Source organism: Gossypium arboreum, chromosome 9 (assembly GCF_025698485.1).
Source record: "Gossypium arboreum isolate Shixiya-1 chromosome 9, ASM2569848v2, whole genome shotgun sequence".
Classification (NCBI taxonomy): Eukaryota; Viridiplantae; Streptophyta; class Magnoliopsida; order Malvales; family Malvaceae; genus Gossypium; species Gossypium arboreum.
Window position 1 is genome coordinate 58,894,644 of NC_069078.1, and position 144,179 is coordinate 59,038,822.

General features: G+C 34.2%; 4 protein-coding genes, 2 long non-coding RNA genes and 2 other non-coding genes across 18 annotated transcripts; 3 read left to right on the forward strand and 5 right to left on the reverse strand.

The window, feature by feature from the left end:
- Positions 1-730: 730 nt before the first annotated feature.
- On the reverse strand, positions 731-835 carry LOC128281052 (small nucleolar RNA R71). The gene has a single exon (XR_008271268.1). It is a non-coding gene; the product is annotated as a small nucleolar RNA R71 (small nucleolar RNA).
- Positions 836-7,334: 6,499 nt separating this feature from the next.
- LOC108454396 (peroxygenase-like) lies at positions 7,335-98,413 on the forward strand. Of its 10 annotated transcripts, none has more exons than XM_053019279.1 (7): positions 7,335-7,344; positions 96,349-96,499; positions 96,665-96,814; positions 96,915-97,000; positions 97,560-97,654; positions 97,769-97,894; positions 97,972-98,413. In XM_053019279.1, the coding sequence occupies exons 2-7, from the start codon at positions 96,403-96,405 to the stop codon at positions 98,123-98,125; spliced, it is 708 nt and encodes a 235-aa protein (XP_052875239.1). In that variant the 5' UTR covers positions 7,335-7,344; positions 96,349-96,402; the 3' UTR covers positions 98,126-98,413. The 10 variants fall into 10 exon arrangements, with proteins under 10 accessions (XP_052875239.1, XP_052875241.1, XP_052875247.1 ...); XM_053019281.1 differs by lacking the exon at positions 7,335-7,344 and adding an exon at positions 13,565-13,575; XM_053019287.1 differs by lacking the exon at positions 7,335-7,344 and adding an exon at positions 14,967-14,976.
- Positions 15,555-18,940, reverse strand: LOC108456577 (CRIB domain-containing protein RIC5-like). The gene is made up of 5 exons (XM_017755124.2): positions 18,677-18,940; positions 17,770-17,939; positions 17,549-17,646; positions 16,885-16,963; positions 15,555-16,211 (listed from the first exon to the last, which is right to left on the reverse strand). Exons 2-5 carry the CDS (start codon positions 17,813-17,815, stop codon positions 15,865-15,867), a joined length of 570 nt encoding a protein of 189 aa, XP_017610613.1. The 5' UTR covers positions 17,816-17,939; positions 18,677-18,940; the 3' UTR covers positions 15,555-15,864.
- On the forward strand, positions 37,813-37,919 carry LOC128281187 (small nucleolar RNA R71). The gene has a single exon (XR_008271400.1). It is a non-coding gene; the product is annotated as a small nucleolar RNA R71 (small nucleolar RNA).
- Positions 39,355-49,127, reverse strand: LOC108456845 (uncharacterized). Of its 2 annotated transcripts, XR_008270959.1 has the most exons (8): positions 48,889-49,127; positions 48,261-48,793; positions 47,825-48,177; positions 44,222-44,284; positions 41,670-42,282; positions 41,418-41,483; positions 39,959-41,028; positions 39,355-39,848 (listed from the first exon to the last, which is right to left on the reverse strand). It is a non-coding gene; the product is annotated as an uncharacterized LOC108456845 (long non-coding RNA). The 2 variants fall into 2 exon arrangements; XR_001867012.2 differs by lacking the exon at positions 41,670-42,282 and having other exon boundaries at positions 47,825-48,793.
- Positions 49,942-52,161, forward strand: LOC108454521 (60S ribosomal protein L14-2-like). Its single transcript, XM_017753007.2, has 5 exons — positions 49,942-50,092; positions 50,171-50,272; positions 50,915-51,044; positions 51,300-51,412; positions 51,956-52,161. The coding sequence occupies exons 1-5, from the start codon at positions 50,090-50,092 to the stop codon at positions 52,010-52,012; spliced, it is 405 nt and encodes a 134-aa protein (XP_017608496.1). The 5' UTR covers positions 49,942-50,089; the 3' UTR covers positions 52,013-52,161.
- Positions 56,400-57,305, reverse strand: LOC128280799 (uncharacterized). Its single transcript, XR_008270960.1, has 2 exons — positions 57,155-57,305; positions 56,400-56,800 (listed from the first exon to the last, which is right to left on the reverse strand). It is a non-coding gene; the product is annotated as an uncharacterized LOC128280799 (long non-coding RNA).
- LOC108455848 (multiple organellar RNA editing factor 2, chloroplastic) lies at positions 58,692-62,942 on the reverse strand. The gene is given in 5 exon segments (XM_017754408.2): positions 58,692-59,062; positions 60,045-60,110; positions 60,207-60,304; positions 60,558-60,940; positions 62,907-62,942. Coding segments are annotated over 5 exon segments (726 nt in total). The 3' UTR covers positions 58,692-58,919.
- Positions 98,414-144,179: the final 45,766 nt, after the last annotated feature.

Genomic DNA, 144,179 nt, shown 5'->3' on the forward strand with positions numbered 1-144,179 from the left:
AACTTTTTGGCGCCCTTGCCGGGGAACTAAAATATTAGGAACGCTCAATTTTTATTACTTTAGCCATTTATTTTTCTTGCAATTTAATTTAATTTAATTTAATTATTATTACTAATTAATTTACTTTTTCTTTCTCTTGACAGGTTTTTATAGTTTATGACTAGTAGAAACCCGTCGGGACCATTACTTTTTGACGAAGAGATCGATCACACAGTTCGTAGAAACCAAAGAGAAATAAGGTGAAGCTTAAGATACACAGAGAACGAGCAAGAAGACGATACTCAACCCCCAACCGAAGAGATGGCTGAAAACCAAGGCAATCAGCTACCTCCTGCAATTGCGGCTAATCAAAATCCTGCTCCACATACTATGTATGACTATGCTAAACCTTCTTTAATAGGAACTGAGTCAAGTATAGTTAGACCTGCTATTGCTGCGAATAATTTCGAATTGAAACCTAACACAATTCAGATGATACAGTAGTTTGTTCAGTTTGATGGTTTGCAGGATGAGGATCCCAACACTCACTTGGCGAATTTTTTGGAATTTTGCGACACTTTCAAAATTAATGGCGTTTTTGATGATTTCATTCACCTTCAGTTATTCCCTTTTTCACTGAGAAAAAAAGCTAAACAGTGGTTGAACTCGTTACCTTGAAGGTCTATCACTACTTGAGAATAAATGACCGAAAAATTTTTACTAAAATATTTTTCGTCGGCTAAAACGGCTAAGTTAGTAATGATATCTCTTCTTTTCTGCAGATGGACTTAGAAACACTTTACGATGCATGGGAGAGATACAAGGATCTATTGCAAAGGTGCCCTCACCATGGGTTACCTCTATAGCTGCAAGTTCAAACATTCTACAATGGTGTGAATCCATCGACAAGACAGATGATTGACGCAGCCGTTGGAGGAACCATCAACAATAAAACACCTGAATAGGCTTATGAATTTATTGAAGAAATGTCACTGAATAACTACCAGTGGCAAGTCATGAGGACTAAGCCAACAAAAACAGCCGGCACTTATAACGTCGACTCAGTTACTATGCTGTCAAATCAGGTAGAACTTCTCAAAAAAAAAGATTGGTGGTTTATTTGGTTCTACGCAGGTACATCCAGTAATGAGGTGTGACTCAAGTGGAGGAGGTGTGCATACAGAATATCAATCCTTCAATCCTACAACTGAAGAGGAATAAGTCAACTATATGGGTAACAATAACTTTAGATCTCAAAATAACCCATACAGTAATACTTACAATGCAGGTTGGAGGAACCACCCAAATTTCTCCTGGGGTGGTCATGGAAATCAAAAGCCACAAAATCCTCAGGGGTTTCAACAACCACCTTATCAACAAGCGAAGAAACCGAACCTTGAGGAGATGCTCTCTAAATTTATCTCGTTGTCAGAAACCCGTTTCCAAAATACTGAGACAACACTTAAAAATCAACAAGCATCGATCCAAGGGCTCAAAACTCAGATAAGCCAGCTATCCAAACTAATCTCTGAATGACCACAAGGTAGCTTACCAAGTAATACTGAACGTAACCCAAGGGAACACCTCAACGCAATTAGTACTCAAGATAAGGAAAGATTCATTGTGCCTGAACTAGACTTAATGCAAGGAACTGTGGTAAGCAAAGGTAAAAGCGAGGTAAGTCATAACAACACGATGAATGAAGAATATAGACCTTGTGTCCCACACCCTAACGTGAAAAGGAAAGACCGCTCAGATAAATAATTCGGTAAATTCCTTAAATTTTTGAAAAAATTACATATTAACTTACCGTTTATGGAAGCTTTGTCGTAGATGTCGAATGCAATGAAATTCTTAAAAGAGCTTTTAGTAAATAAGCGGAAGTTGGACGAAGCATCACATGTGGAGCTAAACGCAGTCTGCTCAGCTATTCTACAGAATAAGCTACCCCACAAATTGAAAGATCTAGGGAGTTTTACAATTCCTTGCTTAATTGGTTTAGATATAAATCATGCATTAGCTGATTTAGGGGCTAGTATTAACGTCATGCCTTACAAAATGTTTAAGCAACTAGGTCTTGGGAAACCTAAACAAATTAGGATGAGCATTCAATTGGCAGGTAAAACTATAAGATTTCCTAGGGGTATTATTGAAGATGTACTAGTGAAAGTAGATAAGTTCATATTTCCCGTTGATTTTGTTGTTCTAGAAATAGAGGAGGATAATAACACCCCTTTGATTTTAGGGAGGCCTTTTTTAGCAACTGCTAAAACAATTATTGATGTTGGCACAGGTGAGCTTACACTTCGTGTGGGAGACGAAACGATCACCCTTCAAGCTTGTAATTCTGGCATCACATCGAACAATAAAGGTAATAGTCCACACCAGTCTACTAAAATTGATAATATGACACAACCTACTTTGCAGAAATTAAGTTTCAAAGAAGTTCACGAGCCATGTTCTAGCAATGATAGAGGAGACACTCATGAAGAACGAAGGCTGAGAATAGAGGAGCTAGTCGAATGGCCAGCACATAAACTAAGAACACACGATAAACTGAAATTACTCCAAAAGAAGTTCGATACCTCTCCAAATCAACTTAAGGTTGGTGACAAAGTCTTATTAGATGCCGCAGATCCCCACATTGTCACTACCACACCGAATGAGGAAATCCCTCTTACGGTACTCAGTATTTTTTCATTCGGTATGGTGGAGGTGAGTCATCCTAAGTTCGACACTTTTAAGGTAAACAACACCTGATTAAAACCTTATTTTGATGAGATTGAAAGCAATAATGAGGAGTATAAACTCTTAAAACCACCATGACCATTCACTGAAGAGGTAAGTCGAGCTTAGGCTATAAATAAGCGCTTCTCGGGAGGCAACCCGAGCACTAACATTCTTAATTTCTTTAAATTTTGGTATTTAAATCCTAACCTACTACTAGAGATCTCAAATACAGTTGTTTCCACAAAGACACGGCCAAGCACACGGACGTGCTTAAGGCCGTGTGAAAGCAGGGAAAAAGATTTCCCCAATACAGGCTACGATAAAATACCACGGCCATGTGACATGGCTATGGTCGAGCCTGCCAAAACAACACGGGCGTTCGACACACCCATGTGGAAGACCCATGGTTGAAACTAAGAAACTAGCATGGGCGTGCGACACGCTCGTGTCTAACACCCGTGATCAAACCTGTCAAAATAACACGGGCGTGGGGATTGAACCCACGGGCGTGGGAGAAGCGAATGAAGCTAGACACGATCGTGCGACACGGCTGTGTGAACCCATACGCCCAAGGAACACAGGCGTGAACTAAATGTCAGACGCGCCCAAATTTGAAATTCGCGAACCACACGGGCTGAAATTGGGGAAAACGGGCGTGTTCGCTGGCCATGTGGCCCAACATCTATAAATACCTTGCACTATTCACTTTTTTCCCCATTCACAAACCCTAACCCTAGCCGCTGCAACTCCACACGGCCCCTCTGCCACGCCCGTGCGCCGCTTTCAACTTCGTTTTCAACGCTCAATCTCTCCCCCTTAGCGTTTGTTTACTTCTTTTCACTTCTTATTTACTTATCACTAATGTTTATTATTAGAATAATCTTCATTACTTTTGAACTATTTTTCATTTTGCTCATGATTTTATCATTTAGTTTTCATTCTTAAGTTAGCTATTATACATAGCATGTTAAATCAAGTGATTAGGAAAACTTTATACCCATGATTTTACCATGCTCATTCTCATGATATATCTATGCCAATGCCTCTCATGAAATTTGTATTTTTTATCATACATTTCATGTTGTAAGGAAAGCTTCATTCTTTTGTCTTACACATGCCACTACTACATACAATGGTAAGGTCACAAAATTATTATATTAGTGACGTTTGGTTGTGGCAGAAAGTCTACTTTTTGGTTGAATATTGTATTCCTTGTACTTCGACCACTCATCAAGATGACTCGATGATTCTACTCGCAGGTACCATTTCATTGTCCCGAGGAAAGAAAATTGTCGTACCAGCCTCGAAGAAGAGGAAATGAGCGTCATCTTCTGCGAGTCCAACCGCAGAAATTCGTCACCCTCTCTTGCAATTTCCCCGAGGGCCCCAAGAAGAGTTGTTCCAGATACTTCGGGCCCGGCCCTTAATTGCGGGTCGTTACATCGATTGGGTTGCCATAGAACAAGTCCAGATGACTGATGCGATTCGAGCTCTCTTAAGCACCGACCCCTGGGAGCTATTTTTCGAGATTATCGAGCCGACATACCTCGAGCTCACGATGAAACTCTGCTCAATGTTCCATCTCTAGACCATAATGACAAGGTACGAGGATCCCGAAACGGTTCAATTTTGCCTAGGTGGATTAATCTACCAGCTAAACGCCCCAGAGTTCGGTACTGTACTAGGCCTATACACGGAGGAGTTTCAGGAGGAGAATGAACTACATGCTCTTAGTCGCCACATACATGTCTCTCCCTCGAAGTGCTGGCACACGTTGGCCCCTAGCACGCCCTCCTACAATCCTAGCCGTTCCAAGGCATCAGTTCTCTGACCATCCTTGAGGTATTTACACGCAATTTTAGCTCACACAATTACAGGAAGGCGAGAGAGCACTGGCCTCGTCAAAACCCACGACGTCTACTTCTTATGGTGCATGTCCCAAGGACACGTTATTGACCTTGCCTATTTTATCGACCTTACGATTCAGCACCAGACGAAGCGGCATCGGAAGGGGGTCATCTCCATTGGCCCCTACGTGACTAGGCTGGCGTGACACTTCGGGCTCTTCAACACTGCGGCCCAAGAATCATCCCTTCCCTCATCGGCCAGATGTCTCCACAAGGCGTCTTGAGCATGCTTAGCATGAGGATGATTGAGAGGCGCCGAGGAACCTACCCTCCCCAGTATCGTCTCGCCTAATCTACTGAGGAGGAGGCCTATGAGGACATTCCTAATGATGTCCCCCCACAACACGAGGACCCACCGACTCAGCCACCACCATCCTCTCGTCTAGTTCATGCGGCGGCTTCATATGCTGACATCTCTGAGTGCCTCACCCGATTCGAGTAGCAGTGTTTTCAACGATTTGACAACATTGATGCTACACTACAGTAGATTTGTCAGCACCTCCACATCTCATCGCTAGTCCCACTTCGCGAACCATCCAGTGATGAAGATGTTTAGAAATATTTATTTATAATTTTATGTTTTTATGTTAATTTTTATTAAAACTACTTTTTATTTTTTAGATTTTAGAATTTTATTTTTAATTACTAATTTCGGTTATTTCTTTTTGAGTAATTATTCTCCCTAATATCCCCTAAAAAGTTCCTGATTTTTATCACAGTTATATAGAGCTCTTAAGCTCTTCATCACATAGGAACTAAAACTCCATCGGGAAGGGTTCTCCACAACTGCCATGTCCTGCTCGACCATGATCATAGCTACCACTAGATATAATATTCTTTTGGCGCAAGACTTATGGCCTAACGACCGCGGGAGTATCCTCCTCCACTCTCGAACCAATTACTCTCCAAAACTCTAGTTCGAGAAATTCATCATACAGGAAGTTTCACTTCTCTCTCTATCTTAATTCTATATACTCTAATATTTATCTTTGTACATTGAGGGCAGTGTACATCTTAAGTGTGAGGGGTATTTATTTCATTATCAGAAAAATCCCTGAATAACCGCCTTGTTCTCTTGAAATGCTTTCATATCATATTTACGATAAATTTTAATTGATTAATGATTTTGATTGATATACCTTGAATTAATACATAGGGATTTATGCATTGATTGTTTAAACTTTAAGACATTAGAGAATCAAACATGATAAGTTGATTTTTAAAAATTTAAAATTATAGGTTGTTTCCCCAAGTCTAAGTATTACTTTGAATTGGAATTCATGAGTCTAAACATCAAAAAGCCATAATTTTTGTGAGATTTTTGAGCCTTTTGAGCATCTATTAATTCTTTCATGCTCACTTTTATTATTGCTTTGAGTGCGTCAGTATTGAACTGTTATTCTAGAACTTGCTTAATTATGCATGCCAAGACCACACCATTTGATTTGATATATCAAAATGGTTAAGGCACTTTGGATTAACCGACTCATGCCATGAAAAGCTTACCTCTAAGATTAACCCCTAGTAAACCCCCTTGAGCCTAAAAACCCATTCTTTGTATTACCTTTAATATTAACCCTTAACCCATTATTGTTGAAATCCCCTAAATTAACCTCTATTTTTGTCGAGATTTGAGTTGAATGGATTGCTTAGCTATGTTTTGTTTTAACTTTTTCTTTAAAAAAAACACTATGTATTGTTATTAGTAATTCCATATTCTGAAAAAGCTCTATTGTACGCAAGTAAAGATTAAATCTTTTTTTAGTTAGGAAATTTTTCAATTCAATCTCGATTCTAACCCTTTCTTTCAGCTTGTGACCACACCCCCTGATCAAGCCTCACTACAACCCTCTAAAGACCTTTTGATTGATGTATCATCTTAAATTAAAGTGGTGGAGATTTGATTTTCATGCAAGCCTATGGTAATGACTTTTCATTATTGACTATTGAGTGCTTCATCTATTGTCCTTAAACACCTTGAGTGATTTGAGTGAACCTTTAGTGAGGATGTGAAACTCTGTGATATTCTGAATCAAAGGTAATTACTTAGATGCGGAAAGACACCTATGTTTGCATGATTAAATATTTAGCTTGGAATGTTTGAAACTTTTATGTTCTTTTAGTTGAATTCTCAATGTATGATTACCTATGGATTATTTTGAGATATTGTCGATAAGAATCATAAGTTGAGTAGAATTTATTTTGATTATGAGTTGAGAATTTTTCTTGAGGACAAGCAAATACTTAAGTGTGGGGGTATTTGATAAACCGTAAATTATACATATTTTTACCCCATGTTTAATACATTTTATGAATGATTTATCATTAGAATTGGTGAATTCGATGCTCCTAATGCTTTAATTTCATGTTTTATACTTAGGAGAGCATAGGAGAGCGAAAGGAACGAGAAAAGGGCCAAAAATAGAAAAAATGGGCCAAAGTACGAAATCAACACGGCCTGGACCTTCTCACACGGGCAGACCACACGATCGTGTCAATCTAGCAGAATTGAAGCCTGACTCACATGGGTATAGCACACGCCCATGCCATTCTAACAGGCTCGAACATGGCCTAAAATAATCGCACAGGGGCATGTCACACAGGTGTGTCCCTGCCTAGCCCAAGTTGAGTCCAATTCAGAAAAGGCTAATTTTGAGGGCTTTTAGACATTCCAAAGCCTATAAATACACCCTAGAGGAGGAAGAAAAGGAAGACGAAGAATAGGGGGTAAGGAATTACTCCAAGGAAGCCGATTGATCCATCTCAGAAGCCGGATTCATCATCAAGACTGAAAATCTTTCCTCAATTTCCCTTCAAGAGTTTTGGGTTTTCTTTATGTTTTGTATTCTTATTTCTTATGAGATGTTTTCTTATTCAGTTTTGAACTAAAACCCCTAAATACCTAAGGGGAATGAAACCTAAGATGAATCTTGTTATTATTTTTTGAATCGTATGATAAATATTTAACTTGTTCTTAATTATGTGTTCTTAATTCTTGTTTTGATATCCCAAAATACTGATTCAAGACATGCTCTTATTCAGAGGAGGAATAGACCCTGTCTAAGAGTACTTTTGTCATAATTAAGCGAAATTGATTGCGCGCCTAGAAATAGGGTGACAAGATTTTACCGGATTAGGGTGAAACCTAATAAGGGGATCCATAGATCGAGTTAATGCAACCCTAGAGTGTTAATTAGAGAAAAGTCTCAGTTATTCAATCTAGGGATTAGACGTTATTAGTCTTGAATAGGGATAATAACATAACTTAGGGATCTCTATGGACCATGTTGAATGAATAAATCGTCCGATTCGGAGCCAGAATAACAAGTAAAGTCTAGGTGGATTTTTCCTTAGGTATTATCTTAAGTCAATCGATTTTTCCCAAAAGCAATTCCCCAGTTCTTTTCTCTGTGAATTCTTAGTTTAGATAATTAGTTAATTAAAACAAAACCTCTTTATTTTTTAGGCTAGATAATAGAAAGACAGTCATTACTAGTACTTTTAGTTCCTTTGGGTTCGACAATCCGGTCTTGCTAAAACTATACTACTGTTCGATAGGTACACTTGCCTACATCGCGATAATAGTTAGTTCAAGAATGAGTAATTATAAATATTTTAAAACCTATCACGAAATCTCACGATCATGAGGTCATCTCCTTCAACTACCAGATTTCAAAAACCCATTTCTTCCCCAAATATGATGGCCTGGAGACACGCCTTTGCTTCCGCAACGGTCAGATCCCTTGTCTTTCTTAATGGGTAAGAATACGCTCTTATAACGGATCCTTCGTGGTTTCTTAAAGTAATACCCACAGTTGCTGTCATATCTTATTGTGAGTATGATGCGTCAAAGTTTGCTTTGATCTACCCTTCCATGGGGGGTCTCCAAAACATTTCTCTTAGACTTAGATTGGTCTCTAAAAAAGCCTTAATAAAACTGACAACCTCTTGTACTCTTTCCTTTTTTCCTTCATGGTAAATTCTATTTTTGTTGTACCATATTGCCCAAATAGTAATTGCCAATTCTGTGCATACTTGAATATTATTCTTGTGGAAGAAAACGGCTGACCATTGTTTCCATGCTTGTCTTGCGTTTATTTGCGAGGTGTCCAACCCAACTTCCTAAAAGACCTGTTGTGTGAATTCACCATCACGAAATAGATCTTCCACAATTTCTTCCTCAATCGAGCAGACTGGACAAGCTGCATCAATCCTGAGTCTTCGAAATTTAAGAGTACTGAACGTTGGAAGAAAGTTATTGGCCACCCTCCACAGATGTATCTTTATTTTTACTTGGGATTGGGAGATTTCAAAGTTTTGTAAAATAATCTTTGTTGGTGATTTGGTCTGTAACATAATCTTGTATGTTTATAGTCTTAATCATTAGCCATTTAGAATCATTTTGTACTGTGTATTCGCTTGATTTGTCCCCTCGTCATACAAGAACATCCGACTGCATTCTATTTACCAAAGGGATCATCAACACTGCCTCCGCTTGCTCTCTTTCGAGTAAGTTTCTTACTGCCTCGTAGTTTCATGTAAATGAGTCTCTATTGATTAAATCTACTACTTTTGTGTAATTGATATTAATGTCTTAACTCTTTACTCTTCCATCATCAGACGTGGGTAGCCAAACGTCATTCCAGATATTTGTTGATTCACCATTCCCTATCCTCCAGTCTATTCCTTCTTCAAGTAAGCTTCGTGCATTCCAAATACTACGCCAGGTAAAAGAGGGGTAAGCTCTTAACCTTGCATTTCAAAAATTATCACATGAATAATATTTCAATTTCATAACGCGCGCAAACAAATAGTTGGGTTGGGTGGTTAGCCTCCATCCCTGTTTAGCCAACAGGGTCGTATTAAACATTAATAAGTCCTTAAACCCCATACCCCCGAACACTTTTGGGCTACACATCGCTGACCAACTACACCAATGGATGCCCTTGTTAGTTTTTAAATTTCGCCACCAAAATTTACTCATCAAATTTTCTAATTCTTTGCAAAGTAAAACTAGTAATTTAAAACACTACATGGCATAAATCGAAAGGGCTTGTAAAATTGATTTGATGAAAATTTCTTTTCCCCCAATGGACAAATTGAGAATACTTCAATTCTTTGTCTTTTGGATGAATCTCTCTTTTAATTCAAGAAAAGCACCTCTCTTTTTTCTTCCAATCATTGTAGGTAAGCCTAGATACTTTTCTGGGTTATTTGAAATATGTACCCCCAAAACTCCCCCGATCTGCCCTTGTATATTTCTTGTACATTTTTGCTGAAATAGATTAATGACTTCTCGAAATTCACTAGCTGACCAGAGAGATTTTTGTATTCATTAATTACTGCCTTCATTGCCATTGCACCATCCATTGTTGCTTTCCCAAATAAGATACTGTCATCAGTAAAGAAAAGATGAGTGATAGCGAGCTCCTCTCTTGCCACTTTAGCCCCTTCAACTCGTCCTTCCCTTTTAGCCTTGTTTAGAAGTTTAGAGAAACCTTCTGCACATATGAAGAATAGATATGGGCTCAGTGGGTCTCCTTGCCTGATTCCTTTTTTTGGTGTAAATTCTGACCCTTAGATCCCATTAATTGCAACCGAGTATGACACTGTTCATACGCATTTCATTATAATCTCAATCCACCTATTGCAAAAGCCTAGCATTTTCATCATGCTTTCAATGAAATCCCATTCCACTCTATCATAGGCTTTACTCATATCCAACTTTAAATCAAAATTCCCCGTGCCTCTCCTTTTCTTTTTTTTAAAAGAGTGAAGTAATTCATACGCTATCAATATGTTGTTAGTTATTTATCTTCCTGGGACAAAAGCGACTGTAGTTTGCAAAGTGGCTTTCCAACTAATTGCACAACCTCCGATTGTAAAGACGTAACCTGTGAGAGATCTTCTTCTATCAAGGTCTCCAGCAAAATCAGCATCAACATACCCTATAACTCCATCTTTAGTTCTTCCAAACTGTAAGCAAACATCAGTAGTGCCTCGTAAGTATCTTAAAATCCACTGAACTACTTTCCAATGTTCTTTACCGAGATTTTCCATATATCTGCTAACTACACTGACTGCATATGATAAATCTGGACGTGAACAAACCATAGCATACATGAGAGATTCCACTGCACTAGAGTATGGAACATGTTACATGTACTCAATCTCATCATCTGATTAAGGAGATAAAGCCGATGAAAGTCTGAAATGGGCTGCTAAAGGAGTACTAACAGGCTTAGCACTCTGCATATTGAACTCCGCAAAGAACTTTCTCAATGTACCCCTTCCGACTTAGGTACAATTTACTTGCTTTTCTATCTCCGAGAATCTCTATACCAAGTATCTTCTTTCTTTGGTCCTAAATCTTTCATCTCAAATTCTTCACTTAGTTGGGCTTTAACCTTTCTTATCTCTCCTTTATCTTTTATCGCTATCAACATGTCATCAACATAAAGAAGTAGATACAAAAAGAACCATCACTTTTTTTCTTAAAGTAAACACAACTGTCTAAACTACTTCTTTTGAAATCATGAGAAGTCATAAAGGAATCAAACCTCTTGTACCCTTGTCTTGGTGATTGTTTCAAAGCGTAAAGGGACTTTCTCAGCAAGCAAACATAGTCCTCTTTTTCGAGACTATAAAACCCTACGGTTGTTGCATGTAAATATCTTCCTCAAGTTCTCCATGCGAAATGCGTTTTACATCTAACGCTCAAGTTCCAAATCATGCATGGCCACAATACCAAGCAAAGCTCAAATCGAACTATGCTTAACAACCGAGAGAACACATCTGTGAAGTCCACTCGAATTTGATGTAACCCTTTGCAACAAGCCTTGCTTTATATCCGGTTCTTCAACTCTTAGAGTCCCTTTTTTCTTTTTAAACACCCATTTACAATGAATGACCTTTTTACCTTTAGGAAGTTTCACAAGGTCCCATGTTACTTTTTGTGGAGTGATTCCATCTCTTCTTGCATAGCAAACATCCACTTTTACGAGTCTTCACAACTAACCGCCTCGAATAATTAGATGGCTCTTGATTCGCATCTATATCTTCACCACATTTAAAGCATAAGCAACTAGATTAACCTCGGCATACTTCTTTGGAGGTTTAATTTCTCTTCTAGTTACATTTTTGGCGATAGAGTATTGTGGTGAAGAAGCAACTCTATTCTCAATTTTATTCTAGCTTCGGGAGTTGACTCAGTATTAATCGATGCTCCACCTACTTTTGATTTTCTTTATTGGAAGAGTCTTTAAGAGATAAGTTAGGTAGCATAGCGGTTTCATCAAAACAACATCTCTGCTAATCACAACTTTTCTATTTTCAGGACACCATAACTTATACCCTTTTACACCACTTTATAACCAAGAAAAATACATTTAATAGATCTCGGTTCCAATTTTCCATTATCAACATGAGCATCGCAGACACCCAAAAATCTTTAAATCGAATAATTAGCGGGATTACGGACCATACCTCTTGTGGAGTCTTTTTCTCAATGGCAACGGATGGAGATCGGTTGATCAAAAACATGCAAGAGAGGCCCTTACGCCCAAAATGCCTTGGTAAGTTGGCATTTGACAACATACATCGAACCTTCTCCATGATCATTACGTTCATTCGCTCGCAACGCCGTTTTTTTGTGGAGTATGACGAACTGTCAAGTGTCTCATGATCCCTTCTGACTTGCACAATCTATTAAACTCATCAGAACAAAACTCTAAGCCATTGTCTGTGCGTAGGTATTTTATCTATTTTCCCTTCTATTTTTTAATCATAATTTTCCAAGACTTAAATGCGGAAAACACATCGCTTTTCTGCTTCAGGAAAAACGCCCAAACTTTTCTGGAAAAATCATCAATAAAGGTTAGCATATAATTAGCTCCACCTCTCGAAGGTACTCTGGATGGCCCCCATAGATCAGAATGAATATACTCCAACGTTCCCTTCGTGTTATGGATTCCTCTAGTGAATCGAACTCTCTTTTGCTTCCCAAAAACATAGTGCTCACAGAAATTCAGTTTGCAAATTCCTTGCCCATTAAGAAGTCCTCTTTTGCTTAATTCTGCCATGCCATTCTCACTCATATGCCCTAGGCACATATGCTAAAGTTTAGTAATATCATCATCTGACAAGGAAGAGGAAACGACAACTGCATCACCAAGTGAAGAGAACCACAGAAACATATAACTTGGCAATCTTTCTCTGCCCTTTCATCATAACAAGGGACCCTTTGGAAATCTTTAAAACCCCACTTTCAGCTGTGTATTTGTACCCTTTTGAATTAAGAGTACTCAACGAAATTAAATTTCTTTTCAATTCTGGAACATGCCACACGTCACTAAGTGTTCTGACAACTCCATCAAACATCTTAACTTTAATTGTTCCAACACTTGCGATTTTACATGAAGCATTATTTCCCATCAAAACAACACCTTGACATCTTGTTCAGTAAGTTGTAAACCAATCTCGATTGGGACTCATGTGGAAGGTGCACTGAATCAAGTATCCACTCCTCGCTTACTTTAGAATCATTGATGAAGCGACTAGAAGTTCACCATCACGTAGTCTTCTACAACATCGACTTCACGAATTTTTCGGTTGTTTTCCCTTTAATTGCAGCCTCTCTTTTAATCTTATTTTGTAGCTTATAGCACTTAGATTTAATGTGCCCTTTCTTCTTACAGAAGTTACAAGTTTTACCTCTGTTTGAAGACTTCGATCTACGCTTAGATTTACCACGAGGATTCCGTTCCTGTGTCCTACCACGATCATCATCAGCATTTCGATCTTGTCTCCCATGAACAATGAGACCCTCTCCCTGAGAGTCGAGTTTAACCACAAGATGCTTCATCTTATCATACGAGGTTAAAGAATCATAAACCTCATCAACTGTGAGAGACTCGCGGCTATATAAAATTGTGTCTCTAAAGGTTGAATAAGATGGGGGCAACGAACAAAGTAGAATCAACCCTCGATCTTCCTTATCATACTGAACCTCCATGGCCTCCAAGTTTGAGAGAATTTCTTTAAACACTATTAAGTGTTCGTGTACAGACGCACCTTCCTCCAAACGATGAGCATAAAGACACTGCTTCATATGCAACTTGCTTGTTAGAGTTTTCGACATACATATTTGTTCTAGCCTCTTCTATAATGCAGCGGTAGTTTTCTCTTTCATCACATCCTGCAAAATTTCGTTGGACAAATGCAGATGTAATTGTGTTAATGCCTTTCGATCCTTACGCTTCTTCTCTTCATCATTAATGTCGAAGGCATCTTATCTATCCTAGCAGGCATCCTCCAGATCCACTGCAAGAAGCGCTTTCATCTTAATTTGCCACAACGCAAATCGGTGTTGCGATCCAACAATGAATTTCATACTTCAAAGACGCCATTACCGTGATCGAGATGAATAACCCAGAAGCTCTGATACCAATTTGTGAAAAAATAAAATATAATAAAATAAATAAAATAAAGAACACACAAATTTTACGTGGAAACCCTTTCGAAAAAACCACCAACGGAGGAGAAGAAAATTCACTATGTCGAAAAATTTGAATCAAATACAAGAGGAATAGACTATGTCTATTTATAGGCTTGCAAAGCCATATTCTAGTAGGATTGAAACACCTTATCCTAATCAATATAAAATAGATGGAGTTTAATAAGGTTTAAAAACCTTATTCTAAAATAAAATAAAAGAAGTCTAGTTCTATATGAATTTTACTTTTATTTTATTTTCCATCGTATTTTATTTAAATAAAAATTTGGGTCACTTAATTCTAACAATAATTATTCAGATCATTCCACAGCTTACCAAAGGGAGTCCTCCACTCCAACTCTGAAGAAATAATATCTTACCCTTGCTGATATTAAACAGTAACCAAGACTCAAAATGTGAATTAAAAAAAAAACTATCTTATCAACGGGCACTAGTTTAGACCACACCGACCTGGCTACCATGCAGTTCCGAATAACATGAGAGATATCTTCGTCACGGAAACCACATAGCTGACAGCCAACGTCCAATGCTAACCCTCTCTTGACCCTTTCATTATTGGTGAGAAACCGATCACGCAAGACTAGCCAAAGGAAATTTCTAACCCTTTGCGGCACTTTCAACTTCCAAACTAGATCCAACTGGGACCTCACTTGGATTTTGATAGATGGTAATATGTGTCACAAATAGAAAAGTCCATTATTAGCTCCCGGTTGGGTGGAGGAATGGCTCTGTAGAATTCTCTCCACGTCCAAAAGACTCACAACTGGGCCATAGCCAATTTCCTTGTGGATCAACCATCTCACAGACAAATACATCACTATTCATAGGCACATCTCTAGTACGGGGAATGAGCATGTCAATCTCTGAGACCCAATTATCCTTCCAAAACCGCACTATCAACCATCACCCACCACCCAAATAATATTCTCCTTTAAAGAACCCCAAACCTTGTCAAGTTATCTCTACATATAAGTACTCTTCAAACACCAAATATTATCCAGGCAACCAACACCAACTTTATATTTACTTTTGAGTAGTGTAAGCCAGAGGGCATCAGGATTATTAATAATATTAAACCCAATCTTAAGGAGAATTGACTCATTTTGTCTAACTATAACTCCAAATAATTTCAGATCTGTCTTCGTGAAAATAAATTCACACATGCATTTCCATATATACCAGTAGACCATGACTACTTCAATCCTATCCTCATCTTGTAGCTCACTGCTAGACCGTAAATCCAAGAGCCATTTTCTAAAATGCACTACCTTATTCTTCTCAACCCTTAAATCATGACATCCTTGGATTTTATTTTTTTTAGCAATTGCTTTGCTATTGAAATTGATTACTATATATATTGCAAGAAGATTATTTTAATATATAGTAGGATAGAACTTACATCTATAGTTTACAGACATAACAAATTATTTTAATTAAAATAATTATAATTTTATATTTTAATTAACCCTTAAATTGAGTGCCAAGGATACACCTTCATGTACACGAATCGATTCCCTAGTAATAAATCCAAAAGCTTACACAGTTCAATCACAAAAGTATATCAACAGAAAAGAAGTTTTGTAGTTGAGAAGTTCTTTAAAAAACCATGCAAGCTAAAGCTACAAGTAAAACAAGTTTGAGACATCAATAATAGATGAAGAAGAAATTTTTCATGGGGATTACAGTTTGACGCAGTTGTAATCTATTATGGCCTCTTTAAGCTTCCATCTTCTTTTAACATTCAACCTCGTTGACTGAGGGCAAGAGATTCGGAGCTTTTGATGTCGACGTTGGCGATGATGTCCCCGATCCGCCCGATGATCCCCTTGATTTCTTTTTCCGAGGTTTTTTCGGGACTTCAGTTGCGTCTTGGCAAGATGATTCGCTGTCCCGAATCGAGTTCTTGGTCCTCTGTACTTCTTGATCGGGGCATTCTGCCGTCGAATTGTTTGCCAAACGATTTTGCTTGGACTTCTTGCTAGCTTTAGGAGAACCTTTAGGAGAGTCAGTTTCGACCGCTGGCTTCCGATGTTTCTTCCTTTGCTTCTCATTACCATTAGGTGGCAATGAGTTTGGACTTCCTGCATGAATGAAAATAATTTTAAATTTTTTTATTTTTTTATTTCTATTTATATTTAAAAGGTGACATCGAATTCATATAAATTTTGAATCCCATAATTCTTGTCTTTGTTATTATTAGTTATAATCGAATCATGCTAAACTCAAACATTGAAAAATTTAAGTTTAAAATGTGACTCGAATTTGATCGAATGCTATTATAAAAATTGAATTTAACTTGAAATCAAATCAAACTATTCAAGCTACTTTCAATTTAAACTCATTTACATTAGTTATATATATACTTGAGCTCATTCTTATGCAATTTTAAAAGAAAATTAAAATGACAATTTAAGATTTAGTTTTTAAGTGTATGTATATAAAGGGTAAAGTAGTAAATTAACATTAAAATTTATTATAAATAAAAATTATTAGGGTTACAAGTTGTTCAAATCAAGTATTAACATATTTGATAATGATTAAATTAAACTCGAATAATTTATTAGTATAAATATCTGATTTATTTTTATCAGGAAAAATGATATTTTATATATGAGATTTAAAAATAAAGACCTTACTTTGTGGTTGATGAAATAGAATCTTATCAAATCTATGATTTTGGATTCGTTTGAATTGTGTGTTTAAAATTGAATGATTATTAATATATTGTGGTTAAAAAATAAAAAGGGAACAAACCTGATGCAGAAGGATTCACTTCTAGATTGCCATTTAAAGCATCTGCCGAGAATTTTGGAGCAGAAGTAAACTCATTCATCTGCAAGGATTTTATAAAAATAATTATTAACCTAAAATTTAATGTTAATAAAATTTTAAACAAGTTATTTACCGTAAGTAAGTAATTAGATTGAATAAAATGATTAAAAATATTAAAAATTGATTAAAGTATCAAATTTATACTCATATGTCAGACTACATGTTGGTACTAATTAAAATGGATTGTAACACATTGAATGAATTAAAATACATTACAATTTTTTATTAAAATGAAATTTAAATTATTTTATACTAATTTAGGGTTGAAATAATACATATAAATTAATACAATCGTTAATATCGATACAATATTAACAATCATATATCTAACTATTATTTTTATGGTATTCTAAAATTAGAAGTTAGTATTGTTACACACATAATAAAAACATAATCACATTACATACTTACATGTTACATTCAAAGAGAGTTGTCTAAATAAAAGCTTACCACTTGCTCCCATAAACTCAAACCCAAGTAAATTTTATAATTCAACATCCCTTCACTTTCAGAACTTTTATAACCATTATTTAAATCTGTGCTAAATAACAATTAGAGAAAGGAAAGGAAAATTTTGACATCATACCCAAGAAGGCTTGGTGGCAGAAGGACCATCCATACCAATATGGGCAACATGTTTTACATCTGTAGGAGGTCCTATTTGCATTTCTGGTTTTTTATCTACTGCAAAAATTGTCAAAATAATATTTAAGGGAAAAAATGTGGTAGAGTGATATAATATAATTGGTAAAAAAATATTTTCACAAGAAAAAAGGGTTATGAAAAAAACTTAATTTGGGTACTTACCAAACATATGGGTAAAGTATTTTAAGCTTTTCAAAAGACCATTCATTTTGCTTGTCAGTAATGGTGGATCCTTTTGCAATACAAATAAGAAATCTTCCTTCCCAAGGTAGAAGAAAAGGCTTGTTTTCTCCCAAGCGACGGAAAAGGAAATCAAGAATATATTCCAAAGTCTGTTTTTGACACGTCACATATAAAAAAAAAACATAAATTGCAAGTAAAAATAATATATATATATATATATATATATATATATATGTATCATGTTAGAATTGGTATAAATATTTACATACAAGGAAAACTGCAAAAGGTGATCACGAAAGAGCTTTTACTTCCTTTTCAAAAATCTTGAATCTCTATCATGAATGCCAACATTTTGTTAAATTAGACAGATACTGTCGATGAAAATCAAATGTTGATTTCGAAGTTTTGTCTAGCTCATTTGAGTAATTGTCTAAGGGATAAATAAGTATATTCGCCTCTAAAATAAAAATTTTTATTTTTATTTTTATCTTTTAAAATGTATAAAATTATAAGTAATGATGAAATTGCACATTGATAGTTTAAAATGATAAAATTTTGATTTAATTTTTGTAAAAATTATAAAATTATTAAATAGTAAAATTAAATTTTATCTCTTATCAATATGTGTAGCTTAATTCTAATTCTAAAAAAAAAATCTCGATTTCACCCTCCAATTGTCTTTTTGAGGATGAGATCGAACATGTAAGAATTAACATCTCTTATACCAAAAGTTTACTTCCTATTTGAAAACAAGCATTTGGCTAAAGAAATTGTGGGTAAAAATCAATTTATGAAATAGAAATTTAAATAAATATATTTAAAAGTTAGATGAAAGTAAGTTATGTTTTATAAATAAAATAAAAGACAAATAAATTAGAAAGAATACCTCTAAATTGAAACAAAAAAGATTCCATGTGTTAGAGAAAAAGGAAGCGTGGTTGAGAGAAATCAAAAGATGATGAGCATGAAACAAAAAAAAAAGAAAAAAGAAAAGGCAAAAGTGATAAGAAAAGAGAAAGAAAAGGTTCAACTTCTTTTATTCTTGATTGTAGCTTGTAAAGGAATTTCAATTTTATTCATTGCATCAATCAAGAACAGAGAAGTTGACCGAATTTTCAGTTGGAAAAAGGTTAAAGCTGAATAAGACTATTTTTATGTTTATATTTATAGCTCTTTTCTTAATAAATGGTTTGAGGGGGAAACGGTTAAAGAATGAATGGCAAATTGGTAATGCAAATATATACATATCCTAATCTTATTACACATTTTTAATTGAGTGATTGCTATTTTAAGGTTGTTGTTTTTTGGTTCAAAGTTAGATTTATTATATATGGTGTGAATCTGTGTTGGAGGATCTCAATGATTTGATTTTAATCCTGATTTCTCTTATCCGCTCAACCATTTACTGAATTCTATGGTCATTCTACACATACTACATTAACCCACTCTATTTTACGTTTTCATAATACAACCACTACCATCTAAACATATCTTCTTATATAGTATTTGTCTTCCTTAAAGCTTATATTTGTTTCATCACTTCTTTTTCGTTGTCTTACATAAATAATTCATTCCTATGTTTCATTTCTATAATTCATATAATATCTTTAAACATATCATTGATTCTTTAATTGAACTATGATTTTACTATCTATAAGTGAAGTTATATCATGTGTAAGTCATATACCCTATGTATCAACCTTTTACTTACTCTTTTTAGATGCTTTGGTTTTCAATACATTAAGGTATACAAGTTATACGCACATATATAGTCATTTACTTGCTCAAGAATAAGATAAGTTACATGCTGATAAAGTAATACAACAAGGAAGGAGTAGGAAGGAGGATGCAGTGATGTTGATGGAGATCAGTTCACGTAGTTGGGGTGGAGAGGTTGAGATTACAAAGAGAGGAGGTGGAGAAAGTCTTGAAGGTTGAGTGCTAAAGGTAGATTGACAAAGTGCAGGCAAATATGCTAGAGAATCAATCTTTTTTTTTATCATATTCGAAAGTATTTATAGGTGAGGTCCTGTGCAAGATGGTGTTAATGTGTTGGACCCGCCATCAAGTCATCATTGCAGGATGTGTGAGGCAAATGTCTTCAATGAGATGAGGATGTCTATGACGGGACAAATTCTATCATTCATTTTGATTTGGCAGTACGGAATAGTTGAATCTATGTGAGGTTTAGTGACCATAGAGATCACGTTTTTACTAGAAGGTTAGGTGCTTGGAGGAACGGATGGTTACCTTCTACTAATCCAGGTGGTTAGAACGCACCTCTTCTCGGTGACATTTCAATTTGTAGTAGGTAGGGTGCATCCTCAGATGGCCCTTTGATCTGCCATGTGTCCCCATTTATAGGGGATGTATAACAATATCCCCCCTTCAGGTCAAAACAATGGTTATAAAGTGACATCTCTTGAGACAAGTTGTTTTCGTACCTCCCGTTAAAATCTCATCAGCGAATGGTATCTCCCAATAATATTATGCCATGTAAACACTTTTTTATGCATCAACCTTCTTTTCATTTTCAATCTAATCCCATTTCGCCTCTTTCTAGTTAATTGTAATTGATTTTGAAAGAAAGAATTTATTAGAAAATAGATGTAACACTTCTTACCTGTATTCAGCGCCGGAACAAGGTATGAGGCATTACCAGACTTACATTGCAAGCAAACATATAAATCAAGTCATAAATTTGCATCTAAATTAAAACCATTTATATTCAACTATAAAGTCCCTAATACGAGCCTACGAGGCCCAAAACATACTTTAGAAGTGGTTCGGGACTAAACCAATAACTCAGGAAACTTTTACAAAACTTAGAAAATTTTTGCCATAAACAGGGGACACATGTCCGTGTGGCTCGGGACACGCTCGTGTGGGCAGGCCGTATGATCACACACGCCCGTGTCCCTAGCCTGTGTAACTCTTTGTTTTGCAAAGCATAAACAAATAGAATTCACACGACCAAGTCACACGCTCGTGTGCTAGGCCGTGTGGTTAATTTGATTTTCATAAAATAGGTGCAGACTTCACATGGTCGGGACACACGCTCGTGCTTGATGCCGTATCCCTCGCATAGTTGAGACACACGTCCGTATCTTTGCCTGTGTGCTTAACTCTGAGCATTTTATTTCTCAAAAATTAAGGTGCAGGGGACACCATGGCCTAAACAAATGCCCATGGCACAGACACACGGCCTAGACACACACCCGTGTATCTATCTATGTGGACAAAATAAAGGTGATTTACTAAGCCATTTGCCACCCTCATTTACACATACACATACACAAATCCAATGGCATAAATTATGGCATATTTAGGCAACCAAAACATCCACAAAATAATGCCAAATCATGTCATTTCATTATCCACACTCAACATATTTACAACATCATATTTTGCCAAAACAAATCATACCAAACTCACATTCTACAAGTTTCAATATGGCTACCAATAACATGCATAATTTTACTTAGTTTTTTCCTAGCATGCCAATGAGCCAATCTTAACCATTCAACAACCAAAACCATTAAGCCACATTCTACCATTTACCAAGCATTTATAAATATATATAAATATATATAAGCTTACAACCAATTCAACCAAAATAAGCCAAGTTACATGGCCAAATACCATGTCAAGCCTTTGACAATTACAAGCTAATACATTTGGCCAAATTCAAAATGACACATATAACAAAATGACCAAGCCCCTATACAAGTCATATTCTCAAAATGTTTAAAATCATCGGTACCCAAAATAACAGTTTGATAGTGTGATACGATCTCTGACGATCTCTAAACCGAGCTAGCTTGGTGACACTATAAAACATGGAAATAAAACGGAGTAAGCTATATAGCTTAGTAAGCTTGTATGAAAGAAATAAGCTAACCTTACTATACATTAACATGCAAATAATATAACATAAGATAATGTGTTTTACCATATTCTCATGATCATAATTCATTCCAGCACGACTTACCTTGAGTTCATCATTTCGCGAATTTAATAATCTTAAGTTTTGTGCACATACCTATACCATTTATAATGGTTTCATACTCATTCTCATTCTTTGTCATACCCAATAAACCACTCGAAATAATAATATCGGATACTCGGGAAACCTTGCACACAAGGTGCCACATATGTAGCCAATGCCACCTTTGTCTCATAACACATATATGTTCGCTCTCGAGCCATTAACGGGCCTGCTCACACAAACTATCGGTCGAGACGTAACTACACGGTGCTACTCACACAAGTTGTTAAGTAACCGCAACATATGCCGGTATACTTGTCACCGGTAGGACGTACAGGACTAGCACCCGGATCACATAACATAAAACCCTAATGACATGTCACTTGTATCCTAATCTATTCTTAAGGTTCGATTGGGATCTCTCGCTTGCCAAATCGTCGTCAAATGTGTCCGTAAGGTCGATTACACAATTCATGCATAAATTAAAGCATTTAAAACACATTTAAAGTAAAACTTATCTAACATACGAACTTACCTCAGTTACAAAAACGACCAAAAAGATCTATTCATCAGTTACTTTGTTTTTCCCCCGATCTAGACCCAAACTTCATTTTTCTTGATCTATAATACCACATTTAACTTATTTAATCATCACATCATTCAATTCAGCCCAAAAACACACTATGGAAAATTTTAGATTTTTGCCCTAACTTTTCAACATTTTTCAATTTATTCCTTAGGCTCGTAAAATGAATTTCTTTTAATTTCATTACAACCCAAGCCTAGCCAAATGTTGTTTGTACTCATAACAGCCCACATTTTTCATTTATTCACACTTTTCTACATATTTTATAGACTTTTACAAATAAGTCCCTATTTGACGTTTTTACCAAAAATCATTTTAAAAAAGTTGTTTAACAAACAATAAACATGTATTTTCTACCATCAAACATCAAAATACAAGGATATTTAACATGGGTAAAATTTTATACTTTAACTTTCTTTCAAATTAGTCCTTGAAATAGCTAAATCAAGTTACCACGATCTCAAAAATATAAAAATCGTTAAAAACGGGACAAGAACGGACTTACAATCGAGCTTGAAAGCTTGGCCAAAACCCTAGCTATGGCTTCTCTTGCAATTTTAGACTATGAAGATGAAATTAGAAAAGATGAATTCTTTTTATTAAGTTATTTTGATTTTATTTACCAAATTACAAAGTACCCCTAACTTAAAACATTGAGAATACATCTAACCATATCCATTTTTGTCCATCCTAAGGTATAATGGTCTAATTACCATTTAAGGACCTCCAATTTAAAATTTTATAGCAATTAGATAGCTTTAACTTATAGAACTCAAGTTTGGCACCTATTGCAATTTAGTCCTTCTAGTCAAATTGAGCACTCAATCGATAAAATTTCTTAACGAAATTTTCACACAATTATCCTATCATGCTGTAGACCTTAAAATAAAAATAAAATAAATATTTCTACTTTAAATTTATGGTCTTGAAACCACTATTTTGATTTGACCCAAAAACAAGCTATTACAACTTTCCCCCTTTAGGGATTTTCGCCCCAAAAAATCTTACCAGAAAAGAGGTTAGGGTACTATTTTCTCACAGCTTCCTCGGGTTCCACGTAGCCTCTTCGACCCCATGTCGTTGCCACAAAAGTTTCACTAAAGCTATGCTTCTATTTCTCAACTGTTTAACCTCTCGAGCTAACACTTTGATCTGTTCTTCACCATATGTCATATCGGGTCAAATCTCAATTTCTGTTGGGAAAATTACATGCGAAGAATCTGATCGATATCATCGCAACATCGATACATGAAACACGTTGTGGATCCTTGACGAAAAAGCTAGCCGATATGCCACTGGCCCTATTCTTTCAATAATCTCATACGACCCAATGAAACGCAGACTCAACTTGCCTTTGCGGCCAAATATAAGAATTTTCTTCCATGAAGACACTTTTAGAAACACTTTTTCACTAACCTGAAATTCAATATCTTTTTGTTTTAAATCCGCGTATGATTTTTGTCGATCCGAAGCTGCTTTTAAACAATCACGAATTATTTTTGCTTTCTCTTCGATTTCTCTGACCAAATCAACCCCGTGAATCTGTTTCTCACTAAGCTCGGTCCAGTACAGTGGAGGTCGACACTTGTGACCATATAATGCTTCATACGGTGCCATCTTTATACTCGATTGAAAACTATTGTTATAAGCAAATTCAACCAACGGTGGATATTTCTCCCAACTACCTTCGAACTCTAAAACACAACAGCAAAGCATATCTTCGAGAATTTGAATTCTCTTCTCTGATTGATCGTCGGTTTGTAGATGGAATGCAGTACTAAAATTCAACTTTGTACCCAACGCTTCTTGTAATTTCTTCCAAAATCACGATGTAAACCTCAGATATCTATCTGAAATAATAGAAGTAGGCACCCCGTGCAGTCTAACAATTTCAGCAATGTACAATTCAGCTAGCTTATCAAGTGAATAACCGGTACGCACCGGAATAAAATGAAATGATTTCGTCAATCGGAGTCAGAGGTAACCCCGATACGAAATCCATCACAACTCTATCCATTTCCACTCGGGTATAGTCCCAGGTTGAAGGAAACCCAAAGGCATTTGATGTTCGACTTTAACTTGTTGACAAATCAATCATCTCGTTACAAAGTGTGACAGCCCAAAATAGACCCTAGCCGGAATGTGGTTTCGGGACCACAAAACCGAGGCATAACAATAATTTAAAATTTATTTCGATGCCTATAATATGTGAGTATTCATGTATGACATTTTTTTTGACGATTGATTTAGTGTTATAAAGGTGAATTTCACTAGAAAGGACTTGTGTGAGAAAATTTAGAATTGAGATAGGCAAATGTGGAAGTGGCCTATTGATGCACACTAGAAATGTTGTCCTTGCATGTCAAATTCCCAAATTTGACTATAGTGGCCGCCATGGTGATGAATATGGGCAAAAAAAACATGTCTTAAACATGTTTTGCTAGTGGTGCATGTTAGAAATAATAAAATAAGAGTATGGAAAAAAAAGGAAAAAAATGTTCATCTTTCACCATAGCTCTTGGCCGAATGTCCTAAGGAAAGAAAAGAAAAATTTTGCTCATCCATTTTCACTTCTTGGCCGAAAATACTAAGGAAAAAGGGGGAGGATTTTTGCTTCATGCTTGGTTTGGAAGAGATCTAGAAGGAGATTTGGCTAAGTTTGCATCAAGATTAAGGTATGTATGAGGTTGTGTTAGGAGTTTCATGCATGTCTTGGTTGCTAACTTGATGTGCATGTTAGCCATGGCTCAAATCTTTGTTATGCCATGGAAATGGTATTTGGCCAAAGTTGTTATGGTGATAAAGCCATTGCATGCTAAGTGTGAAGCTTGATGATGATGCATGCAATGATGGATTTTCTACTCATGAGTAAGATTTTGAGTTTTCTCTTTGTTTTATCATGATTGAAGTTGAAAAGGAGCATGATTGTCATATTCGGCCATGATGCATTCTTGAGCATGATTCATGCTTCTTGCATGTTAGTTAAAATTTGTGTTTTGGATGGCTATGGACACCTTGAAAATTCGCCATGCTCATATATGCATATATATGATTGCACATTATGTTTTGGTTATGAACTAAGTGATGAATATATTGGTTTAAAGAAGAAGATGTGGAAGAATGCTTGTGAAATTGCAAGCACAATTGCCTAGCACACATGTAGGTGCTTGATGCTATATTATAAGTTTTGGGCCACAATGTGCAAAGCATTAATTAGTAAATTGCATGCTGTTTTTGTGAGGTATTAAGTGCAAAATTGACCTCAACATGTACATGAATATTCGCCTTGGGTAGCCTATTGAAGGCCTTAGCATTTCCTTGATGCTCGAATAAATTGTATTGAATTGCTTGATGTAGTATAAAATGTGCATGACCATTGTGTATTCAAGCTAAAGGGTGGCCATATGACCATTTAAACTCCTTGTCATATTCGCCAAAAGCTAGCACAATGAGGTTTTAATAAATTGAATTTGTTTGAATTAGCTCAAGAGCTTAGAGGGCCACAATCGGACAAGGGAAGGAGAAAGTGATCGAATAGCGAAAAAAGCCGTTCGACAACATCCGAGGTAAGTCCTCAAGAAGTGACCCTACTTGAATTGTGTGAAATAAAGTATGGATGTGTATTGATTATTGATTATGTATGCATGAGTATTTGAATTCTACCCGGGCTAAGTCCCGAAGGCGAATATGCTTGCGACTATAATTGCGTTTGAGCCTTAGTAACGAAAATGAATTATGTATGTCCAATGATAATTGATGTATGTGTTCATGGAAATTGAATGATATCCGGCTAAATCTCAAGACAATTATGCTGGAAATTATATCCGGTTAAGACCAAGGCAATTGTGCTAGTGGCTACATCCGGCTAAGACCAAGGCATTCGTGCGAGACATTCTATCCGGCTAAGACCAAGGCATTTGTGCACGTGATTATATCCGGTTATATTCAAGAATCTTGGGCTGGAGGTGAGTGTTGGTTGCTGTAATGAATTCAATTAGTACACTCGAAAAGCCCAAAGGATAAGGTACGTTTATGTGCATTGGAAAGTCGACATGTTTGAGCAACATTCGCTCAATCGACTAATAAATTTCAGTTATTGAATTGATTGATATTTTGTGAAATCATATAATGATGAAGTGTGAAGTAAGAATGTGTATTAATGAAATGATGCATTTGGCTATGTGAATGTATTGCTGTAATTAGAGTTGATTATATTCCTTGAGACTTACTAAGCATAAGAATGCTTACCCGTTGCTTTGGCTCTCGCTTTTTTTTTAGATTTCGCTCAAGCAATTGGATTTGGGATCGTTGAAGTCAAGTCATTCACACTATCAAGCCTCCATTTTGGTATAAATTTTTGATTGAACTTGAGATGGCATGTATAGGACTACCTCTTGTTTGTTAAATATGTTGTAATGTAAGTATGTACGGCCATGCGAAAATGGCTCAAAAGGGAAGCATGAACTTAGACAAATTGTGGGTTGTATGTATATATTTGGTGTCATGATGTGGCTATGGCTTGGAAATGGGAATGTTGGTCATATGATCAGCCATTTGCATGGTTAAAATGATCATATATGAACCTATGTATGGCAAGACTAGTTGATTCATGGAGACTACCAAATAGGTAAGTCCTATCTTAAAACAGATGCTGCCAGCTGCAGTGGCATGAATGTGAAAAATCACCAAAATTCATAGGAATGGAATTAAATAGTGAATAAGCTATGTAAATGAACCTTGATGAGTCTATTTTCATATGGAAGAAACGAAATGGTCATAGGAGTTACAGGTTAAGAGATATTAAAGCTATTGTGAGACAGGGCCAGAATGGTTTCTGGGTTCCCTGTCGCAACTTTAAAATTCACTATAAATTATCCAAAATAATTAGGAGATATACCTTATATGTACAGATTCCATTTTTAGTCTAGTTTCATTAGAAACAAACGACACCAGCATTAAATCCCTGTACAGAGAGATATTCAAGTTATACCGCGCGAAGGTCAGAGCAGTCGATCCCTGTAACATGGGTAACTTTAACTAATAAACTGTACCAATTGGCCCGACCAAAATCCTAGAAATAAATCCATGGATGGATATATGAGTCTAAATTCAGGGAAAATTTACGAAACCAGTTTCCGAGTTTTGAAACTCGAGATATGATTTTTAAGGCGACAGTGACGCAGTTTTCCAGCCTGACTGGAAATGTCAAATTGGTGGGCAAAACATGTGAACTTGGCTTGTTAACCCCTCGGGTCCGACACCGGCGATGGTCTCGGGTTTGGGGTGTTACACAAAGTCTGAAATGTCTCGTTTCATTCCTGACCACCAATACAATTCCTTCAAATCATTATACATCTTTGTACTTCTAGGATGGATTGATAGACAACCATTATGTGCCTCGCGAAGAATTTTCTAAATTAGTTCAGTATTTCTCGGTACACAAATCCTTTTTTGGAACCTCAAACAATCATCCGATCCAATCTGGTATTCCGAATCATTATTCGATTGGCACTAGACTCTTTTAGCTTGCAGCTCATTATCACATTTCTAAGCTTCGCAAATTTGCTGAAGAAATACTGGTCTAGTTTTCGACTCGGCCAAAATCGATCCATCATCGAATAAGGCTAACCGTGTATTCATCGCCCTCAAAGCAAACAAAAACTTTCTACTTAGAGCATCTGCGACTACATTCGCTTTCCCCGAGTGATAATCGATCACTAACTCATAATCTTTCAACAACTCGAGCCATCTTCGTTGCCGTAAATTCAAATCTTTTTGAGTCATTAAATACTTCAAACTCTTGTGATCGATAAAGATGCGACACTTCTCACCGAATAAATGGTGTCGCCAGATTTTTAAAATGAACACAATAGCGACTAATTCCAAGTCATGCATCGGATAATTCTTTTCGTGTGGTTTCAACTGTCTCGAGGCATAAGCTATCACTTTACCCTCTTACATTAACACACAACCAAGACCGTTCAATGATGCGTCACTAAAAATCATAAACTCTTTCCCCAACTCAGGTTGCACTAACACCGGTGCCTCAGTCAACAACATTTTCAACTGTTCAAAACTCTTTTGACATTTCTCAGACCACTTGAACTTCACATCTTTTTGTAACAATTTGGTTATAGGTGTAGCAATCATTGAAAATCCCTTAACAAAACATCGATAATAACCAGCCAAACCCAAAAAGCTTCTAACTTCGGATACATTCCTCGGTGGCTTCTAATTGACAAATGCCGAAACCTTACTCAAATCAACCTGTATACCTTCCACTGAAACAATGTGTCTCAAAAATCTGACTTCTTAGAGCCAAAACTCACTTTTGTTGAATATAGTAAACAATTTATTATCTCTCAAAGTCTATAATAAGATTCTTAAATGATCGGCATGCTCAGACTCGTCTCGGGAATAAATCAAAATGTCGTCAACAAAAAAAACCACAAACTTATCTAAATAAGGTCGGAAGATTCGATTCATCAAGTCTATAAAAACTAGAGGAGCATTAGTTAACCCAAAAGGCATAACAAGGAATTCATAATGCCCGTACCTCATTCTGAATGCGGTTTTTGGCACATCCGAATCCTTAACTCTCAACTGATAATAACCAGATCTCAAATATATCTTCGAGAACATTGTTGCCCTTTTCAGCTAATCAAACAAGTCATCAATTCTCGGTAAAGGATACTTGTTCTTTATCATAACCTTGTTAAGTTGACGGTAATCAATACAAAGTCTCATGGATCCGTCTTTCTTCTTGACGAATAACACTGGTGCACCCTAGGGCAAAAAACTCAGTCTCGCAAAACCCTTATCTGTCAACTCTTGCAACTGGGACTTCAATTCTTTCAATTCGGTCGAAGCCATTCTATATGGAGCTATCGATATCGGTGAAGTTCCCGGTACCAAATCAATAGTAAACTCAACCTCTCTGATCGATTGTAATCCAGACAACTTTTCTGGGAACACATCCGGATATTCACAAACTACCGACACAGATTCAATCTTTAATTTAGACACTTTCGTATTTAGTACATACGCAAGATAAGCTTCGCACCATTTTCTTACATACCTCTGAGTCGACATCGACGAAATCATAATAGGCAACTCACCCGACCTATTCGATTCAATCCAAAGAATTTCATTATTTTGACATTTCAATTCAATAATATTTCGTCTACAATTCACTACGACATCATGTAGAATCAACCAATCAATTCCAAGAATTATATCGAACTCATCAAATGGTAAAAGCATTAAGTCAGTCGGAAAACAGTGATCCCAAATCATTAAAGGACAATTCTTGCTAACTTTATCAACTAGAACATATTTGCCTAAGGGGTTTGACACTTTAATCACATACTCAATAGTCTCAATAAGAAAATTCTTACTAGATACCAAATTCATGCAAATATAAGAATGAGTCGATACAAGATCAATCAATGCAACTGCATTAGTATCATAGAGAGAAAATGTACCAATGATAACATCAGGGGATGACGCATCTTTGTGAGCGTGAATAACGTAAGTTCTAGCAAGTGCTCTGACCTCTGTCCTCGTAGTTAAATCTTTCGTTACACCTCTACTACTGTTCCCACTTCTCGTACTTCTCGGTGGCCTCCCTTTAGTGGCAGTCTTGCTCGATATTGCATTCTGAAAACGTTTCTCAGCCATTTCAGGGTAATCTCGAATGAAGTGATCTGGGGAGCTACATTTAAAGCAAGCCTGGTTATTCATCCTATATTCACCAGGATGTCATCTACCATAGTGTAGACATTCAGGTCTCTTAGACCTAGCATAACCAATACTCACTATTGACTTAGTTTGGTCCTTAGAACCCGAATATTACTTCCCACGATCTCTATTGGGATACCCAACTGAAGCATTAGAACGATTATACAAATCCCTCGATTTCTTTGACGAAGATTGAAATGACTTATTCAGCGGTTTTTTTCTCAAATCTCTAGTCTCAAGCTCAGCTTTTCTCTTTTTTTTCCTCAATTCTTCGACTTTGCAAGCTCGATCGACTAGCACAACAAATTCTTTCAACTCTAAAATCCCAACTATCAGTCTGATATCTTCATTCAACCCATCTTTGAATCTCTTGCACATGATAGCCTCCGTGGAAACACATTTTCAAGCATAGTTACTGAGCCTAACAAACTCTCGTTCATATTCAGCCACAAACATACGGCCCTGTTTCAACTCTAAAAACCTTTTGCATTTCTAATCAATGAACCATTGGCTGATATATTTCTTTCTGAACTTATCTTGAAAGAATTCCCAGGTAACTCTTTCTCTCGGTATTACGAATACAAGAGTATTCTACCACTGATACGTCGAGTTTCTCAGAAGTGATATAGCACATTTTAAGCACCCATCTAGTGTGCAAGAAAGCTCATCAAATACCCTAATAGAGTTCTCAAGCCAAAACTCTACTCTCTCGGGGTCATCATCAACATTGGCTCTAAATTATTCAACCCCTTGCTTTTGAATCTTATCAACTGGAGGCTTGTTCAGTTTAATAAATTCCACACCTTGAGGAGTTACGGGAACCGGTTGAGGGTTAGGTAGGGGTAGAGGATGTTGGGCAGTCGAATTTATTCGAACAGACTCAGCAAACCACTCATTCATCCTTTGAAAGAAGACTTTCTTAGCTTCTTTTCCCTGACTAACCGTTACTGGTCTACTTTCAGAAGACGCTGTCCTTTAAGCGGGAACTGGCGCATTACTTTCAACATCATCAGCTACTTCTCAGTCGGGATCCATTTACTATATGAAAGCACAATTTAAATTGTCAAGAGTGGTCACACTATCACAATTTATATATGGCATGTATAGGAAGACTCTGGCACACGCTACGTTAGTGTGAAAATCGACTAAACCATAACTCTGATACCACTACATGTAACACCCCTTACCTGTATTTAGCGTTGGAACAGGGTACGAGGCATTATCGAACTTACATCACAAGCAAATATACAAATCGATTCATAAATTTGCATCTAAATTAAAACCATTTATATTCAATCATAAAGTCCCTAGTACGAGCCTACGAGACCCAAAATACACTTTGTAAGAGGTTCGAGACTAAACCGGTAACTCAAAATTTTTTTACGAAACTTAGAAATTTTTTTTCATAAACAGGGGTCACACGTCTGTGTGGTTTGGGACACGCCCGTATGGGCAGGCCGTATGGTCACACACGCCTGTGTTCCTAACCCGTATAACTCTTTGTTTTGCAAAGCATGAACAAATTGAAGTCACACAGCCAAGTCACATGCTCGTGTGCGAGGCCGTGTTGTTAATTTGATTTTCATAAATAGGTGCAGACTTCACATGGTCGGGAAACACGCACGTGCTTGATGCCATGTTGATAGCATGATTTCGTGATAGGTTTTAAATATTTATAATTAATCGTTCTTGAAACTAACTATTATCGCGATGTAGGCAAGTGTACCTATCGAACAGTAGTATAGTTTTACCAAGACCGGATTGTCAAACCCAAAGGAACTAAAAGTACTAGTAATGACTGTCTTTTTATTATCTAGCTTAAGAATAAAGAGGTTTTTGTTTTAACTAACTAATTGTCTAAACTAAGAATTCACAGAGAATAGAATTGGGGAATTTCTTTTGGGAAAATCGATTTAATTAAGACAATACCTAAGAAAAAATCTACCTAGACTGTACTTGTTATTCTTGCTCCGAATCAGACGATTTATTCATTTAACTTGTTCCGTAGAGATCCCTAAGTTATGTTATTATCCCTATTCAAGACTAATAACGTTTAATCCCTAGATTGAATAACTGAGACCTTTCTCTAATTAACACTCTAGGGTTGCACTAACTCGATCTATGGATCCCCTTATTAGGTTTCACCCTAATCTGGCAAAATTTTGTCACCCTATGTCTAGGCGTGCAAACAACTCCGCTTAATTATGGAAAATGTACTCTTAGACAGGGTCTATTCCTCCTCTGAATAAGAGCTTATCTTGAATCAGTATCCTAGGATATCAAAACAAGAATTAAGAACACATATTTAAGAACAAGTTAAATATTTATCATACAATTCAGAAAATAATAACAAGATTCGTCTTAGGTTTCATTCCCCTTAGGTATTTAGGGGTTTAAGTTCATAACTAAATAAGAGAACATCTCAGAATAATAAAGAATACAAAATATAAAGAAAACCTAAAACTCCTGAAGGGGAAATTGAGGAGAGATCTTCAGTCTTATGGTGAATCCGACTTCTGAGATGGATCAATTGGCTTCCTTAGAGTAATTCCTTACTCCCTATTCTGCGTCTCCCTTTCTTCCTCCTCTAGAGTGTATTTATAGGCTTTGGAATGCCTAAGAGCCCTCAAAATTAGCCTTTTTTGAATTGGACTCAACTTGGGTTCGGCAGGGACACGCTCATATGACACGCTCATATGAGATTACTTCAGGCTATGCTCGAGCCTGCCAAATTGACACGGTCGTGTGGTCTACCTGTGTGAGGAGGTCCAGGCCGTGTTGATTTCATACTTTGGCCCAATTTCTCTGTTTTTGGCCCGTTTCTCGTTCCTTTTGCTCTCCTATGCTCTCCTAACTATAAAACATGAAATTAAAGCATTAGGATCATCGAATTCACCAATTCTAATGAGAAATCAACCATAAAATGTGTTAAACATGGGGTAAAAATATTTATAAATTATGGTTTATCAAATACACCCACACTTAAGCATTTGCTTGTCCTCAAGGCAAAATTCTCAACTCATAATCAAAATAAATTCTTCTCAACTTATAATTTCTATCGATAATATCTCAAAATAATCCATAGGTAATCATACATTGAGAATTAAACTAAAAGAACATAAAAGTTTCAAACATTCCAAGTTGAGTATTTAATCATGCAAACATAGGTGTCTCCCCTCATCTAAGTAATTACTTTTGATTCAGAATATCACAGAGTTTCATATCCTCACTAAAGATTCACTCAAATCACTTGAGGTGTTTAAGGACAATAAATGAAGCACTCAATAGTCAATAATTGAAAGTCATTACTATAGGCTTGCATGAAAATCAAATCTCTACCATTATAATTTAAGATGATACATCAATCAAAAGGTCTTTAGAGGGTTGTAATAAGGCTTGGTTAGGGGGTGTGGTCACAAGCTGAAAGAAAAGGTTAGAATCGAGATTGAGTTGAAAAATTACTTAACTAGAAAAATAGCTAGTCATCAATTGCGTACAACAAAGCTTTTCTCAGACTATGGAATTTAAATACTGAAACTTACAAACAGAAGATCACTACTAATATGTATACATGTTTTTTTTTGTTTTTTTAAGAACAAGTTAAATAACATAGACTAACTATTAAGAATAAGATATAACTAAGCAATTTATTCAACTCAAATCTCGACAAAAATAGGGATTAATTTAAGGGATTTCAACAATAATGAGCTAAGGGTTAATATTAAGGGTAATACAAGAAATGGCTTGTTAAGCTCAAGGGGGTTTACTAGGGGTTAATCGTGGAGGTAGGCTTTTCATGGCATGAGTGGGTTAATCCTAAGTGTCTTAATCATTTTGACATATTAAATCAAATGGTGTAGTCTTGACATGCATAATCAAGCAAGTTCTAGAATAACAGTTCAATACTGACGCACTCAAAGTAATAATAAAAGTGAGCATGGAAGAATTAATAGATGCTCAAAAGGCTCAAAAATCTCATAAAAAATTATGGCTTTTTGATGTTTTAAAACTTATGAATTCCAACTCAAAGCAATACCTAAACTTTGGGGAAACAACCTAAGAATTTAAATTCTTAAAGATCAACTTATCATGCTTGATTCTCTAATGTCTTGAGGTTTAAACAATCAATGCATAAATGCCTATGTTTTAATTCAAAATATATCAATCAACATCATAAATCAATCAAAGTTTATCCTAAATACGATATGAGAGCTTTTCAAGAGAATAAGACAGTCATTTAGAGATTTTTCTAATAATGAAATAAATACCCCCTACACTTAAGATGTACATTGCCCTCAATGTACAAAGATAAATATTAGAATATAAAAATAAGATAGGGGGAGAAGTGAAACTTCTTATATGATGAATTCTTCGAACTGGAGTTTTGGAGAGTAATTGGTGTAAGAGTGGAAGAGGATACTCCAGCGGTGGTAGAGGTTCATTAGTCCATAAGCCCTGCGCCAAAAGAATATTATATCTAATGGTAGCTATGGTCGTGGTCGATCAAGACATGGCAGTCGTAGAGAACCTTTCCCGGTGGAGATTTTAGTTCCTATGTGATGATGAGCTTAAGAGCTCTATATAACTGTGATAAAATCAGGAACTTTTTAGGGGATATTAGGAAGAATAATTACTCATAAAGAAATAACCGAAATTGATAATTAAAAATAAAATTCTAAAATCTAATAAAAATAAAAAGTAGTTTTAATAAAATTTAAAAACATAAAATAATAAATAAATGTTTTTAAACATCTTCATCGCTGGATGGTTCGCGAGGTGGGACTGGTGATGAGATGTGGAGGTGCTGACAAATCTACTATAAAGTAGCATCAATGTTGTCAAATCGTTGAAAATACTGCTACTCGAATCGAGTGAGGCGCTCAGAGATGTCAGCATATGAAACTGCCGTATGAACTGAACGAGATGGTGGTGGTTGCTGAGTCAGTGGGTCCTCGTACTGTGGAGGGACATCATCAAGAATGTCCTCGTAGGCCTCCTCCTCGGTAGATTGGGCAAGACGATATTGAGGAGGATAGGTTCCTCGGCGCTTTTCGATCATTCTCATGCTAAGCATGCTCGAGATGCCTTGTGGAGACATCTGGCCAATGAGGGTTAAGGATGATTCTTGGGTTGCGGTGCTGAGGATCCTGAAGTTTTGAGCCATCCGAGTAGCATAGGGGCCAATGGAGATGACCCCCTTCCTATGCCGCTTCGTCTGGTGTTGAATCGCGAATTTTGAATTTGGGCGCGTCTGACATTTAGTCCACGCCAGTGTTTCTTGGGCGTATGGGTGCATGTCAAACGGCCGTGTCTGGCATTGTTCGCTTATCCCATGCCTATGTATAAAGACCCAAGCCCGTGTCAATCTAATAGGTTCGACCACGGGTGCTAGACACAGGCGTGTCGAACGCCCGTATTATTTTAAAAGGTTTACCCACGGTTCTTCCACACGGGTGTGTCTCATGCCCGTGTTGTTTTGGCAGGCTCGACCACAGCCATGTCGCACAGCCGTGGTGTTTTATCATAGCCCGTGTTTGGGGATATCTTTGCCCTGTTTTCACACGCCTCTAAGCACGCCCGTGTACTTGGCCGTGTCTCTGTAGAAAGCCTGTATTCAAGTGCTCTGTTAGTAAGTTAGGTGTTGAAGACTAAATTTTAAAGAAGTTAATACAGTTAGTGCTCAGGTTGCCTCCCGAAAAGCATTTATTTATAGTCTAAGCTCGACTTACCTCTCCGTTGAATGATCATGGTGGTTTGAGGAGTTATACTCCTCATTCCTGCTATCAATCTCATCAAAATAAGGTTTTAAAAGGGTGTTGTTTACCTTAAAAGTGCCGAACTTGGGATGATTTACCTCGACCATATCGAATGGGAAAATGCTGAGTACCATAAGAGGGATTTCTTTATTCGGTGTGGTAGCGACAATGTGGGGATCTGCGGCATCTAATAAGACTCTATCTCCAACTTTAAGTTGATTTAGAAAGGTATTGAGCTTGTTCTGTCGTAAATTCGGTTTGTTGGGTGTTCTCGGTTTATACGTCTGCCATTCATCTAGCTCATCGATTTGTAGCCTTCTATCTTCATGAATAGGTCCTCTACTATTGCTTGAGAATGGCTCATGTACTTCCTTCAGACTCATTTCCTGCAAAGAAGGTTGCACCATATTGTCAGTTTTAGTAGAATGGTTTAGACGATCACCTTTAATTTCCAATGTGTTGCCAGAATTGCGAGCTTGAAGGGTGATTGTTTCGTCTCCCATACGGAGTGTGAGTTCACCTATGCCAACATCAATAATTGTTTTAACAGTTGCTAAAAAAGGCCTTCCTAAAGTTAAAGGAGTGTTGCTATCCTCCTCTATGTCTAGAACAATGAAGTCAACGGGAAATATAAATTTATCTATTTTAACTAGAACATCTTCAATAATACCCCTAGGGGATCTTATAGTTTTATCTAGTAATTGAATGCTCATCCTAGTCTATTTGGGTTTCCCGAGACCTAGTTGCTTAAACATTTTGTAAGGCATGACGTTGATACTAGCCCCTAAATCAGCTAATGCATTATTAACATCTAAACTACCAATTAAGCAAGGAATCATAAAACTCCCTGGATCTTTTAATTTGTTCGGTAGCTTATTTTGCAAAATAGCTGAGCACACCGCGTTTAGCTCCACATGCGACGCCTCGTCCAACTTCCGCTTATTTGCTAAAAGCTCCTTTAAAAATTTCATTGCTTTTGGCATCTGCGATAGAGCTTCAATAAACGGTAAGTTAACGTGTAATCTTTTCTAAGAGTTTAAGGAATTTATGAAATTATTCATCTGAGTGGTCTTTCCTTGTCGCGTTGGGGTATGGCACACGAGGTTTATATTCGAAATTCACTGATTTGTTTTTATTATGACCTACCTCACCTTGACCTTTGCTTACCATAGTTTCTTGCCTCGGTTCTGGTTTAGGCTCAACAACTCATTCGTCATCTTGAATATTAATTGCGTTGAGCTGTTCCATTGGGTTGGGTTCAGTATTACTTGGTAAGCTACCTTGTGGTCGTTCGGAGATTAGTTTGGAAAGCTGGCCTATCTGAGTTTTGAGCCCTTGGATCGATGCTTGTTGATTTTTAAGTGCTGTCTCGGTGTTCTAAAAACGGGTTTCTAACACTGATATAAACTTTGAGAGCATCTCTTCAAGGTTTAGCTTCTTTTCCTATTGATAGGGTGGTTGTTGAAAACTCGGAGGATGTTGTGGTTTTTGATTTCCTTAACCGCCCCATGAGAAATTGGAGTGGTTCCTCCAACCTACATTGTAAGTGTTACTATATGGGTTATTTTGGGATCGAGAGTTGTAGTTACCCATATTTTGGACTTGTTCCTCCTCGATGCTAGGGTTGAATGGTTGATACTCTGTGCATGCTCCTCCTCCATTTGTCTCGCACCTCATTATTAGATGTACCTGAGTAGAACCAAGTAAACCATCAATCTTTTTATTTAGAAGTTCTACCTGATTTGACAGCATAGTAACCGAATCGATGTTAGAAACGCTTGCTGTTTTAGTTGGCTTAGTCCTCATGACTTGCCACTGATAGTTATTCAGTGACATCTCCTCTATAAACTCATAGGCATCTTTAGGTGTTTTATTATTGATGGTTTCACCAGCAGTGTCGAGTCTAAGGATTCAGGCCATTATGGAACGTTTGAATCTGTAGCCAAAGCGGTAACCCATGGTGAGGGCACCTTCTCAGTAAGTCTTTGTATCTCTCCCATGCATCGTAAAGAGTTTCTAAGTCCATCTGCACAAATGAAGAGATATCATTACGTAATTTAGCCGTTTTAGCCGACGAAAAATATTTTAATAGAAATTTTTCGGTCATTTGTTCCCAAGTAGTGATTAACCCTCGTGGTAATGAGTTCAACCACTGTCTAGCTTTGTTTCTCAATGAAAAAGGGAATAACCGAAGACGAATGGCATCATCAGAAACACCATTAATTTTAAATGTATCGCATAGTTCTAAGAAGTTTGCTAAGTGAGCGTTGGGATCCTCATCCTGCAAACCATCAAACTGAACAAATTGTTGTATCATTTGAATAGTGTTAGGTTTTAATTCAAAAGTATTTGCAGTTACAGCAGGTCTAACTATGCTTGATTCAGTTCCTGTTAAAGAAGGTTTAGCATAGTTATACATAGTGCGTGGAGCAGGATTTTGATTAACCGCAATTACAGGAGGTAGCTGATTGTCTTGGTTTTCAGCCATCTCTTCAGTTGGGGTTTGAGTATCGTCCTCTTGCCCATTCTCTGTGTATCTTAAGCTTCACCTTATTTCTCTTTGGTTTCTGCGAACTGTGTGATCAATTTCTTGGTCAAAAAGTAGTGGTCCTGACGAGTTTCTTCTAGTCATAAACTATAAAAACCTGCCAAGAGAAAGCAAAAAAAGTAAATTAATAATAATAACAATAATAAATTAAATTAAATTAAATTGGAAGAAAAATAAATGGCTAAAGTAATAAAAATTGAGCGTTCCTAATATATTAGTTCCCCGGCACGGCGCTAAAAACCTTATCGCGTGATTTCGTGATAGGTTTTAAATATTTATAATTAATCGTTCTTGAAACTAACTATTATCGTGATGTAGGCAAGTGTATCTATCGAACAATAGTATAGTTTTAGCAAGACCGAATTTTCGAACCCAAAGGAACTAAAAGTACTAGTAATGACTGTCTTTTTATTATCTAGCTTAAGAATAAAGAGGTTTTTGTTTTAACTAACTAATTGTCTAAACTAAGAATTCACAGAGAATAGAATTGGGGAATTTCTTTTGGGAAAATCGATTGAATTAAGACAATACCTAAGAAAAAATCTACCTAGACTGTACTTGTTATTCTTGCTCCGAATCAGACGATTTATTCATTTAACTTGTTCCGTAGAAATCCCTAAGTTATGTTATTATCCCTATTCAAGACTAATAACGTTTAATCCCTAGATTGAATAATTGAGACCTTTCTCTAATTAACACTCTAGGGTTGTATTAACTCGATCTATGGATCCCCTTATTATGTTTTACCCTAATCCGGCAAAATCTTGTCACCCTATGTCTAGGCGCGCAAACAACTCTGCTTATTTATGGCAAATGTACTCTTAGACAGGGTCTATTCCTCCTCTGAATAAGAGCTTATCTTGAATCAGTATCCTAGGATATCAAAACAAGAATTAAGAACACATAATTAAGAATAAGTTAAATATTTATCATACAATTCAGAAAATAATAACAAGATTCGTCTTAGGTTTCATTCCTCTTATATATTTAGGGGTTTTAGTTCATAACTAAATAAGAGAACATCTCAAAATAATAAAGAATACAAAACATAAACAAAACCCTAAACTCTTGAAGGGGAAATTGAGGAGAGATCTTCAGTCTTGATGGTGAATCCGACTTCTGAGATGGATCAATCGGCTTCCTTAGAGTAATTCTTTACTCCCTATTTTGTGTCTCCCTTTCTTCCTCCTCTAGGGTGTATTTATAGGCTTTGGAATGCCTAAAAGCCCTCAAAATTAGTCTTTTCCGAATTGGACTCAACTTGCGCTTGGCAGGGACATCCCCGTGTGCGATTACTTCGGGACGTGCTCGAGCCTGCCAAATTGACACGTCCATGTGGTCTGCCCATGTGAGGAGGTCCAGGCCGTGTTGATTTCGTACTTTGGCCCAATTTCTCCTTTTTTGGCCTGTTTCTCGTTCATTTTGCTCTCCTATGCTCTCCTAAGTATAAAACATGAAATTAAAAAATTAGGAGCATCGAATTCACCAATTCTAATAGGAAATCATCCATAAAATGCGTTAAACATGAGGTACAAATATGTATAAATTACTGTTTATCACGTGTCCCTTACACGGCTGAGACACACGCCGGTGCTTGACGTTGTGTCCCTCACACGGCTGAGACACACGCCCGTGCCTCTGCCCGTATGCTTAATTCTATACATTCTGTTTGTCAAAAATTAAAGAATTAGGAGCATCGAATTCACCAACTCTAATGAGAAATCATCCATAAAATGCGTTAAACATGGGGTACAAATATGTATAAATTACTGTTTATCACGTGTCCCTCACATGGCTGAGACACACACCGGTGCTTGACGTTGTGTCCCTCATACGACTGAGACACACACCCGTGCCTCTGCCCGTATGCTTAATTCTATACATTCTGTTTCTCAAAAATTAAGGTGCAGATGACACACGGCCGAAACAAATGCTCATGGCATAGGCTGTGTATCACACATGGCCTACACACACCTGTGTGTCTACCTGTGTGGACAAAATAAACGCTATTTACCAAGCTATTTGCCATCCTCATTTACACATTCACATACACAAATCCAATGGCATAAATCATGGCATATTTAGGCAACCAAAACATCCACAAAACAATGCCAAATCATGTCATTTGATTATCCACACTCAACATATTTACAACATCATATTTTGCCAAAACCAAATCATACCAAGCTCACATTCTATAAGTTTCAATATGGCTACCAATAACATGCATAATTTTACTTAGTTTTTTCCAAGCATACCAATGAGCTAATCTTAACCATTCAACAACCAAAACCATTAAGCCACATTCAACCATTTACCAAGCATTTGTAAACCATATCACATAAGAGACAATTGCTCATGCATGCACATATAAATATATATAAACTTACAACCAATTCAACCAAAATAAACCAAATTACATGGCCAAATACCACATCAAGCCTTTGACAATTACAAGTTAATACATTTGGCCAAATTCATAATGACACATATTACAAAATGACCAAGTCCCTATACATGCCATATTCTCAAAATGTTTAAAATCATCAGTACCGAAAATAATAGTTTGATAGTGTGATACCATCTCCGACAATCTCCAAACCGAGCTAGCTTGGTGACGCTATAAAACATGGAAATAAAATGAAGTAAGCTATATAGCTTAGTAAGCTCGTATGAAAAAAATAATCTAACCTTACCATACATTAACATGCAAATAACATAACATAAGTTAATGTGTTTTACCATATTTTAATGATCATAATTCATTCTAGCACGACTTACCTTGAGTTCATCATTTCGCGAATTTAATAATCATAAGTTTTGTGCATATACCTGTACCACTCATAATGATTTCATACTCATTCTTATCTTTGTCATACCCAATGAACCACTCAGAATAATAATATCAGATACTCGGGAAACCTTTGCACACAAGGTGCCACATATGTAGTTAAACGGGCCTGCTCACACAAGCTATCAATCGAGACATAGTTACACGGTGCTACTCACATAAGATGTTTAACTGCAACATATGCCGGTATATTCATCCACCGGTAGGACGTACAGGACCAGCATCTGGATCACATAACATAAAACATTAGTGACATGTCACTTGTATCCTAATCTGTTCCTAAGGTTCGATTAGGATTTCTCGCTTGCCAAATCGTCGTAAAATGTGTCTGTAAGGTCGATTATATAATTCATACATAAATTAAAACATTTAAAACACATTTAAAGTAAAGCTTTAACATACGAACTTACCTCGGTTACAAAAACGGACAAAGAGATCTATTCATCAATTACTTTGTTTTTCCCCCGGTCTAGACCCAATTTGTATTTTTCTTGATCTATAATACCACATTTAACTTATTTAATCATCACATCATTCAATTCAGTCCAAAAACATATTATGGAAAAATTTATATTTTTACCCCTACTTTACAACATTTTATAATTTAGTCCCTAAGTTCGTAAAATGAATTTCTTTCAATTTCATCACAACCCAAACCTACCGGAATGTTGTTTGTACTCATAACAGTCCACATTTTTCCTTTATTCACACTTTTCTACACATTTTATAGACTTTTACAAATAAGTCCCTATTTGACGTTTTTACCAAAAATCACTTTAAAAAAGTCGTTTAACAAACAAAAAAACATGTATTTTCTACCATCAAACATCAAAATATAAGCATATTCAACATGAGTAAAATTTTAGACTTTAACTTTCTTTCAAATTAGTCCTTGAAATAGCTAAATTAAGTTACCACGATCTCAAAAATATAAAAATCGTTAAAAATGGGACAAAACGGACTTACAATTGAGCTTGAAAGCTTGGCCAAAACCCTAGATATGGCTTCTCTTGCAATTTTCGACTATGGGGATGAAATTAGAAAAGATGAATACTTTTTATTAAGTTATTTTTGCTTTATTTACCAAATTACAAAATTACCTCTAACTTAAAACATTGAGAAGACATCTAACCATGTCCATTTTTGTCCATCCTAATGTATAATGGTCTAATTACCATTTAAGGACCTCCAATTTAAAATTTCATAACAATTAGACACCTTTAACTTATAGAAATCAAGTTTGGCACCTATTACAATTTAGTCCTTCTAGTCAAATTAAGCACTCAATCAATAAAATTTCTTAACGAAATTTTCACACAATTATTCTATCATGTTGTAGACCTTAAAAATAGAAATAAAATAAATATTTCTATATCATATTTGTGGTCCCGAAACCACTGTTCTGATTTGAGCAAAACCCTAACTTCCAAGACTTGACGGTGAACTTACCACAATAGGACGAGAGGGAGATGCCCAACACTAACAAGAAAGGGCGAAGGAAATGGCCCCGAAAGAAAGGAGAGGAAGAATTTCTAATAAAAGACTAGCCCGTATGTAGAATGACCCAACGGAGAGAAAGGATTACTGACTAAAAGAAAAGGATGGAATGAAGTTTTTTGACCCAAAAACGGGTTGTTACAATAGATGCATGATATGCTATATAACAAAATTTCGAAGTCATTCATGTGTCAAAATTTTAAGCCATTCATTGGTAAAGTTAAAGGACTGGTAGGGTCCTAGATCCTCTTAAAATGATAAGTTACTTTATAATTTATAAAATTTTAAATTAATAATTATAACATTACACTTTTGAACTCAAAATGATAAAAATTTAATTTAATCCTTTAAAAATTATAAAGATATAAGCTATTAAAATGATGAAATTACATTTTTACTATCGTAAAAATATACAATTTAATTCCGATCATTTCAACAAAAAAAATGACTTCATCCCAAAAGCCATTAACATAGAACAATTTTCATTTTCTAGAAACGTGGACTTTAAATATTATATACAAAAATATAAGATGTAGTTAATCGTCATGATGATCAAAGTAACAAGTGAATAATGACTTAAAAATCTTAAACTTGCCAAACAATTAAATTTAGTGTTAAGCTTAACTTTGTAGCATAATTTATTGTTTAGTTTTGTAAAAAGCAAATAAACAAAAGACAACCTCTAAATTATAATCACACCTACAATTAAGGAAATTAAAGTGACAAGAATGCATAGTTAAATTCGGTTCAATACCATATTTTAATTTTAATATTTTATTAAATGTTAAAATATGCAGTTAGTAGTACTCTCTGAAAACCAAGAGTACTTTCCATAGAGTCCTAGAGAAAACAGCAACTGTTGTAGCTTGGAATAGAGGAGAGTGGTGGTGATACCAAAAAGAGGAACGACAAGATCTCCTTGTTGACGGAAGAGCTTATTCAATTATCAGTCAAAAGTTCATTGATGTAATCAAATGTTAAACCTACTATCATATGCTCGATTTGGACAAAAAAACCCTACAATACAGATAGTTTCAAGGCACATATGAAGAGCATATGGAAGACAAGGAAAAGATTTGAGATCTAGTTGGCAGGTCAAAATCTCTTCCTAATTGTTTTTTATCTAGAAGAAGATTTAGAGACAATAATGGAAGGACGACCATGGTTCTTTCGTAAGCACTTTATTCTTTTTGATTGATTAAGTAAACAGGTTGAAAGAAGTCAAATCTGACTTAACTCGTCACCGTTCTGGATCATATTAGGTTCATGCCTTCCAGAATTTGATAAAAAAGATATACTGCATCCATTGGTAGTACTTTCGGAGGGGTTATTAGATCCAAAATTATTGGTGAGGTATATCGATTAAGAATTAATTTGGATGTATAGAAACCCTTACGTAGAGGCATCTTTGTTTCTCGTGATAGCAACTCTAAATCATGTATCTCTTTCAGATATGAGAGGTTACCGATTTTTTGCTTTGGTTGTGGAAGAATGGGGCATGGTATTAATGATTGCATTGAGTTAAGTCCTGCAGAAAAAAATAAAGTCAGAGATGATCCACCATTCTCTGTGGCTTTAAAAGCAAAATCAAAGCTACTTGGAAAATAGAGTATGAAGTTAAATGCTTTTTCAATAAATATGGGTTCTCAAAGTTTCTTATACTGGTTACATAGAACAGCCTATAGTTGCCGGGCTTGGAGGAAACATAGCAGAAGGGAATAATATGTCAGGAAAGCATCAAGACGAACTACAAGTGCTAGGTTTGGACGAACTATTAAAAAATAAGGCAGTAGATCCTGGAATGGTGAAGACAATAGTATCAATTGAAAGTAACAGCGTGATGGAAAACTGCTCTACATTAAAAAATAAGTCTAGCTGGAAAAGAATGGTTCCAGCAAATATGCCAGAATGTCAAAAGAATGAAAACATTATGGGTAAGAGGAAATTTCCAGAAGTTGGGGAGGGAACAAACAACACAGTCGAATCACATGAAGATGGAGTAAAAAGGTTAAAACATGAGGATATGGTGGATCATGCAGGAGTTCACATGGAGATAAGGAGTGAAAATTCGAAACAAAATATTGCCTCTTACAATTATAGATCGACGTCTGCTAAAAGGTAAGCCAACCGAGCACAATGAAAAGTATATGTTGGAATGTTCGTGGATCGGGGAGTCTACAGGCAAAATGGAGACTGCGATACTTGTTAAAGCAACATAATCCCCACATTGTCTTCTTAATGGAGACAAAAATCCACAAAAAATGTATGGAGAAAGTTAGAAGGAGCTGTGGTTTTATGAATGGAATCGACTTTGAAGCAGAAGGTTCTAAGGGCAGTCTGTGTCTAGCATGGAAAGAAGATATTTCGGTCATTTTAAGAAGTTTTTCCAAACGGCATATCGATGTAACGATAAAGGAGGGTGGTGTTAAATAAGAATGGAGGTTCACGGGGTTTTACGATTCACCTTATTTGAATAATAAGAAGTTTTTGTAGAACATGCTCAAAAAGTTAGGTCAAGATCAAAATCTCCCTCGGATAGTATGTGGGGATTTCAATGAAATTATGTTTTCTTTTGAAAAAAGTGGTGGAATCCAAAAGGAACAAGGGAGAATGGAAGCATTTAGGAAGGCTTTAGAGAAATGCCAACTTGTTGACATTGACTACTCGGGGGTTTGGTACACATGGGAAAGGGGAAATTTTTCGGAAACAAATATTAGGGAAAGACTGGATAGAGGAGTTACAAACGAAAAATGGATAAATTTGTTCCCATTGGGCAGCATTCAACATCTTCCAAATTCGACATTAGATCATTGTCCTCTTCTTTTAAACACAAAAAGTGGTGACGTATTGACAGGAAGTCTTAAATTTAAATTTGAGGCATGGTGGACTATGGAGGAATCTCTCGAAAGAGAAATTAAAGGCATATGGGGTTCATATACAGGCACGTTAGCAGAGAAACTTGAAAGATTAAAATCACTATCAGGAAAACGAGGAAGAGACTAAAAAGAATGTTAACAAAGGATCTTGAAATTCTACTAAAGAGAGAAAGGGATGACGAAACAATGGCAAGGATTATTGATAAAAAATCAATCTAAATAGAGAGATTGATAAAGATGAAATGTACTGGGAACAAAAGGCAAGAGCAAATTGGCTTCGACTTGGGGATAAAAATATAACTTTTTTTCATAAATGTGCCTCAGGCTGGAGACGAACCAATAAAATTTCGAGGTTAGAAGCGGTTTATAGAAAGGAAATTACTGAAGGTTAAGAGATTTGTGAGGAAGCTACTTTATTTTTTGAGAGACTTTTTACGTCAAGTGGAGTTGAAGATCTATCTCATTGTTTAAGGGGCATTGTTAATAAAATTTCCTATGAGCAAAACACAGTTCTATTATCTCCTTTTACATCAGAAGAAATCCAATGAGTTTTGAAAGGCATGGGGCCCACTAAAGCTCTAGGACATGATGGCTTCCCAGCTCTATTTTTTCAAAAATACTGGCACATAGTTGGTAAGGATGTTGAATCTTTTTGTTTAGTTATCCTAAATAGTGATCAGAATTTAGAGACCCTTAATATGACAAATACTGTGCTCATCCCAAAAGTGTCTAGCTAACTAAATTGGCTAGTTTCAGGCCTATAAGCTTATGCATGGTTATTTACAAAATCGTGGAAAAAGTAATAGCAATTCGCCTCCAAGAAGTTATTGGTAGTGGTATAGACAGTGCACAAAGCGCATTTGTCCCAAGGCGACTTATTTTTGACAATGTGTTTTTAGCATATGAAATCTTACATACGTTTCGATAAAAGCGTATGGGAAAAAAAGGTTATATGACAGTTAAGCTAGATATGAGTAAAGCTTATGATAGAGTTGAATGAATTTTCATAAAGAAAGTTATGCTACAGATGGGATTCTAAGAGATTGGGTGGGTTTGATCATGAAATGCATCTCTACAGCTTCCTATGTAGTAAATATAAATGGAATGAGTGAAAGAATCTTTCAACCTTCAAGGGGACTTCGTCAAAGAGATCCACTTAGTCCATTCCTTTTTCTAATTTGTACCAAGGGACTTTCAGCACTAATGAGAATAGCTATGGGGAAGGGTTTGTTAAAAGGTTCGAAGGCAAGTAGAAGAGGGCCAGAGATTTCTCATTACTGTTTGTAGACGATTGCATTTTATTTTGGGGAAGCAACGAATAAATGAACAATGATATTGAAAGATATACTTAGAAAATATGAAAGATGCTCAAGTCAATGGGTGAATTTTAACAAGTCAACGATTTTTTACAGCTCAAACACTACTGAAGATGAAAAAGACACTACTAAAGATAAAAAAGAAGAAATTTCGTCCTTGTTGGGAGTTAGAAGCTTAACTAATCCTGAAAAGTACTTGGGGCTTCCTAATGTGGTTGGTAGAAGGAAAAAAAAGTCTTTTCTAAACTTAAAAGAAAGAGTCACTATGCATATTAAAGGCTGAAGTACTAGGTTATTATCGAAAGGAAAAGAGGTTTTTATTAAAGCAGTTCTCCAAGCAATTCCAACCTATACTATGTCTTGCTTTCTTCTACCAAATTCATTGTGGTGAATCGATAATGTTTTAGCGAAATTTTGGTGGCAAAAAGGCTTTGGGAAAAGAGATATTCATTGGTGTCAATGGAAGCATTTGTGTAACTCTAAAGAAGAAGGTGGAATGGGGTTCAGAGACATGGCTCAATTCAATATAACTCTCTTAGCTAAACAAGGTTGGAGGATCTTAGATAACCCTAAGTCATTAGTAACGCAATTTTTTAAAGTGAAATATTTTTCGAAAGTTGATTTTCTTAAATCGAGTTTAGGAAATAATAGCTCCTATATATGGTGAAGTTTATGGGCGACAAAAGATGTATTGGTAGATGAACTTTATTGGAAGGTAGGTACTGGTACAAACATTTCAATTTATAATGATGCTTGGATTCCAGATTATAGAAATTTTAGATCATCTTCAATTAATGTCAATTTGCATGATTATAAAGTTGTGGAGCTAATCAGTAATTACGAAAGAAAATGGAATAGAGAGCTGATTGTCAATACCTTCCCAGAAGAAGTGGATGAAAAGATTCTCTGCATCCCATTGACGAAGGAACCTCATGCTGATTTTAGGGTTTGGAGCGGCGAATACTCAATTAGAAGCGCCTATAAACTACTATAAACTATTACAAAGTCTGGAACTTAGAAATTATGCTTTATATCCTGACTACAAAGCTTTCTACATAAAACTATGGAGCCTAGATCTACTAAAAAAAATTATAATTACATGCTGGAAAATTTCTCGGAACTATTTGCTTACTCGGGTAAATATGTCATGTAGGAAACTAGTAAATAGTCCAACATGTCCTCGTTATGGTGAAGAAGTAGAAACAATGGACCACCTCTTTCAGGATTGTCTTGTATCAACGGCAGTATGGGGATTATTGACGGCTGTTAACTTTTTACAGGAAACAAATTTAGAGTTCGAACAGTGGCTTACCAGGGTCCTCGTTGACCAGCCAACCTCCTTTTATAGACTATTTTGTTGTACATTATGGGCCATATGGGGGGACAGAAATGCTCGAATACATGATAAAACAAACAGATCTAGTCAGGAAATTGCATGCTTTGTTCATAGCTACTTAGAAGAAATGGATGGTTTAGAGAGCACTATTTCCATAGTTTCTAAGGAGAATACTAAATAGAAACACCCACCTGGTCAAATAGTGAAAATAAACTTTGACGGAGCATATAATGAGCGCAACCAACAATCGGCTTCCGGGATAGTAGTCAAAAACAGCAAAGGTTTCGTCCTCCTGTCATGCACAGAGATTCACCATAGAGTTCTCTCCACCTTCGCAGCCGAAGCACTCACTTGTAGAAAAGCGATCCAAATAGCACTCGACATGCAAGAGAAGGAAATCATTATCGAAGGCGACTCTTTATCGGTAATAAAGAAATGCAAGGCGAAAGGGGAGGATAAATCGCAAATAGGGGTTTATATTCATGATATTCATCAGCTATAGTCCAGATCTAGCAAAATAAGGTTTGAATATACCCCAAGATCAGCGAACAGTCTAGTACACATACTTGCAACAGAATCATTAAGAAGAAAAGAAGAAATGTACCTGGTTGAAAGTGTTCCCACGTATGCCGAAAATCAGAGGAAAATCGACTGCGAAAGAGAACCGGACTAAAGAAAGGGGGAGAAGAAAGAAAGGGGGAAGTCTAAATTGGCAGATCAAAAGCATCGGTGGTTTAGAGCTTGCCTTGGAAAATGGTATTGCCATTAAGTCTGAATTAAAAGAAAAGATGGAAATGACAGGCGTCAGATTATTTGATTGGGCAAATAAGACGGTAACATTTAATTGATGATCTAGAGCTTTCTTTATTATTTTTATAAGCTAGTTTTTTTGTCGTTTTCAGTCAAGGTTTTATTGGGCCAGGGGTTATGTCCGGCCTTAATTTCAAGTGGACTTTTGTTTGTTTTATTTATATAAGCCCAACCTGAGTTAATGTTTATATTTTGATAAAATTTAAGATTTAGTCTCTATCAGTGGCGTAATATGGGGCTAACAGGAGCCCCAACTCCTTCAAATGAAAATTTTTTATTTAGGTTATTTAAATTTTAAAAAATTTAAATTAGTAATGTAAAATTACACTTTTCCCTTTAAAAATGATAACAAAATTTATTTAGTCCTTTAAAAATTATAAAGATATAATCTATTCAAATGATGACATTGCATTTTATTATGTAAAAATTAAAATTTAATTTGGTCCCTAAAAAATTTCTACCTTCGCCCTAGTCTCTATACTTGAAAAGTTAAAATGATATTTTTATTCAAAATTCTAGTTCAATTATTAATATGGTAATTATTTTATTTTTCTATCAAAATTTATCAATTTAACATGTTAATTAAATTATCCTCATGTGATGTGATATATGATTGAAAGAAAGAAATATACTAAGTTGACAAATTTTGACAAATATGACTTATGACAATAATATTTGGACTAAGATTTTTAAATTAAAAATAGAAAAATTAAATTTTAACTTTTAAAATATAATAATTAAATATCAAATTTTAACAGCATATTTTAACATTTATTAACAATATTTAATCTGTCAAATAGCAATATGGGTTAGATAAAATTGACCCGAACCTAATGCTCATCATCACTGGAAAGAAAGGATAGATCCAACGGTTATAAACAACCTGTAAAAGTACCATATAATAAAACCCTAACTTCTCAAAACCCTCTTCACATTTCTTCTTCGGCCGCTCAATCTCTCCTTTTAGCTCAGAACGCTCTTCACGCTGTGTAGAAATGGTGAGTTTTTTTCAATCTCTAACGCCGCCCTTTTCACTCTATTCACTCTTTGATTTTTCTTTTTTTTTTTGTGTGTAGCCGTTCAAAAGGTACGTTGAGATCGGGAGAGTCGCTCTCGTTAACTACGGCAAAGACTACGGCAAGCTCGTCGTCATCGTCGATGTTGTTGACCAGAACAGAGTATGTAATTTTATTTAGTTTTTATGTATTTATTTCATCTATGGTAATGAAAAGGAAATTTAGTTTTTAAGTAGGATTAGTTGTTTCCTTCCTGGTGAGATTGATTTGGAAAATAGGTTCTATGTTTGAAAGGTTAGGACCAAGTTTGTAGTCGAGCTAAATCCGAGTTCAAATTGTAAGAATCTCAAGCTTAACTCGGAATTTGAGGTTTTAAGCTCGAGTCGAGTTTGATCTAGCTTTAATTTTAGATGTTGAGCTTGATTCATGATAACCATTCAATTGTTTGACTTCAATCTCAATTATTCCAACTTTCGAAACAAATTAAAATGAAGAAGTTAACGAGTACTAGTATATGTCATTTACGCCCTTAGTTAGGACTATATCTGACTCCATACGTGTTGAATATGTGCCAACATTATGATATAAATTAAAATGAAAAAGTTTAATTTGTTGACCTGTTTCTGTTTTGCCTTGGTTGTTACTTGTGATACTATTGTATATGCATACCATGGGATGATATTGAGATAGTAAATGTGTTAAATGTGCAAGTTTAGTCGTGAACGTAGTTGAAGAGGACTAATATGGATATGTTAAGTTGTGTAAAACTTGAATGGAGCTTTTTTTCGTGTCTCGTCATCTCAGGCTCTAGTTGATGCCCCAGATATGGTGAGGGGTCAAATGAACTTTAAGAGGCTTCAATTGACTGATTTCAAAATTGACATTCCTCGTGTTCCAAAGAAGAAGACACTGATTGAAGCAATGGAAAAAGCTGGTAAGAAAATATATTCTTGTCTGCCAGTATTGTTTCACTTTCCGTTTTTGTTGAAACACTTGTGTCTAACGTTTGTATCCTATGCATATTTGGACATGAGTTGGTAATATGATTTGCCCAAAAGTTTTAAAATACATAGAAAGCTTGGAAAAATTTGAACAGACTCGTGTTGGAAACGTATCGGTTTTTGACATTTTTATTCAAGTCCAAGTAACATAGCTTATTCTTTTCTTTTTGTTCTTATTGGAATGGAAGATGTTAAAAACAAGTGGGAGAATAGCTCATGGGGTAAAAAGCTGATTGTTCAAAAGAAGAGAGCATCTCTCAATGACTTCGACAGATTCAAGATCATGTTGGCCAAGATCAAGGTTAGTTATTGGAACATGTAGAGTGTTTAGTTGTTTGTTTGATGTTAGGTACTCTTGAGTAAGAGTGAAATCGAGTCATGCATAGCCGATATTAAGCTATAAGCAACTTGAGATCAAGCTTAACATAAGCTCGATCGAGTTTTGCTTTTAGAGCTTGAGATCGGTTTTAAAAAAAATTGAATTGCCAAGCTTACGCAATTAGACTCGATTAAATTTATTTATTACTCTGAAAATATAGTTCTATTCTCTTGCTCAATTTCAAACTCGATTATTTATACTTGAGCTTGAACTTGAGGTTTATCAATATTAATTAAAAAAAAAAAAAAAAAACTGGGTTAGGCTTATGAGCTAATAAAAGAATTCAAGTATTAGGATACACAAGTCCGGCTCATTAAATAGCTCAAATCAATAGTTACTTAACCACATTTATTTCTTTTTTGTTTTTTCCAATTAAAACCCGAATAACTTGGAAGCACTAGTATCTTGTTTCTGTTGTTATTATGTAGACTCTGAACCAAAAATGGATATGATATGATTTTGCAGAAAGCTGGAGTTGTGAGGCAAGAGCTTGCTAAGTTGAAAAAGGAAAATGCATCTTGAAGTGATTCAGAAGATTTTGAGTATTTTGCTAATTTTGTCTTCAAGTATTCTGCATTTTTTTTTTGTATGTTTTTATCTAAGAAAGGATTAAAAAGAATCAATTGGGGGCACTTTCTTTAGTAGATGCAACATTTGATTTCGGAGGTTAAGCCTGTCACAGTTTTTAGTTCAATTAGTTGAACCGGCCAATTGATTAAATCGATTAATCGATGGATTTGATCCGATAATTTAAACCATGCTACAAAGTAAAACTATGAGATGACAGAAACCCTGAGCTCCCCCCTATCACCTCTGGTGATACGGGTATCAGCATCAACAAAGGTAACATCGAATTACCCGCTCCCCGTATTAGATGGTGGCCTCAAAGCATCTGGTAATCGAAGTTACACTGTTCTCTCATTTCTTATTTTCATCTTCGTCAAAACAAAGCATTTTTATTAATCACATTACAACAGTTTATTTTATTTAGCATGTCATTCATCCCATCCACATAATATATCAAACTCTATATTACTTTGATTTTAAGTATGAAGATACGATCCTTTAATAACTTGAAAAAGAAAAAAGGAGTGAGCACTCACCATTAGCTGGACTTCTGTATGGTTGTTACGTGCACATGCTTTTCCGCCAAGGTGGTATGTTCAATTTTCTCTTATAAGTTTTTTTGTCATATGTACAAGTTTGACTTGAGGTCAAATCCATATGTTGAACATGGGTATAAAACAGAAAAATAAAAATATAAAATAGTATATATCCATTTTCGACACCAACCCAAATTTGAGTGGCGTAGATGAACTCAAAATAGGAGAAATAACTAACCTAGGATTTCAAATTTGTGGGCTAAGGTGGCGGTGACAAGTGGAGGCAAAGGCCAAGGAGCTCCCAATTCAAGTTCCACTATATTGTCAAAATCTTTGTTCAATTGAAGCATTTTTTTGAATTTTTAGGTTATAAGCTACACATACAAATCCCAAAGAATTAGTCAGAAAAAAAAAATCAATGTTCATAAATATCTGCGTACCCGCTATCAATAGCCATTTTTATTTAAGAGCCCCAAATAAACAACCATAACAATGTAACAATTGTGTGGCCAAGTGTTATGAGGAGTAATCTTCAGGTCTGAGGTCCTGGATGGCTTCCAGAGTCCGAGATGAGAATGCACTGCAGTATATTAGTTTCCATCCCCCTTGCAGCTTATCGAGATCAACTGATACGTCCACCAGTCCAGCAACGGCTTCAAGTTCCTTGGCAGCGTCATCGGGGTTTAGGAGATCATCTTATTCGCAGCAAAAAAGAAAATGTTATAGTTAGATTGTTGATGGTCTAAATTTTTAATTGATAAAATTTTAGAAATATATTGTAAAAGCTTAGAAGTTGTTTTTAAATATATTTTTATAAATAACTAAGTTTAAAGTTTCTTTACTTATTGTGAAATGTTTTTTTTTTTTTTAAAAGTTAAAATGTTTAGGATTAACTTTGATAATACTGTGAATACTGTGAAGATTATCCGGGATCATTTAAGAGCGACATCAGATCGATAGAAGTCTTATTCTAACTTGAAGAGGAAGGATATAGAGTTCAGTTTTGGTGATCGAGACTTCCTTAAGGTTTTGTCTTGGAAGAAAGTGTTGAGGTTTGGCCGCAAGGGAAAATTGAGTTTGAGGTTCATTGGACCCTATCGCATCGTCAAGAGAGTTGGACCAGTGACATATCAACTAGAGTTACCCCCAAAGTTGGATCGTATTCACGACGTTTTTCACGTGTCCATGTTGAGACAATACAAGTTCCTTTAATTATATTTTGTTTTCAAGCTTTCACTACTATATTAGAATTAGAGTAATTATTGTGCATGTAAAACAAATCAATGTATCTACATTCAATGATGACATTTGAGTTTTTCAATTGTAATTAACATACAAAGATCTCGACATCCATGTAAGTTGAGTTGCGTGTAATATGTAGAGTTAAACCTAATAAATAGAAACAAATCTTGACACCCATTGGTATAAAGTTCTTCTTTAATTAATATTTTAACCATTTGGAAAACCTATCGTTAATAAATACGTTCAATGAAGCTCAACATCGATGATTGTCTAGTTTAATTTAATTTTAATTTTCACCTTTTACCGTAAACCTATCTCTCATAAAAATTATTAGGGAATGCCGGGATTTTAGAGTGTTTAGGTTTGGGCCAAGAGGGTCTTGCAACGTCTTTTTTTTTCTTCCCATAGGAGTTATTTCTTATTTCACAAATACTTGCCATAGTAACGAAGAAGGGGGAACAAATACACTTGGGGAGTGTAGTACAACGAAGAGTTGTATGCTGTGTTTGGGAAGGATGAATCGCTTTCGAAAAGGAATCTATTGATTCTCTTCCAATTGGTTGGACAGTAGGTGTGATGATTTACTTCACACGGGCGAGATCTCTGGTTCAAGTCCAGGATGGCCCAACTGCGCCAAAGAAAAGAATAGAAAAAACATCTAACTCCTTCATGTATGCTCCACTTGGCTTGGGGGATATACCTTAATTAGTAGAGCTTTGCTCTAACAATTAGGTCATTGTGATTACAAATTGGGTGTCTAATTGTCCAAACAATAATGATAGTATCTTGTACTTGAATCAATGACTCACTTTTTCTAAGTAATGGAGAAGAGGATCAAAACATGCCACTAAAAGACTCTACCGAGACAAAGATGGGCTAGCAAGAACATATAAGAGGTAAGATGGACGGTGTGTCAGATTTAGTATTGATCGTACATGGACGTAGTTGGAGTCAGCTACTCTCCTAGGTTCCTCATCTGGGATCCTTGAGGAAGAGGATCAAGTTGGCCCTTGTGAACAACTTAATGCATTATCCCCCTATTAGAGTATGCCCCAAAACCAATCATGTGATGATTGTAATCATATTCTCGTTTTACCTTATTTATTAATATAAGACATTATCATTATTATTTCAGTTTCTTTTTCTGTGTATACAAATAAATTGAATTGTAATAAAGTCCTAAGAAAATATGATTATTCTTAAAAAGGTCCTTAATCAAGTATTATTGTGGGCTTAGACAACAATAATGCATTGAGACTAATGTGTAGTTGATTGATGACAAAGAATTGTCATGGACATAGGGATATCAAAATCAATACATTAGTATGTGTTAGAGAACAAAAAATCAAGAAATATGATATTGGACTATGCAAGTGTGACTATTTCATGATTTGTGTCCAATCTAGATATTAATGATAAAAGGATATAATACATGAAAAGACTATCACAGAATGGTTATGTCAAATCACGACCTCTTCTAATTGGGGTGATAATGATGCATTGCTAGATGCCAATCATTGATTGTAATGTTAGAAATGTTCTAGTATTACTACCAACGTTACAAGAGCCTACAGAGTTACACCCTATAGTTGAAACGAACTGAATCCAAATACATTTGATGGTATTATATTTAGTTGTCACATGAATTAAATTAAACACATTAATTTAATTTGAGAAGAAATTCTCTAAACAAATAACAAAATCTAACATTAAATCATCTTATATAATATGTTAGTCCAAGAAAGTATTCAATAATACGATTACTAGTAAAATTAACAACAAAATAAACATCTTATGCAATTTCATCTAGTTTGTCTAGCATTCTAAATTTATTGGGTTATTCACTCTTTAACATTAAACATAAACTCTTTGTTATCGTCGGTTGGTTCTTGATTAAATATAAAAATAAGAAATACTATATACTTTAATTAAATTTAGTAGAAATAAACCATATATATTATATAATTTAGTTAATTATTGAGTAGGTCAAAATACATAATTTTTTCTCTTATCAATAAAAAATTTAAATATATAAACATAAAATATAATTATATTTTAAAAATAATATATATCTTAAAATTAATTAATATTATTATATAAAAATAACTTTTGAAATATAAATAATTTACAAGCATGCTTAAAAGGCTATAAGGTGATGGATTTGAGATTAATTGTTGGCAATTATTTGCACAATTACTCAATATCTCATAATTTTCCCAGGAATTAGAGAATGAAATTTAAAGAGCACTCAATTCAAAGGGACTCAATATTTATATTGATTGTCAGAAATGTGTAACTATAAATAATTATATCTAAATTTAATTTTTAGCTTTTCAAACCCATTCTTAAAATTATAAACATATTTTTTCATTTTTTAAAATTTTAGTAAAACATATTTATTTAATGTTTTATTTAAAAAAAAAAAGAAAACGGTCGATGTTTCCTAAAACCCAACATAACTTAAATTTTTTAATTTTTTAAAATTTTATAATAAGATGTGCATAGAGACTATTAGGGGGCAACTTTAGCCATAAGTTTTTTTAGAGAGAAAATAATAAAGTCAATTTTGAGTCAGCCAAACTTGAGTGAGATTGTATGATATTGACATCATCCATAAATCCAACCTAAACCCAGATTGGGCTATGAATACTGTAGAATCCCAAATTGCCCGGGCCCTTAAACCCAATCCCATTTACAGCAAACCTAAAATCTTAACTATCCAAGACTCAATACAGCAAACCCAATACCAATTAGCCCAACTAACCCATTTTAACCCAAGCCTAATCCCTAAATTAAACCAAACCCAGGTGGCCCAATACCAAACCAAAACAGAAAAAACAAAAACCCTAACCCCTAGCTTGCAGCGCCGAACCCCCTGACTTTTGGCCAACTACCCACTGACCGCCTGCACCACCGGTCACCTCAGCACCGCCCATGTCAGCCACTGAACTCCAACAAGTTGCACCTGCAAGACAATAAAGAGAAAGGAAAGAAAATAGTAGAAAAAGAACTTGTAAAGGCTATAAAAGCCAAATCTAAACATTTTCTAAAAGGGGGGGGGGGGGACAGGTTTCAAAGAGAATAATAGAGATTCGGCAAAATTTTCATTCAATATAAGACACTAGAAGTTTAAAGCAAAAGCAGTGATTCAAAAGCATCAAAATAGAAAAATACAAAAGCCAAATCGGAAGAAAATAGGTGATTTTCATTTCCTTTTGTATATTTCGAATCCTTTTTTTATATTTTCTCATTTTTTTACATTTATATATAGATAAACAAAAGGGAAATAAATAACCAAAAAAAAAAGATAAATTTTTACCTTTTCGGCCACCGTGTACGGTGGCTTACGGCGGCTGAGAATGGTGGCGACCGGCTAGGGACCTCGCCGGAACCTAGACTTGCAGAGAAAACAAGGAAGAAATTTAGCCTGCAGAGAAAACAAGGAAGAAATTTATTTTTTTTTAGAAACAGATAACAAATGATTTCAAAACAAAAAATTTAATTTATATAGACGTTACAAAACGACGTTGTTTTGGTCGGCACCCACAAGCCCCAAAACGGTGTCGTTTCACTCTGCCCGACCCGATTCGACCTTGACCCGCTAGGATCCGCGTGTTTTTATTATGGAAGGGCTATTTGCGCATTTAACCCTTCCTCTTTTTCAAGCTTTTACAATCAATTTTTCTTTGTATTTTAATTTGACCCTATAATTTGTTGCGCTTTCCAATTTGGTCCTCAATGCTGCTGCGCGTTTTGGTTGAAGGGATTTATTTCGTTTTTAGTCCCTCCACTATTTGTGCGCGTTGAAATAGGTCATTCTCTTCTTTTTTATTTCAGATTTCCCCCCAAACTCTGTTTTTAATTCGATTTTAGTCCTTTTTGTTTATTTTCATTACTTTATTATTGAATTAATTACTTTTAATATTATTATTATTATTAGTATTAGTATATGTTTTATTATATATGTATATATCTTTAATATATATATATATATATTAATACATATATTTATATATTTATATATCGTTATTATTAGTTATTTTTATATTATTACTATTTTTAATATATATTGTATATATATATTTTTAAATCTAGTATTATATGTTTTATATATATATATGTTCACTACTATTTCATATTTGCATTATTACTATTATTATCATGTTTAATACCATATGCATTATTATTGTTTTATACTATTATTATCACATATACATTGTTAATGTCTTATATATTATTTGCTTCAGTATATTCGAACTTTTTATTATTATTTGTCTTTTCAAATTTAACATATTAGTTCACATCTTATTTTAACATCAATATTAGTTTTCTTTTACTTTTATTTTTTATTTAGAAATATTTTCATTCATGTTTTTAAATTAATTTCAACAAGGCAACGTACCGATTTAACATTAAGTCGTCAATTTCATCGTTATGTTGGGTGAATATCAATTGACTCGTGTTAAAAACGAAATGTCCTTCTCAAAAGAAACCAAAAAAACTTGAAATTTCTCGTGTTTTAATTGGATCACGATTAAATGTTATATTGAGCTCGCAATTTTGAAAATTAAGACAACACATGTTTAACGAGATACCAATTTTGGGCGTCGCGAGGGTACTAATACGTTCCTCGTACGTAATCGACTCCCGAACCCTATTTTTCTCTGGCTTTTGACGTAGACCTAAACTCGGCCTTCTTTTTGTTTAAAAAATAAATTTTCTTTTAAAAAAGAGAATTTATTAGGTGTCTGATCACACCTAAGAAAAATGATCGATGGCGACTCCCTTTTTTAATAAAATCGAAAGTCGATTTTTAAATTTTCAATAAATCGCCTCAATTAGCGGCCAAGCAAAAATTTCACGTCGCTACAAATACTTTTAGATCATACACTAATTCTAATACATAAATCCAATTCGAATCTGGGTTAAGCCATGAACACCTCAAAATCATAAATCAATTGTGTCCAAGAACAGCTTGAAAACACCAAACATAATGCTCATAGTAATAATGAGCTTCAATATGTCCAAGAACACATCAGAAAGCTTAATGTTTTCAAGATTTCTACACATTCATTGTTTTTTATTTACCTCATGTTTTCTCGGTGACGAACATAGCGAGTACGATCATTGTACCTTGGTCTGTCTTGGGCTCTCTGGGGTTGTGGTTCAACCCTCCTTTGTCATTCAGGTGACCTTTGAACAATCTCGCCATTAACAAACAACTCAACTGCAAATGTTTTAACCCAACATAAATCATAGATCTATGGGATTTATAATGTGAAGCAAAATGAACCAGATGCGGTACAAGAATAACAACTGCAGAAGATTAAACTCAAAAAGTACCATAGATAAAAAGTCCATGTCTCATTTATTCGATTATTGCCTTTCTGAGAAAGACAAACTGATCTATTAACAAAGATTATCATGAAAACCGTAGAACTAGGGAAAAAGCAAAATTTTATGTATCTTATTCAAGAAATCTGCAATGCTGAAAATTCAAGCAAAGAAGAGTACAAAGAGGACTTCAATGTGAGTCCATTAGCATTCAAAGCTACACATTGCCAGCTAAAGGCTAGTAGCTTCACCAAGATGGACTGAGAAATGGTTTACGAGCTCTTAAACAGATTGTTTATGTTTCAAATAAGGAGACATGCATGCCATTAAAGGAAAAGGATAATATGCAACTTCGAGTTGTCAATTATATCCTTTATGGAAATTGAAAACCAAATCCGAGAATTTCTAACACAAGTATTCAACTAACTCATACTTGTTTAGGGTTGAATTAGGACCAAGACAACAAAATTTTTCCTGCCAAAGTGGTCTATGCTTCTTTTGTTGAAGGACAAATAGTCAAAATCAAGATTTCCTAAGAACTAACCTAGTGAAATCTAATATTATCAGAAAACTAAATGATCCATTGGTCTTGGGATTGATTTCTGATAATAGGTCAGATCGTACCAAGAAAAATCGGCTTTATTCATTATTCCTACAATCATTTAACCAAAATTATGTAACTATCCATACAATCTTGAACTGAAAGAAGGACTAACACTTAACCATCAAACTCGAGAAAATGCTTATATACCTATAAGATCAACATGGACATTGTCAAATGCTTAAATCAATGCACATGTCCACAGTTAATCAAGTAATTTATGCGAATATTATTTCGAATTTTGGTGAAACTATTTATTCCCTGAAAGGCTTACCCCCATAGTCCTTGTATTCGGGATCGACATATGAATCCGGAAGAACGAAGAGAACACCAGGCAATCCTGTTAACAAGAAAAGAACACAAATTTAATTATTATAGAACATTAACTTCGATCAAAAATCAATCCACTGATTCAAGGATCACCCAAAATCGATACCTTCTAGCTTATTCGACGTTTCTTCATCAATTTCGCAGCCGAATCCGAAATACCTCTCACAGGAAACGTTGTAAATTTTCTTCTTAGCTTCTTCCTCACTAACACAGGGTAATAACAAATAACTCAAAGATGGTTATCTTCAAAAACAAAAACAAAAACAAAATAATGCATTCAATGTCAAAGAAGTTTAAATCCTGAAATGAAACTATATTACATAATCAATCCTACTAAAGAATCAATAAAAAAAACCCCAGGAGATTATTTACTTTCCAATCTTAGGCCCCCACTTTCCCCCACATTTTCTCAGCATCCAAACACCCAAAAATCCACCAAAAGATTGAAAAAAATTACCTGCCAACAACTTTGGCAAGGGTTTTAATATAGCAATCAATCATTTCCTGCTTAGTAGCTCCTTCGCCACCGGGCTTATCCATAACAATAAGCCAATGCTCGTAATCACACCCAGGAAAAAGCAGGGCCATTTCAGTGGGCGGTCGGTCACTGAAGTTTGACCCCGAGTTCAGAGGGGAATAAGCCGAGTTTCCGGAGCGGTTGACGCCGCACCGGATGGAGGTGAAGCGAGTATGGTGGACAGGTAGAAATCGGACGGCGTGAGAAACAGGGAAAAGAGGGCGACGGGAGAAGAAGAGAGAAGGTACGGGAGGAGGGTGGGTGATGGAGGTGGTGGAGTAGAGGCACTTGGAGGTGATGAAGCAGCTTTGAACGTCACGAATCTATGAACTAAAATTTGAATAACTTTTTTCTTTGATTTCTGACACTGACTGTTAGATTGACTTGGATCTAAGTTTTGTTTCTTTACTTATCGATGGATATTGATCTACCGTATTGATCGTCAAATCGTCACTTGTAGCTCATTAATCGGACTTTTAAAAAATAAACTTAATAGCTTAGTGACTTAAATAGAAACTTTCAAATAATTCAACCACAAAATGAAAACTTTCAAATAATTTAGTGATTATTTTGTTACTATTTGAAGTTGACTAATAAAAGCGTAAACTTATTAATAATTTAATAATGTTGGGTATAATTTTTCTTTTATTTTTCTACTTATTTGTTTAAAATGGTATAGAATTTTTTTATAAAAATTAATTAAGTCCTAAAAAAAGAGTTGTTACTATATCTACATGACTTCATAAAAAAAAGTATCTTAAAAAAGTTGTTACTTAAATCTCCTGTGTTAAAAATCCCACCCCAATATTGTATAAAAAATTCTTTAAAAAATCACTTTTAAGTATCTAATAATTAGGTGTCGATTATCAAATAAATTTTCATTACTATTTTTAACTTTAAAATTAATCTATCTTTTAATAAAATTCTAAAACCTTAAAGGTGTACTTGGTTGGATAAAAAATAGAGAGATAAAAATAAAGAATGATAAAGTAAAAAAAAAGTAAATAAATTTTGAGTATACTTGATAGGAATAAAAGTAAGAGAACAAATTAGAAAAGACGATATTTTTATCCCAAAGCATAAAAACCAAATTTTCTAAATTGAAATTATGAGAGTAAAGAAAATGAGAGAGATGTGGTTATTAGTTCAAAATTATACATTTTCAAATGTTTTATTTTCTTTCCTTTAATTTTTCATCCCAACCAAGCAATGTGTTTTTCTTACCAAGCACACCTATGGAAAGAAAATTTATATCTTTCTATCCCCTCAATTTTTCATCTTTCTGATTTTCTCTTCACTCTACTGACCAAAGCCTAAATCTTACGCCCTGAAATCTTATACCCTAGAACCTTAAATCTTAGATCTCTTTAGACCCTAAACTCTAATATAACTTTTTCCTTAAAATCATAAATTTTAAAATGAAAAAAACAATAAACCTTACATTGCTATAACTATTTCTTAATTTTATTTAATTTTCTACATTAATTTTATTTAATTAGTCAACAATAATTAATGTTAAAATACTATTAAGGATAATTGATCTCAGATTAGAAAGTGTGTGATATTAATTAGAAATTCTTTTAAAAAAATGAAGTAACACATATTTATTGAAGGCCTAAAAATAACTTTTTAGGATTATCCTAATATAATTTAAACTCAATACATAAATCAACATTAATTAAAACTCTATTAAAACTTAATCAATGTACTTTTTTAACAAATAATAAATAAAATAAGAAAACTCACAAGTCAACAATATTCTTACCTAATGTATTTCCTCTTGAATTACAAAAGCAAAGGTTACAACAATTAAGAGAATTATTGGGTCGTGGTCCCATTAGGTGGGAGCCCCTTTTCGTGTGCCCTACACATATGTGTTGCGGGGGTTGCTAAAAAAAAAAAGAGTTAGTTTTCTTTTTGATGTGCAGGAAAAAATAAAGAAAAAAGAAAAGTGGGAAAGAAAAACCATTGTTTTTTTATACACAGACTAGCTTTCATGTTCTCTTCGATCAAAGGTCCATTAGGTATCTGTTGGAGCTAATTTTTTTACAATAGCTAGTAGAATTGAAGAGTTTTGATGTGTACGGTCCGATTTTTGTTTGGGGTATTGTAGCTTTAAGTTTTCAGCTTTCAGAGTTAGTCTCTTTTTGGTGATATTCTCAACTTTTCTCTTAAAGTTTGCTTGAGATTATTTGTAAATAGCATTGTTTAAGTTATATACTCTTTATGGTAGCTTGGTTGTGATCTTGTAGCAAGATTATGATTATAGTGGAATTTTTGATTTTTAACCTTTGCATTAAAGGGATTTTCAACGTAAAATTGCATGTCTCAGTCTTATTATTTTGCTTATGGTGTTGTGGTTGATTTGCATTGATTGTTGATATGTTATGTTATTGGGTTTTCCATATACCAAATAAATTTATTGAGACACTAATTGTGCTTTCACGTTATTTCGTCGGGTTTGGGTTTGTCCTAACAAACTAGTATCAGGAGCTTGGTTCTTGTGTTTGGTATCATGAAAATTAGCACTAGTAAGATAATTATGTTGAATGGCACAAATTATCAACTTTGGCAGGACAAAATGAAAGATATTTTATTTGTGAAGTTTTTGCATCTTCCTGTCGTTGTTATCCAAAAACCCAACTCAGAAATGGATGAGGAGTGGAAATTTAAGCTTCAGCAGGTGTGTAGTTTTATTCGAAAATTTGTTGAAGAGTGTCTATAACCACATTGATCAAGTTAAAAAAGGAGGCACATTATGGAACAAGCTTGAAAACATGTATGTTTTGAAGTTCGACAATAACAAGTTATACATGCTTAAGAGAATGACGACGTTGAGTTATAAGGAAAGGACTTCTATAGCCGACCACTTAAGTGAGTTTCAAGGTTTGTTGACTTAACCACTTGTTATGGGAATTAAAGTTGATGGTGAGATTACGGGGCTTTGGTTGCTCGCTACTTTACTGGATTCTTGGGAAACATTTCGAGTTTCGCTCATTAATGTTGCTCTAAAGGGAACTATGACCTTGGAAATTACTAAAAGTAGTGTATTGAACGAAGAGGTGAGAATAATTTCTTAAAGTTCCTCATTATAATCTGAGGTTCTAGTTATTGAAAGAAGGGAGTGAAGTAAAGAGAAAGGTGAAAAGGGTAGAGATAAAAGCTGAAGTAAGTCTAGATCAAGATATAGGAATCTTGGGTGTCATCATTGTAGTAAGAAAGACCATATCAAGAAGTTTTGCTACAAGTGGAAAAGAGAGAATACAGGTGGTGGTAATAAATAAAAGGGAAAGGCATAATGTGAAATCTGAACGTGTTATTGCCGCTACTACTAATGATCTATTAGTCCTTTGTGATGAGAACTTGAGCAACCTAGCATGAGATCAACACTGATGCTTCACTTCATGTCACGTCACAGAATGAGTTCTTCGCATTTTATACTTTTGGTGATTTTAGGGTACTAAAGATGGGTAATGATGGCTTGGTACAGGTTGCAACATGGGAGGTATTAGCTTGGTCACTAATGATGGAAAAATGTTAGGCATGCACTGGATATTCATTTGAATTTGATTTCTGTAAGAAAGCTTGATGATGATGGTTTCTATAACACTTTCAAAAAGGGCCAGTGGAAATTGACTAGAGGCTCCTCAGTTGTGGCTTTAGGGAAAAAGAGTTCGAACTTGTATTTGATGCATGCTTCAAATTTTTGTGCAAGAATGTAACAAGCCGAGATAGGGGCTGGAAGTTTTGGTCTCAAAAATGAAGGTTCGTCATTGTTTCGACAAACTGGGGTTCGCCAGTTAAGTTACGAATTAGGGATTTGCCAAATGGAATTCAACAAAGGGTTTGTTAAGATAGTATCAGCAAGGAGTTGCCAGAAATCAGGTGAAGCAATATACACCAAAAGATGCGGTAAGAGGGTTCGCCAGTTTCATTGCAAGTTATGTTCACTAATTGAGTTGCGAACTGAGGGTTCACCAGTCAAAGTCGAGTCAGACTAAAAATTAGGAAATAAAGATATGGTGTATCAAGGAATACTTTTCGTGCACGTAATCTTCTTCTAAATCGAATAAGGCTTCCTAAGTTGGGTATCCTAGGATCATTAAGTCATTTACTGCCTATAAGTACAACCCTTATTCCATGAAAATTCTCTCATCGATATTTTGTTGTCAAGTCTTTGTTTTGAACCAAGTTCATAGAAACTAAGGTAAGCCTCTGTCCTGTTAGGGTTGAATGTCCAAAAATCTAGGTTCGCTTGCATGTGTGAATTTCGTAAGTTTTGTCTTTTTTAGTAATTTATGTGTTTATGTATGTTGCAAACCAGTCGGACCATTTACCAGAAAGGATAAAGGCAAAGCAAAACTCATTTAAATTCTCAGCTTTATTAGTGAGTGGTTAAGAATTGCCATAAGTGTGCTAACTATCATTTTTTTTAGTATGAATGCTCAGGGTTCGTAACTGGTGTGTGAAATGTTATGTTTTCCAAGAATTTGGTTTTTGAAACTAAACTCTATTTTTAAAGTTCTAATATTCTATTTTCAAGATATATTTCCAAATTATGTTTTCAAGTTATGTTTTAAAAATATGATTTACGTGTGCTCTTATGTGAGCGTATATTTTAAAGCATTTTTTAAAAGTATAGTTTTATAAGCTATGTTTTGTGAGCTCTTTATGCGAGCTCTATGTGATAAGTTTCTTTGCGAGCTCTTTCGCGAGCCCTTATTTTGGTTATATATTGGTATAACAAAGGATTGTAAGTACTCACCTATAAATTCTATTATTTTTGGAGTTAAGGTCTTGGGACATGTGGAGAGATAAGGGAATTTCGAGCTATACACTATTCAATGGGACATGTTGGCATACAGGAGAGTGTTTAGATTTATGCTATACTTATGGAACATGTTAAGGACTTTTTGAGTCATTCTGAGGTGTTATAAAGATATCTCCATATCCAACAAATTCTGATAAGATAAGTATGTTAAGACAATTACGAGAACATATTTGATGTTCCTCAGCCATTATGATAAGACAAGTATGTGAGTATGTTTCATGCTATATAAGTTTCATTTTCAAACAAGAACAAGCTAAGTTTTTAAGTATGATTTTCAGTAAATACATGCGAAACTACTTTGACAAACTTATGTTTTCTGGCAAATAGGATCTACGAACTAGGTCTCGTACCTTCAATGTGAACCCAACACGCTATACAATTTTTTAGACTAAGTATTCTTTCTGTTTTAAAATTCATATTTTAATCATACTCTGTTGATTCTTGATTATTCACTGAGTTTGCAATGAACTTGCCCACTCCTCTCTTACTTCGTAGGGTAAGTAGGTTGCGGATGGAAGTGGCAAGGCTCACCCCTAAATAGATGTTGGCGAACTTGGGAAAAAGGTGATGGGGTTTTATTTATGTGGGTTTAGATTTATCCTAATTTGATTATGTTATTGAAACAATTTCTTTGAAAGTTTAAGTTTATTTTCATTCTGTGAACCTTACAACTAAACCTATGTTATTAATTTCTTCTCTGCATAAATAAAGTTTGATGTTTCTTTATTTCTCCATGCATTCGTACCATGTTGTGTCTTTTCAATATTGCTAAAGTATGTCTTAATATTAAATATGAGCCATTTTTATTGTGAAGTATTATTGTTCTGCGACCCTTGTGTGAATGACTTATCTGCTTGCGACCTCAACATGCATGTGAACCTTAGTGGCATTAAAATTTCTGTCTAGTGAATCCTATCAAATTGTGAGAACCTTTGCATGAGTAAATTATTTTGTTGCGAAGCCATTTGCATGCGAACCCATGATGTTTTGTTTAAGTGTGAAGTTAGGAGTTATGCGAATTGTTGTTATATTGCGAACTATGTGTTGTGTGAACCTTAATACTTACTTCTAAGTACTTGAATTTATGTTTGAATGTGCTAAAATACTTTGTTTATTTCTTTCATGTGAACAGTTAAGTTTAATTTTTTAGACGACATGTAAACCCTACATCTATTTGTTTGATAAGCTCGCATGTTTTACATTCCATGTATGATATTATTCCATTGTTGTGTTATAAATTAGTGCTTTATATGTCACATATTTGTGGTGTGTTGGAAGTTAGGTTGGGAATTAACAGAAATTCACTTTGGTAGCTAATGTAGCTCACCAAATTCGGGTCAAACCTACTCGGTCAGGTTTGGGGTGTTACAAAGAAAATTATGCAAGAACTCAACTTTACTCAAGAGAAATATGTCTTGTTTTGTGACAACCAAAGTGCTACTCATCTTGGTAAGAATTTGACTTTTCAAGTTCGGCCTAAACATACTGATGTGAGGTATCATTATATACAAGAAGTTCTTGAGGCTAAATTGTTAGAGCTTGAGAAATTTCACATTAATGATAATGATGCGGATATGTTGACCAAGGCCTTACATAGAGGGAAGTTTGAAGCTTGTTTTTTTATCACTGATATGATGAACATCCCCACATAGTGGGAGGGGGAGATTTGTTCGACAGTGGGTGGTCTTACTATGTTGGATTTGTAACACCCCATACTCAACTCGATTGTTGGATCCGAGCTATAAGGTGCCACATTCGTTGTCAAAGAAACAATGATCAAATTACCATTTGATTTACAACCTTAGACGTTAAAATATTAATAAAAAAGTATATAAAACTATTTGTATTCATTTTCGAGTCTTCTATAAGCTTGTGAAAGCTCTAATGTTAACCCGAGATCGAATCAGAACTAAACTATAAGATTTTCAAAAGTTCAAGTTGACGTCGCGATGATAAAGGTTCCTCATCATGACACAACATACTATTTTAGGGCTCTTTTTGACTAATCATACTTAATTTTGAGTAGCCTAATCTCATTGCAATGACACTCATTCAATGTTAAGATGTCACATACTGTTTCTGCAATTTCTAATGACATTAACTTGCAACTTCTCCAATCAATCTCTAATTTTAAACAATTCATAATCAACCAACATCTGCGATTTTCTAGCAACAATTCATGCACTCTAATACCTTATTCAATATTATACTAATACATCATCAAATATAAGCTAACCATCTAGAGTAATTTCATTCAAAACATATTCATTCATACCTAAATTTACTATGGCCATTAACATTTAGAGCATAACATACCATAAAGACCATATATACATAGGGTTTATGAACATATTGTAATTATTTGACCAAATTTACACCTTTAAGTCCTACCTCTAAAGGATATATGAACTTAGAAGCATACCAACATTAACTCAAATTAGGTACATGCCAAACTTAAAACAAAATAGGATATGTAAAAACTTTATTGAGTCAAGGCTTGATTACTGGATGCTGGATCAACTGCTCAAACTTTCAAAATCTACTTTACTTGTGCACAAAGAAAACAAACCATACGCTAAGTTAATATGCTCAGTGGTAAGTTTATGATTCAAGACAATATAACAAGCTTATGCAAAATGCACATATTCAATTTCTAACCTAATCTCATGCCAATTAATTTCAAACATTTTCAATTGCACACAGTCATGCTTATACCTCTCTTATTAGACAATTCATTTACATATACATGCAAAAAAAAAAAATCATTTTCGAGTTTATAAGATCATTATTGTCTAATTAACCCTAGGGCTCGTCTTAATCCATTTCAAATGTTTTTGTATATCATAATTCAATCTCCATTTATCTCATATACCATTTAGCTAGTTCATATGCTTTTAACCCTAGTAACCTAACATCGACTCATAATGGATACACGAATCTGTCACTCTGGGGTGCTTGACAATGATTACGGTATAGATGTACATAATACCACCCCGAATTGCTCGACAATTGTGGCTTTCTAAATTTGATTAATCTATCATCTCGGGTTGCCTAGCAACAATGATTTTCAATCAATAATATAATGTCATGACATGCCAACTATATTTGACTCGGTCCGAATAGCTAATAGGGAAATCAATTTTCAATTCATTACATTTAGATCAATTCATATTCTTTTATTCTCAATTTATCATCAAATCATCAATTTATCATATAACACAACATGCTTCAACTCAATTTCATACAAATTATAAAATATTAATCATATCATGAAATTTCTAATCTATTCAATTTAGTCATTGTCTTGGTAATCAATCTTAATTACATCAATTCAACTGAATTAATCATCAATAACTCACATTAAACTCCATATAATGAAAAATGACATGAACATGCAGAAAATAAATGGTTTCCAAATCATAAAAATACAAACCGAATTTTTGAGCTATTCATCGTCGATTTTCAATTTTCCTTTCCCTCTCGACGGTTCCGTGTAACAGCCTAATTTTTAGTGGTGCCAAAAATAGAGGTTTTGGAACCCTGTTCTTTGATGCTTGAGTCTGTAGATATTATTAATTAATATATACGAGTTAATTATAATATTATATTGAATTTTGGGTTGACAAATTTGTTAATTGAATAGTTAGTTAAGGTACAAGTGTAGCGACCCAAAAGTTAGTGGTGTTGGAAAATGAGGTAACAGGACCTTATTTCCTTAAACTGAGCTCCGTAAATATTTACGGAGTTACTATTTAGGTGAACTAAAATTTGGATAGGTATTTTTTGTCAAATTAGTGATTAATTAAGGTAGAAAGACCAAATCGTAAAAGTAGTAAAAGTTTATCACTATGGAATTTTAATTAATTAAAGAATCAATTGAGCATTGAAGCTTTTTTTAATTCAGAAAATGGTGGTGGATGACAACTTTCATCCACCAAATTAGTTAATTGTCATTAACATTTTTTAATTAGGCTTAATTAAATAATAAGTATATAAGTGAAAATAAAAAGAAAAAAAATGGCTATTTCATGTTCAACTTAATAAGGGTTTTATGCTTTCAACATTAGGTCCTTCATTTTTGGTAAGTTTTCAAGTCCGTTTCTTATAACTTGTATGTTATTGAGGTCTTGGGAACTTGATTTAGCTAACTCAGGAATAAATTTGTAAACCTGTTAAAGTTTACAAAAGCTTCCATTGTTGAATCTTGAAGTTTTTGGTACTGAATTGTTAAAATTCAAGCTTAGATTTGAAAAAGAACTAGTTTATAAAGTAAAAAATGTTAGTTTTGAACTCAGGGACTAAAATGATGTAATTTTGAATTAGGTGTGAAATTTTTGTGAATATAGTTATTAGAGGTCTATAGAAGGATGTAATTGAATTTTTTTTTGAAATTAAGACTCAAAATTGAAAGTTATAGCTATTTCGATTTTAGGGACTAAATTGAATAAAATGAAAAAATTTAAGGGACATCTAAAAAATGAAATTAAATTTATACATGCTTATAATAGGCTATTATAAGAGGTCTAGAATTGATAAATTGAAACAAATTATTATAGGTCGAGAATTGAATAAATCGGAGAATAATCAAGGAAAATGTAAAATTACAGATTAGTCTCTGACACCTTATTAGTTGTTGTTTTTGCTAGGTAAGTACATATAAGACTTACTTATTTAATTCATGATATGTCTATATTATATTGTTTACTTATTAGTTTAAACTGTTATGTAATTTTGATGAAACTGACATCTAAAGGACTAAATCATAAAGAACGAATGATATTATTACCACAAATAGATATGATGCATTGAATGGAATTGAAATGTATATGGATGGATGTTATGAATATGATGGCATTACATGGTTACGATTTTAGGGTTTGAAATGATATAGAAATGGTAATGGTGCTCGTGTGAACTTAGTAAACAATTAGGATATGAATGACATGCCATTAGGGTTTATAAAATAATCTAGGTGTTATTTAGGGAATTTTGTATCGATGGCTAAAATCCAACATGTGTTGCGGATTCTTGGCAACTCGAGTGAGTAGTATTGAATAAAGTTGTAAAGGTAAACTTGACCTACAACTTAAGTGAGCAACCCAAATATCACAACTTGTGTGAGAAAATTCAAATATCATAGCTCGTGTGAGAAAATAAAATAATTATTTATCTATGGCTGAGATCCAACACATGCTGCTGATTCTCAACAACTTGAGGAGCAACATTGAATAAAGCTTGTATAAGAAAACCAACTCTACAGTTTGTGGAAGTAAATCATTCTCGTGTATCCGAGTTCAATTTACTTTAGTTCTCTAGGCAAACGACAGAAATGAAAAAGGTACTAAATGGAAATGTAATGCTCGGAATGAATATATATATGTTACAAGTGGGATTTGATTTAGTGGTACATGTTTTATGATAGAATGTTATATCATTGTATGAATGTGTTATAAGCTTATGATATGTGATTGAACTAACTTATTTAAGATATTAGTTGAATGCACATGAAGTGTAGGATACCAAAGGATTACTATGTTTTTATCAATGATTTCAATTACTAAATTGTTGTCATGTCAGGGTAAGTTAAGTAAATTTCATATGGACTTACTAAGCATTTTAAATGCTTAGATGTTGTCTCCTTTTCCCTTGTAGATCATTAGTTTTACGGAATGTGTCGATTAGATCACCACAATGTTTATACTATCCTATCATCATTCGATAGACATTTGTTTCTTTAAATCTAGATTATGTAGCATGTGCATAGGTGTTTAAAATATGAGTTTAATTGGAAATGATAGTTTGGATTGAATCATGGTTAATGGTTGATCTTTGATAAAATTATTGCCTATATGTATATGTGTTTGGTTGATAACATGTTTGGAATTTTGAATGACCATTTTGAATGTAAAAATATTTGTCAAATGATGGTTTAGCATGAACAAAAGCATGGTGGTATAGATGAAGTATGAATAGGCTAAATTGGTAGGTGTGGTGCCAAATATGTGGGACATATTTGATTGATTGAACATAGAAATGGTTAAATGATTGTTTTGGATGGTACTTTGGTTGGTTTTGTGTAGAAATAAGGGTAAAATTATGCTCCAAATAGATCAGCGACATTGGTAGCTTGAAATAGGTATCAGATGACCTAAAATGTACCAAAAATAGAGTTCGTCTTAGTGTGTTATCAAATGACGAGCAACTCTCCCAGTAGCAACGTGTAACGACCCAAAATCCGTATGCATCAAAAAAAGTGTGTTATCGGGCCTCCGTCTTAGTGAAATAAGTTCGAAAATAATTATTAAAAATATTTATGAGCCTAGTGGTGTGTCTAATTAGGTTTTAATTAAGTAAATTTAGCTTAATTTAGAGTAATTAGCAAAAGGATTAAATTGAATAAAGAGTGAAAGTCTAATTATAAATTAAAAGAAAGTAAAAGGGCTAAAATGGCAATTAAGCCATTTAGCATAAGTTGAGACAACAAACATGTTAAAATCTAAGATATTTTTAGATTTTAATTATGTAAATATATATAATTTAATTATTAATTACTTTTTATTTAAGTATATAGATATTTATTATTTATTATTATTCTATTAAATTATAATTTATATTATTAAATTATGATTATTATTATTATTAAAAATAAATTAAAATAAAGACAAATGTATGGTGATTAAATTATACAAGTGTAATTCATATATTTATACATTTGTAATATATTTATTTAATTACTTTTTATTTAAGTAAAAATATTTTTATCATATTAAAATATTAAATTATATAAACTAAATAAAATAAGGACAATTGGATGATGATGATAATAGGCAAGTGTAAAATATATGTGTGTCCAATTGTAATATATATATATTTGTTATTAAATAAAATATTTATTATTATTGTTATTATTATTATTATAAAGTTAATAAAATAAAAGAATAAAAGAAATGAAATAAAATAAAGTAAAGAAGAAACAGAGAACATTTCGAAACAGAACAGGAAAGAAAAAGGAAAGAAAAAAGAAAGGGAAAATTAAGGTTTTAAAGCTTGAAGTTTAATTGATAAGTTTAATCAAGTCCTTTTCTTATAAATCTGATGTTTTTGGAATCTTAGAGTGAAATACTCTTGAATTTAAGTTGAAAATTTGAAAGTTAATAGATTTTTGAGTAGGGTTTATGTTGAACAAATGATGGAATTGGGGGATTATTTGATAGATATTTTGATTAGAATTGAATAAAGGATTGAATTGTAAACGAAGCTATAAGTTTTGAGTTTTAGGGATTAAATTGAAATAAATTTGAAATTAAGAAAATATGATAAAAATTTAGTTAGATGTGAGTTTGGTAAGAAATTGAGTAGTAAAAAGGTATGAATTGAGAAAGAAAAATATATAGGTTTAGTTGGGATTAAAGTGGAATTAAAGTAAAAGTTAGATAAAAATTTCAGCATTTAAATTGTGTTATGCTAATAATTGTGAAATTATTTTAATTGTTCGTAGCTAATATCGAGCCTGAAGCATCGGCCCAAAAAGGAAAAGGAAAGATCGTCGAGGATTAAATCCGAAGAGAATTCTGGTTTGTATCACTATAACTCAAGCTTTATAATTAATATGTGTTTAATTTAATATGAATATGTGGTAAGTATTTTAAGGTAAGTATTTAATGAAATAATAAAATTTGTGATTGGGTATTAAAATTGAGATTGATACTGAACTGAATTATTGGATTCTGAATATTGTTTTGAATACGAATTGAACTATGAAATTCTTGAATAATGTTACGTATATTGCATTGAACTGTAAAATTTCTAATGAAGTGAATTCTTGTACTCTTGTGAAAATTGATCAAAATAATAAATATAATTAATATTGAATCGAAATGGAAATTATACTGAAAAATGATTTAAATACCCTATTAACTAGTCGGGGTAGTCGGATATAGTTGGCATGCCATAGGATATGGAAGAGTACGGGTTTTTGAAACTTCATCGATCGAGCACTTATGTGCCGACTATTGTTATTATATCTTTATTATCGTTACCGATTTGACACTTTGTGTGTCGAATCGTTATCGTTACTATTACAGATTCAGCACTTTGTGTGTTGAATACTGTTACTGCTACCGTTATTGATTACTTATTAGATATTGTGTACCGTTATGGCACATTGTGCAGTACTGGTGTATTGGTTGGAATCCGTGTATCCGCCGAGTCCGAGTCAAGTTAATAGGGATAAATGAAATAAATCTACTGATAAAACTAAATTTGAATGATATGTCCTATGTGAAAGTTGAGAATTGAAATAAAGAAATAAGAATGGTATATATATATATATATATATATATATATATATAATTGAATGATAACATGAAAGATTGAATTGTTCATTAAGTGATGATAATTGTAATGTAAAAGTATGTGTGTAATTTCTTGTATTTAATTATAAACTGAATTATAGTGATACCACTGAGTATATGCATACTTAGCGTCTGATTGTTTCGTATGCAGTTGTAGAAGTCAAATCTTGAACCAAACATCCAAAGCCGGACTCGACTTGAAACCTTTTGGTGATGTATATTTTCTTTTTATAATGTGGCATGTACTTATGACGTGTATAAAGGTTATTATGTTTTGAATATAAATGGTTTAAAATATTAGTATTGCAAGTTTAAGAATTATAATGAAAAAGTTTATTCATTTCAATTTAATTAGCACAATGATAAATTTAAATTAATATTATATTGATTAAGTTGTTTAGAAAGTAAATAGAATAGAAAATGAATGTGTGAAATAAATTGGTTGAATTGGTTATGTTTGAAATGGATATGGTTTTAATTGCAGGGGGTTTTATGTAAAAATAAGTAGAAATGCTGTCGAAATTTATAAAAAAATAAAAAAATAAAAAATAATAAAAATAAAAATAAAAATTTGGAGTATTTAAACGAATCTCGTTTCACTTAAATGTATGTTTTAGACTTTGAGAGTTTGATATAGGGATTTAGTAATTAAATTATGCTATGACTGTTATTTTATTTGTGAACTATTCATAATTTGTCTGATATGTCCGGTAATGCCTCGTAACTCTGTTTCGGCGATGGTTTGAGGTTAGGGGGTGTTACAATTGTTGGTATCAGAGCTAAGGTTTAGCCGATTCTCGGACTAAATCAAGCTCGTAAATGAGTCTAGAAGTACATGCCACATTTAAGTCGAAACTGAGTCGGGTTTTTGGATGCTAATATATTTATTTGATTTTGTTTTATAGATAAAATGTCAAATGAAAGAATGGATAATGTTGAACAGGAAATGTATACTGGAAGTCGAGAATTTGAAGAAATTGAATCTACTACACCTAGTGTGAATTCGTTAGATAATCAACCTCCTAACGTAGGAAGAGAAAGAGATGCCTCACAACGTCGGCCAACAAATTGTGACATCCCGATGTTGAGTGTCCGAACGTCGCAACCTGACCAAATATTTGGATATGTCACGACATGGAGGGGGTGACGTCATGACGTCAGCTCTGAATTTTCAAAACTTTACAATTTGATCTTATTTAATCTCGGGCCAACAAAAGAGCTTTCATAAGCTCAACTAAGAGTCGAATTTAATTGTATATCATAATATCTAAATGTCTATGACCTGATTGAATATTTTAAGGATTATTTATGATATGCTTGATCTGAAATTTTGAAAATGTTGCAAATTAATCCTTGTTCAATTCTGAGTTGAGTATAGAGCATATGTAACCTCGTATAAGACCTGTGAAAGGTCGTATTTGGTGATTATGAACTGAATTGACTATGATTGTATGATTTATCTTTAATTTGAATATTAATTGTTCGTATTTGTTCCGAAAATGATTGTAGCATCCCGAAAATCAGACTCGGCGATCGGGTTGGGTAAGGGTTGTTACATTCCATGTCAACGTTAGCTAAATAAAATCATAAAATAGATAATATTATCAAAATCCATTCAAATCAAAATCAACACAAAATCAAGCATATTTTACACTTTATTCAATTTAGCCCCTAAATCCGGGACAAACATAACTTTCAATCCAAAGTTTCGGATTGAAATTCGATTTCACAATTACTCATTAAGGAGCTCCTATTTCTTATTCATATAGCAATTTCACGTCTGTTAGAATTAAGTGATTCGAATATTTATTTAAATAAAATACAGTGGTAAAATAAAATAAAAGAAGAATCCATATAGAATTACACTTCTTTTATTTTAATAGGGTTTTTTAAACCTTATTAAATTCCATCTATTTGATATTGATTAGAATAAGGTGTTTCAGTCTTACTAGAATTTGGCTTTACAAGCCTATAAATAGACATAGTCTATTCCTCTTGTAACGATTCGAATTCGACATAGTAAATTTTCTTTTCCTCTGCTCGTGGTTTTTTCCCTAAAGGGTTTTCACATAAAATATGTGTGTTTTTTATTTTATTTTATTTTATTTTCACAAATTGGTGTCCGAGCTTCCGGGTTGTTCATATCGACCACGGTAATGGTGCCTTTGAAGTATGAAATTCCGCTGTTGGATCACAACACCAGATTTGCATTATGGTAGAATAAGATGCAAGCAGTTCTTGCGCAGATGAATTTGGAAGATGCCCTGCTAGGGATAGATAAGATGCCTTCGACATTAACAGATGAAGAGAAGAAGCGTAAGGATCGAAAGGCATTAACATAATTACATCTGCATTTGTCCAATGAAATTTTACAAGATGTGATGAAAGAGAAGACCGCCGCTGCATTATGGAAGAAGCTAGAACAAATATGTATGTCGAAAACTCTAACAAGCAAGTTGCATATGAAGCAGCGTCTTTATGCTCATCGTTTGGAGGAAGGCGCGTCTGTACACGAACACTTAACAGTGTTTAAAGAAATTCTCTCAAACTTGGAGGCCATGGAGGTTCAGTATGATAAGGAAGATCTAGGGTTGATTCTACTTTGTTCGTTGCCCCTGTTTTATTCAACCTTTAGAGACACGATTTTATATAGTCGCGAGTCTCTCACAGTTGATGAGGTTTATGATTCTTTGACCTTGTATGATAAGATGAAACATATTGTGGTTAAACCCGACTCTCAGGGAGAGGGTCTCATTGTTTATGGGAGACAAGATCGGAATGCTGATGATAATCGTGGAAGGACACAAGAACAGAATCCTCGCGATAAATTCAAAGGTAGATCAAAGTTTTCAAATAGAAGTAAAACTTGTAACTTCTGCAAGAAAAAAGGACACATTAAATCTGAGTGCTATAAGCTACAGAATAAGATTAAAAGGGAGGCTACGAATCAAAAGGGAAAACAATTAGAAAATTTTGGTGAAGCTGATGTTGTAGAAGACTACATCGATGGTGAACTTCTAGTCACTTCAGTCAACAATTCTAAAGTGAGCAAGGAGTGGATACTTGATTCAGGCTGCACCTCCCACATGAGTCCCAATTGAGATTGGTTTACAACTTATGAAACAGTGTCTGAAGGTGTTGTTTTGATGGGAAATAATGCTTCGTGTAAAATCGCAAGTGTTGGAACAATTAAAGTTAAGATGTTTGATGGAGTTGTCAGAACACTTAGTGACGTACGACATGGTCCAGAATTGAAAAGAAATTTAATTTCATTGAGTACTCTTAATTCAAAAGGGTACAGATACAGAGCTGAAAGTGGGGTTTTAAAGATTTCCAAAGGTTCCCTTGTTGTGATGAAAGGGCAGAGAAAGACTGCCAAGTTATATATTTTGCAGGGTTCTACTGTTACTGGTGATGCAGCTGTCTCTTCCTTGTCAGATGATGATATTACTAAACTTTGGCATATGCGCCTAGGGCATATGAGTGAGAATGACATGACAGAATTGAGCAAAAGAGGACTTCTTGATGGGCAAAGAATTTGTAAACTGAATTTCTGTGAGTACTGTGTTTTTCGAAAGCAAAAGAGAGTTTGATTCACCAGAGGAATCCATAACACGAAGGGAACGTTAGAGTATATTCATTCTGATCTATGGGGCCCATCCAGAGTGCCTTCACGAGGTGGAGCTAATTATATGCTAACCTTTATTAATGATTTTTCCAGAAAAGTTAGGGTGTTCTTCTTGAAGTAGAAAAGCGACGTGTTTTCCGCCTTTAAGTCTTGGAAAATTATGATTGAAAAACAAATGGGAAAACGAATTTAATACCATCGTACAGACAATGGCTTAGAGTTCTGTTCTGATGAGTTTAATAGATTGTGCAAGTCAAAAGAGATTGTGAGACACTTGACAATTCGCCATACTCCACAGCAAAATGGCATTACAAAACAAATAAATAGAATGATCATGGAGAAGGTTCGATGTATGTTGTCAAATGCCAACTTACTAAAGTCATTTTGGGCCGAAGCAGCCTCTACTACATGTTTTTTGATTTAAAAACTCCACAAGAGGTATGGTCTGGTAATCCTACTAATTATTCTGATTTAAAGATCTTTAGGTGTCCTGCGTATGCTCATGTTGATAATGGAAAATTGGAACTGAGATCAATTAAATGTGTTTTTCTTGGTTATTAAACTATTGTAAAAGGGTAAAAGTTTTGGTGTCCTGAAAATAGAAAAGTTGTGATTAGCAGAGATGTTGTTTTTGATGAAACTGCTATGCTACCTAACTTACCTCTAAAAGTCTCTTCCAATAAAGAAAATCAAAAGTAGGTAGAGCATCAGATTAATACAGAGTCGACTCCTCAAGCCAGTACAAAAATTGAGAATAGAGTTACTTCTTCACCACAATACTCTATCGCCAAAAACAGAACTAGAAGAGAAATTAAACCTCCAAAGAAGTATGCTGAGGCTGATCTAGTTGCTTATGCTTTAAATGTGGATAAAGAGATAGACGCGAATCAAGAGCCATCTAATTATTCTGAGGCGATTAGCTGTAAAGACTCAGAAAAGTGGATGTTTGCTATGCAAGAGGAGATGGAATCATTCTACAAAAACAGAACATGAGATCTTGTGAAACTTCCTAAAGGTAAAAAGACTGTTCGTTGTAAATGGGTGTTTAAAAAGAAAGAAGGGACTCCAAGAGTTGAAGAACCCAGATATAAAGCAAGACTTGTTGCAAAGGGTTATAGTCAAATTCCAGGAGTGGACTTTACAGATGTATTCTCCCATGGCCATGCATGATTTAGAGCTTGAGAAGTTAGATGTAAAAACTGCATTTTTGCATGGAGAACTTGAGGAGGATATTTACATGCAACAACCAGAGGGTTTTACAGTCTCAGAAAAAGAGGACTATGTTTGCTTGCTGAAAAAGTCCCTTTACGGTTTGAAACAGTCACCAAGACAATGGTACAAAAGGTTTGATTCCTTTATGACTTCTCATGATTTCAAAAGAAGTAGTTTTGACAGTTGTGTTTACTTTAAGAAAAACAGTGATGGTTCTTTTGTGTATCTACTTCTTTATGTTGATGACATGTTACTAGCAGCAAAAGATAAATGAGAGATAAGAAAGGTCCAAGCCCAACTAAGTGAAGAATTTGAGATGAAAGATTTAGGACCAGTAAAAAAGATACTTGGTATGGAGATTCTCAAAGATAGAAAAACAAGTAAATTGTACCTAAGTCAGAAGGGGTATATTGAGAAAGTTCTTTGCAGGTTCAATATACAGAGTGCTAAGCCTATTTGTACTCCTTTAGTTTCATCGACTTTGTCTCCACAATCAGATGATAGATTGAGTACATGTCACATCTTCCATACTCTAGTATAGTGGGATCTCTCATGTATGCTATGGTTTGTTCACATCTAGATTTATCATATGCAGTCAGTGCAGTTAGCAAATATATGGCGAATCCTGGTAAAGAACACTGAAAAGCAGTTCAGTGGATTTTAAGATACTTACGAGGTACTAATGATGTTTGCTTACAGTTTGGAATAATTGAAGATGGAGTCATTGGGTATGTTGATGCTGATTTTGCTTGAGACCTTGGTAGAAGAAGATCTCTTATAGGTTATGTCTTTACAATTGGAGGTTGTGCAATCAGTTGAAAAGACACTTTGCAAACTACAGTCGCTTTGTCTACCATTGAAGCTGAGTACATGGCGATTACTGAGGCTTGTAAAGAAGCTATTTGGTTGAAGGGACTCTTTAGTGAACTCAATGAAGACCTTCAAATCAACACAGTATTTTGTGAAAGTCAGAGTGCCATCTTTCTTACAAAAGATCAAATGTTTCATGAGAGAACAAAATACATTGATGTTTGGTATCATTTTGTTCATGATATTATTGCTCGTGGCGATATTGTTGTGAGCAAAATTAGTACTCATGAAAATCCTGCAGATATGATGACCAAGTCACTTCCTATAATCAAGTTTGAGCATTGCTTAAACTTGGTTGGTGTTCATTGTTGAAGTTAAACCCTTAAGGGGTTTTATGGAAGAGATGGAGAACTTGTTCGTTGAGAGTTCGCGATGAAAAACTTGTTGATTGAGAATTCGTGTCAAGGTGGAGATTGTTAGAATTAAGTGACTCGAATCTTTATTTAAATAAAATACAGTGGTAAAATAAAATAAAAGAAGAATCCATATAGAATTACACTTCTTTTATTTTATTTTAGAATAAGGTTTTTTAAACCTTATTAAATTCCATCTATTTGATATTGATTAGAATAAGGTGTTTCAGTCTTACTAGAATATGGCTTTACAAGCCTATAAATAGACATAGTCTATTCCTCTTGTAACGGTTCGAATTCGACATAGTAAATTTTCTTCTCCTCTACCGTGGTTTTTTCCTGAAAGGGTTTCCACGTAAAAATCTGTGTATTTTTTATTTTATTTTATTTTATTTTCACAATGTCAATTTTCCATTTTAGTCAATTTGATACCTAAAGTACGAAACTAACAATTAGGCATTACAATTTAGTCATTTTCTTAAACTAAGCTTAATTTTTATTTATTTAACACCTAAAACATTCAATTCTCAACAATATAATCTCATCAAAATTTCACTAATTGATCAATTTAATCATTGGGTTAGCTTAATCAGACTTCCAAGATAATAAAAAATCTATAAAAATTAAAGAAAAATGACTAGTGACTTACTTGAAATTGAAGCTAAAAGCTTGGAAACCCTTTAATGGCATTTTTATTCTTGTTCTTTTCTTATATTCAATTGGATAAATGATTTTATCTCTCTTCCTAGTCGAAATCTCACTTTTATAGTGAGATTAATTTGTAACCTAAGTTAATTAATCTTAATTTAATCAAAGAAACCTTAATTTGTTTAAGTTAATGGCCAATTAATCTTACGCCCACTAAATACACTTAAATATTGTAACCCCATAACCCATACCCATCACCGAATTAGGGTTATGGCATATTACCCTACAATCTAGAACAATCAATAACAGATAGAAATAAGTTTACCAAATTAATTAATAGAATTTCAGAAATAATTCATATTGGAGTAACACATACATTTATGGGCCTTAAATTGAGTTTACGTTGCTTTAAAAATAGTTTAGTAACAATTAGGGACCAATTCAAAGCAAATTAGCAAGTTCAGGGAAAAACTGAAAAATTTTCAAAACAGAAGTCACATGGCTGTGTAACCTGGCCGTGTGACATAGCCCAGGTCATATGGTATAGGGCATGACCGTGTTCCTAATCGGGTGACATATCGTGTACCTTTCGAAACCATTCCATACTACCGTGTTGCAAGTCGTATGCTAGCCCATGTTCAATTTGATGCTAGGTCATAAATCCGTGTTGCAGGCCGTGTGCCAGACCGTGCTTGAAACAATTTTAATGTGGAAACTGCACCTAACACGTTCAGGGCACATGCCCATGTCGATTGCCCGTGTGTGACGCACGACCGTGTGACAGCTTGCCCGAAGATATCCCAAAACATGCTCATTTCATATACAAATGCTTAAGTACTTAATTATACACTTACGCACATGTTCACAAGACTTTAGGATGCATTTTAAACTACTCAAATCAAGTTAAACAACCAACCTATGTGCCTAACCAATGTGCCATCATTAATACCACATTTCAATCACATAATTAATCCATTATCAAGCTAAAGTTTCAAGCCATAAATGCATACCAACCCTAATAAAAATAACTTACCAATTCATGCTTGATTAGTATCAATCACTCATGCCTTAACTATAATTAAACATACATGCCTCAAATAGCTACTTAGCATAACAACAATACAAGTACATCAAACTACCACATATGCGTTTAAAACTATCACCAAAACATTCACCATTAGCCTATTACATACCATATAAGCCAAGGTTATACTCAAAGTCTACCAAAAGATCCTCAGATAGTGTGATTCTTCGAGTTGATCCGATCTCCCAACTTCCCCAAAACGAATCAGACTAATATGCAACAACATCAAAGTACGAAGATTATTTTGTCACTTCTCTATGCCTCAATTTTCAACTCATTCTTAATTTGGAATAATAATTTCGTTCAATTCACTAATTCCAATAGAAAAATCAAATCATTTTATGCAATTAAGTCCTTTTTGACATTTTTACAAAATTATTCCCAATATTTCATTTATTTATAATTTAGTCCCTAAGCTCAAACTTGTAATTTTACCAATTTTTAGCTGAATTCAAGCTTAGCTTAATTTTTTGGGACCCTTATACAGTCCATAGTTATTGTTATTACACAAGTACATGTAATTTTACTATTTCACGTTTTAGTCCTTAAACATCAAAATTACCAAAAACTACTTTACAAAATAGTCATATTTGGCAATCAAGTTTAATAATCTACCATTGAACTTCAAGAACACACTAAAATAACTAGTCATCAAGTTAGCTAAATCAAGCTAATATGAGCTCAAAAAAATAAAAATTACTAAAAACGGGTGAAATTTGACTTACAAAAAGGAGATTAAACTTGAACGAAGCTTTCCCAACCCTAAAAATAGCTATTTGAGTTTTCTTCCATGAAGAAGAAAAGAAAATGTTCATGTTATCATTTAATTTCTTTAATTTTAACTTAAAATTTAACTATTTATTAAATTACCTTTTTTATTATAACTTATAAAATTACTAAATCATGTCCATATATGTCTATAATATAAGTATATGGTTTAATTACCATCTAAAGAGGGTTTAATTGCACAATTAGTCCTTTAATTATTTTAAATTATTAGTTAATTAAACTTTATTTCAATTTAACCCTAAATTAATTAGGAATAAATGAGGAAATGGCCCAAAAGCTAGTGGATTAATCATATCCACCATTGCTTGGACTTTTTGACTATGGTTTAATCATCGTTTTTGTCCCTTTACTATTTTAAATTTATAGTGATTAACTGTTACCTCTTTTACAATTTAATCCTTTTACCTTAATTAAGCAAGCAATCGTTAAAACTACCGGGCTAAACTTCAATTCACCTATAATACGACTTTGTAAAGATTTAATAAAAAACTCACGAGATCGGTTTACAAAATAGGGTCCCGATACCTAATTTTCTGAAACCACTTGACTTCTGGAACAACCACTCATACTAACCATTAATTAAATTAGTTAAAATTCATTAAATCAAAATTCAATATAAATTTATTATTGACTCGTATAATGTAAATACTAATTATACGAACTTATTCGTCGGATTTGTGGTCCTGAAACCATTGTTTCTGACACCACTGAAAAACGAGCTATTACAACTCTCCCCATTTAGGAAATTTTAATCTCGTAATTGTTACCTCGAAATCCAGAAGTAAATCTCGGATTGGTATCACAAATAATAAATAATGACACTCTATGTGATCTAACAATTTTTGACATGTATGACTCGGCTACTTCTCAAGCAGATAATCAGTTCTGACTAGAATAAATGAGTTCACCTTGTCAATCTATCAACTATAACCCAGATCAAATATTTCTTCCCTAGTGATACAAGAAATCCAGATATAAAATTCATTGTGACTTGCTCCCATTTTCACTCAGGAATTATGATAGGCTGTAATAATTCCAACGGTACTTGATATTCCAAAAGAATAGAATATGTGCTGCTGCAAGCCTCAGATAAAATATCTCGTTTTAACTTTAGATTATTTGGAACACACAATCCATTGCAGAATTACATCATACCATCAGTATCCACTGTAAATCCTATAGACAAATCACCATGGATTTGCTATCACTTAGATATCAACTTTTAGGTCATCATCTTGCAATCCCCAAATTTTCATTTCAACTAATACAGAACCATTACTAGAATCAACATATTCCTTCCCGGATTCAAGTTGGATCAATACAAAACTTCAATCAGTAAGACTTTCAATTGGTCAGAACTTTCAGAGACATTTTCAGAGTTTCCAAATAATAATAAAAGAGAGTTACTTGAATATATACGAACCCCATTTGTCCGAATTTACATAATAAAGAAAAATAATCTCGCTGAGACAAACCCACATTTACTAACTTTCACATTACAAGAAAATATATGTTCAGATGAAGCTGAAAAATCGATTCATCAAATTCTTAAATTAACAAAGACATTAATTAATCTAGGCAACATTTCCAAAATTCATATTGGCCACATTGAGCTCAAAAAAATTTTCCAATATGCCATAATCTTTACTAGTAGCTAATAACAACTAGATCTATTGTAATGCCCTTACTTTCTTATTTCTGTTTCTGTGAGTATTTGACATAACTGTATATCTGCTTTAGTGGTTAAGTGTTCTGGGTGTGTGTGAGAGGTCTTGGGTACAAGTCTCACCTTTGTTAATTTTTTTATTTGTGGATCAAGCCTTATTCTTTTTCATTGGGCTTATATTAAATTATCTGCAAATGCATATCAGAATGAGCCTGCTGGTTCGAGTGGTAAGGGATCAGTATGTTAGAGGTCCTAAGTTCGAATCTTTGTGCAGGTGTGGGTGCTATTTTTGGCTCGGGTATGGGCAAGTATTTTGGTGGAGTTGGGATTTTGAAGTGGTTGAGATTAAGGTGTTGGTGGGCAGTTAAGGGATATCTAATAAGTGTTATGTAACACCCCTAACACGGCCTAGACGTTATGGCCGGATCTAGCGATATCACATGATAGGGTGTTTGAAAACTATGCCGTCACTATAAAACCATTTCCATTCAATTACTTATCTTAATATCTTATTAGTTCCAAAGTCGTGTTACTCATTTAGTAGATAGTTTCAAAACATTAATCACTGCAGAAGCTTCAAAACAGTTTAAACAATCATGCGTTTTCGAAAATCATTTGTTTTTTTTTAAACCGAGGTTTCCTACTACTGGCAGTTGTAATTCACAAGGTAAAGACAATTAAATCCCAAAACCAAACCAAAGTCCAAAAGTCCAATTACAACCCAAAAATTTAACCAGTAAAAATTGACTAAAAATAAAACCAATAATCATAAATTAAAACCATGATAGTCCACCACTGTGGTCACCATTAAGTCTTCCGCCGTACTGATCTATCTAGGTTTGGGGATTACCTGTGCACGTTAAACAGATAGGGTGAGTTTTCGTAAACTCAGTGTGTAATCCCGCAGAAAATAACAAACAATCAGTAATTACAATGCACAGTCAAACAGTCTTGGGCCTAAGCCCTTTCAAGTCGATGACATTTGGGCCTTAACCCATCTCAAAGATCATGTCGTGATCACCATGCGTTTTCAAGAACAAAGTCCTACCCAACTAGCCTCTACACACCATCTCCATCCAACCCTACACTCTATATGGGGATTAAATCAACCCCCCATCCCTACACTCCAGATAGTACCGAATGCGACACAAAACAGTAATTTGCAACTGAGCTGTAAGTATATAAGGCTTAAAAGCCTTTTACTACACTTCCTCCAAACATAATCAACCCAACCCAATGCAATGCAACATACAATGAGATGTCATGCCATCACAGGTCTATCAGATACACATACAGTTCAGTATATATGATTATATAAATAACATGCTTAGCACATAATTTACACAATCAATTTCACACAGTTAAGGGTCTAAATAGTGCTTACCGACCTTATGGAAGGCTTACAGTTGACTTGGACCTGCACAACCTTAACAATCATTTCAGTAAAAATGGGCTCACACGTTCATGTGGCCCACACGGCCCAAATTGGCCAGCCCGTGTGTCACACACGGACTGACTGGCCATCACACGGTCGTGTCATGTGTGCATGGCCTGGCTTCATTGAACACACGGCCGTATTGTCGTACACGGCCTACCACACGGGTGACCACACGCCTATGTGGCATCGACAGTCCACTTTTTTGACTTTTCTTTGAATCTTATTTTCTATGTTTCGGGTACACACCTATATCATTTTTGATGCAAAAAACAACTCCAAACAATTCTGAACCTATAATAGACCAGTATTTTCACTTAGTTAATCACTTAAACAACCGAACTACCAAAACCCGAAACAGAATATTCATCATGTGAGCGAAAACCTTTACCTTCAATTGAATATCAGAGATTCCATGCCCTTAAAACGCCGATGAAAAATATTCAGCCCCTCGAAAAAACCCTAAACACTAAGTGAACCCTTCTTAACGCTTATCCAAAACATAATTAAGTTTAACCAAAAACTAAACTTACCAAATGCGTGTAGTCTATGAAGCACCACGGAATCAAGAGAAAAGAATTAGAAGAAAGAAAAGGGTGAGGGAAAATTTAGTAGAAAATTCGACAGCAAGAGGGCAAAGAATCGGCAGAGACAAAGAAAAAAGAAAAGAAGAGAACAGACTTTTTGGCAAAAAGGAAACCCCAAATAAGATTTAACTAAAATAACGTTAAAGCTTAAACGAGACAAAAACTTACCTTGAAAACCAAGGATGCTCTCCAATACAATTCGGAACTAGAATAGCTCCTTACCCCCGATTCTCGAATGTCAAAACAGTATTCACAAGCCTCCAATTAATATCTTAAAAATTGAAGTTACAAAGTACTAAAATCACTTACTATTATTGATGAACTTAGTGCGTGAACTCCAGAAGAGTAAAGAAAGAAGAAAAGAAACCATAAGGGTGAGGAAGAAAGTTTCAAAATTCAACTATGGAGAGAAGGAAAAATGAAGCAAAAAGAAAAGATGACAGAGAAGTTGGCGTCAGAAATTGGAAGAGTAAGAGGAAGCAAAATTTCAGCAGGGGAGAAGGTAAAATTGACGTCAAAAGACAGAGGAAAGACTCGAGGATTTCGAAAATAAAAAAATAGAAATAAAATCAAATTTTTGGATATTCCCCAACATTCCCTAATTCACTCCTAAATTCTCTCCATCAAACTCCCACTACTTAGATTTCCAATACAACTTAAAACTCTCAGCCACCAAACCAAGAAAAAATAATTACCCTTGCTAACGCAGGGATTCGAACATAGGACCATCAACAAGCCAACACACTACTTAACCACCAGACCAGCAGGCCCATTCTGATATAAGCTTATCAACAATTAAATAAAAGCCTATTGACCAAAGATAGAGCTTTATTCATAAAATTACCAAAATTTTCCCAATTCATGGATTGAACTTGGGACCTCTCACACCTACCTAGAACACTTAACCACTGAAGTAGATACACATTTATGTCCCACATTCACAAAAATAAAAATTTAAATTTTTTAGGATGTTACATTTTAATTTATTTTTTCCCCAAAATTCTCTCTGTGTTTTGACGTTCTTCTTCTTCCAAACAAAATCCCCATTACTCTTATTTTTTTTAACTACTCTCTATCAGAGTTAAACTGCTTCCTTTGATATTTGGTTTTGCCACTAATCATTGTTTTAGGAGTTTCAAATCTTTAGTTTCATGTAATCAGTAAGTAGACTTTGGATTGTTTCCTTTTAGAGTTGTTTTCTGAAGGTTGAAACTTTGTGGTATCTTTATATAGGAGAAGTAGGGGAAACAGCAGTCTCTTTTCAACGGTCGAATCTGTATGAGTGAATGGGTGTGTTGGTGTAAGTGTGTGTGCACCTTTCGGTTTAGTTTCTAAGAGTTTGTGAATTGTTGGCTAATTTCATTGTGGGTATTCTTTTTTAGGTTCTAGAGGGATCGGGATTATTTTTGTATTGAATTAATGCCAGGTGTGTACTCAAAACATGAAAAATTAAGTTTCGAAAAAAGCTGAAAATGACCACTGTCGACGCCACACGGGCTTGTGGTAGGTCGTGTGTGAGACACGACCGTGTGGTCGTCGAAGGAATGGCCATGCACAGCACACGACGTGTGGTGACTTGAATGTGGCCGTGTGGGCCATATGGGCTAGGCCAAGTTGGATGTGTGGGCCATATGGGCAAAGGCCAATCTGGGCGTGTGGGCCCACAAAAGTAGGTCACACGGGCATGTAGGCCCATAATTCTAAAATTTCCTTTAGGGTCACACGGGTCACTCCGATCGACTATGGGCCTACTGTAGGGTCAGTAAGGGCTATTAAACCCCTATTTGTATGCTGAGATGTTCTGATAGATGGATCTGAGTAGGATGCTGCATGTATACTTAACTGTACTACTCTACATATAACTACTATCTGTATGTAAGCATGTTGAGCATGTGTAATTTGTTACATCTGTATCTAATTTTCTGTATCTGTTATTGGGGTGGGATTTGTATATGAGGAGGAAATATACTGTTCGGCGTTGATTGCCTATTTTCTGGCAGCTTGACTGTATATAATTCTGTTATGTGTCTTAATGGCACAATGTGGTCTGTAGGGATGTGTGGGTTTTAACCCCACATGGTGTGATGGGATGGTCGGAGATGGTGTGTAGAGGATGGGGGTAGGATTTATACATATCTGCTTCTGTAATCTGAATCTGAATCTGAAACTATATCTGTTCTGACTGTGCATAAAATTCTATATGTTTGCATACTTAATTCTACTGGGTTGCACACTGAGTTTTTGTAAACTCACATTTGTTGTCTGTTTTGTCAGGTAATCCACAGACTTAGGTGGATCGGTGCGACGGAGCCTCTCGGTGGCCACGAGTTCATAAACTGGTTATGTTTACGATTTTTATTTTAAAGATTATTTCTGGATTTTTGTAACAATTGGACTTTCCGAACTTTTTAGCTGATTTTCTTCTGGGTTTGGATTTCCGTTTTAGTATTTAATTTGCAGTTGGTATCTAAAAACTATGGTTTCTAATAAAACAAGGGTTTTCAAAAATTACGAACTAATTTCTTGAAGTACAACGTTTTCGTAAGCTTCCGCTATAAAACACGTAATGTGGCTAATTAATTAGTTGAATAAACATTTGACAATGGATAAAGGCAAATAAGAGTTTTAAAAATGGAATGGTTTTAACGCGGAGAGTTCGATATCAAACCCATTCTTTGTGACATCTCCTGATTTAGCCATAGCGCCTAAGTCGGGTTTGGGGTGTTACATCTATATTTATCTTTGAAAACACTATTATGTCTTTTAACTGATCAAACATGTCGTCTATATGAGATAAAAGATATTTATTCTTTATCCCGAATTTGTTCAACTTTCACATTTAAGAAGAAATCTCATAAATTCTTCAGGAAACAAATCAAGAAACTCGTTGACAATCGATACATGATAAATCTTTGATCCCATTTCTTGAGTATCAAGTAAACATATATATATATCAGAAATGCTTACAAGTCAATTTTTGTATGGAGATAACTAAAATAATTCTGGTAGTTTTATCTGAATTAATCGAATTCAACCATAATACTTTCCCCATTCTAATAGTATAGAGCAATTTACTTTAGTCTACAGTTCACTTTAGCATCGTATAACCTTAGCTATTTTATTCCCAAATTAATATCAAATTCAAGAAATGGTAATAATATCATATCAATAGGAAAATCATAGCCACAGATTCTCAACAGATAATTTCGATATACTAAGTTAACTATTACACTCTACTCGATGGATTATGACTTGAACATCAAACTCAGTTAACTCAAGAAATAGATCTTTATTCGTTACTAACGCAGTGAAAATATATAAGTAAGTTGATCCAGTATTACCTAGTGCATATAAATAAAAATATCACAAAGATAAAATGTACTAGAAATAATATCAGATGCGGTAGTTCAGATCTAACATCGGTCCCACTACATTTAATTCCAATGTTATCTCCCTGACCAGGGTGTTTACCTTTCTGAGGTGTAGACAATTGTTTAACATTATCCACTGGCATAATTTCTCAATTATATTTACTAAGCTGTACAACTTCCTGTCCAGATTACATCCAAGGACATTTTTCTTTCTAAACTCAAATTTGAAGAAATTACAGTTAATCTAGTCTCTCTATACAACCGCCGTTAATGTTGACTACCAATTATAAATCTTACCTTATATTAAGGACATGTCACATTTGAGATAATCATCAATGAAACAAGCCATATCATCAAAAAAATTCCTAGACATTTTCAAACAAGTACCCAACCCTAGTCGAGTCATCACTTGTTTTATCGCTAAATTCTTCGGTTCCATACCTTCAGATTATTTAATCAAAAGTCGTCGAACTATTTCAGTCTGTTGAGGACCCAAGATGCCATAGGTAGCACAGTAGGGGGTAGAGGTTGTAGGGCCACTGAATTGGCTCACACCAGTTCTATGAACCACTGACTCATTAAATCAAAAAGACACTTTGATTTTACTATCAAACATTTGTAAAACTGGTAAACTATAAGTTACTTCCAGTTTAGAAGTCGGGATTTTACCATTTTTGTCATTAAGGTCAGTATGACCAAATTCTATTAACATTCATAAATCTATAAGAAAAACAGAGGTTAGATCGGATCAATCAATATCACACTATCACAGGTTTATATGGCATGTAATTTCTAGACTTCAGATACGCTACATTCAGTTTGAGAATCGACTAAATCGTAGCTTCGATACAACTAAATGTAACACCCATAACCCGTACCTGTCATCAAATTAGGGTTACGACATATTACCATAAAATCTAGAACAATCAATAATAGATAGCATCAAGTTTACCAAATTAATTAATAGAATTTCATAAGTAATTCATATTGGAGTAATACATACATTTATGGGCTTTAAATCGAGTTTATGTGGCCTTAAAAATAGTTTAGGAACAATCAGGGACCAATTCAAAGGAAATCAGTATGTTTAGGGAAAAACTAAAAATTTTCAAAACAATGGTCACATAGTCGTGTGACTAGGCCGTGTGACATAGCCCAGGCCATGTCGTGTAGGGGTACTGCTGTGTGGCTAATTGTGTGACAGAACGTGTACCTTTCGAAACAATTCCACACGACCCTGTCGTAAGCCGTGTGCTAGCCTGTGTTCAATTCGATGGTGGGTCACACGTCATGTCGCAGGCCCTGTGCCAGACCGTGCTTGAAACTTTTTTGATGTGAAATTGCACCTAACATGTTTGGGGCACACGCTCATATGGGTTGCCCGTGTGTGACACACGACAGTGTGATAGCCCGTGTCCCAGGCCGTGTGTACCCGAAGATATCCCAAAACATGCTCATTTCATATAAAAATGCTTAAGTACTTAATTATACACTTATGCACAAGACTTTAGAATGCATTTTAAACTACTCAAATCAAGTTAAACAACCAATCTATGTGCCTAACCAATGTGCCATAATTGATACCACATTTCAACCACATAATAAATCCATTATCAAACTAAACTTTCAAGCCATAAATGCATACCAACCCTAATAACAAAACTTACAAATTCATGCTTGATTAGAATCAAGCACTCATGCTTTAACTAGAATTAAACATACATGCCTCAAATAGCTACTTAGCACAATAACAATACAAGTACATCAAACTACCACATATGCGTTTAAAACTATCGCCAAAACATTCACCATTAGCCTATTACATGCCATATAAGCTAAGGTTATACTCAAAGTCTACAAAAAGATCCTCATATAGTGTCATTCTTCGAGTTGATCAGATCTTCCGACTTCCCCAAAATAAATTAGACTAGTTTGCAATAATGTCAAAGTACATAGACTATTCTGCAACTTTTCTATGCCTCAATTTTCAACCCATTCTTGATCTACAATAATAATTTCATTCAATTCACTAATTCCAATATAAAAATCAACTCATTTTATGAAATTAAGTCCTTTTTGATATTTTTACAAAATTACCCCTAATATTTTATTTTTTATGATTTAGTCCCAAAGCTAAAACCTGCAATTTTACCAAATTTCAACCGAATTCAAGCTTAGCTAAATTTTTTGGGACCCTAATACAGTCCATATTAATTTTTATTACACAACAAGGACATGTAATTTTTCTATTTCACATTTTAGTCCTTAAACATCAAAATTACCAAAAACTCCTTTACAAAATAGTCATATTTGGCAATCAAGTTTTATAATCTACCATTAAACTTCAAGAACACATTAAAATCATTAGTGGCATAATCCACAACGTTTAACAGTTTCACAAATTAGTCACTGTGTTAGCTAAGCTAATACGAGCTCAAAAACATAAAATTACTAAAAATGGGCGAAATTTCACTTACCAAAAGGAGATTAAAGCTTGACCGAAGCTTTCCCAACCCTAAAAAAGGCTACTTAGGTTTTCTTCCACGAAGAAGAAAAGAAAATGTTTATATTATCATTTAATTTTTTTAATTTTAACTAAATTTTAACTATTTACTAAATTATCCTTTTATTACAACTTATAAAATCACTAAATCATGTCTATATATGTCCATAATATAAGTATATGGTTTAATTACCATCTAAGGAGGGTTTAGTTGCAACTTATAAAATTTTAACTATTTACTAAATTACCCTTTTTATTACAACTTATAAAATTACTAAATCATGTCCATATATTTCTTTCAATTATTTTAAATTATTAGTTAATTGAACTTTATTTCAATTTAACCTTAAATTAATTAGGACTAAATGAGCAAATGACCCAAAAGCTAGTGGATTAATCATATCCACCACCGCTTGGACTTTTTGACCATGGTTTAATCACCGTTTTGGTCCATTTACTATTTTAAATTTATAGCAATTAACTTTTAGCTCTTTTACAATTTAATCCTTTCATCTTAATTAAGCAACCAAACGTCAAAATTAGCAGACTAAACTTCAATTCACCTATAGTACGGCTCTATGAATATTTAATAAAAATATTCATGAGTTCAGTTTACAAAAATGAGGTCCTGATACCTAATTTTCTGAAACCACTTGACTTCCAGAACAAGCACTCATACTAACCATTAATTCAATTAGTTAAAATTCATCAAATCAAAATTCAATAGAGAATTATTACTGACTCATGTAATTTAAATACTAATTATACAAACTTACTTGTCGAATTTGTGGTCCCGAAACTATTGTTTTCGACACCACTGAAAAACAGGCTGTTATAACTATGGTTTAATTGATGTTTTGAACCTTTGGTTAATTGCAATTTAAGTCCCCAAATAATTTCCTAATTAAAAATCTATAGCGATCAGACTTTCCAATTTAGTACTTAGGCCTTAATTAACAACAATTTCGACCAAATTGACCATCCAAAGTTTAATTCATCTATACAAAAACTTCATAAATGTCTTTATTTAATATTTATAGACTTAATTTATAGAAATGGGATCCCAAAATCAAAAATTTCGATACCACTAGAAACTGAGTCGTTACAAGAGCCCACTTCCATATGTGCCCTACAAATATATGTTGTGGGGGTTGCTAAAAATAAGGTGTTTGTTTTCTTTTGGTGTGTCGAAAAAAAATCAAAGAAAAAGAGGAAAGTGGGAAAGAAAAAAAAAACTATGTTTTATCCATAGACCAACCTTCGTATTCTCTTCGATCAGAGGTCCATCTAATGTCTGTTGGAGCTGATTTTTCTATGGTAGCTAGTAGCCTCAAATATTTTTAATGTGTACGATCCGATTTTTGTTTAGGGTACTATAGTTTCAGGTTTTCTTCTTTCAAAGTCACCTTGTTTTGATGATATTCTCAACTTTTCTCTTAAAGTTTGCTTGAGTTATTTCGTTAATAGCCTTGTTTGAGTTGTATACTATTTATGGTGGCTTGGTTGTGATATTTTAGCATGACTTTTATTATACTGGAATTTTTTGTGGACTTTGAAGTCCTATGTTTTTTACCTATTGTTTTAAAAGAGTTTTTCACGTAAAATTGTGTGTCTCGATTTTTATTATTTTTGCTTGTGATATTGTAGTTAATTTGCATCAATTGTTGATATATTGCGTTATTGAATTTGTCATAATTAACGAATTGATTTATTGAGAGTGAAAGAACACCGAATATGCTTCTGCATTGTTTCATCGGGTTCAGTTTCATCCTAAAAAGAACAACATAAGCCAAGTAAGAAACCCCATAATACCAACAACCATGTCGAACAAAATTCTTTAATTTTTTCATACTCATAATCACCATTCATCTCCCCAAAACCCAATCAATATTGCTACTGCTGTTGTCATTGTTCGTTGAGTGGGAATTTGAATAATTATATGAAAGATTAAAAAATAAACAAAAGTATATAATAAGGAGATGAAAAGATTAAGGGTGTGCGGTGGGGTGGAAAAGTAAAAAAATGAAAGGATGTAGTGAAAAAGTTGAAAGAAAAATAAATTTTGAGTATGCTTGATAGGAAAAAAAAAGTGAGAGGAAAGAAAATACGAGAGATGATCATTTTTCATCCTAATACATAAAAAAATCAATTCTTTAGAGTGGAATGATGAGATAAGAGAAAATGAAAAAGATGTGTATATTAGTTCAAAAATGTACATTTTTCAAATGTTTTACTTTTTTGCTTTTAATTTTCAACTCTACTTAGATGAACAGAAACTTACTTTTCTTTTCAATTTTTATTTTTCTTATCAAGCACACCTATAAAAAAAATATATATTTTCTAACTTTTATTTTTCTACCATTTCAAATTTTCATGTTTCTAATTTTCTTTCCATCCTACCAAATAAAACCTAAATCATGCAAATTTTTGATTCCACCATGAATATGTTTGGTGGTAATTACTGCATTAAGAAGTAATAAAATATAAGAAGGAAAAAATCAATACCTCGAATAAAGGTAGCCAACATCCTTTTTTTTCTTTTAAAAATTTGTTTTCGAATGAAGCCTGAGCTCAATTGTTGAAACTTGCGGTTGTCCAAATGTTTGACTTCTAACGGTAATCTACACTTGAAACTTAGCAAAACTTTCGTAAGGTTCATGTCCACTTTACCGAGATAAGGCTAGCTATTTGATTGCGAGGATCTACCTTTTTGTTTTCATTCTCTTAAACTAAAACGATGCAATCAAGCAAAACCATGAAAGCAAATCTTACTCAAAAGTGGTAAGTGGCTAAGAGAGAAAACAAGAAAAAATTAACCCTTAAACTTACTCAACCCTTGAAACTTTTGAAGATTTTCAATTTATTCCTTCTCGTTTTAATTTTCAAAATTCCTTAGTGTGTGACCCACTAAGCTCTAAATTATGTTGACAACAAATATAATCTATTTTAATTAAGTTCATAGATTATGAGTGTGACATCCCACACCCGATTTGGTCATTAGATTCGATTGCGAGATACCACATTCATTGTTGGAGAAACAAATATAATCTCATTGACCATTGGCCACGCTTCTCATAGTTGACCTAGTTAACTTGCATTTCTAAGATATTCTAGGCTAATTGAGCCATTACATTTTGTCCAAGTTTCTGTAAACAGTGTTAATTTTTGTAACAATTAAATTATATAAGATGTTGGGAGTGACTATAATAGTAGTTCACACTATAGTTGAGTAGAGTAGTGTCGGTTTTGTAGATTATCTACTTCCTCCCTTTCTCATGGAATAGGGGTATTAAAAAGTAAAGGAAGGCTTGAAGTGGATTCATTATTGTATGATTGCTTCTTTGATAAAATCTAATTTGCATCTATATTAATGTATGGTTTGAATATGATATTTTTGAAGTTGATAAACTTGGAAAGTAAAAAAATATTTATAAGAGGGTATCACGATGATGCTAACATGTTGAATCGAAAATTTAATATGATTTTATGAAACATAGCCAAGGGTGTATTCCACTTCAAAATTTGGAGAAAATGAAGTCATAAGATTGAATCTATATCGATTTTAATTTATAGTCCTAAATTTATCCACTGCGCATCTCAACAATTCATACCTTAAATTCCGGCTAAACGGACAAGCCCAAACATAAAATATTGCGCTATGATGGCACAGTTATTTGAATATTTCAACTGAAATTTTCTTATTTCTTTTATATAAATTTAAAAATATTTTTAAAGTGTATATTTGAAAAACATACAAATATATTAACATGGTTTTGATTTTAAAACCGAGATTTATTTTGTATAAATTATGTGTGAAGTTTTATATAAATTTTGTTTTGATTCAAATATTAATATAAATTCAAATATAATTTGTAATGATAAATTTTAATTTTTAAATGTGCATTAACTAATTTAAAGAAAATATATTAATGTATACATTCAAGTTAATATATGAAATATGAATATTTGAAACAAATGAAAAATACAGATAATATATACAAGCTAATTACTTAGCTAGTCCCATTAGATCAAATTAAAAAAATACATTTCAAGTTTGATACTTTTCTTGCTTAATTAATAAGCCAAGGTGCGAAAATTATGTTTCGGTATTGATTTAACCAGTTGAATATTATATTAGAAAATAAATATTTGTATTTTGTTAAACTAAAACCAATTCTCTCTGATTTTAATTTATTTTCGTTGTTATCCATTCAGCCTTTTCTTGGAAAATGCCAAATGTTAATTTAGAAGAAAGAAAATGTCATGAGAGGCATGCAAATGTCTTTGCCTCAGTGAGCTTTCCTTGCATGGCTGCCACGCAATTTTATTATATTCATATTAGAAATAGATGCTTTTTTTACCATTATTTATAGTGAAGAAGTTTCAGAGAGCCAAAAAACAAGGGAAAAAATAGTGAGGAAACTGAGGAAAAAAGAACAAACTAGTTAAGAGCAATGGAAGATGATGCAATGGCAACCGAGGCTCCTTTAGCACCAGTCACTTGTGGAAGGAGAGTCCGAAATGACTTGGAAGATAAACTTCCTAAACCTTGTAAGCTTTTGGTCTCAATTCTTTTAGATTTTCGATTCTCAAACTAAAACCCAAGCACTTATCATTGAATTAATGAATGAAATATTTCTAAGTTGAGTAAAAATTATTATACTTGAATTCATAATGAGTTTTTGAAGGAATGACGACACCTATGTTTGAGATCAGATATGGCGAGAGCTTTGGTGGCTCCGGATGTCGATCACCCGAACGGAACGCCGGGCCATTACCATAACGGAATGAGTGTTCTTCAACAACATGCGGCATATTTCGACCAGGACGACAATGGAATCATTTATCCTTGGGAGACTTACGCCGGTACGATTCTTTCTCGAATTTGTGTATATATGCTTATAATTTTCAAATACTGTTTGTACGACTAATTAAAAATGATTTTTCACTTTGGATCCTGAAACAGGTTGTCGAGCCATGGGATTTAATCCGATTGCCTCTCTTTTTTTCACAATTCTTATTAATGGATCTATGAGCTATCCTACACTTCCAGTGAGTTTTCTTTGCTACCATGTTGGATTTCACTCTCATACTTAACCCAATTTGGCTCCTCTCGTCATGCATATATTTTAATCACAATTCACTTGGTTTTCACAATTACATGAGTTGTACATGTGTCTTACATCTTATGAAGATAGTAATGGACCATGGTAATGGAGTGGATCTTAACTTCACCATTTGACATCAAAGTAACTTCTGAGTCTTGAAATCAAAATTTCATTGAGGTGAAAGTACAGTGGGCCCTAGTTCATTAAATTGTATTTTGCTCTTTGATTTAATATTTGTACTTTGAATTTTTAAAATTTCATTCATACGTGACCAGAAATTGATGTGGCTTACAAGAAGTGACACTAACTTATCTTGTTTGATGTACAAGAATAATTTTAGCAGCAAATTTTTACAGAAGAACAAATTTGTTTTTTTAATGTAATGTTTTGTCCAATTTTTTAGTAGAGGTACCTCCAAGGCCAAAATAGTATAGTACTCCTCTTTTAAATTTTTTTCATATATTTACTGTTGAAGTATGAAATGGTCAATATTTGTTTTGCAGGGATGGTTACCTTCACCGTTCTTCCCAATATACGTCTACAACATACACAAAGCCAAGCATGGTAGCGACTCGGGTATTTATGATAATGAAGGGAGGTAATTGAGCATTCCTTTGGTCATCACATACCCTATTTTTCTATGACAAACGAAATACGAAATTAATGAAACAGATAAAATTTTGGTCATAATATGTTCGCTTCTATATTGCAGGTTTACTCCTGCAAACATCGAAAGCATGTTTAGCAAATACGCGCGTACGGTACCTGACAAATTCACATTGGGAGAACTTTGGAAAATGACTGAGGGGAACCGAGACGCATTCGACCTCTTCGGCTGGTTTGTTCCTTCGAAACCCTTTTTCTTTTTTGATTTTGACTCACTAGTATTGTGTTGATCATTGAAAGCGAATGTAGGCTTGCGGGTAAGTTCGAGTGGGGTGTTCTATATGTTCTGGCACGGGATGAGGATGGTATGTTGTCGAAAGAAGCAGTACGAAGATGTTTTGATGGGAGCTTGTTCGAGTATTGTGCAAGAATGAACATGGGTAGGCATGGGAAAGTGGCTTAGAGTTGGTGTTTATGCTCCAACTTCTCTATGTATAGCCTAGTCTGCATTTGCATGATGTGGTGTTTATCTTGTATTTGGTAGCTTTATTTCGATGGTTTATGTTTAGTTTTGGATTTGGCATTTAATGTGCGTGTAGTTGTGTGCCAATGAGCTTATGTTATTTGTTGATTATGATTTGGGTACTTGAATCTGGTTTTTTCTGGAGATCGGTTCGTTTCTTTTTTTCTTTTTGAATCTCTTTTAAGGGAGAATTGGAGTTCAAAATAAAAGTTTCCTATGTTGCTTTTACCTGTCAAAGGATAGAAGTGGATCTGTTTGAAGTAAAAGAAATTAGGGCCCTTCAAAACATATTGGCTTTGGGCTCTTAACAACGTTGTAGTTCGTGGAGAAGTGTATAATATTCAATGCACTAAATTCTGTCTCTTTTTGGAAAGGGAGAGTCACTTTCATAGCTGTAAAATTAATGTTCTTTCGTTTATCGTATGTAAATTTTTTATCTTAAATTTTCTTTTTTTGGGTATTTGAAAGTTTGCTAGAAATTTCAAAAATAAATTAAACTTGCAATCTTAAGTCATTTTTAACATTCAAAAGTACTGGATAAAATATACTTTCAAAAGTCTTTATTAGAATCAATTTATCTGTATTTCATTTAAAATATTTTTTGATAAATTTAACTAATTAATTTTTTTAAATGCAAAGAAAATGGTTAAAACTAGGATTTTGTTACAAAATTAGAGTAATTCATGACAATGAAGCTACTCAGGAAACTTGGTTACTCTTTAATGTCGATTCTTGCACTTTAACTTTAATATATCCTTTTTCATTCAGTTCATGAAAAACATCCATGGCAGGAGTAATTTTTATGTTGCCTTCAAAATTGCCTTAGTTACTTGGAATGTTACAGATAGGATGTTAAAGAATTGAAGCATTGCCACTCGAAGGAAGAGATAAGTCTAAGCAAGCAGCCATGAGTGAGACTACAATGCCAAATATGCAACAAATTTACTTAAACCTCCTAGTGAGTAACTACTTTCAGAATCTTGTGTGTAAAGATCCCATACTATTTAGATTCGTCTGATCATAAATACACGATAAATTGAGACAAAATTTAGATTGGGAAAGCCTTTAAGCATCATTTAACATCATTCCATTGCCAATTTTCTTGATGTGCACCAAAAATATTTTATTTTTATTCCTTGTAAAATAGTAAAAATAACAGTAAAGGGGAAGTAGGGTCGAATTCTCAGAGACCGGATTGTACGAATGTTCGTTTATTAAAATCCTGAACAATTTCTTGACCAAGAAAACTTGCGTTCTTGAAAAATAAAAATAAAAAAAATTAAGAATTTTGATCTGGAAAAATAAAAACAGAATGAAATTATAAAATTAAATAAATGGCTGAAATTAAAATGAAGAATATAAAAATAAACAGAGTTTAGGGAAGAGAAAGTTTCTTATGTGGCGAGATTCTAGCCTCCGGTTGTCTCGTTTCATCTTGGGTTCAATCCTTGGCTTTTAAATAACCCTTCTCGAGCAGGATAAGCTAGTTATAGTGGAAGAGTACGCTTACGACCACAAGTTCCAAGGATTTAGACTTAAAATTTGGCGGAGCCTGACTCTAGCCAACAATTGCTTTTGTGAGACTATCTTTTGTTAGATCATCACTTCCCAACGGCGAAGACCACGCCGTTTGTCTCTTGGATTCGCCAACCTCTAACGCAGAAAGCCAACGAACCGACTATGCAATATTCTCAAAACGTACAAAGCGGTCGTCCCTTACACAAGTTGAAAACATCACCTATTAAGGGACACAGACGGAAGCGTCAGCCTCGTAATACAGAAAAGTGATGAATACCTTGTTGAGAAGGCTAAGCGCGGGTTCTAAGCCTCATGAACCTTTTTGGGAAACTTTGACAACTTTCAGCTAGATTGGTTTAGTGGCTCATGATTTTTGAGAAATAAATAAATTTAATAAAAATGAGATTTTTATTGAAGAAAATATGGAAAGAATAAAAGACAAAGTTTAGGGAGAGGGAGTGTTTACAGGAAAAAGAGATGTCAAATATGTGCCACTCCATCCCCTATTTATAGTACTAGAAAACCTAGTCTATTCCTAATTAAATTCTAAAAGATAATTACAAATAAATAAAGATAATTAAAGATAAATGAAAATAAATCCTAAAATTAAATCTAAATAAAAATCCTTAATAATTATCCTAGTATAATTGAAATTAAAATAGAGTCTTGTGCTATTAAATCTCTTCTTTTGCATTTTTCTCCTTAGGTCTTTCATGTTTGCATTTTCGGCACCACCTTTTTCCCTCTGTCGCATGTTGGCCCAATTTATCTTTAATTTCATGCTTTTCGCCCTTAAATTTACTTTTGCCTTCAATTTAGTCCCTAAAAGATAAAAGACCATAAATAGCCCAAATTAGTAGAATCATACTCAAAAATCCTTAATAATTATCCTAGTATAATTGAAATTAAAATAGAGTCTTGTGCTATTAAATCTCTTCTTTTGCATTTTTCTCCTTAGGTCTTTCATGTTTGCATTTTCGCACCACCTTTTTCCCTCTCATGCATGTTGGCCCAATTTATCTTTAATTTCATGCTTTTCGCCCTTAAATTTACTTTTGCCTTCAATTTAGTCCCTAAAAGATAAAAGACCATAAATAGCCCAAATTAGTAGAATCATACTCAAAATAAATATGCAATTAGCACATAAAAATATGGCTTTCTAGAGTACTATCAAATTCCCCCTACTTAGCCCATGCTTGCCCTGAAGTATGGTTTCTGTCCACTGTGAAAATTAGATCCTGCCATGAAAGAAATTCTACTCCAAAGTTTTATAAAAATTAATCAAAATGCATACGAAAAATAAAGAGAACTCCTTATATTGATTTAAGTAAAATTGAAAAAGTGTTTCAATTAACACACACAAAATTAAGATCGACTTGGATTATTTCATGAAAATTAGGTAATTTACCAAACCTATCAAGACACCTTATTTATTTCTCCCTTTAGTCCCCAAATTTTATTAATGCATATCTATTTATTTATTTATTTTTCCCTTTTTATTTTTTTCTTTTTTACTTTAATTTCAACTTTATTTATTTACTTTCACTTAGGAAAATATTGAACCTTTTGACGCGAAGAGAGATGATGACCAAGCACCCCACCCGGTTACTCATTCAACACATTCCTAATTTTATTTTTCTTAAGAACATATCGAACCTTTTGACGTGAAGAGAGATGATGACCAAGCACCTCACCACAGTTACTCATTAACACATTCTTAAAAATTAATACCGGTTAGCGGAGTTTTACCTAACACGTCACACAACCTTTTGACGGGAAATAGGATGACAATCCAAGCACCCTACCCCAGTTACTCAAATAGTCACGTCTTAAGCTGCACTCATAACCACGGAAACATTATTATTATCAAAAGAAATTTTAATTTTGGAGGATTTCGGAAAAACAATCAAGTGTCAAAAATAAGTTTTAGTAACCACCTTAATAGTTATGAACATATTTTAAGCATGCAATTGTATTAAGTGTCCTCTTTGTATTTAGACTTAATCAAATTTACTAAAAGCAAATTTGGGTTAACTCTATTAATCATAATTATTTTAACTAAAAGAAATAAAAAAGTGGAGATGAAATCTATCAAGCAAAATCATAATTAACTCAGTAGATAAGAATCATGCATGGAGGTTAAACAATGGTCAAGTCATAGTCAAATTCTTGGGAATGAAAAGAGTTAGAATATTCTTTAAAAAATATATATGGGCAAAAACGAGCATAAGGCAGCAGCAACAGTAACACAGCAGATAAAACGACAGAAATAATGAGGAACGCCTCCCCCTACTTAAAACACATTGTCCTCGATGTGAAAAATAATATTAATAAATATGATGAAAAGAAAAAGTTTAGAACACTCCCCATGTCGTCATTATCGTTTATGCAAAGATCCAAGTAGGAGAAGGTTTGGTGTCACATGGAGGAGAGGAATGAGGGGAAGGCGTTCGTCGGCTAAGTTGACGTGTTGGGCACTAAGAATTGACGCTGGCAGCTATTCACGGTGAATGATGGTTCTGAGGCAGCTCGGCTTCGGGTTCTCACCATAGTGTTGGAGAAATTAGCAGTGAATGGGGTAGAGGAAGGTGCGGCGACTGATGGGGGTTTGGGTGAAAAATGGAATAAGTTTTTAGGGTTTGGAGGTGTATAGATGGAGTGTTTGGCTAAAGCGTTGATGTTTGGTTGCAGGTTGTGGGTAGTTAGGGGCAGGGATGCGCTATTCCTAGTTAGAATAGGGATAGGATAAGGGTTGTTTTTTCTTCTTTTTCTCCCTATTTTCGCACTGGTGTACCTAGATAAAAGAAGAGAAATTTATTAATATCCAAAATTAAAATAATAAATAATAAAATAAAGTAAAATAAAATAAAAAAATACTAATAAAATAAAATGAAATAAAATAATAAATAATAAAAGTAAAAAAAATAAAGGTTGGGTTGCCTCCCAACAAATGCTTGTTTAACGTCGATAGCTTGACGTCGCAACTAATATTGGAGTTGTTCCAACTGAATTCTCTCATTTGTAGGAGCTTGGAAATTCTCCTTTTCTGCTACATCCACCATATTTGGGTTCAATCGTCTTTGTGCCTCTTTCTTTGGTTTTGTTTTTTCTCTCAAGGGGTTAATCCCTTTTAAGTCATGTATGGTCCCATCATTTTCCAGAAATGTGCATTTGAGATGCTCGGAAAGTGGTTTTAATTCCAGATCTTGTGCCTGCACAACAGAAGGTAGAAGTTTAGTATCCATAGGAGCCAATAATTTATTAACAGAAAAATTATCAAACATCATTTTGGATTTATCTCCATAAGATGACTCAAAAGTTTTTTCTACTGATGAGTCAATTATGTCGACGCGGTTTACATCCAAGACTTCACTTGGGTAACTAATAGTGCTATAAAAGTTAAACTTCACGATCTCCCCGTCAAACTCCATCGTGAGGGTTCCGTTTCATACGTCAATCTTAGTATTTGCAGTACTAAGGAAAGGTCTCCCCAACAAGATGTCTGAAGACCCAGGAGCGTTATCCTTCTTCATTTTTATCACATAGAAATCTGTAGGAAAGATAAGTCCGATGACTTTCACTAATACGTCCTCGAGGACTCCTTCAGGATGCACAATGGACTTGTTTGCCAACTGAATGATAACACCTGCCTTTGTCAAAAAACCTACGTTAAGTGATTCATAAATAAAAAAAGGCATTACATTTATGAAGGCCCAATAAATCATACATAGCCTTCTTAATTCCTAAATGGCCTATTTTGCATGATATTGCAAACATGGCCCTATCTTTACATTTCGCTGGCATTTTCTGCTGTAACACTATAGATACATTCTCACCAACACTTACATTTTCATTACCTGTTAATTTTTGTTTGTTGGTGTAGAGTTTTTTAAGGAACTTGGCATACTATGGAATTTCTCTGATGGCATTCAACAGTGGTAAATTAATCTTGACATTTCTGAATGTTTCGAGGATTTCCTTGTCTTTTTTGCCCTTTCGGCACTGATTTAATCGTCCTGGGAATAGAGGTAGAATTTTTGGCAATGGGGGTTTCGCTTGGACCTGTTCATCATTCTCTGGCTTTTCTTGGGCAGAATCTTGGCCGAGATTTCTGTCAGGAATTGGTTCCAGTACCTTCCACTTTGCAACGTCACTGCATTTGCGTGTTGTCTTGGATTAGGTTCTATTTGTGACGGCAGCTTCCCTTGAGAGTTCAATTTCTTAATTGATATGGTCAACTCTCTTATAGATACCTTCATTTCTTTTTGGAAATTAAGAGTTTGCTGTTGTAAATCAATGACATTAGCTGCTAATTTATTGACAATAGTTTCTAGAAAAGTACCTGAATCTCGTGGCTGTTGTGGAAATTGATTTTGGTATGGCTGATTATACCATGGGTTGGCCCCATAACTCAAGTTAGGATGATCCCTCCATCCTGGGTTGTAGGTATTAGCGTAGGGGTCATATCGCCTTTGTGGTAGTCCAGGGAAGTTTCCCACAGCATCCAAATGAGCCATAGTATCATCATACAGACTAGGGCACGCATCCGTTGTATGTTCAGGGGTAGCACATATTCCACATAACTGGGCTGTTTTTGATTTTTCTGCAATAAAAGAATTCATCATATTAGTAAGTCTATCAACTTTATCCTCTAAGGTTGAATTACTTAACTGGTGAACCCTCCTAGGGGGTTCAGGATTGGCTCAAAATTGCTGAGAATTTGCACCCATCATGGAGATTAAGTCTCTTGCTTGCTGTGGAGTCATGTTGACCAACGCTCCTCCACTAGAGGTTTCTACCATATTCATCTCCATGGGTTTCAGGCCTTCATAAAAGTAATGGAGCAAAGACTGTTCCGTTATACCATGTTGTGGGCAACTTGCACACAACTTGTTAAATCGCTCCCAATAGTCATACAGAGACTCTGCTTCTTTTTGCCTTTTTCCCACGATTTCTCTTATTAACTCGGCTGCACGCGGCACTGGAAAAAACCTGTTGAGAAACAAATGAGAAAGATCAGCCCAAGTTGTTACAGATCTAGGGGGTAAATAAAATAATCATTCCCTAACAGAATCTGCTAAGAAAAAAGGGAAAGCACGCAATTTAATTTGATCCTCAGTTACCCCTTGAGGTTTCATACTAAGGCAAACCATATGGAATTCTTTCAAATGCTTGTGGGTATTTTCATTTTGTAACCCCCGAAAAGTTGGTAGTAGCTGAATTAAGCCTGACTTTAATTCAAAATCAGTATCCATAGTAGAATACGTGATGCATAGTGGCGGCTATTCTGCCGGAGCCTCGGCCAGTTGCCAAATTGTTTGAGCCATAGGGTGAGGTGCTAGATTAGGGTTTTTGTCAACCCTAGCGTTAAGTACTTCTTTTGGGGAATCGACTTCTACTTTTTCGTCTTCAACAGTTTTAGTAGGGTTTTCGTTAACCCTAGACTCTGCTTCGTCGTCAATTCTAATTTTTGGCGATGAATTACTTTAAGTCCCAACCACCGCTGACTGTTTTTTCCTTAGCTTTGTTTCCTTGCGATTAGCTCTTGCAGTCTTTTCAATCTCTGAGTCAAACGCAAGAGTACCTGGAGCAGATATGGTCATAAGAAACAAAAAATAAGATTAGTACGTTACAGATCCCCGGTAACGGCGTCAAAATTTGATGCGGTCGTTGAGAGTACCAAAAATATCCTATTCCCTGTAAAATAGTAAAAATAACAGTAAAGGGAAGTAGGGTCGAATCCTCAGGGACCGGATTGTACGAATGCTCATTTCTTGAAATCCTGGACAATTTCTTGACCAAGAAAACCTACGTTCTTGAAAAATAAAAAAAACAGAATTAAAAATTTCAATTTGGAAAAATAAAAACAGAATTTAAAATGAATTGAAATTTCGAAATTAAATAAATGACGGAAACTAAAATGAGGAATATAAAAATAAACAAAGTTTAGGGAAGAGAAAGTTTCTTACGTGGCGAGATTCCAGCCTCCGGTTGTCTCGTTCCACCTTGGGTTCAATTCTTGAATTTTAAGTAACCCTTCTCGAGCAGGATAAGCCAGTTATAGTGGAAGAGGACGCCTACGACCACCAGCTCCAAGGATTTAGACTTAAAATTTGGCGGAGCCTGACTCTAGCCAATAATCACTTTTGTGGGACTATCTTCTGCTAGATCATCACTTCCTAACGGTGAATATCACGCTGTTTTGTCTCTTGGATTTGCCAACCTCTAACACAGAAAGCCAACGAACTGACTGTGCAATCTTCCCAAAACGTACAAAGCAGACGTTCCTTACACAAGTTAAAAGGATCACCTATTAAAGGACATGGACGAAAGCGTCAGCCCCGTAATACGGAGAAGTGATGAATACCTTGTTGAGAAGGCTAAGCACGGGTTCTAAGTATCATGAACCTTTTTGGGGAGCTTTGAAAACCTTCAGCTAGATTGGTTTAGTGGCTCATGATTTTTGGGAAAGAAATAAATATAATAAAAATGAGATTTTTATTGAAGAAAATATTGAGAGAACAAAAGACAGAGTTTTTGGGAGAGGGAGTGTTTACAGGAAAAAGAGATGTCAAATATGTGCCATTCCATCCCCTATTTATAGTAATAGAAAACCTAGTCTATTCCTAATTAAATTCTAAAAGATAATAACAAATAAATAAAGATAATTAAAGATAAATGAAAATAAATCCTAAAATTAAATCTAAATAAAAATCCTTAATAATTATCCTAATATAATTGAAATTAAAATAGAGTATTGTGCTATAAAATCTCTTCTTTTGTATTTTTGGCACCACCTTTTTCCCTCTGTCACATGTTGGCCCAATTTATCTTTAATTTCACGCTTTTTTCCCTTAAATTTACTTTTTCCTTCAATTTAGTCCCTAAAAGATAAAAGACCATAAATAGCCCAAATTAGTAGAATCATACTCAAAATAAATATGCAATTAGCACATAAAAATATGACATTCTAGAGTATTATTTTCTATAGAAGAAACGAACCTTTAGTAATGTTACAAATCTTCCATGGACGTACTCCAGGAGAACTCTCTCACGTTTCTCATCTCTTAGCATTCAACAGCTTGGATCTCCCATTGCCGCAGGATTGAACATGTAATGAAAAATGTTGAAAATAAAGATGTAGCTGACCTTGGTAATGCAAATAAATATTATTTTGGCTTTTAGAATATTTGTAGTTAGGGGTAAATTTTCTGACAATATTAATCGTATGTTATTTTTAGATAGAAACTGATACTGTTATTTTATTATTTTATCTTTTTACAAAACAATATAAGTACAAGGTCAATTATTATTCTCTAAATTTTTTAACAGCAAGAAGCAATTTTTCTTCTCATAACTTGTTTGCTTCTTTCAAGGCTTTTATTTTTTCATTCTAATTCCTTTGTGAGAAGAGTAATATCAGTTTTGTTTTACCTTTTTTATTCAGGTGTATAAATATTGAAGTATTGTGTTAATTTAGGGATTAGGACGAATTTGCTTCTAAGGTAGTGGTTCTTCTATGAGACAATGATTCTCATATTATTTACGCTCAATTGATTTTTTTTTCTATTAGTGCTAATGGTTTTCATTTTACAGTAGTATATTTTTATTTAGAAGCAAATCCCCAAATACTGTTGAAACATTTTTATCATGATGAACAAGTTTATAACCGACTGTGAACAACGAGATGACATTTTAAACCAGATTTTGGCTGCCCGCAAAATATGACCCCTACTATTACTCGAGCATATAGCAATCCATTGTCCTCCAATGCTCATCATGATGGGGTAGGAAAAATACATCGAATTCAATTGTTGATTAGCGTATACAGGACGATATGACGTCTTTGACTTTCGAGAAATTGTGCTAACATACAATGAAAGAAAAAAAAAAGAATAAGAGTCTGGCGTTCTTTATTATTTTCTTTCAATATTTTGTTGGGCACAATTGTAGTGATATATTGTGCTACTAAATTACATTGGAGGGAGACTGTCTAGGAGATTTGGTTTTAAGCGGAACTACCTATGACCCATCCAATCTTTCCTTGGAATTGAACCTAGTGTGGTTTTTTAGTACAACAATTTACTCTCTTTTACCCTATTCAAAGGTTACTTGAAGAATGCTCTATGGTCCGGGTTGAAATGATCTTTCACATTAGAAAAGATTTTATTGGGCATATTAAAGACTATGGTCGATACGTGGAAAATCCAAGAGCTCCAACATCGTTAATGTGTGTGAGACCAACATTAGCAAATAAATGGTTGGTAGTGGAGATCTTAGATGGCATGTGTCATTTCGGTATGTGGCAAAGTGAAGTTTTAGATACTTTCTTTCAGCAAGGTCTAGACATTGCCATTGATGAGAAGAAACCAGATGATATGTGTAACACCCTTTACCCTATTCGACGCTGGAACAGGGTACGAGGCATTACCAGACTTAAGCACAAGCAAACATACACTCCGAGCCACAAAATTTGGCATCAAATTCAAACTTTCTAACAATCAATCATATCATCCCTAGAAAGAGCCTACGAGGCCCAAAACATGCTTTAGAAGTGGTTTGGGACTAAACCGATAACCTAAAAAATATTTACGACACTTAGAAAAATTTTGCTAAAACAGGGGTCACACGCCTGTGTGGCTTACAACACGCTTGTGCGCCAAACCCGTGTAACTTTCTGTTTGTCACCCAAGAGCAAATTGAAGTCACATGGCCATGGCACATGCTCGTGTCTCGAGGCTGTCTCTTTCACACGGCTGAGACACACGGCCGTGTCTCATACTCATGTGCTCAATACTTAGCATTCTGTTTTGCAACAATTTAGGTGTAAGGGACACAATGCCGAATCACACGCCCATGGGGTTGACCATGTGTCACACATGGCCTAGACACACGCCCGTGTGTCTACCCATGTGGACAAAAACAAGGTTATTTACCAAGCCATTTTGCCACCCTCACTTGCACATATCTATTCAACATCACATGGCACAAACTCAAGCATGAAGAGCAACCAAATAATCACAACCAAGACAATAACATGTCATTCTCATACCATTTTTGAACATTTCACATTCACCAAGCATATCATGATCATATCACCATAGACATTGACACATATATGAATATACTTAGGCTTACAACCATATTAGCTAATATAGGCCAACTTAAATGGAAAAATAGCAAAGCAAGCCTTTGACGATTACAAGTCATTACATCGGCTAAAATCATATAACGCGTATAGCAAAATGACCAAATCCCTATACATGCCATAAACTCAAAATACTTGAATTCATACTCAAAATGATAGCTTGATAGTGTGATAAGATCTCCGGCGATCTCCAACCCGAGCTAGCTTGACGGCACTATAAAACATGGGAAAGGAAGGGGGTAAGCTATATAGCTTAGTAAGTCCGTACGAACATAATAAGCAACTCTTACCAATAATTTACCAAGTCTACAATATAAACACAAAAAAATAATATAAATTTCTATAAACTTCATAGTTAAAAATTATTCAGTCACATTTTTAGCTATATCAATTTGCAAGCATAATTTAGCATGTCTTAACTTTAGCCTAACAACAGTAATCTCTCCATTATAATCGATTACCACAATCAACCAATCATTTCAAACCTCATAATAAACATACACATTAATTATGAGTATTCACTTTTCAAGCATATATTTTAACATCTTTCAATTGTTAAAGCTCATAACTTCCCATACTTCCATAGTCATTTTAGTAGGCAATTATGCCAATCATTCATTTTTCTCATATCTGACAAATCATAATTTGTGTGAACAAAACATGCTATATCATAAATCAATTTGGCGCTGAACCCAATCACATGATTCTCAACCAAATTTATCATGAATTTCATACGTCACAAGTATAGGCTCAAAATCAAAAGGTTTTCACAAAATCATTCTCATGAAAGTCATGAACTCACAATTTCATGAAGTCAATGCATATAGACTTTATCTATATACTTGTACCAATTCGTAATACTTACATACTTTTTCTCCTCTTTGACATGCCCATTGAATTTCCCATTGAACCACTTGGAATACTAAAGGATACTCGGGAACCTCGTACACAGTACCATACCAATGCCATATCCCATTTATGGTCTTACATAAAATCTCATATCAATGCCAATAGCCAAGCTATGGTCTTACAGGAAGTCTCGTATCGGTGTCATATCCTAGATATGGTCTTACACGTAATCTTAGTAACCCTAATGTCATGACATTTGTATCCTATCTATTCCTAAGGTTCAATCGGGACTTTCGTTGTATCGAATCTCTGTCGATCATTTCTGTAGTATCGTACTCAATAGCATTCACATTTCATTTCAATAATATAGAATTTACCACAATTATATCAATTAAGCATTTATACATATATAATTTAATGCTTATTAAACATACGAACATACCTCGGCATAAAAAATGGCGAAAAGGACCTAACCGTCAAATACGCATTTTTCCCCTATTCTAATTCTGAACCTCATTTTTCTTGATCTATAATATCAAATTTAACTTATTTAATAATTATACTATTCAAATCAGCCCAAAATCACAATATAGAAAAATTACATTTTTGCCCCTAAAGTTTGATATTTTTATAATTTAGTCCCTAGGTTCGTAAAATGAAATGTACTCAATTTCTTCAACACCCATGCCTAGTCGAACCTTATACATGCTTATAGTAGCTCAAAATTTTCTTTTATTCACATTTTAACACCCATTTCATAACTTTTTACAAATAGGTCCTTTTTAGGCATTTTCATCGAAAATCACTTAGCAAAAGTCGTTTATCAAACAACTAACATGCATTTTCTACCATTAAACATCAAAATACATAAATATCCATCATGGGTAAAATTTTAGACTTTGATTATGTCTTAAATTGGTGGTAGAAACAGATAGATCATGTTACAAGGATTTCAAAAACATAAAAATCATTAAAAACGGGGCTAAAACGGACTTACAATCGAGCTTGGAAGCTTGAAAAACCCTAGCCATGGTTTCCCCTTGTGAATATCGGCCATGGGAGGAAGATGAACAAAAATTGGCTTTTAATTTGGCTTTTTAATTCATTTAATTACCAAATTACTAAAATGTCCTTAATGAAAAACTTTAGAAACATACCTAACCATGTCCAATTTTGTCCAACAACTTAACCAATGGTCTAATTCCCATTTAAGGACATCCAATTTAAAATTTCATAGCAATTAGACACCTCTAGCATGTAGAACTCAACTTTTGCGCTTTTTATAGTTTTGTCCTTTTGACTAAATTGAGTGCCCAAACGTCAAAATTTTTGAACGAAATTTTCACGAAATCATTCCATAAATTTAGAGACCATAAAAATATAATAAAATAATTTTTTTACGTCAGATTTGTGGTCCCAAAACCACTGTTCCGACTAGACCCAAAATCGGGATTTACAACTCTCCATCCTTTAGGGATTTTCGTCCTCGAAAATCTTACCAGAAAAGAGATTAGAGTAATGTTCTCGTAGTTTCTTCTACCTCATCGAAGAGTCCTCTTCGAGGGAAATACTTCCAGAAGCACTCTATCATTGATCTGGAATCCAATATCTTAAATTTTCAAATCTGTATACCACTTATGTTAGTCTGAAGTTGCTTTCAACTTTCATGAATCACTTTCACCTTTTTCCTCAGAATCACAAATCAATTTTACCCCGTATATCTTTTTCCAATCACCTTTGAACTATTGGCAAGATGCAACAGCGTACTCAGATTATATTCCCAATCATCAAGACATCTTCTTCAAATAACTGCATATTTATTACTCCCTGAATGAAAAAATGAGCTACTACTGGGTTTCGTACAACATTTTCTGCATAAGCTCTGGATAATTCATTGCACAAATTCTATCTCAGAGTAAAAATAATAGAAATCAAAATGAAAAGTCGTCTCACACTGTACTCATTTAGTTTACCACTCACTATCACATTTCTAAGGTTCTCAATCTTGCAAAGAAAACATCACTTTAGCTTTTTAATTTAGCTAAATTCAGACTTCCATCAAATAAGATTAATCATGAAACCAACACCCACAAAATGGAAAAAGGCTTTCCATTCAAACATCTACAACTATATCTACTTCCCCAACGGTTAATCGTTACCTATTCACAATCATTCAATAGTTCAAGCCATTAACGTTGTCTTAATTTTTAGATTTTTCTGTAACATTAGATACTTTGTACTCTTGGAATAAAGAAGCACATGACATTTTTCGTCGAACAAACGATGTCATCAATTTCTCAACACAGACATACTAGCAGCCGACTCTAATTCACTCTTCGAACAATTTTTTTAATAAGACTTTAACCATCTGAAAGCATAAACTGTCACTTTTCATTCTTACATTAAAACACATTCCAATCTATTTGATAGTGCATCACTAAAAAAAATCACGAATTCTTTACTAGATTCAAACAGAACCCAGAGTCAGTGTTTCGGTTAATAACACTTTCAACTGTTTTCAACTTTGTTAACATGCAACAGACCATTCAAACTTTCACAAATGAGATAACTCATAACAACATCATTCGATTAGAACAAATCTAATAGGTATATCTTTGTATCATACTTTCTAGAATATGAATTATTCCTTCAAACTGTCTGTCTATTCACCTATGAATGTACAAGAATGTACAAGATTTTATTTTCTTACCTAAGGATAAACTTAAATGCATATAACTCAAATTACTTTTCAACTGACCAAATCACTTATATAAAATCAACTGAGTCGATTTCAACTATCAAATAATAACATATCAAAATACTCCTTTCTTCATGCTGTTAAACGACTCAAACATACAATCTTTTATAATTCCCTTAACATGCTAATAAAAGATCTTTACAACTGAATTTGCTCAAGGAAACAAAATATCCTGAATGAACTCATTGACCTTAATCAAACTTACTTGAGAAAAGAAAACCATTATACAATTTGAGATTGAGCTTCCACTATCTATACCTTTACTAATGTCAATTGTAACACCCCTAACCCATATCCGTCGCCAAATTGGGGTTACAGAGTATTACTTGAACATAAGTACCATTCCGGACATCCTCATGTTAACACAGTTCATACTCATATATATATATATATCATTAAAGTAACTAATTAAACTATTCAATGCTTAAAATTTTTTTTACACATAATGTACTATTTTAAACTAAAACAAAAGTCACATAAATCTTTTACTTATTCGACTGTGCAATTACCTATACAAACTTACTGATTTCGGTTAATTAACAAGCCACATAATTAAGCATATTTTTATTTTATAACCAAAACATATGTGCAAAGAATATTATATACATATATATATATATATATATATATATCATTGCCACGCCATGAACAAAAGCATACCAAAATTATACATTAATAGAACCCACAAATCATATACACATAATCACTCAATTTGATCAACTTATATTCGGCATTTGTACATTATAACATGTGCAATCAATTTTATAATTGTAATTAAAGTACTAACATATACATTATACAACTTTCATAAACATTAAATCACTTTAAGTATACATACATTTACCATGCAAACCATACCAACAAAATCAATTCATATTCGAACATCCACGTATCTCGTTAACATTTTTAAACCATCAATAATCAAACCAAATTTCATTCATTCAAACATAACATAACCTATTAATCCATATCATTTCCGAATACAAGCACATAACATAACTTATACTCAACCAATAATCAATATAAACTTAAACTAATATTCAACCAACATCGAACTCAAGCATAACAATTAAGCCATTTTCTCATGGCCTTTATGTACAATGCTTTCAAAACAACAAAATCTCCCAAACTATTATCCTATACATGCCATAATGTTAACTTAGGATTACTAAGAAGGGGTACGAAAATGTTGCAGACAGGTGTGATGACTCCGAGAATGGTTCCGAGCATGAAGCGGATCAAAAGAAATCTAAACAAGAGACAAGTAAGCACACCAAATGAGTTTTCAACTCAGTAAGTTGTAAGCCATATAATGCAAACAATTAACTGAATATGTCGATCTAGAAACTAGAAAGGTCCATAGATTACAGAAATTATCAATTCAACTACTAGTCAAGTCTTACCATTAACTCAAAGCATCATATAACCGAATACCTTAATTCCTTCCTACAATATTTAACAACGATGAAATAGATGCATCCAAGTACCTATGATTCAATTTTCATGTCTCCAATCTCTTATTTTTATCAACAACTAATTTCGCTCACGTAATGCTCAAACAAGGAAATTCGCACCCATAGTGCCATGTTAACCCGCACATATAGTGCCTTAGTAATTCACATACGTATTGACATTTAAATCCGCACACATAGTGCTATACAAGTCCGCACACATAGTGCCATACAATTTCGCACACATAGTGCCATTCAAATTCGCACACATAGTGCCGAAGTCAATTCGTTTTTAACAAAGTGATTTATTTAATTAACTAAGTATAATCGGTCACATGCCTTTCAATCAAAAGAATACGTAAACGAGAGAAATTCTTTCACGATATGCATACCAATTATGCATATAATAACCAAGCTTAATGGATTTTAGACTTACTTTGTGTTGGATGAAACAGTTCCAATCGTCTACTCGATGTTCTTTGCTTTGCCCTTGCTTGATTCCCCTCCTTTGGGTTCTTGAGCTAAAATAAATAAATTATCTAATTTAATTACATGGCTAGTTAGTTATATCCCATAACATTAATGATTTCATATCACAAGAATCACACGGCTAAAACTTGATTTTTTATTTTTTTTTATTTCTTTTTCACCTTAGGCTTTTAAGCCATTCGTCTATTGATCACCTAAGACCACATTACTCTCCATAATCCAATCAATATTTTAATAAAACACCTATATATATATATGTATATACGGTAACCACCCCTTGCTAATTACTCACATATATAAATATATCATATTCAACTATATCAATCCATGTATCTATCACATTCGGTTATAAGACATTCACCTCAATATCACATTCAACTATAATAATAGCCTTTATATACATATATATACTTTCAATAAATTCATAAACCTCATTAATGATAAATTCAATTTGACTTAATTGCTTAAAAACTTACCTTGGGTATTAACTTTTGATAAAAACGATTACTCAACTAGCTTTGTAACACCCCAATCCCATGACCGTTACCGGAAATCGAATACGAGATGTTACCGATCTTACTTCATTTATTTCTCCCTATTTTTTTTTTTTTTGTTCCAGGTAAGCTGGCTAACTGTATCGTAGTCGCTTTAAAAATCATATCTTGAGTTCTGGAACTCGAAATCCAATTCCGTAAATTTTCTCCGAAACTAGACTCATATATCTATATGGGGGAATTTTTGTAGAATTTTTGGTTGGGCCAATTAGTACATTTTATTCATTAAAGTCTCCCCTGTTTCAAGGTTCGACTACACTGACCTCTGTACCTTATGATTTAAATATCTCCCTGTAAAGGGCTTCAATGCCTATTCCGTTTGTCTCTAATGAAACTAGACTCGATAATGAATCTGTACATATAAGGCACGACCTCTAATTATCTCGATAAAATTTACGGTGAATTTTCTAAGTCGAAACAGGGGATCCAGAAATTGCTCTGGCCCTGTTTCACAAGAATTTAATTATCTCCTAACATACAGCTCATATGGTAGTTTCGTTTCTTCCATATGGAAATAGACTCATCAAGCTTAGATTACATAATTTATTCATTATTTAATTCCATTTATACTATTTTTAGTGATTTTTCAATCTCACATCACTGCTGCTGTCAGCATCTGTTACTAAAGCAAACTATGCCTATTTCATGATTTTTCCTTGATCTAACTAATAATTCATCATACATATTACAAATTATGACCATGACTAGCCATGCCAAAGGTTAATCATCACCGAGCATCTCCCTACTACACTATTACCAAATCATGAATTTAACACGAAAATAATCAGCCATGACATATGGCGTAATAATCGAGTAGGCCTCAACCAATACTCAACCAAAACCGAATTACCAAGACCGGTGTCCAAACATCATAGAACCAAATCCAACCGAACATTATGCCATTTTCGCATGGCTAAAGTTTACATACCAAATTTCAACAAAACATAATAGCCTATACATGCTGAAATGTTTTCCTAGACCAACTAAAAGAAGATACCAAAAGTTGCTAGCGGTGTGATGACTTCGATGACGGTCCCGAGTACGCAAAAAGTCGAGTCCAAGAAACCTAAAATAGGTGACAAGCAAACACCGAATGAGTATATAACTCAGAAGTCATAAGCATTACACTACCATCCATTAATAAAATTTTCACAAGAGGAAACAACGAAATGAGGCTAAGTACTCCATCCATACCGAACTATGCCATAGTTTCTTAGACCTTACGATTCAATCTCATTCCAAATCCTACATTGACATTTCATACGCTATTCAATAGAGTAATTGAGGCATTTCCATACATCATTTTGTTTTCGTTACAATCATACAACTAAACGAACTTTCACCTATTCCACGATGAACCTTATGTACGTGACTTCAATTATAATCATCACATAGGTTCAAAACTTACCATGCTCAACTCCAAATATAAACATAGCACCTATTAGCCATGAACTCAAGGTACTTACCCTTTCCGCTGTCCAAAATCGACTCGGTAAGGTCTCACCCTTAATGTAAATAATCTATAGAAAATACATAGTGGGTTCGCACACATAGTGCTTAATAATCACCGCACACTTAGTGCCATATACTTTAAACTCGCACACTTAGTGCCATGCATTTCAAGCTCGCACACTTAGTGCCATGCATTTCAAGCTCGCACACTCAGTGCCAATCTCTCAACCGTGAACATTTTTGCCCGCACACTTAGTGCCGAAAACCAGCCACTCTATACGCTTCACTTCTTTTTTTTTTTACATTCGACAATTTCATCTCTACATACATATACATTTGTATACATTTCACCTCATTAAACACAATTGCATAGGTATTACGATCGTTTAAATCAATACCAAATATATGCTTAATGACTTACCTTGTGTTGGGTAGAACAGTTCCAACTCGGCTATTCGATTGCTTTCTCCTTTCCTTTATCCGATTTAGTTCCACTTTGCTCTTGAGCTTAATTTAACAATTAAATTGATTTAATCATTTTGAATATCAAAGAGAAATTCAAGGTACTCAACCCTTATTTTTAATAATAAGACCAACCATACACCTATAATAACATCCAATTCATTAATTATTTTAGCACACGCATGGCACATAAGGTTAACTAAAGCTACATTCACTTATAAGATAGCACCCTTAATGAGCTCATACCATGACTATACCTAACCGAATTCAAATAGAGAATTTAGTACAATTACACATTCTTACTAATGTATAATTCTAGCATGCTTTAATATTTTATACACCTCATTCGCCCTAACCATTCACTTAACTTATATGTACAAATTCCATCTCAAAATTAAGAGTTGCAACTACAATTAGGTTACAACAATGCCCATCAATGACCGAATGCTTAAGCACAACTATACTAAAAATTTATCCAACATCATTTTAATTTGCCCTTCACTATTTTTTTCTAATCATCAAATACAAAGTGATTTACATATATATATTAAACCAATCTTGCTAGCACACAATATTCCTTAACCGAATGTCATAAACCCAAGCCACACATTTTGTTCATTAAGACCCTTCAATGACCACATTCGGTACCCCCTTATGAACAAACCAATTTCAACCTTCAAGAAAAGTATATGTACCAAGAGCTTCAAACTACTTGGCGAATATCAAACCTCCAAACAACCAAACTTAATCCATGGAATGAGTAGAACTTGAACTAATCACCTTATTTATACCTAAATTTCCAAGAATTTCAAAGTGCTTACCTCTTCCTAAGCATCATCCAAGCTGAATCATGAACAAAAGAATTCCTTTCTTCTTCCTCCCTCAAGTCACGACAATGGAGAAGAAAGATGAGCATTCCTTCATTTTTTCATTTTACCTTCTTTTACTAACAATATTTTATCTCCAATAACCCAATTTCTTATTATAATATCTTATTAACATATATATTGCCCATCAACAATCCATCTTGGCCGCCACTACAAAGGAATTGGGGAATTTGACATGCAAGTCCACCCTTGTGTCATCATGCATTAACAAGCCATTTAAAATTAGCCTATCATATTTCACCATGTCTCATATTGATCCCTATTTAATAATTTCTCATGCAATTGGCAAAATTAGAGAATGAAACTTCCACATACTCATGTACACACATAATAAGCATAGAATATAGCAATTAATTATTTTTATGACTCGGTTTTGTGGTCCCGAAACCATTTTCCGACTAGGGTCACATTAGGGCTGTCACAAGCTTCGACTTCCCCCGATCCAAATCAACTCTCTTTTGATCTTGAGCTAGTTAAAAGAAATTTAAACTTATTTAATTAATTAACTAACTCAATACACTAAAGAAATACTTAAATGGTTAATTTATGCAATTGCCCCTCTCATTTTATGCTTTAAACAAATCGGTCCAAAACATTTAAAACATCAAGCAATTATTATTATTATTATTATTATTTTCCAAGACACACTTAGGCCGAATGCTCTTCTAGTTCACAAGAGTCCTCCCAATTTTTTTTTTTGAAATTTAGTTACACAATTAATTAATTTACAATTGATCCTTAAATGCTAAAAATCATATAAAATTTCAACCCAAAATATATTCATCTAACACTTATAATTAAATTTCTACTATCAAACTCAAGGATTTCATAAATTCTATCAATGGCCGATTGCAAAATCTATAACCATTTCAAAAATTATTACTTGGGCTAGATAAACTACTTAACATCAATTCAAAATATGCAAAAATTATAAGAAAACCAACTCCAACATACCTTAGATTAGGCTTACATATAACCGAAAGTTTGAATCTCTTTCTTTCTTCTTTTTTTTTTTCGGTAATATCTTGGATGAAGACATGCAAACCTTTTTCTCATTTCTTTATAATATTAATAACTTTACTAAATAAATTATTTTACACATATTTTCTTATTAATTCATTTTTATTTGGATTATTTAATCATTTGCTAACATAAAAGTTTATTTAATTAGACTTAGTGGAGGAACATCATTACTTGGCCAGCCACTTCATGCATTATGGGCATTTTGACATGCAAACCCAAGCTTTCACACTTTGTAGTTATTTGATCCTTATAATTTTCCTATCATATTTTCCAAGTTTCTCAACTAAGTCCTTTCAAGAAAATTCACATTCCTAAGACTAAATTAAAACATTAAAATTTTCACACATACACTATTATACATAAAATATATGCAATTAAATTTAAAATAAATTTTTATGACTCGGTTTTGTGGTCCCGAAACCACATTCCGACTAGGGTCAAGTTAGGGCTGTCACAACCCTCCCCCACTTAAAAATTTTCATCCTCGAAAATCTTACCAGCAAATAAATTCGGATAACGTTCTTTCATAGAGTCTTCAAGCTCCCAAGTAGCCTCCTCTACTCCATGTTTGATCCATAATACTTTTACTAAAGAAATCTTCTTATTTCGTAATTCTTTCAATTCCTGAGCTAAGATACGGATCGGTTCTTCTTCATAGCTCAAATCAGATTGAATCTCAATTTCAGATGGATTAATTATGTACAATGGATCGGATCTATAACGTCGAAGCATCGAGACATGAAAAACGTTGTGAATCTTTTCAAGTTCAGGGGGTAAAATCAATCTGTATGCAACTGGCCCAATTCGTTCGGATATTTCATACGGCCCGATGAACCTCGGACTCAATTTGCCTTACTGACCAAATCGAGCACCTTTTCCAAGGTGAAACTTTTAGAAACACTTTGTCTCCGACCTGATATTCAATGTCTTTTCCTTTTAAATCCGCATATGATTTCTTACGATCTGAAGCTATTTTCAGACTTTCACTGATTACCTTCACTTTCTGCTCAGCATCTTTAATTAGATCAACTCCGAAGATTTTACTTTCATTAAGCTCGGTCCAAAACAACGGTGTACGTCATTTACGACCGTACAAAGCCTCGTAAGGTGCCATCTTAATGCTTGATTGAAAACTATGGTTGTAAGCGAATTCAATCAAAGGCAAATATCGTTCCCATGTACCACCAAACTCAAGGATGCAACATCTCAACATATCCTCGAGTATCTGAATTATCCACTCAGATTGACCATCAGTCTGGGGATGAAAAGCGGTGCTAAAATGCAACTTGGTACCCAAAGCTTCTTGCAATTTCTTCCAAAATCGCGATGTGAATCTCGGATCTCTATCCGACACAATAGAAATAGGTACCTCGTGTAACCTTACAATCTGAGAAACATACAATTCACCTAGCTTGTCCAAAGGAATAATCATGACGACGGAATAAAATGAGCCGACTTTGTCAGTCTATCAACAACAACCCAGATCGCATCTTTCCTGCTTGACAACAATGGCAACCCAGATACAAAATCCATCATAACTCAATCCCATTTCCATTCGGGTATCATGATCGGCTGAAGTAACCCTGAAGGCACTTAATGTTCCGCTTTCACTTGTTGACATATCAAACACTTCAAAACAAAGTCAGAAATGTCTCGTTTCATACCAGGCCACCAAAACTAACATTTCAGATCGTTGTACATTTTTGTACTACCCGGGTGGATTGACATTCGGCTACTATAAGCCTCGCTCAAAATCATCGAAATAAGTCCTGAATTTCTTGGAACACACAATCTACTTCTGAACCTCAAATAATCTTTGTCGTCTATTTGAAACTCTGATTCCAAATTGGAAGCATATTCAGCTCGTTTAGCAACCAATTCATCGTCGACTTTCTGCAATTCACGTATTTGATGAATCCATAATGGTTTGGCTTTCAATTCTGCTACTAACATATTATCAGATGAAAGGACAGATGTACATTCATTGCTCGTAAGGTAAACAGTGACTTGCGACTTAAAGCATCAGCAACCACGTTAGCCTTTCCCGGGTGATAGTCAATGACAAGCTCACAATCTTTCAACAACTCAAGCCAACGTCTTTGTCGCAGGTTCAAATCTCTTTGAGTCATCAAATATTTGAGGCTTTTGTGATCTGAATATACATGACACCTTTCTCCAAACAAGTGTGTCGCCATATTTTCAAGGCGAATATAATGGCAGCTAATTTGAGATCATGGGTCGGATAGTTTTTTTCATGTGGCTTTAATTGCCTCGATGCGTAAGCTACAGCTCGACCTTCTTGCATCAATACACAACTCAGCCCAAGTAAAGACGCATCACTATAAATGACAAATTCTTTATCGGATTCGGGCTGCATTAGCACTGGAGCTTCAGTCAAATAAGTTTTCAATTGATTGAAACTTTTCTGACATTTTCCTGACCATTCAAACTTAACATCTTTCTGAAGTAGTTTCGTCATTGGTGAGGCTATCATCGAGAAACCCTTTACAAACAGTCTGTAAAAACCAGCAAGTCCCAAAAAGCTCCAAACTTCAGTAACATTTCTCGGAGGTTTCCAATCGAGTATGGCTGAAATTTTGCTCGGATCAACTCGAATACCCGATGTGGATACCACATGTCCTAAAAAGCTAACTTCCTCAACCAGAACTCACATTTACTGAACTTAGCATATAACTGCTTATCCCGTAAAATTTGCAACACTAATCTCAGGTGCTCGGCATGTTCGATTTCATCACGCGAATAGACCAAAATGTCGTCCATAAACACAACTACAAACCGATCCAAATATTGTCTGAAGATTCGATTCATCAAGTCCATAAATACCGTGGGGGCATTAGTGAGCCCAAACGGCATCACTAAGAACTCGTAGGATCGTATCTCGCTTAAAGCGCTTTAGGTATATCCGAGTATCGGACTCATGAATCGATAATAACCCGATCTCAAATCTATCTTTGAAAACACTGAGGCTCCCTTCAGCTGATCAAACAAATCATCAATACACGGTAACGGATATTTGTTCTTTATTGTCACTTTATTCAATTGACGATAGTCGATGCACATTCTCATGGTTCCGTCTTTCTTTTTCACAAACAATACTGGTGCACCCCAAGGTGAGAAACTCGATCGAGCGAAACCTCTATCCGTCAACTCTTGCAACTGGGTTTTCTATTCTTTCAATTTTGTTGGTGCCATACGGTACGGAGCTATCGAAATTGGTGTAGTCCCAGGTACAACTTCGATACTGAATTGTACCTCTCGAACGGGTGGTAATCCTGGTAATTCCTCAGGAAAAACATCTGAATACTCACAAACCACTAGCATTGATTCAAGTTTCTTTTCTGACTCCTTGCTATCCAGTACGTACGCAAGGTATGCTTCACACCCCTTTTTCACATATTTATGAGCTAACATCGAGGATATTATTGCTGGCAATCCGTTCAGGTCAATAGACTCAACTCAGATTATCTCATTATTTGTACATCTCAAATCAAAGGTCTTTCTTTTACAATTTACAATTGCATCATGTACAGTCAACCAATCCATACTGAGAATAACATCAAATTCATCAAAAGGTAAAAGCATCAAATCGGCTAGGAAACAGGAACCTCGGATTATTAGGGGGCATTTCTTACACACCTTCTCGACAAGCACATATCGACCCAAGGGATTCGAAACTCGAATTACGAACTCAGTAGACTCAACAGGTAAAGTCTTACTGGATGCTAAAGTCTCACATACATATGAATGAGTAGAACCAGGGTCAATCAATGCAATCGCATTAGTATCAAAGAGAGTGAAAGTACCAGTGATAACATCAGGGGAGGATGCCTCTTCTCGTACGCGGATGGCATAAGCTCTGGCAGGAGCACGAGTCTCAAATCTAACAGCCGTATCAAAAGTCCCTCTCTGACTACCACCTCTGCTTCCTGTATTTCTTGGTGGTCTACCTCTAGTCGCTGTACCACTCGATCTCGCACCTTGCATCTTATTTTTCTTGTCAGGTTCCGTGCAATCCCGAATGAAATGGTCCCGCGAACCGCATCTATAACAGGCTCTGTTAATCGACTTACCCCAACATTCACCTACATGTCATCTTCCACACTGTGAACATTCAGGATTTTCTTGCCAATTGTTGCCAACACTAGCAACTGAAGTAGCTCGAGAGTCCGTTAATTGTCGCTCCTTAATAGAAATTCCTACAGTCGTCTTTGATCTGTTATTATCGTCTCTGAACTTCTTTGCAGCTGAGAAAGAAGTTTTACCCATCAATCTTTTACGAAAATCTCTAGCTTCAGTTTCAGCTTTCTTTTTCTCCTTTCCAAGCTCTTCAGCCTTGCAAGCTCGTTCAACCAGTGTTACGAATTCTTTTAGTTCTAAAATACCCACCAGTAGCTTTAAATCTTCATTCAATCCCTCCTCAAATCTTTTACACATGGTAACTTCATTAGCTACATACTCCCGAGCATATCGACTGAGCCTGACAAACTCACGCTCATATTCAGATACCGCCAAACAGCCTTGTTTAAGCTCTAAAAATTCTTTGCGCTTTTGATCAATAAATCGTTGACTAATATACTTTTTACGAAACTCCGTCAGGAAGAAGTCCCAAGTAACTCGTTCCTTTAGAAACAACCGAAATCAGGGTTCTCCACCAATAGTAGGCCGAATCTCGTATTAAAGATATGGCACACTTTAGACACTCATCGGGTGTGCAAGATAGCTCATCCAAAAAATGGATGGTATTATCAAGCCAAAACTCAGCCCTTTCTGCATCATCAGAAACGGTGGCTCAGAATTCCTCGGCCCTGCGTTTCCTAATCAAATCAACAGGAGGTTTACTCAGCCTTAAAGGATCGGTAGTTGCTGGTATTGTAGGAACCGAAGGGGAATCATTTAGATTTGGGAATTGTTGAGCAGCCGGGTTTGTTCGGGCATACTGTGCAACCCACTCATTCATCATGGTAAAGAAGGCTTGTTTAGCCCCATCATCTTGATTACTCACAGATGGTTGAGGTTCGACAAGTGCTGTTCCTTGCGCAAGAGTAGGCGCTACACTCTCAACATCATCTACTAATGCTCTTACTGTATTGGATTCCATTTACTAATCAAAACAACAATTCCAACCGTCAGAAGTCATCACACTATCAAATACTAGCATTATGGCATGTATTACTAGACTCACACGTGCTACGATAGTCCTAGGATCGACTAAACCATAGCTCTGATACCAATAAAATGTAACACCCCTAACCCGTATCCGTCTCCAGATTAGGGTTACAGAGTATTACTTGAACATAAGTACAATTCCAAACATCCTCATGTTAACACAGTTCATACTCATATATATATATATATATATATCATTAAAGTAACTAATTAAACTATTCAATGCTTAAAACAAAATTTACACATAATGTACTATTTTAAACTAAAAAAAATCACATTAATCTTTTACTTATTCAACTGTGCAATTACCTATACAAACTTACTGATTTCGATTAATTAACAAGCCACATAATTAAGCATATTTTATTTTATAACCAAAACATATGTGCAAAGAATATTATATACATATATATATATATATCTAGAAGTCATGCACTTATATATATATATATATCATTGCTACGCCATGAACAAAAGCATACCAAAATTATACATTAATAGAACCCACAAATCATATACACATAATCACTCAATTTGATCAACTTATATTCGGCATTTGTACATTATAACATGTGCAATCAATTTTATAATTGTAATTAAAGTACTAACATATACATTATACAACTTTCATAAACATTAAATCACTTTAAGTATACATACATTTACCATGCAAACCATACCAACAAAATCAATTCATATTTGAACATCCACGTATCTCGTTAACATTTTTAAACCATCAATAATCAAACCAAATTTCATTCATTCAAACATAACATAACCTATTAATCCATATCATTTCCGAATACAAGCACATAACATAACTTATAATCAACCATGGTATTCGACATAATAATCAATATAAACTTAAACTAATATTCAACCAACATCGAACTCAAGCATAACAATTAAGCCATTTTCTCATGGCCTTTATGTACAATGCTTTCAAAACAACAAAATCTCCCAAACTATTATCCTATACATGCCATAATGTTAACTTAGGATTACTAAGAAGGGGTACGAAAATGTTGCAGACAGGTGTGATGACTCCGAGGATGGTTCCGAGCATGAAGCGGATCAAAAGAAATCTAAACAAGAGACAAGTAAGCACACCAAATGAGTTTTCAACTCAGTAAGTTGTAAGCCATATAATGCAAACAATTAACTAAATATGTCGATCTAGAAACTAGAAAGGTCCATAGATTACAGAAATTATCAATTCAACTACTAGTCAAGTCTTACCATTAACTCAAAGTATCATATAACCGAATAACTTAATTCCTTCCTACAATATTTAACAACGATGAAATAGATGCATTCAAGTACCTATGATTCAATTTTCATTTCTCCAATCTCTTATTTTTATCAACAACTAATTTCGCTCACGTAATGCTCAAACAAGGAAATTCGCACCCATAGTGCCATGTTAACCCGCACACATAGTGCCTTAGTAATTCACATACGTATTGACATTTAAATCTGCACACATAGTGCTATACAAGTCCGCACACATAGTGCCATACAATTTCGCACACATAGTGCCATTCAAATTCGCACACATAGTGCTGAAGTCAATTCATTTTTAACAAAGTGATTTATTTAATTAACTAAGTATAATCGGTCACATGCCTTTCAATCAAAAGAATACGTAAACGAGAGAAATTCTTTCACGATATGCATACCAATTATGCATATAATAACCAAGCTTAATGGATTTTAGACTTACTTTGTGTTGGATGAAACAGTTCCAATTGTCTACTCGATGTTCTTTGCTTTGCCCTTGCTTGATTCCCCTCCTTTGGGTTCTTGAGCTAAAATAAATAAATTAACTAATTTAATTACATGGCTAGTTAGTTATATCCCATAACATTAATGATTTCATATCACAAGAATCACACGGCTAAAACTTGATTTTTTTTTATTTTTTTTTTCACCTTAGGCTTTTAAGCCATTCGGCTATTGATCACCTAAGACCACATTACTCTCCATAATCCAATCAATATTTCAATAAAACACCTATATATATATATATATATATATATGTATATACGGTAACCACCCCTTGCTAATTACTCACATATATAAATATATCATATTCAACTATATCAATCCATGTATCTATCACATTCGGTTATAAGACATTCACCTCAATATCACATTCAACTATAATAATAGCCTTTATATACATATATATACTTTCAATAAATTCATAAACCTCATTAATGATAAATTCAATTTGACTTAATTGCTTAAAAACTTACCTTGAGTATTAACTTTTGATAAAAACGATTACTCAACTAGCTTCGACTTCCCGATCCAAATCAACTCTCTTTGATCTTGAGCTAGTTAAAAGAAATTTAAACTTATTTAATTAATTAACTAACTCAATACACTAAAGAAATACTTAATTGGTTAATTTATGCAATTGCCCTCTCATTTTATGCTTTAAACAAATCGGTCCAAAACATTTAAAACATCAAGCAATTATTATTATTATTATTATTTTCCAAGACACACTTAGGCCGAATGCTCTTCTAGTTCACAAGAGTCCTCCCAAATTTTTTTTGAAATTTAGTTACACAATTAATTAATTTACAATTAATCCTTAAATGCTAAAAATCATATAAAATTTCAACCCAAAATATATTCATCTAACACTTATAATTAAATTTCTACTATCAAACTCAAGGATTTCATAAATTCTATCAATGGCCGATTGCAAAATCTATAACCATTTCAAAAATTATCACTTGGGCTAGATAAACTACTTAACATCAATTCAAAATATGCAAAAATTATAAGAAAACCAACTCCAACATACCTTAGATTAGGCTTACATATAACCGAAAGTTTGAAGCTCTTTCTTTCTTCTTTTTTTTTTTTCAGTAATATCTTGGATGAAGACATGCAAACCTTTTTCTTATTTCTTTATAATATTAATAACTTTACTAAATAAATTATTTTACACATATTTTCTTATTAATTCATTTTTATTTGGATTATTTAATCATTTGCTAACATAAAAGTTTATTTAATTAGACTGAGTGGAGGAACATCATTACTTGGCCAGCCACTTCATGCATTATGGGCATTTTGACATGCAAACCCAAGCTTTTACACTTTGTAGTTATTTGATCCTTATAATTTTCCTATCATATTTTCCAAGTTTCTCAACTAAGTCCTTTCAAGAAAATTCACATTCCTAAGACTAAATTAAAACATTAAATTTTTCACACATACACTATCATACATAAAATATATGCAATTAAATTTAAAATAAATTTTTATGGCTCAGTTTTGTGGTCCCGAAACCACATTCTGATTAGGGTCAAGTTAGGGCTGTCACATCAATTCCTTGCACGAAAATTAGAGAAATCCTGATACCAAAGTCACCACGTTCCTATGACCGAACTAGAAATACACCTATAATAGACATAGTTATCACAAGCCAAAGAATACACTTTAAAGATTAGCCATGATTGATAATTTACGACATAATGATGATAAGAAAATCAATATAAAGAAATCCTAGATATGAATATCATACTGGAAGTCCGAGAACATAACTCATAAGAAATAATAAAGATCTTGATGATTCCTCGAAGAAAACTAGAAGAAAAACAATGCTTACACGTTCTGGAATCAATTGTAACAGAGATAATATATTTTCCATATATATATAAAACAAAAAAAAAACATCCAGTAGAAATAGAAGAATAGCCTTACATAAATTTTCACCATCAACTTTTATTCTAAACATAATAGAATAGAACCCCAAATTGAGAGAGATAAGATGTGCTGATCATCAACCGACTAGACCAATTGTGCTTTCATCTAACATTACAATCAGCTAGCATTCTCATATAATAAGAATTTCATCAGAAAATGAACAATCACATATATCTCTAAGGATAAATGAATAAATAAAATACCCAGGAGAGATCATCATAATCTATTCAATTACAACTGTCACACTCAGACATCTTTACGATTCAAATATCATTTCTCTAACTAATCTTGTCATCACTAATCCCATATTATTTCATTCAATAACGACAAGTAATGTAGAAGAAATTCCAGCAAATACATACTTTAGACATCATACCTAATGAGTCAATTAGCCGAGATTAACTTTTCTTTAACCGTGACATTGCGAAATTCGAATGATCTTTAAAATAACCTGGCATCTTTTCCAAAACTGTATTCACTTGCCAAACTATTTTCATCTTTGACCACATTATTAGTTATTTCGCTACTGAACTCTTTAGTCTCTCACTTGTGAACTCATTCAACATAAATCTTGTGAAATTTCGTCATAAAATACCACATTGGTAAGGGGGTAAGGTCGTAAAGCCTCTAACTCGACTCTCATATATGCATACATGTGACTTAAAATTTATCATCATCATAATATCATCACAGTTATATAATTCACTTTAGGCAAATTAACATACATATTTATGTTACACGAACTTTTCGAGTATATTATTCAAACAAGTGCACTTATACATACATTCTATAACTTTTGAGTAAATTTACTTATCACATTCACTTAATCAAACAAGTTAGGCACATAACATCACATGAATGAGAAAAAAACATGGATGAGCTTATCACAATATAAACTTTTATTTTGTTTCATAAAATCACCATAACCCATCGAAACACAACGTTCAACCAGAACAATGACATTTTACCCATACTTCTCAACTTATGGTTATTTCATTTTATACATCATCACGTACATATCATGAACTCTTATTCATACCGTTCTAAGTTTCAACTTATCATAAACACATTTTCAAATATCTTAGTATTACTTTCAGCGTTTTCGGAAGTAGCTCGGTTGGAAAGCATCTCTGTCTCAACAAAATAATTTCATTAGAGTCGGGAGATATTATACTATCACAGATTATATATGGTATGTATAGCTAGACTCTCATACATGCTAGGTTAGTCCGAGAATCAACGAAACCATAGCTCTGATACCATTAAATGTAACACTCCTTACTCGTATTTGATACTAGAACAAGGTACGCAACATTACCAGACTTAAACACAAGTAAACATACACTTTTGAGCCATAAAATTTGATATCAAATTCAAAATTTTTAACAATCAATCATATCATCCCTAGAACGAGCCTACGAGGCCCAAAACATGTTTTGGAAGCGGTTCGGGACTAAACCAAAAACATTAGAAAATTTACGACATTTACAAAAATTTTGCTAAAACAGGGGTCACACGCCCGTGTGCCTAACCCGTGTAACTATCTTTTTGTCACCCAAGAGCAAATTGAAGTCACATAGCTATGGCACACGCCCGTGTCTCGAGGCCGTGTCCTTCACACGGCTGAGACACACGACCGTGTCTCATACCTATGTGCTCGATACTAAGCATTCTGTTTTGCAACAATTTAGGTGCAGGGGACACACGGCCGGATCATACGCCCATGATGTTGACCGTGTGTCAAACACGGCCTAGACACATGCCCGTGTGTCTACCAGTGTGAACAAAAATAAGGCTATTTACCAAGCCATTTTGCCACCCTCACTTGCACATATCTACTCAACATCACATGGCACAAACTCAAGCATGAAGAGTAACCAAATTATCACAACCAAGACAATAACATGTCATTCTCATACCATTTTTAAACATTTCACATTCACTAAGCATACCATGATCATATCACCATAGACATTGGCACATATATGAATATACTTAGGCTTACAACCATGCTAGCCAATATAAGCCAACTTACATGGCTAAATAGTAAAAGAAGCCTTTGACGATTATAAGCCATTACATTGACTAAAATCATATGATGCATATAAATAAATGACCAAATCCCTATACATGCCATAAAATCAAAATACTCGAATTCATCAATACCCAAAATGATAGCTTGATAGTGTGGCAGGATCTCCGACGATCTCAAACTTGAGCTAGCTTGACGGTACTATAAAACATGGAAAATGAAGGGGGTAAGCTATATCGCTTAGTAAGTCCGTATGAACATAATAAGCAACTCTTACCAATCTTTTACCAAGTCTATAATATAAACACAAAACAAAATAGTATAAATTGCTATAAACCTCATAGTTATAAATTATTTAGTCACATTGTTTGCTATATTTTCAAGCATAATTTAGCATGTCTTGACTTTAGCCTAACAATCATAATCTCTCCATTATAATCGATTACCACAATCAACCAATCATTTCAAACCTCATAATAAACATACACATTAATTATGAGTATTCACTTTTCAAGCATATATTTTAACATCTTTCAATTGTTAAAGCTCATATCTTCCCATACTTCTATAGTCATTTTAATAGGAAATTATGCCAATCATTCCTTTTTCTCATATTCGATAAATCACAATTTGTGTGAATAAAACATGCTATATCATAACTCAATTTGGCCCTGAAGCCAATCATGTGATTCTCAACCAAATTTATCATAAATTTCATACGTCACAAGTATAGGCCAAAAATCACAAGTTTTTCACAAAATCATTCTCGTGGAAATCATGAACTCACAATTCCATGAAGTCAATGCATATAGACTATATGTACATACCTGTACCAATTCGTAATACTTACATACCTTTTCTCTTATTTGACAACCCATTGAATTTCCTGTTGAACCACTTGGAATACTAAAGGATACTCAGGAATCTCGTACAAACAGTACCATGCCAATGCTATATCCTAGATATGGTCTTACATGAAATCTCGTATCAATGCCAATAGCCCAGATGGTCTTACACGAAGTCTCGTATCGATGCCATATCCTAGATATGGTCTTACACGTAATCTTAGTAACCCTAATGTCATGACATTTGTATCCTCTCTATTCCTAAGGTTCAACCGGAACTTTCGTTGTATCGAATCTCTGTCGGTCATTTCTGTAGTATCGTACTCAATAGCATTCAAATTTCTTTCATTAATATAAAATTTACCATAATTATATCAATTAAGCATTTATACATATATAATTTAATGCTTATTAAGCATACGAACTTACCTCAGCATAAAAAATGGCGAAAAGGACCTAACCGTCAAATACGCATTTTTCCCTTATTCTGATTCTGAACCTCGTTTTTCTTGATCTATAATATCATATTTAACTTATTTAATCATTATACTATTAAAATCAGCCCAAAATCACATTGAGGAAAAAATTACATTTTTTCCCCTAAAGTTTGACATTTTTACAATTTAGTCCCTAGGTTCGTAAAATGAAATGTACTCAATTTCTTCAACACCCATGCCTAGCCGAACCTTATACATGCTTATAGTAGCCCACATTTTTATTTTATTCACATTTTAACACCCATTTCACAACTTTTTACAAATAGGTCCTTTTAGGCATTTTCATCGAAAATTACTTAGCAAAAGTCGTTTATCAAACAACTAACATGAATTTTCTACCATTAAACATCAAAATACACAAATATACATCATGGGTAAAATTTTAGACTTTGATTATGTCTTAAATTAGTGGTAGAAATAGATAGATCATGTTACAAGGATTTCAAAAACATAAAAATCATTAAAAATGGGGCTAGAACGGACTTACAATCGAGCTTAGAAGCTTGAAAACCATATCCATGGTTTCCCCTTATGAATATCGGCCATGGGAGGAAGATGGAAAAAAATTGGCTTTTAATTTGGCTTTTTAATACATTTAATTACCAAATTACTAAAATACCCTTAATGAAAAACTTTAGAAACATACCTAACCATGCCCATTTTTGTCCAAAAACTTAACCAATGATCTAGTTACCATTTAAGGACCTCTAATTTAAAATTTCATAGCAATTAGACACCTCTAGCATGTAGAACTTAACTTTTGCACTTTTTACAATTTAGTCCTTTCGACTAAATTGAGTGCCCAAACGTCAAAATTTTTAAACGAAATTTTCATGAAATGATTCAATAAAATTGTAGACGATAAAAATATAGTAAAAATAAATTTTTCTACGTTGGATTTGTAGTCTCAAAACCACTGTTCTGACTAGACCCAAATCAGACTGTTACAATATGGAGGAGAAAGATTGGAAGACTGTCAATAATTTGGTATGTGGTATAATTAATAACATGGATAATGGTAAGGAAGATAATACATTGATTTAGTATGAGCATACATAAGACTGATGATAATTTTGAAGTAACTAATAATGATATGGATGATCTGAAAATGGCTGATACTTTGAGATCACTAGGTTGGGCCGAGTCCAAATGAAGGCATGATGCCTCAGTCTACTCTTGCTAAGAAGGATATTTACATGGAGCAAGTGAAGTGTCCTCTTAAGTAGTGTTGGAGTGGTTGCAAGCTTTTTCTATGTTGGCCAGTAGGTCATTGCGTTCAAGATGTGCTTGGAAAGTATAGTGAGATTGAGTGGTCAAAGGACCACTTGAGATTGTGGCATGATAAGATAATATTGTATTTTGTGTTGTGCAAGTCAGCAAACCTATTGAGTCGAACGAGGTAAAATTAAGACTTGAGCTTGAGCCGAGATGGTTCGGAAGACTCTTGAATTTAAGTTGGATGGAGGACATGAGTGGATTGTTGGATCCTTATGTTTTGGATAAGGCTTATAATGCCCTTATTTATGATGCGCCACTAATACATGAGATTTGTAGTCTAAAGCATCACTGAGTTTTGAGCTAGAGTAGACTGGATATCATCGAGTTTGAGAGCTTGAACAAGAGAACAAGGGGGATGTCTTATTCAGGTAACTTATGAGGTTTTGCAGAGAAATGAGAGGCGTGCCAGAGAGTTTGCGTGTATGATTTTGAAAGTTTGAGATTGAGATTGAGATTGAGATCGAGCTAGTATGATGGTGTTGTATGTGTTGCGGTTAGTCAAGATGGCCACACCCAATGGGGTGACCATGGAGGGGTCGAGAGAGTTTAAGCTATGGATGACTAATGTGTGTGAATTTTCCATGTTGAGAACTTTAGTATTGGTACCCAAGGGGTAGCAGAGAGATTCCGTAAGAGTGCAGTTGGTGCCACATCCAAATGGATGCAATTTTGAGTATCAAAGGCATGGTAATATTTAGTTGACAAAAGGTCATACCATTAATGGTTCCTCAAGGTTGTAATTTGATGATTATGTGTTATTACGTTAGTCCGAGTGTTCGATTGAGGAATGAGCATAGACGAGACTACATCGGTTGTTGATATGAGACCATGTTCGACTCTATGTTCGATGTTGGTTGAATAGATATAACTTTAGGCCTTGAACGCCCAAGATGGACTTGAGACTAAAATGTCAAATCGATGAAATAAAGTTACTAAAAGTGTGGCCTCATGTCAATGAGGGTATTAGCATTGTAAGTGAGAGAGAGTGTCACAGTCCACAAGTTACTATGCTAGTTATCAAGGTTGAGCTTTCCCCGAATGGTCTTGAGTGAAGTTAAAGTAAATGATCATTTACCTTACTTCTTTCAGTGATTAAGGAATATAACTCTTGATTGGGTCAAGCAAGAGGCCGAGTGGCTTAGGAATCTATTTTGAAAGATTCTTTATGGGAGAATGGAGTACTTGCTTTAAAGTATGTGAGGTCTAAAAGAAACCTAGTTGATCCACTAACCAAAGGGTTAAGTAGGAAAATGGTCCTTAATTGTCGAGGGTATAGGTCATAAGCTAGTGGTTGAAGAATTCAAGGTGGATACCCAACTCTGTTTTCTAAGTTCAATGTGGTTAAATGAAACCATGGAAAGGCTCATAGTGTACAATTGACCTATCCTTATGGTGAAAGAGGTACATCCATAAGGTTGAGTTCTTACTCTTAATAAATTAATATTCTAGAATTTGGGTGGTCCTAATAGGACGGACTTGATGAATTCACCAACATGTGAGGTTGAGTTTCTTAATTTTAATGAGTTCATACCCCAAAGTTTGGGTAGTCCTATTGAGATGGACTTGATGAATTCACCAAACTTAAATTTGAAAGGATAAGCTTAATAAATTCTCTTAATGATTTCTTAGTTCTAATTCAAGTGGTCTACATTGAGATAGACTTGATGAAATCACCTACATAAGTGTGAAGAACTAGCCACCTTCTATAAAGGACATTAGGTAGTCTTTTTAGAGCACTTACTAGCAACCAGAGGTATATTAGCTAAAACTTGTTGATCTATCGTGGAACATCAATTTGATTGAAGATTAGTCGTGTGTCATGAGTTAACCCTATTTTAACAAGTTCAAGATTAGTTCACTTGTTAAAGAGAAAAATCACTCATCTTACTGCGTACTAGTTCAAATCCACAAGATACTAATGCTTAAGTGACTAATTTCGTTGTTGCTCTTTTCATGTTTTAGCTTTTCTCATGTTTACAAAATTTTCAATTCCTTTGCAATAGTGGGGAATGTTGGTAATGCAAATAAATATATTTTTCATTTTTCAAAATTTTTTCGGTTGAGGAAAACCCTCTAACTATTGTAGAATATTAATCCTTTGCTATTGTCGGAAACTGACATTGCTATTTTATCATTTTGCCCTTTCAAAAAACAATATAAATATCAGGTTGTATTTCATATTTTTTAACAACAAGAAACAATCTTTTCTCCCACAGCTCGTTAGTTTCTTTTAGAGCCTTTTTTTTTCTGAATCCTTTGTAAGAAGAAAAATACCAATTGTGTTCCACCTTCTTTATTCGGGTGTATGAACATTGGAGTACTGTGTTAACCTTGAGGGCGACGTTCACTACACGATTACACTGACCAGGACAACTTTACTTTTAAGGCAATGGTTCTTCCACGACACAATAATTCTTGTATTCTTTACGCTTAATTGATTTTTATTCAGTGATAACTATTTTCATTTTGTAGTAGTATATTTCTAACAGGATCTAGTGAACGAAAGTGTGGCTAATCAAAGTTAACCAAAAGCATCCTTTAGAGACACTTTAATAGGAAATACTAGTTTTTATGGTAAACATGGTATCTTGGAGTAGAATTTTGATCTAACTAACAATGATATGGAATTTATCAAGGATGGTTCAATCTTGGCAATCAAGTTCTCAGATCATATTCATGATTGGATTAACAAAATAATGAAGCCTTTTGCGATTGTGAAATTGTTGGCATACTCGATAAAATATAAGGCATTGGATCATTAACTTATGGAAGCCTGGTGGATCATCCTAACAGATTGATTTAAACTAATTCAATTAAGTAGAAAGGAGGATCTTGATAAAGCTCTAATTGAGGAACTGTGGTAGATCTTTAAACACTACTTGATAGTTCAACCTTAGAGTCGTGACTTTTCGACGAGTAATAATCTTCCATAGAGGGTAGTGGTGTAGTTGAGATTTCCTAAGTTACCCTTTAAATACTACACAAAATTTTACATGCATTTGCTAGAGTTTTAGGACATGTAATAATATCCCATTGAAAGTAGTGGTGTAGTTGAGATTTTCTGAATTGCCCTTTAAATACTACATAAAAAATCTTTTATAGAAACTAGAGAACTTGAAGAAATTATGAAAAAAAGCCGTCTTCCGATCTAATTCAACTGTGGAGAAAAATTCAAAAGTCGTGTCTAAAGAAAGCCACATTTTGATCCAAATCAACTGAAGAAAGGAGGTTTAAACTCTTTTCAACAACAAGTCAACACGACCTTGAAATAATCCAAACGTCCATCTAAGATCAAGTCATACGACCCTTGGTTCAAACTCAAACCAAATAAAGGAACAAAAAGATATTTTCTTTGTATTCAAAAAATTTCTAGACTCAACTTTTGACCTGAAATTTTGTGTACACTTGATAACTGTGAATATTCCTTACATTTTATGGACATATGTTTAGTATTTTGCACGATCGTTAAGTAAAATGTTGTATATTAGTTGTTGATGCATGTTTTGATTCTCATTTGTATTCATATATCTTTTTAACAATTTTACTTTTTTTTTGTGATATTGGATAATTGGATTTTAATTGAGCATTTTTTAGACTTGGAATAGGTCTATGGAAGCTTGAAGCCCAACTTTTAAGTCAATTGAAACTTTAGATGAAGAAACAAGACATGTGGTCAAAACCGAAAAGTTTGGACCCTTAGCGCAACAACCCGACACCTTGGTGTGCGAGTAGTAGCACCCTTGCCCTATCTCAGCGCCCTAATGCGAGTATAACACCAAGTACCTTGGCACCCAAACATCGTTCTTCGTGAGCTCCTACGCCGCACATTGGCACCCTAGCACTATGTTGGATTTGATTCCCTAAGTGTAGTACTTTCATCAATATACACTTGTAATTTTTTTGAACAGATTGGTTAATAAAATAAATTCATCAATTAAATTAATATACTTTGTATAAATTGTCTTCAAATGGTATTTGTACATAAAGCAAAATGGAAGCAAATGCTGCTCACTAGTTGTCTAATGTTTAAATAATACTAAGCAGTATTACGTGGTCAAATCATGATACAAAAAGACAACTTATATTAGTAGAAGAACTTAAAGATTTTCTTATTTTAATCGAAAATGAACAAATTGGTTGAAAGTGTAACACCCCAAACCCGGCCTAGACGCAATGGCCAGATCTGGCGATGTCACATGATAGGGTGTTTGAAAATCGGGCCGTTGTGATAAAACCATTTCCTCCGCCACACAGATCCATCTAGGTTTGGGGATTACCTGTGCACATTTAAACAAAAGGGTGAGTTTTCGTAAACTTAGTATGTAATCCCACATAAAACATACAATAGCAAATCACAGTGCATAGTTAAATCAGTCTTGGGCTTAAGCCCTTTTCAGTATCAATATCAGTTTGGATCTGAGCCCATCTCAGTACAGTATCAAATATGCAGTAGGGCCTTAGCCCATCACAGTATCAGTACACATTAGGGCGTTAGCCCATTACAGTATTAGTAACAGTCATGCAGTATTCAGTAACAAAGTCTTACCCAATCAACCTCTACACACCATCTCCGTCCAACCCTACACTACATGTGGGGATTAAATCAACCCACCCATCCTTACACTCTAGGTAGTATCGAATGTGACACAAAACAGTAATTTGCGACTGAGCTACTAGTATATTAGGCTTAAGAGCCTTTCAGTACACTTCCTCCAAATATAATCAACCCAACCCCATGCAATGCAACATACAAACCATGACATGCTAACTCATGATATCAGTGCATATAACCAGTTCGGAATTCATGCATACTATTATCATGCTCAACATATATAAATCAATAGTCAGTTCACACAATAAGGGGTCCAAGTGATGTTTACCGACCCTATAGTAGGTTCACAGTCGACTTGGGCAACCCATGCAACCTTTAGCAATCAATTCAGTGAAAATGGGCTCACACGCCTATGTGGCCTACTTGTATGGGCCTACACGCCTGTGTGGCCCACACGACCCAAATTTTCCTTGACCTTGTGGATCACACAACCTGGCCCAAAATCCCATACACCCTTATGGTTTATCTGTGTGGGTCCACATGCTCGTGTGGCCCACACAACCCAAATTAACCTAGCTCGTATGTCGCACACGGCCTATCTAGCCATCACACAATCGTTTCATGAGCGCACGACCTGGCCTCATCAAATACACGCTTGTATCCTTCACACGGCCTACCACACGAGTGACCACACGCCCATATGGTGTAGACAGTGAAGTTTTCGACTTTCGCTGAAACCTTATTTTCTGTGCAATCGAGTACACACTTGGTATCGTTTTGCTGTTTAAACACTCCCGAGCACTCCAGTACCTAGAATTGACAATTCAAAGCTTCATTTTAGTGACAAACCGAGACTTAACGAGATTGTAACGAAACGTTCATCCATTAACCTTTGAAACTCTTACCTTTGATCGAAACGAGAACTCCACGCTTTCAACTCGTCAATTAGGAACGATTTGTAGACCCTTGGTTAACTCCTAAACACCAAACAAAACTTTTCTTTACTAAGCATTCATGAGGAACAGTTAAGATTAATCGACCATAACTTATTGAATGCGCGTCCCAAATATGAATAACAGAAACGATTGAATGAAAGAAGGAAACGGAAATAGGGGAAATCAATGGAATTTCGACAGAAAAAGGAACAATAGAAGCGAAAAAAGGGAAAAAAAGAATAGCCGAATTTGTAAAAAGAAAACAATACTGTACAGAATCTGATAACCCCAAAATCTTTCCCCTTAATTCTCTCCACCAAACTCCCCAGTCCATCCACTATTTAGATTTTAAGTGCAACTCAAACTCTCTTGGACGAACAAGCAAAAATAATGCCCACGCCAAGATTCGAACACAGGACCTCCTCCACACCAACACTCCACTTATCCACCAGACCAGCAGGCCCATTCTGTTAAGTATTTACAAATAATTACTTAAAAGCCTACTAACTAGAGATAGGGCTTTATTTTTGAAGAAAAACAAAATTTCGCCAAAGACATGGCTTGAACTTGAGACCTCTCAAACACACCCAGAACACTTAATCACTAAAGCAAATACTTGTTTGTGTCAAAATTCACAAATGCCGAAATTAAAAATTTGGGGCGTTATAGAAAGACTAATATGTCATCTATCAAGTCCAGTTGGGGAGATGTCTTGTATTGGGCATTGGAGCAAACGACTCCAAAAATATAGAGATATAGATGTAATTGACTTGACTGGCAGTACATCGGACTGGACCCAAGCAGAATAGATCTTGAATCTATTTATGAATTTATCCACTTGTGACGTTTATAGTGTGACACACCTAAATCCTGAGTGGATGGTGGACTATGTATGCTTGACTTATACTACTTCTACATTATATAGCATCATTCATAATAGTGGAATTCATATCCCGAGACATGGGTAAATGATATCCTCTTATTAGCATTACATAGTTGATAAAAAGTAAATGTAGCCACGGGTTATTCGTCTTTGTGATGAATGAATTGATTACTATTTAATAGTAAATGACTTTTCATGAAGGAAGATGTAATGATTATCATAAGATAAAATAGGATCATATTGGGAGAACGGATATTATCCCAAAGAGATCAAGGATATCCTGTGAAGGTAACACACTTATGACAAGGTCATTGGACGAGCACAGAGTAGTTGTTTTCGTAATGGTATGTCTTTAGGGAGAGCTCAGTCACGATACTATAGTGGAATGACTTCATGACTAAATGATTTTATAATTAATAGGATAAAAGTTGAAACTTAATTATAAATCATTTGAGCCCTAATTACATATGTACAATCGGTCCCTCCGTTAACTCATTGAAACGAGAAATGAATTGCATGTTTGAATAAAAATGAACAGAATAAATAGAAATAAAGAAATGGAAAACGTTCAGATATGATTATGGTTTTCTTTGAAATGGAGAAATGAAATCATTTAAAAATAAATGTGGTTTTCTCAAAATGGAAATGAAAATGAGAAATGGTTCATTTGCAAATGTAGATGAATTACTTAAAAATGAATGGGAGAATGAGTTTATGTTTTTTGTGCTATTTTAAAGTCAGAAAATGAAAATGAACCATTCGATCATAATGAACAAGTTGAATGGTGAAATATTAAATATATATTTTAGAAATTTCTCTAAGATTAAAATAATCATAATTTTATTAGGGTAAAATTGGTATGAGAAAATTATTTAATATAAATATTGAAGTTTATTTTTAGGAAATAGAAAAAAATATTGGGTTGGATCAAGTTATAAAATATTAGGTTAAAAGCCTAAAAAGTACTTGTAATTGGACCCGATATGGAAGAGGCCCAAAAGCCCCTTATATTAATAGGGTGGATGACTAACCTTAGTTAATATTAGCTAGGGTTGTCGCCGCCAATACTCTTAACTAGACATGGAGTTCATTTTTCTAGCTGAAATAAACTTCTCTAATTCAACAAGGGTTTTTACCTTCTCTCCCTATAAATAGATGTCACCAGTAGAGCTATTTACGCAATTTTAAGATATTGTTAATAGAGAGAATTCATTCTTGACTATTAAATAAAATTTTTCATAATAACAATTCTATTGGTTTCTATTAAAGAAGAGAGAATTTTCGTTTTCACCCAAAAAATGAAAAGAAAACTTTTTCTAGTTCTGTGTTTTGATTCAACTAGTTTGAGCTCACACATGAAGCAGTTCTTGGTACGATAATATTGAAGAAGATTGTTTGGTTGAAAGTTGGAAAACATTAAGGATCCACTTATCCGAAAACACATGTATGATTTCAGTCTAAGGTTTATTGCTTTAAATATCACAAACTGCATTGATTTTCAAAATTTTAATTTTTTGCTGTGCAAGAAAACTGTTTTCAAACTGGATTTTTTTCCAGCACACTAGTTATGCCATTTCAACTTAAAACTTTGCATTTTGACTGAGTTATAAGGGTGTTTTGGTCTTTTGAGAGATTTTACTTCAAGTAAGTTTTAGTGACCTTATTTAGGTAAACTAAACCGTATAGATACGACATTTTTAGTAGGTGTTAAGGCTTTTGAAAAGTTTTGGATTTGATTTCTATTTTCTTATTTATTGCATTATTCCAACTTTATGACTTTCTAAACTCTCTTTTCTAGTCAAAGGTTAATTGTAACGACCCGATTTCCAGTGGTGTCAGAACGGTTTCAAAATGCAATTTTTATAAACTATTGTTCGTAAATATTAATATTTAATATTTACTCTAGTATAGAAATATATTAAAGTTCTAGTAATTTTTGTTTAATTGATAGTTAATTAAAGTACAAGTATAATGATATTAAAGTTAGTGGTATTGAAAAATGTGGGTTCGAAACCATATTTTTGATTTTCAAGACCATAAATATTATTATTTAATATTTACAAGTCAGTATAAAGTTTAATTAAATTTTGGTCCCTTAATTTTTCAATCGATAGTTAAGGTATAAGGACTAAATTGTAAAATTGTAAAATTTAATTACTATTGATTTTATTAGTTAAAAGGACTTGAAAGGTAATTATTCAAGGATTTAAGTGACAATTATCCACTTTTAAAGAATTGTGGATGGTTGGTGCTTTAATTTAAAGGAAATATATGTTTTACTAATGTTAAATTATTAATAAATATAATAAAACATAAAATAAATGACCATCTTCATTATTTTTCTTCTTTCCAGTGTTTTTACACAAAATAAAACACAAGGAAGCCATTTATAAAGCTTCATGTTTGGCCCTCTTGCATGGTAAGCCAATTGATGCTTGTTTTTCATAAATTTTATGTTTTTGTAATCGTAGAAGCTTGGTTTAGATAACCCTAGTGTTATTGTTCAAAACTGTTAAACATTCTATAGGTTACCAATGATGAATGCTGATGAATTTGGCTTTAAATGGTAGGATTTGAAGCTTAGATATGAAAAAAGGACTAATTTGTAAAGTAAAAATTATTAATTTTGAACATAGGGATTAAAGGGCAATAAATTCAAAATTGATGATAATTTTCTATAAATATGGATAATAGAGGATCGTAGAAGGATGAAATTGAGATCAGTTTCGAAATCGAAGCTCACATTTAAAAGTTATGGTAATTTTGGTTTTATAGACTACATTAAATAAAATGCAAAACTTTATGGGCATTTGAATTACAAAATTGAACCGATGTATACTCATAATAGGATATTATAAACTTTTTGGAATTGATTAATTAAAATGAATTATTGTTTAGATTGGGAATTGAATCAAGTTGAGGATAATTGGGGAAAAGGCAAAATTGTCAATTAGTCCTTACGACTCAACATGTCTGCTAATTTTGTCAGGAAAGGTCATATGTTATAATTATATTTAAATTGTTATGTATTCAAATTATGAATATGTGTATATTTAATTAAAAATCTGAATTGTTAACAATTTGGTACAAAAATGTGTGATATGGACTAAATAATAAAGAAATGAAAAATTGAATATGAAAAATTGCATTTTGAGATATTTTATGAATTGATATTGGATTATGACTGATCGACTAGTGTTGGTATGAATTTGATTGGTTATCAGAATAGAGGATTCAATTGAATAATTTGCAAAATATGTACAACTTTGTAATTGAATGTGATTTGAATAGAATTTTGATATTATACCATTATTGAATTATTATTCATAGCTAAGAACGACGTAGGATCGTTGAAACGGGAAAGGAACACAAGAGTCAATGACGGGTGACGCGAGCTTTCGATTTGCATTTCTATAACCCAAAACTAATTCTAGTTAATGAATATTCATGATATATTGCATTATATAGTATTAAGGTAAGCTATTGATATAAATTGAGTTAAGATGTGTTATGGTATGTGATAAATTGATGAATTAATGTTGAAATAAGAATGATGTGATATAAATTGAATTATGTGATGAAGTTAGAAGTTGGTTACTCTTATAAAATGTACAGGTTTATGTTTCGGGATATTTGATAGTACATTACGGTGCCAGATGAGATACAAGTTGACTAAACCGAGTATTCATTCTAAGAATCTGAGTAAGGTTAAAAGGATTTTATTAATGCGATTTGGCTATAGGGTAAATTGGATATTTATTGTGATAGTATGTATACAATAGAGCATGTACCTAGTGGAGTCATTTTAATATTTTGATATGTTTGAGATCATAGTTGAAATGGTATAAGGTTGATTTTGATGTATAAAATTTTGTATGCATATTAGAAAATATGGTAAGTTAAATTTTGGATTTTTTAAATGAATACTTTTGAATGTGGGTGACCAAGCTTAATTGTTGATATGGTTGTTTGGTATGAAAATGTGATGGAACAATGCGAGTTAATGGCATGTTTGAATGTGACATAAGATGTTCAAATAGGTGAAATGCTTGGTACGAAATGAGACATTTTACTTTGATGTTAAGTTTGAACGATATAAGTATAGTGCATATAAGTGGTTACTTTGGCATTGTGTTTATTGAAGGTTGAAGCATGAAGGTATATTTTGATTGTAAATTGGTTGAGTTTGACATGTTTTATATGAATGATGAATTATGTTTGCTTAGTTGATGAGTTCATAGGTTTTTATGTTTAGAAATATGACAATTTCATTTAGAATGATTTGAATGATCTTATAGTCGTTCAAATGAATGTTTTGATTCATGTTTTGGTAAGGCTTAATGTAAGCAAGATTGTGCATTTGGTCAATAAGCAGGCTATTGATTGAGTTTGGTATTATGTAGGCATTAATGGTATGTTTTGCACCATACGACCATGTGTCAAACGTAGATTGTTGACATGGCTATGTACCTATTGGATAATAGGTAATAATAGAAGTACACGATTCTCGATACAGGATGGCCACACGGCATTGTGAGTATTATAGATATTGATCATTTAGTTTTCCCACAACTTCAGTTTGTTAGACGGCCCAGCCACACGGTCATGTAACTTTTGTTGAATATTTGCAAATTGACCCACACAGCCTCAGTGAGTTACATGGTTTGAATACATGTGTAACACCCCGTACCCGAGACCGTCGCTGGAGTCGGACACGAGGGGTTAACGGCTTAATCCATTTACTTACACAGTCCATTTTTTTTTAAAAGTTCCAGGCAGTTGGCTAACTGCGTCACTGTCACCTTAAAAATCATATCTTGAGTTCCACAACTCAAAAATCAGTTTCGTGATTTTTCCCTGAAACTAGACTCATGTATACATCTAGAAATTTTTTTCTAGAATTTTTGGTCTGGCCAATTAGTACAGTTTATTAGTTAAAGTCTCCCCTGTTACAGGGTTCGACTACACTGACCTTCCTACAATGCGACTTAGATAACTCCTTGTACAGGGCTTCAATGCTTATGCCACTTGCTTCTAAGGAAACTAGACTCAAAAAGGAATCTGTACATATATGGCATGACTTCTAATTATCTCTGGTTAATTTATAATGAATTTCCAAAGTCGGAACAGGGAATCCAGAAACCGTTCTGGCCCTGTCTCACGAAAACTTAAATATCTCTTAACATATTGTTCATATGATCATTTCGTTACTTTCCTATGAAAATAGATTCATCAAGGTTCGGTTACATAATTTATTCGCTATTTAATTCCATTTCTACTATTTTTAGAGATTTTTCACATCCACATCACTGCTGCTGCCAGCATCTATTTTTAAGGTAAACTTTACCTATTTCATGATCCTCCATGGATCAACTAGAGTTTGTCATACATATACCAAAGGTGATCATGAATAACCATTCCCATGACTAACCGTTACCAACATTTCCATACCTCTCGACGGACGACAT

Coding starts and splice junctions, on each gene's coding strand:
- LOC108456577 (XM_017755124.2), bottom strand. CDS start 17,815: ATGAATGGTCTTTTGAAAAGCTTAAAATACTTTACCCATATGTTTG. Junction 16,964..17,548: donor CTGCCACCAAGCCTTCTTGG/GTATGATGTCAA, acceptor AAATCCTTGCAG/ATGAATGAGTTTACTTCTGC. Junction 16,212..16,884: donor AGTGAATCCTTCTGCATCAG/GTTTGTTCCCTT, acceptor TCATTCATGCAG/GAAGTCCAAACTCATTGCCA.
- LOC108454521 (XM_017753007.2), top strand. Junction 50,273..50,914: donor ATGTTGTTGACCAGAACAGA/GTATGTAATTTT, acceptor TCGTCATCTCAG/GCTCTAGTTGATGCCCCAGA. Junction 51,045..51,299: donor TGAAGCAATGGAAAAAGCTG/GTAAGAAAATAT, acceptor TTGGAATGGAAG/ATGTTAAAAACAAGTGGGAG.
- LOC108454396 (XM_053019279.1), top strand. CDS start 96,403: ATGGAAGATGATGCAATGGCAACCGAGGCTCCTTTAGCACCAGTCACT. Junction 97,001..97,559: donor TGAGCTATCCTACACTTCCA/GTGAGTTTTCTT, acceptor TTTGTTTTGCAG/GGATGGTTACCTTCACCGTT. Junction 97,895..97,971: donor GCATTCGACCTCTTCGGCTG/GTTTGTTCCTTC, acceptor AAGCGAATGTAG/GCTTGCGGGTAAGTTCGAGT.